The sequence below is a fragment of the Periplaneta americana genome, chromosome 13 (assembly GCF_040183065.1).
Source record: "Periplaneta americana isolate PAMFEO1 chromosome 13, P.americana_PAMFEO1_priV1, whole genome shotgun sequence".
Taxonomy (NCBI): Eukaryota; Metazoa; Arthropoda; class Insecta; order Blattodea; family Blattidae; genus Periplaneta; species Periplaneta americana.
Genome location: NC_091129.1, coordinates 120,456,888 through 120,601,066, shown reverse-complemented (window position 1 = coordinate 120,601,066; position 144,179 = coordinate 120,456,888). Strand labels below are relative to the sequence as shown.

The 144,179-nt window shown below is 34.6% G+C and overlaps 2 protein-coding genes across 2 annotated transcripts; both read right to left on the bottom strand.

Annotated features, from left to right (window-relative positions):
* Positions 1-60,803: 60,803 nt before the first annotated feature.
* Positions 60,804-69,163, bottom strand: LOC138712310 (glutathione S-transferase 1-1-like). The gene is made up of 5 exons (XM_069843939.1): positions 68,899-69,163; positions 67,583-67,641; positions 65,797-65,938; positions 62,115-62,279; positions 60,804-61,007 (listed from the first exon to the last, which is right to left on the bottom strand). Exons 1-5 carry the CDS (start codon positions 69,037-69,039, stop codon positions 60,867-60,869), a joined length of 648 nt encoding a protein of 215 aa, XP_069700040.1. The 5' UTR covers positions 69,040-69,163; the 3' UTR covers positions 60,804-60,866.
* An 11,318-nt stretch (positions 69,164-80,481) lies between these two features.
* Positions 80,482-133,917, bottom strand: LOC138712309 (glutathione S-transferase 1-like). Its single transcript, XM_069843938.1, has 8 exons — positions 133,717-133,917; positions 119,394-119,452; positions 114,407-114,548; positions 110,459-110,623; positions 89,738-89,796; positions 84,742-84,883; positions 82,539-82,703; positions 80,482-80,689 (listed from the first exon to the last, which is right to left on the bottom strand). The coding sequence occupies exons 1-8, from the start codon at positions 133,855-133,857 to the stop codon at positions 80,546-80,548; spliced, it is 1,017 nt and encodes a 338-aa protein (XP_069700039.1). The 5' UTR covers positions 133,858-133,917; the 3' UTR covers positions 80,482-80,545.
* Between the last annotated feature and the right edge of the window lie 10,262 nt (positions 133,918-144,179).

Sequence of the window (144,179 nt, the reverse complement as noted above, 5' to 3'; positions counted from 1 at the left end):
GCAAAGAAAAAAAGATTGTGATCTTGAAGGGGAGAGTTTCTTGTAAAATAAAGGAAAGTATGAGATGAAAAGAAAGGAAGAGGAGTAAGGAAACGAAATTTTGAACACGTAGGAAAGAAGAATGAGAACGCAAATTAAAAAGAAAAAAGAAACAAAAAACAAAAGAAAAAATATTTGATCTAAAATGAAAAGAAAGCACTAAATGATAACTCTGTTTCATTCAAAAGAAGCTTGTTCGAAGTATACCAAGCGCTGACGCTCGTGTGTTTACCTTCACGAATTCCGGCTTCATGTGATCCCCCGCGGTGAGCGAGGTTTCCTTCAAGTTGAAGTCCACCCCCAGGGTCTTGGCCAGCATCATGATTGCCTGGCAGGGACCGCTCTCTGGAAGGTAATAGAGGTCTATCGGCATCTTGTGTTTGCGAATAGTTCACTGCAACGATCCAAGAGCAGCCACCTCACTAAACCGACTGTGGCTCTAGAGTAGACCTTGAGCTTCCTCTGAGCTGGCTCCTCCCCTTCACTTGATAACTATAATTGGATCCTTGGCAGTGTTGCCAATTCAGCGGTTTTTCCGCTAAGTCTAGCTTTTTTTGGATAACCGTCTCGCGGGTAAAATTATATTATCCCGCTTAGCGCGAATACTTACTTACTTACAAATGGCTTTTAAGGAACCCGAAGGTTCACTGCCGCCATCACATAAGCCCGCCATCGGTCCCTATCCTGTGCAAGATTAATCCAGTCTCTATCATCATATCCCACCTCCCTCAAATCCATTTTAATATTATCCTCCCATCTACATCTCGGCCTCCCCAAAGGTCTTTTTCCCTCCGGTCTCCCAACTAACACTCTATATGCATTTCTGGATTCGCCCATACGTGCTACATGCCCTGCCCATCTCAAACGTCTGGATTTAATGTTCCTAATTGTGTCAGGTGAAGAATACAATGCGTGCAGTTCTGCGTTGTGTAACTTTCTCCATTCTCCTGTAACTTCATCCCGCTTAGCCCCAAATATTTTCCTAAGAACCTTATTCTCAAACACCCTTAACCTATGTTCCTCTCTCAGAGTGAGAGTCCAAGTTTCACAACCATACAGAACAACCGGTAATATAACTGTTTTATGAATTCTAACTTTCAGATTTTTTGACAGCAGACTAGATGATAAAAGCTTCTCAACCGAATAATAACACGCATTTCCCATATTTATTCTGCGTTTAATTTCCTCCTGAGTGTAATTTATATTTGTTACTGTTGATCAAAGATATTTGAATTTTTCCACCCCTTCGAAGGATAAATCTCCAATTTTTATATTTCGATTTCGTACAATATTCTGGTCCCGAGACATAATCATATACTTTGTCTTTTCGGGATTTACTTCCACACCGATCGCTTTACTTGCTTCAAGTAAAATTTCCGTGTTTTCCCTAATCGTTTGTGTATTTTCTCCTAACATATTCACGTCATCCGCATAGACAAGAAGCTGATGTAACCCATGCAATAGCGCGAATACTAGCGGTTTTTAATCTTTAAAGTTTCTGAAATGAAATTCATATTAGCATTATTGACGGCTTTCTTAATTACATTTAATTCGTTCAGTGTGTATTTTGTGAAATAATAGATGTGTTAATGTAGTGATAATTCCATATATATGTTACCGTTAAAACCCGAAATCTGTGGAAACCAGTTTCAACTAGTAAAAACTAGTTCAAGCAAATATAAATAGATAGGTTTTTGTTTGGTAAACGTCTAAAAAAAAACTAAATGAACCATACCTCATCTGTTATTGATTCTAGATCTTATGAAAATTCGCTTTCTATCTATCTGCATTTTTAAAACTAGTTTTTACTAGTTGAAACTGGTTTTGTCGGATTTCGGGTTTTAACGGTAACATATAGGCTATAATGCAATAAAGAATAATTGAAATATGTTATGGCTGGATAAAAGTGTTCAAAATTGCTTTATAGCGCCACATTGGAAATGATAAAAGTGTGCAATATTCGTTACATTGCCGAGCGGATGTCGTTACATTGGCGGTTGATTATTATTATTATTATTATTATTATTATTATTATTATTATTATTATTATTATTGAATAATAGTAAGTACACATTAAAATCTAGAGGTATTTGTTAGAAAATCGCGGATTTTCGAAAGCCACCTAGCGGGATTATATGAATAACTGATCCTTGGCACTGTGAACTGATTTTGTGTCGTTGACGAACGGGACTACGAGAAAGTAAAAGAACAAAATAAATTATAATAGTTGTAGGAAACATGGGTTCAATGTACATAGGCATACATACATACATACATACTTACATATAAATCCATACATGCACACATACATAGTAGATATAACCATGCATGCATGCATGCATACATACATACATACATACATACATACATACATACATACATACATACATACGGTCCATATCTGTGGAGTAACGGTCAGCGCGTCTGGCCGAGAAACCAGTTGGCCCGGGTTCGAATCCCGGTCGGGGCAAGTTACATGGTTGAGGTTTTCTCCGGGGTTTTCCCTCAACCCAATACGAGCAAATGCTGGGTAACTTTCGGTGCTGGACCCCGGACTCATTTCACCGACATTATCATCTTCATTTCATTCAGACGCTAAATAACCTAGATGTTGATACAGCGTCGTAAAATAACCCAATAAAATAAAATAAATAAATACATAAATACATATATGCGTGTATACTTAGGCCTACATACATACATACATGGCAGGGACACAAAGTGCTTTTAAAAACTAGGTAATCGCTTTATCTTATTTTTTCACCCAATTCAACATTCTACTCAGAGAGCTGCAGAACAGCGCTTAGAACCGGTTTATATTCCACCGGTCGCAGAACAACCGGCGAGGTTGAGCATCCAACCGAATATCCGACTTTCAAGCGGTTGCGCCTGATGTTTTACTGGCTAGACAGTAGCACATATATAGGACAGAACACCAAGCGCACTTCAACATACAGGAACTCTGATGACATTTTCTAACTACACAAATGGAGTAACAATTGAAGGACATTTACTTTTCATAATTAAAAAAGTTTTAGCTTGAAATAGGATTATGATTGAACAGTTTGGTACATTTATCTTCATAACTAATATATAAATCAACTAATGGACACCGGTAACAACGAAGGAAATAAGCGTAACCCGTAGATGAAATCTGACGTGTAAACAAATACAAGAATAAAATAAATTACAATTACTTACGAAAGAGAAGAGCAAATATGTACACACTTACTATTGTAACGTTCATACTTTAAATTCAAAATACATAGGCTACCTCTGAAAGAGTAGTTGTTAATATAGCCTATGTCTTTTAATTATTCTAAGTGGATGTATTATTATTTCTGTAATAAATCGTTTTTACAGAGATAACAAGTTATTAACAAAAATAAAAGCACTCTCAAACTCTAATAATTGTAGCTTCATGATGCGTACTGTTGCAATACCTGGATTGCTGAATGAATGAATGAATGAATCAATGAATGAATCAATCAACCAATCAATCAATCAATCAATCAATCAATGGGGAGAGAGGAGGAAATATCAATTGAAAGGTACACGATGCGTCCTTGCGACCAAAAGTTAGAATTTAAAGAAGGTAAAGATTTCTTTCTGAGGGGTATAATTGAATGGTAGAAAGCATGGATTTGTTGCAGTCTTGATTTTAATACAACTCGCACGTTCTTAATCTTGACTTGGTTGGATGAAGTCAACTGATTATGAATTTTCTTGACATTCATGAATAGACTTGAGAATTTACTTATGTAGGAAATAAAGAGCGTAATATTTATTCTGTAAACAACCAATATTTAATAGCTACAAGAACACTTCAAAATACACAAAATTTTTTAACAATTACACCAACATTATATTACATATGGTTGATTTGGCAACGTTGAGCACAGAGTACATAATTAAATGATGACAAATTGTGAACATTGTATCGTTCATCTGCAAGTTAACTTATTCTACATTGAAAATGTGCTGTGACACACTATAATGTTTTCTTATGTAAGGAACCTTGTCACCAGATCAAACTACATATATATATATATATATATATATGTATATATATGTATATATATGAGTAGCTTAATATCAAAGAAGGATATCTGTCGTCTTCATAGTTTTGATGTAGAGGCAATTTCGTAATTCACAGTGTTCTTTGTAATATTTAACACACTTTACTTTATAAATGTAGTGTTAGAGTTTGCATATGGTTTCACTATTACTGGAAAGAGCATGAAAAATTTTACAAAAAACCACAGCTATGTAAATTTCGATTGAGGCTAGATGTCCGTCTTTGATATTAAGATATATATATATATATATATATATATATATATATATATATATATATATATATATATATGAGGGCTTTGCCGGAAGAAAGGCGGATAGACCTATACGCCCTTCTTCGGGAAAACGGTTTAAAATGTAGTGAATAATATATAGTAGCGAAATTTTGTTTTGATTGTACTGTACATACCTGCAGGACAGGGCTGCGAGCGTGTATAACATTTTATTCAAGTGCGTTTATAATCTTAGATTGCATGTATCTCAATTCGCCATATTGACGTATACGCCCTTTTTCCGGCAAACCCCTCATATATATATGAAATATGTTTTCACAAACTTTTGTACAAGTAAGTTTTCGTACTCGTACTTCACCAGATCGATTATTTTTCATAAGCTGTCTTGGATTTAGATATTCAAAATAACTAATAATAATAATAATAATAATAATAATAATAATAATAATAATAATAATAATAATAATAATAAAAATTCTGTCCAAGGGAAGAATAAAATGGTGTAAACTTATGTACGTGGTCTTGAAAGTGATCCTTTTGTTTGCTGTCATATGGACAGATCTATTGTTCTGTGGTTTACGCCACTCTATTCTTTCGCCGGATAGAGTATAACAGAGCAATAGTAGGAAGTTACATAATATTTTTATTTTTTTCTCCCTCTATTGGACGATTTTTTGTTTTGCTTTTTCAACCAAATTGCAAATATTATAACTGTGTATTGGACCGTGAAACCTGGTGGCCCGGATTCGAATCCCGGTCGGGGCAAGTTACCTGGTTGAGGTTTTTTCTGGGGTTTTCCCTCAACCCAATATGAGCAAATGCTGGACCCCGGATTCATTTCACAGGCATTATCACCTTCATTTCATTCAGACGCTAAATAACTGAGATGTTGATACAGCGTCGTAAAATAACTTACTAAAAATCTATGTATGGTATGTGTACTGACTTTGTCTTATAGGAAACCTCTATTTAGGGGGAGATTATAAAAATAAAAACGGAATAAGAAGAGAGAATTTTAAATTACTTCGTTTCAGTGATCGTTGATTTGCCTTTCATAAACTTTAAACAAACTTTGCTTACTTTGTATGAATGTGAGTGTGATTGTGAGTGTGCCGGGTTAATATAAATTAACCAATCATCACAAATATAAAAATATATCAGGACTGTCGCTGGGCAGTAACCTGAACACTCGTTTCAGCGTCACATTGTTGACAAGTAACGTCATCTGTTAACACAACCATAAAGCATCTAATAGATGCTATAGAGTTACCAACAACGAAAAAAAAAAAAAAAACTTTGCTTACACACATTAGTACGTGTATACTTTAAAGTTTAATGTAATTTGAGATAAGCATTTATTAATTTTGCGTTTTCTGTTTGTTTCAGGTATGTCTTGCCCATTACAAAAATTAATTTTTGTTGGTTATGGTAAGCTTAAGCTTAGTAGCATTTTTTCTGTATCTCATATTAGTCGCACAAATTATTTTAAAATTGCTAAATTGCTTTCATATTGTTTATTTTGTGTACGCGTTAATGTTTTCTTACATTAAAAATATTGTAGGTATAATGTGTAGTTTGCAATCGTGATCCATTGTTGAAATAAAAACAAAACACTGTGAACAAAATACAAGCTGGTCTTGTTTCCAATCTCTTCAACTGGTAATATAGAGTCAACGTTGTATAACACGTTACAATTTGCTATGATTTACTAATGTGATTGAAAGATGAGGTAATTGAATCGCCCCATGCAGAAAGGGCTTCAGTCCATTAGACCTGGTTTTGAGAAAACTAAGGAAAACAGTCTGTACTTTGTATTCCTTTCTGCATATAACTCTCAGTCTGACGCTTCAGTTTCTGTCTTTCCAAGCATTGGACTGAATTCCTTTCTGCACAGGCTGATGGAACCATCCATAAAGATATGATTTCCATCGATATCTCGTTTTTTCAAAATTTGTGACTGAAGCCCTTTCTGCATGGAGCGATTCAATTACTATGACGTTCTGATTGAAACATGAAGTAGTACATTACTATACAAGGCTGGGAAATGCTTTTTACAAAATTGAGGAAAAGTGTGAAAAAGGAGCAGAGCAAGTTTTTCAATTTCCGAGATTTTGTAATGCACTTCACTAAAGTTTATTGTACAACATTTTTGGCACGATCATATTTTTAAAATTTGCTAATACAATATATTTTTCATTGAAAATTTAGAGCAGTATTATTTCAAAGCTTTAGCAAAACTGCACTGTAATGGTAACTAAGTAACAATAAGTGCACTGTAATGGGTCTATTTCAGTGTAGTTTTATGTTATCAAGAATGGTTTCCCTAGCAACAAGTTTCTATGTGTGAATTCTTACTTTCAAGGAACAACAATAGCTGTAAATACACCAAAAAAACACGATCGTGCAAAAAATACTATTTTATTGAGTTTAAATAATATAAGTTTGCAATTCATTTTGAGGAAATTTTCAGATAAGTCTTTGAAATTCAATTAAATGGATTTATTATTTTTTCGTCAGTGACTTAACATGCCATATACAATAATATAGTTGGTTTACGCTCTACTGAAATTTAATTTACATAGCGTTTCTTATTGAGCTATTCCATCTCAAATCGACCGAAATATAGAGAAAATTGACCTTACAATTTCTAAATACAATGAAACTTTTTTTTTATACGTAGAGAACTGTGATACAGTGCTTTGTGCAAAATTTCAGGCATCAGAACTTCATAGTGTTTAAATTAAAAATATTTAAATTTATTGTATTTTCATAAAATTAGCAACTTTAAACTGTTGTAGCTCCGAAACCATTTCACCCAATGATCAAAATCATGATTTATTTTGATGCTGAGAAATTAAAGTTTATATTGACATATAAACAGATTTGCTTACTTTTTATGGAAATGGAGAAATTTAGATTTTTCCTCATTAAGACGCCTTTGCCAAGGAAAAAATATTTTAAAAATATATAGTTACATTCCGCATTGAAAGTACAAATAAACACATATTTTTTACTGGCGGTATGTTGATAAAGTATTGAAAATATCAAATAAAGAAAATAAATAGTACGCGCGTGAACTAACCAGCTGACTGTGAGACGGGAGCTAGCCGAGACAAGCAAGACCAAGAGACAAACACGTGATGTTTCGTCTAGTAGAGCATAGCTGGGCTAGCTTTATCACAGGTTTTCATAAACACAGGAGTACAATGACGCCCAATGCTCGCTTATCTTCAACTCTCGGCCAGTGCGTGCGGTACTGCGCCGTTCAAGTTCAGGCGTGTGAAAATAATCTATTTAATACCATCGAAACTTATTGCCATACCACTAAGCAAACAATGCCGAATCCCTCTTAATAATACAAGGTTTTTTCTCAATAATTTTTACATTTTTACAAATGGACAAAAAGCCTAAAAGTAAGTAAAATCAAATTATCTGTCTCTCTGTGTACAATAGAAATAAGGATTACTTCTTAACATAACCTACCAAATGTCAGCTTCAAAATGAGCTCCCGTTCAATGTTCTGCAGTAAATGGTTCCAGAGTTCTGAGCGCTGAAAGAGGCTTGATTTTTATAAAATACGCTAAATTTGTCGCTCAACAATGCGAAAACCGTTTGATTTTCGATAGTATGTTTTTTAAAATGCACTCTCCTCAGCATCTTGTATAAATAGGGAAAAAATTAGAGTATAAAAAATGCGAGTTTTTTTACTGATCGATTTCATATGTAATAGCCCTATTGTAAAGCATTCCTTTACCTATTTTCTTGTACTTATGCTTTTTCGATGAGGTGCTGCGACTGTACACGACTGTGGAGGATGTATGTGCTGTATTTAGTAATGAAATGAACAGATAAATAGAAAAACGCTTATAATTATTGAAATATTGGTGAAACTTTGATATCTTCTCACACCACGCACGCGGAAAAAAAAGTACTAAAATAATTGAAGATAACCTCAGAAATTGTAACACAACACTCTAACGACACGATATGATCACTGCAAATGTTACTATATATAATAGGTAATAGTTACATTATAGTTCACAACACACCATATTGGATAAGTAGCAAAGCAACATCTTTAACACGGCTTGTGGCTTATGAGATATTCCAAACTCGGCTAGTCATGGCCTGCTGTTATAAATAAAAACAATTGACATAGATAATATCTCAGTCATAACAGTCTCATAAAATACCAAATGAAACTGTGTAGTAATGAAATACCTACCTAAATAAAATGAGATCATTTGGTTCAGGGAACGTCCATTTTCGGTGCAAACATAATTCGTTTAACATCTATCTTAATTGCTATTGTATTTAATAAACTAAATACGGTCATGTTGGTCAAGGGAGCATACATTTAGTGCTAGTATAATTCATTTAACACGTTTCTTAATTACTATTCAATTTAAATAATTAAAATACAATCATTTAGTCCAGAGAGCATCCGTGTTGGTGCAAGAATAATTCGTTTAACATGTGTCTAAATTAGTCTTTAATACATTCTTTAATAAGTCACTCCAAATCAATGTGAATATAGCGTGGATATTGTACAAAGATTTTTTTTATTTTGGTCCTATTGTGCATCATTGTTTACGTAAATAAAAACAAATGACAATTAATTTGGCAAATAATAATTATTTTAAGAAATACAGGAAATAAGTATGTAAATAGTAAAAAAAGTATATCCTACGAAATAATTAAAACTCAATATATGCCGCATGTATATTTATACAATTATTCCATATCTCACTGCCATTTTATCACGAAATAGAGCAACGCAAATTAGATTAATTTATTACTTAAAATTGTTAGTAAAAATATATGAGGTATGTCAATCGTGAAAATTGTACAAGTTCTGTGAAATCTTCCTTAGAACAATGTGTAAAGACATAGGAAATACTTTTTTTTTTTTATAGATTATGTACAATGATTTGAAATAACATAACACTTAAAAAATGTTTTACCCAGTATCTAGTTGAAGAATGTCTAAGGACATGTTGTTCAAAATTTTCGACAGTAATCTCACTAGAGGTTTTGATTTTATCAATAAAACTGCGAGTGGAACACGAGCAGATTTATCTAGAGAAAATAAAAACTCGAGTGGGATTTAATTGACTATTACACGATTAGAAGAAAGTATATTAAGATTAGAAGAAATAAAGTACTCTAATACAATAAAATATTAATTGGCTTACTGAAATTCTATTTCACTAATGTTAGGTTCACCAAAATGTTTGTACGGAGCCTCCATTTTCAGTCAGCTATCTATGCAGGAAACAAATTACGATCGCAAAACATGTTTTATAGTACCGTAAAGAATTTGCAATTTGAAATGTTGGCAAACAAAGAAACAAATGCTAGGGTAGTGATAAAAACAAAGAAATGCTAGGGAAGCGATAAAATTAAACAAATACTAGGGAAGCGATAAAATTGTGTGATAAGCAGTCATGATTGGTTGAAAGACGTCCTTTCGTACCGTTTTATTGATCAAAAGTAGTATGATTTAGTAAAAGTGTAATAGGGAAATTACATTCTCTTCCGCCTTATATTTGCTGTGAAACTTGGATAAAGCTTCTCAAATCAGTTAGTGGAAATTAAATTTGTATTGACGAAAATTATAAGTGCATGAAGTTAGAATTCAGTTTGCTATATTTCTATAAGAAAATAAATACATCAATGTGGAAACAACTTGTAAGATGACTAGGAACGAACGAAAATGACTGTAACTTAGCGTTAAGATAATAGTCAATAGGCGTGAAAGGCAAATGTTTAACGATAACAAATGGGTTTGTATTCGGAACATGTCGTGAAGTGTATATCAATAAAGGTTTAAAAGGAAGTAAAGAAAAGTTGGCGAAATTCATTTCAACATGGTACTCTTGACGAAAATGAAGACACTGTTCTATTTACAGAAATTCTCAGTCTTGCATATTTCTCTCAGAAAGGATACGACAACATCGTAAATATTATTTACTGATGTTCTTTACACGAATGTTGCTGTTTGACTGAATGAACAGAGTTTTGGTGTATAAGAACAGTATGTCGGGTTCAGTCCCTTTGATTTTTGTTTGTTTTAAATTCAAGTTGTAAGACAACTTTTGTTTGTATTTTTTTCCTTTTAAGTTTTTATTTAATGAAATGGACCCGGGTTTGATTCCTGGCGTACTTCCGATTTATAACTTGTGTTAGGCAAATCCTTTGTCCAGGTAATACGGAGTTATCTCCGTGAGCTCCGGTTCACCTTTGGTTCCCAACAAATTTCTATCAACTCGTCTCAGGAAAGACGAGCCTCCTATGGGTCACCCTCGGCAACCGGGCGTCGGAAACTGCACACCAACATTTTCTACCTGGATTTTGGTCGTATAGGAACTGCACACCAACATTTTCTATCTGGATTACGGCCATATGGAAACTGCACACCAACATATTTTCTACCTACTTTGCCAATACTATAGATAGTTTTAATTTACCAAACTATTTTAATTTTGTTCGAAATGGAGCGTCTGTTTATATCTCAAAGTGAACGGGGTAATTTAGTACTGGTATATGACGACTGTAAATTTTATAAAGCCAAGGAATTGAAGAACTATGAATTATTATTATTATTATTATTATTATTATTATTATTATTATTATTATTATTATTATTATTATTATTAAATATCCGCGGGAAAGAACCCTAATTCACCAAGCGATATGCTAGGGTTTTAGTTTTCTTATGGGTAAACTACTTATCTATACTACTTATTTTTACACAGATAATGGTGAAATATGTATCTTCAGTCTTTTAAAGATGAAGTTTAGCAAGTCTATAAATTGTCTGCAGCAACAAGGTTTTTTGATTACTTCCCATAGTGGAGTCCTGTATTCGGTGTCGCAGTCCAGAAGATGTGTCTTTATTTGAAATCTCTTTGCTTCAATAATAAGACAGTCAAATAGAAGGTGTTTCTCACTGTGAAGGTCTTCGCGGCAGGAGCATGTAGAGTCGATGTCTGCTGGAATGTTGAATCTGTCGAAGTAAGTACCAAATTTCCCATGTCCAGAAAGAAACTGCGTTGTTACGAAAGTAGGTTTGAAGTGATGACTTTTGAGTCGGTTGTGGATTGTCGGGAAGTAGGTGTCTCTAGTTAGTGATCCGGTTGTGCTTGTCGTCCATCTAGTATTCCAGTTTTGATGTGTCTGTTGTCGTATTTGTTTCTTGATGTATGATATAGGTTGTAGAGTGTAGGTCGGAATTTCGTTGCTGGATGCTGCAGCTTTCGCTAGCTCATCAGCTCTTTCATTTCCTCTTACACCATTGTGTCCACGGACCCAAGTGAGGCATATGTGCTGCGCGTACTTTTCAAGTAATTCCCTTGCCTCTATCGCTAATGGGTGACGGTTGTACTTGTCAGCGATGCAGTGAAGGGCAGCTTGGGAGTCACTAAATATGCGCGCTGAGTTTTCTTTCTTAATGCACCATTTCATAGCTTCATTAATTGCTAGAATTTCTGCCTGAAAAACTGTGCAGTAAGGAAACAGTTTTATCTTGGTGCAAAATATTTCATTATCGCTGTGGTAGGCAATAAATGCGCAGCCTACTTGTTCTTCCAGTTGATTACCTTTGTGTCGTGATCCATATTTTCATATATCAGTGCTGTGAGTACAGCACAGCACTGATATATGAAAACTATGAAGTAATGTGGAGATGTTGTGTTAGAAAATGCAATGCGAAAATTTATAGCTTGCTGAGCAATGTGGAAGTTGTTAGAGAACGCGGTGAGCATAACATGTGGTAGACATTAGTATATTAAATCGCCAAATAATTAATGTAGCTAAGAAAAGAAAAGCCATCGATGTTGTTAATGGTAAATCATCAAAAATATTTAGTGCTGTTTGTCAAATCTTGCCTACAGAAACCTAAAAGTGCGTGACATATCTCGGATAAAAGATAACATACAAATCGTGGAAGAAACTTCAACCTATTCTACCTAAATCGCAACCCGAACTTTATTACTCAATGAAGCGAAGATTTCGTTCTTTTCAATGACAAGTAGTAGGGGATTTCTTTGCTATGGAACTGGCTGAGGTAAAATCGATAGGTACTAGACTTGAGAAATTTGCAGATTGTTTAGCCTACTAGAAACGTACATCTCCGAAGGTGCAATTTTCTCTCCTACTGTATGGGGAGCTCTGACTGCATCGACCTCTCGCACAACAAATGGCTGTGAATAATTTCACAAGCATTTTAATGTCAGATTTTACAGCAGTAATCTTTCATTGTATAAATTCGTGAATCAACTTTTAGACATACAAACTGAGACATATTATTAAACTGGAAAGCACTGAAGGAACTAACCGAAGTTTCAATGTAAAGTCAGCCAAATGCAAAAGAAACATATTTTGTAAATTGTGCGGTTTCCGGGTAAGATTAGTAAAACCCTCGTGAATCAGTGTGCAGTATCCGGGTAGGATTAGTGGGTCCCTCGAAAAGCGGTGTGCAGTTTCCGGGTCAAAGTGTGCAGTTTCCAACGACTCTATCGGTAAATTGTTCTTCACCACAACTGACTTCATACGAGTGAATGACGAATAGTCAAGTGCCTGCTATCAGTTTAGAAACATTAATAGAGTGCATACGGTATTACATGAAATTCGAGAACATTCTGGTCTCAAATTTATTGCAGGCTAATAGTAACAATACGTACAGTAGCAGTAACAATACGTTTACCAGAACTTTAACAGTTCACTCAAACAAAGATTATAGGTCTACTTATGAAAGAAGTGTTAATAAAAAGTATTATATAATGCGGTAACATCTTCAATTTCAATACATTATTTGTAGAAAAAAATACAGTATTCAAGACTGGGAATTTTTGTAAGTTGAAATATGTCTTGATTTTGCCAAAGGACAGTACTGTAGAGTGTGTGTTCGCTAATTTTCTTTATTCTGTATACTAGCAATTAGCAAAGACAATTTTTTTTAAAGAACTGCCCAATTATTATTTCTGTAATTTTACAGATATTGTTCAAATCTTCTTCAACCATAATGTATTTTAAAATATTTTAAAATCAGTTTCAAGAAAAAAAAATCTTATAAGTACGCAAATTGCTTCACCTCTTCATATTATTGAATTGAACTAACTTTTTTTTTAAATTACTTTATGTACATTATTGTCTCGACTTTTATTGTGCCATAAATTATACTCTCCATTTTATTACTAAACGCTGAAATTGTTATCTACTTTTGGTTGAAATGTATAATAGAAATATGTATAGGTGCTAGTGTAGAATAACTAAGTAGGCTACGTCGAAATCACATATTTCTTATTACGACATGTACAAAAATATGGTTTTGTGCTAGCATCAGGTACTGGAGATCAACATTGAATAATTGATCATAATTTCAAACTCTCATATGTGAAAATATCACAAAATCAATATTGTTGTGCGTTTACGTTTACTCACACACAACATATGCCAGTCAGGAACATGATCATCTTCTGAACAAAAACAAAGACTCAGTTTTCTCTGTGGAAATTGACTAAACTTGGCAATGATCTACTAAAGCTGGCTTAAGATACAGTACATGCAATGCAATTTAGAGCTTATTTAAGCTCTCCAAGTACTTCTTAAGGGCTGCGCAGCCCTCTCCAACTGTTTCGTCATACCCTGGGAACGTGGTCTGTATGTTCTGGTACCAGTCCACAACGTTTGGATATTTCCCGATATCAAAACCAGCTACCTGCAGAAAAAGAAATGCATGAAGACGGTCAGTACAGTATGTGAATAGAAAAATATATTTACATACTATGCACAGGAGCGATATTATATTCTAGCATCTATTACGGTTATGTATTTTCTTTCTTTCGTTTGTGTTGTTTTCTTATTATGTATTTTGTGTAAGCCGCCTATAATTGGAAGCCTGCTTCTGTTGGTGGTGGATTTAAATAAATAATTAAATATGCATATATAGCATAAACATATATGTATATTATACATACACTATATAAGTACATGCATGAGTACATAAATAAATCATACATACATGCAAGCATACATTCATACTGTATGTACGAAGGTAGCTCGTCCAGTTTAATCGTGGAGAAAGAAATATTGACAGAGTAGGCCTATATTATAGAATTAAGTAAAATTTAAAATATGAACATAAACTTCACATTCATACTTTTAATTGTATGGCATTTATTTTTTACCTGATGTACTGGATTTCATTTTTGAGTTCATGAGTTGTTCGTATTATAAAGGAAATAGCAAATTAATTTGAATTCTTGCACATATTTTTGGTCGCCGATGTGAATAGAAAAAAACACAGATCTTGAGCTAACTAAATATAATTTTTAAATGCTGTAATGTGAATTGTATTGCAATGTACCACTGTAATTTCACAGCTTGTCTATAATTTTTACCGCAGGTAGAAAGATTTTTATTCGCAGAAAGTATATATATTTTTTTGCCTTTTTTGTAAAATTTCTTGGTAAGTTCATATACAAAACGTAATACATTTTTTGTTTGCTTTAATTAATATCTTTACAAATTTGTGTAACTTAGCTGTAGGTTAACTGAACACCTTAGTTAGTTTAGTATTTTGAATTACGTAAACAAAAATAATAACAATTAGACACGTCTCTGTAACATTATTGTCGTTACCTGTAACTTGTTTGCCTCGGTCTTGGTATGGATTGCAGGCGGAGTTTCGACAGACGCACGTTCACTTAGTCCACTGATAAGGGCCCATTGTGCTCTATCCAAATTTTGACGAGACTGTGAAATGACCGGAAAATTTTGTCCGGAGCCCGCTCATATAAATATACTAGTCTACGAAACAGGACCCCTACCTTCATTTTCATTCTGACTGAAGCGACGTTATAGATTTCTATTATCCTTAAAAGTCCATAAACTACGGAGAGATTTGAACCTGTGATTTTCGGGTATAATCGTAAAATTTAGGGAGCGACCTCAGAATACCTCAGTAAATCAATCCGTATTTGTGAGCGTGCCGTTCTGTACCGAAAAAAAAATTAATGAAACAATAAGAAAGCGCAACAGTTTAAAAAAATGAAGCCTATGAAAATTGTAATAGCAAAATATAAACAAAAATAAAGGAAATATTTACGGATTGTGAAGGATCATGCAAACAATCATGTAGCAACGCCATAATATGCTTTTGGGCCAGGAAAAATACTCTTCTTGTACAAAAACACTCGTAAAATACTACTGCCTTCGTAAAAAAAAGTCTTATTGTATTTCTGGTGTAGACCTAAGAAAAATACTACCGATTACTTATTTTAGAATTATAACCACATGGAAGGGGTACGATTGCTAGCAATGGGTTTGTATTCTGGAATCTAGCGAAATTTGAAAGCGCGTAGAAGGAATGTATTTAATTATTGGTTTTCCGAAAACAACTACATTATTCCTTTAAAAATCCTTTTCACAGAATGACATGGGAATAAGTACTATGTGTAAATTATAATGCATGTACAGTAAGGTTACAAAGAGGGCGTACTCTCCAAGTATTACGACACTACGATGGGTATGACTGATTGGTTGATATGGACATGTACCTGATAGTTTAACGATCCAAGACATCGGTATGAAGACCTTCATGTTCGTAACACAGCTGAATTCTGCGCCATGTCCTGGCAGATGTTTTGTGCAGATAATAATCAAGGGTCATTTCGTTGAAGGCATCTTCCACAGCTGCTCGTAATTGCGCCGTTGTGTTATAGCGGTGATTTCACATTTTGTCCTTGATGAACCCCAGATAGCATTATCAGGTGTTGTGGGGCCGGGACTTCGTGGAGGCCAGGCAAAGCGAGCTTAATCATCTGCCGATCCTCTTCCAATCCACCGGTTGGGAAAGGTCGTATTCAGGTATCGGCGCACTTGCATTGGTAGCATGGTACCAACGTAAGCAAAGAGGTACCAACATTCACATTCACAAAGTAAGTGAAGTAAGAATATATGGGGGATACGCCCATTTTATGACCTCACAGTACATGTAACGTTAAATGATAATATACCAAAGGCTATACTTAAATTCTCAAGGATGAATACTTTGCATTTCTTTAAATGGCAAATGATAAATAGGTCGGTAGACTTTAGAATACTGTAAGCAAACTGGCATTATAGAGCGTTTGGTTTTTAGAAAATACCATAGATTGTAAAGGCGTCTTCTTAGCGAATATCCACCCTTTTGTAAGTAAGCTATACTTATAAACTATACTTACTTCGATAGACGCCACAGAGGACACCATTGAGAAGTCAGCAATGGTCTTCTTTTCTCCTGCAAGCCATTTGTTTCCTTCTAGCAGCTTATCCAAGATGTCGAATGCATCGAACAGCTTCGCTGCCTTCCCACGCTTCAATTGCAACAATTTCAATATTGGTTTTATTATTACAAAGATGATCGTGCAATATATAGCGGTACAAATCAAATTCAGATAGTCTACCATTAACACAGTCTCTTACGAAGAAAACAAATTCAGATGATCCTCAAGGTTCAGATTTATCACCTACAGCGGATTTCCCTCATCACAGATACTGTTGTTTCGCCAAATATGCTGATGACACCGTCATATTCACTACAGACATGGATATTCGTAATGCATACAATAATTTAGAAGGTTATTTAAACAAGATAGAAAATTGGCTAATATACTGAAAAATAAAAATCAATGCCTCTAATTGTAATCCGTTGTAATTTTCAACAAAAGAAGACTGCAAGAGCCATTTGAATTGAAACTTTTTGACGTAGTAATTTCATGTTGAATCTTTCGTACACTACTTTTAACACTTGAATATAAATAATTGATTAAATGGCGATCTTACTCGTGTTAATTGTGTAAGCTTGTAAGGCTTACAGCTGTTTCGGTGCTTCTTCACACCATCCTCAGAGCCTACTAGATCTCGGCACCACATTTCAACACTTTTCAACAATCGAACGCACCCACACAACAGGCAGCGAAGTTCGAGATGACGCCGAGATCTAGTAGGCTCTGAGGATTGTGTGAAGCAGCACCGAAACAGCTGTAAGTCGCACAAGCTTACACAATTAACACGAGTAAGATCGCCATTTAATCAATTATTTAGTAATTTCAATTAAAAAATAAGTAACTTATTTTGGGAATACTTTTGGACCATATACTTTCTTTTAAGTCTCACATAAATAAAATTTCTGCCAAAGGACATGCTATGTTTCAACGTTTGTATCCTTTATTCAAGTCGCCATTACTGAGTTCGTGGACTAAGGAAACTTTCTATATAACTCTCTAATCAGAGCCAGCTTCCTGTATGCAAATTCAGCTTGGTTATCTCTCAGTAGTTCTCTGCTGAGAAGACTGCGTGGTGTACAGTGAACAGTTCTGCGCACAATTGCTGGAGCTGATTACACAACATCCAATACATTTTTTACATGAAGTTTCGGACACAGCATCAAATGAAAGTTTTCGGAAAATTTAAAGCAAAAATTTGTACATACATAAAATAATCATCCAAACTCCCTGCTGCAAACATTTAATCATTAAGCGTAAACACTAAAATACAAGTTACATCAGCCACGTCTTTTATAAATTCATCATGGATTAACATCAAGGACTCAAGAACTAGGCTGAACAATTTCAAAGAGATTATGAATTAAAGCAGGAGTCAAAAGCAAGTCAGCTTCGTCTCCGCTCATGTTTCAGTGCAACAAGATGTTGGTTGGTTGGTCTGCCATCTGTTAACAGAACTACTTACGAAGTACTCCACGAAGGCTTTGTCCATCGTGCCGGCTTCGAAGAAGAGCCTCTGGTTGACAAGAGCCTTTTTCTTGGGTTCCTTGGGGTAAAGCGAATCGTCCTTGGCGTACTGGTCCACAAGGTAGCCCAAGATGGCGCGGCTGTGGAATGCAGAGATATTTAATGATTTTAAAGAACTATTCTCTTGATAGAAGGCGGTATTTTCTATTAATGACTAAACATTATGTTGAAAGTGTTACATTAGGAAGGCCAACAGGAAGAAATGAAAGAATGATTCAATAAATTAAGTAAAAAAGAAGGTGAAGATCGACAGAATGAAAGTTCGAAATTTATTATAAAAACATAGGACAGAAAACGAAGGAAAGAAAGAGGGAGAAAGAAAAACGAAGAAATTACAGTATAGAAAAAAAAACGAAATAAAAATTACACAAGACAAAGAAAATGAAGAAAGAGAACAAGGGAAATAAATATTACAAAATAAGAAAATGAGCGATGTAGAAAAAGAAAGAACGAAAGAGGTTGAAAAAGAGTAAGAGAGGAATGTAAATAGAGGAAGAGGGCGACAGAAAAAAGGGTAGAGAATAAGAAACAGGAAAAAGAAAGCAAAATATAAAGGGGAAGGAGAAGAGAGTGACAGAGAAACAGGTGGAGAGCAAGAAAAAGGAATATTGCTATGTAGAAAAAGAGAGCAAGATAGAAAGGGGGGGGGAAAGAAATCATGAAAGAAAGGAAGAGGTAGAGAGCGAGAAGAAGAAAGTTACAGGACAGGAAAAAGAGAGGAAATAGAAAGAAGACAGCAAGAAGGGTGAGGAAAGAATAGAGAGTAATAAGAAGAGAAAGAGAGGGATGTATAATGAGAGGAAGAGAAAGAGAAATAAAGCGAGGCGGAAAGAAAGAGAGCAAGGAAAAAAGGCGATAGTAGGAAAAGACCGTAAAGTGTATTAATAGTAAACAAGAAAGTGAAAGTAATAAAAGATTATAGAGAAAGGGTAAACAGAGAAGAAAAATGAATGTGTACTAGAGAGAAAAAAAAGGGAAATTAATATGTTAAAAAATAACAGAAATAGAGGAAATGAAATGATTGAAAAGAGGGGGAAGTAAATAGGCCTACAAAAATGAAATTCGGAAGTTAAAAAACGAAATGGTAAAAGAGGAAACGGAAAATGGAAGGAAAAGAAATGGAAAGAGAGTGAAATAACATAAACATAGATGAAAGAAATAAAGAAAAAGAGTAGGACGGGAAAGGAAAGGGATGAAGGGAAGATATGGGGTGTAAAAGAAACTTATAGAGGTGAAGAGAGCATGACGGAAAAAACAGAGAAGAAAGGAAATGAGAAAAAAATGACAGGAGATTGAGGGAAATCCGAATGATTGCGTGAACTGCTATACTCGAACTAAATTAATGAAATAAAAAGTATGCTTTCTTTAAAACTGTATGTGTTCCATTTGATATTCTTGTAGCCTATACACATAACCCATTACTCTTTCCCTTATGATCGATGTTTTCCTGTCCATAATATTCCTCGACTTCGTGCTCTACTGCTTGCCGATCGCAGGGAACTTGTTCGCCTGTTATATCGAAGCAGGTGAACATTGACTTTCTCCTGTATCGACGGAGCAGTGTAATACGTTTCTAATTTGAGTCCATTTGAACAATTACAGTTGAGTCGAATTGAGTTTAGTGCTACTGTTACAGCCCTCTTGGCTTTCTTAGTGACAGTGCTATTAGTACACCCGAAGACATTTGCACTATGTTTGCGCGTGTGGTTGCTAAGATACGGCATCGTAGTGATGCCATCTTTGTTTTAGCGTCATTTTAAGTCCTAAATTATGTCTGTTAGAATAAACCAAAAGACTTTCCTTCGGTACAAGTATCAGATTTGGTTTGTTCGAAAATTGATAGTGGAGTTACCTTTCTCCAGCAGCGAACCCTTGGTCGTAGATAGTAGGCACCGTGAGCTGAGGATTCAACTGAAAAGGAGACAGGAGAAGGTTGACAATTTAATTTTTTTGTTACTTATGCTTATTATATACAGTATATATTAATTTAATGTACCAGTATTATATGACTAATTCTGGGATTTGGTGAGCAGTAGTTAATAGTGAGAAGTGGAAATTCTTCTACAACTTAAGAAAGAGAATTGGAGAATGTGATCTCAAAACTCATTAAGTTAATTTTTATGTTGTTTTGGAAGACAACGTTTAAAATACAATGATAGAGGGTTCAAATGTAATCATATAGGTCTATAATTTTATTAAAACTGGCTAAATGGACTGAGCGAGTTTTGGGATGACACTCTTCAATAGTAGAAAATATATAAACGTGAAAATACTTTGATGATAATAATAATAATAATAATAATAATAATAATAATAATAATAATAATAATGTTTTCTTCTCGAACACCGAAGGAATGTTGAAATCATGAAAGACCTCAACATGGACCGAATTGTCAAGTACGTTCAACAATATCGTGAAAATTGGAAATCACACGTAGATGCCTCCAAGCAGAATAGTTGAACAGATCTGTCCTATGCTCCACAAGGTCACAGGGATTTGGCAGGAGACCGTAACGGATCCACTAAGGTCTAACACCTGATCTGCAAATCATGATGATAGTGATGATGATGATGATGATGATGATGATGATATGATAATAATAATATAAGTAAAGAAAACATATCAACAGGTGGCAATGCAAAATAGTTACACAAGTGCAGAAAATAAAGTGTAGAAGAAACAAATGAAAAGAAATAAGTAAAAAGTGAAGTAAATATAATAAGATGTATAAACTACTACTACTCATCATCATCATCATCATCATCATCATCATCATCATCATCATCATCTTTAGTCCTCAGTGGTCCCTTACGGCCTGAAGCCATCCCTTTCAGAGCTCTTCCCAATCTTCTATAGTTTCTCGAATTATAAAATACAGTTAATTTTGTCATTGGAAGAAAGTACATACTCCTTTGAGTATGTTCTTCCCCAGGTGTTTCTTTAATTTTAAATGCAGTAAAGCAGTACTTCTCAGCCCTTTTGGTGGTGAAGTTTCCTTTGAGTAGAAGTAGAACAAAGTAGATTGAAATTTAATATCAATTTAAGAAGAAAACTAATTATGTTTCTAGCTAATGCAGAAAAGTTGTACGTTTAAATTTTCATATAATAACTTTTAAAAATTATTATTATTATTATTATTATTATTATTATTACTACTACTACTACTGCTACTACTACTACTGCTACTACTACTACTGCTACTACTACTACTACTACTACCACCACTACTGCCGCCGCCACCACCACCACCACCACCACCACCACCACCACCACCACCACCACCACCACCACCACCACCACCACCACCACCACCACCACCATCACCATTTTGTTCGCGTGCCCCTCCTGATTAATTTCTCTGCGGACCCCCAGAAAGCCGCGGTCTCTCGGTTGACAATCGCTATAGTAAAGTATTAAAGGTATATCTATTATATCTTTATTCCACCTATGAAGTTATTCGCCTGCAGACTATGTTACATACACTCTGCATTGATCACAAGAATTGAACGGTTCGCAAAGAGTGCCTTCTTTTACCTGGTAACTGGGTCACACATGATCGATGGTTTTTCACGTTCTAGCTGTCACCCCAATAGAGATATTATGCTGCATAATATCATAATGACAACATTATATCGCACTTTGGAGTAATTGATTTGAATACACGCCACTACACCCTGACTACTGTAAGAGATTGGTTGTTTTGCCACTATAACGTTTTTTAGTTCGTTATTTAACGACGCTGTATTAACTACTAGATTATTTAGCTTCGATGGGATTGGCGATATTGAGATGGTATTTGGCGAGATGATGCCGAGGATTCGCCATAGATTACCGGACATTTTACTTGAAAATAAATGTTACTCTTGTGATCATAGATAACTCCACTGTTTTAAAATTACATATTCGTAGTTCAAACTACATTCCTAGTTTTTGCGGTTTATTTTGTTACCGGTACTTTATTTTAATTATCTTTCTGTAATGTAGGGAATATTTGAGTTATATTATACAGGATGAACCGTAAGCAATGTCGTTAATTTTTGGGTGTTATTCTTTGAGATATTTCAAACAAAAAAGTTTAATATAGTTTTGCATTCTTTTCAAGATAAGAATTGTTTTATAAGAATATTTTATAACGTGTTTTGGGAAAGCCATTGATTGAATTCCCAATATGTTCAGTCAATTTAAGAAAGCAGTGTATTAGGATAATAAATGATTGAAAGAATTTTAGTTTTGTCCTTTAAATGAGCAGACATTTGATCCGAACAAATGTAACTTTTCGTTCTGCAAAGGAATTTTACAATGTTACATTTTTTCAGATCAAATTTATGCATACTTAAAGGACAAAACTAAAATTCTTTTAATAATTTATTATCATAATACTCTGCTCTCTTAAATTGTCTGAGTATTTTGCGAATTAAATCAATGACCAGGGGCGTATATTGCGGGTGTTCAAGGTGTGCGCTGGACACCCTATAAATTCGGCAATCTCATTTTTTATTTTAAATTGTTTTATATAATGCAACAATAATTTTAATTTGTCACAATTTAAATTCGTGATAATCTCATTGGCAGTTGACGTATATAGTTCAAGACTAATTTTAATTTATTACCATTTAAATATTTTAAATGCCTGCTGGTTGAATGTGCACATCATCCCCAGAACGGCTTTCGTTTTATGACGTACGCTCTGCCTGACGAAGTGGGATGAGTTCTGGTCTGGTTGTCCTGTCCGTACAAAAGAACATCCCCTGCTGAGAGTTACTGCTATAATTCTCTGCGCGCGCAAGGTGGCATGATGGGGATATTCGCTTCTCTCAAGCTCTCAGGTCGTCCTGTATACAGGCAGCTCAACTTGTCAATAGCGTTACAAAATATTGTGTTTGACGCATGTGTTTACGTGAATTTACTGTGTTTAGGTTTTACTAGGGTTCATAGTTGTGTGCCAGCGCAGGTGAACAATTTAAATTACTTATTTAATGATAATAGCACTTGAAAATGTACACTGTAAAAGATCTTTTGCAAAAGCCATTCTCTTCTCGCCCACTAGGAGAGAAATTACATATAGCGGATAAGGGTAGACGTAACCCGCCACTTCCGAATTTAGTGCAACAATATGAAACAAAAAGCGAACAATACACTAGAAATTTTTCTATTTCAGAATATGAAATTTTAGAATAGTTAGCGAGTTGTGGAACTTCAAACAGGTTATTTTGCTGGCCATGGTTATTGTTTGATCATAAATAATGCAATTTTGAATAACTTTATTTGTAGTTGCCTCCTTTCTCCGGCATTTGCAGGGCAGTCATTGAAACAAGGTGATTAATTTTTAAGAAGTTGTGGTGGGAGTACTTTGAATAATATTTAAATGTCATTTTCTTTTAATTTTATGTAATTTTTCCATTAGTTTAAGGGGAATTGGACGTTATCGCATGCAAAGTAATGGTAAGAATAGCCTATCTTCAAGCATTCATAAATGTAATACTATATATCACAGCTCTTTCATTTTTTTAGTGATATATGTATATACATTAAGCTTTAAAATGAAAGAAGAATGGTTAATCTAGTGTAAATCTTACCCCTAAATTAATTTTTGAATTTAAACATATTTTTTATATAAACTCACTACATACCTGTGATTAGGTACACTCTATTCACTTATCCTAGCACACATTGAATTAAAATTTTGGCCACTTACTGCTAACAGATACTAAAACATACCCTACTAAAATTATTAAAATATCTAATATTAGGCCTATGGGCATAGGGCTTATACTAATCTTCGTCAATTTTTTTTTAATTTACTGACGGTGATGATTGCTATAAGCCCTATACTCATAATATTACAGATACATGAATAATTTTAGTAGGGTATGTTTTAGTATCTATTAGCAATAAGTGGTCAAATTTTCAATTCAATATGTGCTATAATAAGTGAATAGAGTCTACCTAATCACAGACATATAGTGGATTTATAAAAAAAATTGTGCTTAATTAAAAAAATTAATTTAAGGATAAAGATTTACTCTAGAGTAAGCATTCTTTTTCACTTTAAAGCTTAATATGTATACACACATAGCTAACAAAAATGAAAGACCTCTGATAAATAGTATTATATTCATGACTGTTTGAAGATAGGCTATTTTTACCATTATTTTGCATGCGATAATGACCAACTCCCCTTAAGGGCATTTTAATGATCATTTTAAGTAGATTTTTAGGTCATCAACATACGCCCCATAGTTATTATTTATAAATAATACTAAATTATATATTAAAAATGGCAGTTAATGTTGACCCGATATATCACTTAGGCCTATAATAATTGTGCGAGATAGACAACTATATATTTTTAACAGAACACCCAAACTCCAGGTTCAGCATACGCCACTGTCAATGACTTCCCCAAAGCAGGTTATGAAATGTTTCGTATAAAACAATTTTTAACTCGAAAAGGAAGCAAAAACGAGCATAATTGTATTAAAGTTTTTTGTTTGAAATATCTCAAATTGCCAATGCTTACGGTTCACTCTATATTCCTTCATAACTCTGTAATTAATTATTGTTTATCCATTACTTAGCATTTTATTGCTCGGTAGTAAAAAGGATAATGCAGTAAATATTACATTACAGTAGACTATAAGATATTTCATATTGTGCAGTATTGTTCAATTATGCAATTAAAAATTATTCGGATGAAGTGTTGTCACTAACATTTTCATCTCCGTTTTGATCCAGGATACTCACGACGTAACCCATTACGCGAATTTCGGTACAATCTATATACCAGAAGTACGGTAGCGTTCTAGTATATATGCCAACATTGAAGGGATTATAATAAAACCGAGAATGCGAAGAAAAGTAAAAAATGTCTGGGACTGCGGTTGCAATGATGGTCTTCACTGAATTAGTTGAATCTTTTAAAATTTACTAATAGGTAGAATAACAATAGTTTTTAATGCAACAGAAATTTTATACGTAACTGCTAGTTTAGATATTCGTGTCTGATAAATTGGTAGCCAAGTATAGGGGAAGATTTAGATTCAGTTAAGTTGATACGAGCATGTGAACAAACTGTAATGGGTGGAAATTGTGGATTTTTGTATTCTTCAGTAATAGTGAAGAAAAGTCAAGCCGTAACTGTTTTATATAATCCAACATTGATTTTCCTCGATTAGATAGAAATGAAATGATTCTCTAAAAAATTAATACATTTAAGGAAAGGTTGAAGATTAGACTGGTAATTATCTAAGTTGTCATGTAATTAACTAAGTTGATATGTAATTAATTAAGCTATGTAATTAAGTTGATTTGTAATTAATTAAGGTGATATGTAATTACTTAAATTAGTAATAGTTGGGTTTAATAGAAGTACTTATAAGTTGGGTTTACTTTTGCTTATTGTAGGCGTTATTATAAGATAGCTTTTATTTATAGTCCTAAGTTTATTGCATCTATTTAATTATAGTTAGAATTAAATTTGTTTATTTTATTTTTTATTGCTGTAATTATTGTAAATTTTATTAATATTTATTGTGATGTTATTATTGTATATTATATATCACGGGTATATACCCAATTGTAGTGTTAATAAATACATACATACATACACATTATTTTTAATGTACACTGATTGCACTTCAGTTCATAATAATCAAATAAATGCAGAACTGCGGGATAAGTTATGTATTAATACAGACTTCGTTTTAGAGAATCTACATTAAAATCAGTATGTATATATATATATATATATATATATATATATATATATATATATATATATATATGCATATATATATAATGTTGCCACATTGGATTTCATTTCGAATATATAGAATGTTGCCACATTGGATTTCATTTCGAATACACAAGGGAAAGAAAATAGAGGACGGACACTGGAAAGTTTTCTTTTCTCAATCGTACTATCAGGGACTGGAATGCTTTACCTGCAGACCTACTAAAGGCTCTACCAATAACCAAAAATGTACTTAAAAATAGGCTTAAGTACTTTACTAATAGATGGTAATACATTTTACATACTATTTAAAAGGTGTAATTGATATTTTGTTATTTGAATTGTTGTATCAGTGAATAAGTGTGTTGTGTCAGTGAAGTGTGTTGTGTAAGTGAAGTGTGTTTCTGTCAGTGAAGTTTTATAGCTTATAGTGGCAGTGCAAAGTATTTGAACAGTGGAATGTTTTTGAGATGTTAGTCAAATCAGAAAGAATCGGTGATATGTGTCGTAGTTGCAGTGCAATAGGTGAGTTGTCAGCGAAATGAGAGTAGTGCTGAAAGGTACTTGTGCAGTTATGAACATATGATACTCGCGGGTTTTAATTCGAACTTAGGGTTAAGATACAAATTAGATTTACTTTAAATGTTATTTTAAGTGATCGTGCTTCATTTAATTTAGAATGCTCCCTGTATTATTATTATTATTATTATTATTATTATTATTAATTGTATTTTTATTAATTGTATTTATTATTAATTGTCATTATTGAGTGTAATTAGTTACCACTGCCACCGGGTATATACCCATTTTCAGTGTGAATAAATACATACATATTGTACATACCATGTGGAAAATCGAACATTCACTGGACATACCTTCATGAACTCAGGTGATCTGTGCTCCTCCCTCTCAAGGCTGACGTGTCTCAAGTTCACTTCTAGTCCTAGGGTCCTGATGAGCAAGAGAACAGCATGGCATGGTGTGCTTCCCAAGGTATAGTACAATTCAATGGACGTGTAGGTGTTTTGACGTAAGGCTTTTGGTGCATCTTTAGCCACTGTGATGACGGGACTTAAAGGAACTGCAGTGCTAGAACTCTTGGAGGTTTCCTTAGTTGTGGTAATGGGTTTGAAGAACGAATTGTTTGCTGACTCTTTGATCGGATTATTGTTTGAAGCTGCAGTGACCAAGGGTAAAGGATTCTTCGCTTCACTTTTCGTTACAGAAACGTTTGCTGCTGATGTGACCGTATGTATTGGGTTTTTAGGTACTTCTTTGATGATATTTGCAGCTGATGTGACGGATGTACAATTTTTGGGTATTTCTTTAATGGTATTTGCTGCTGATGTTACCAGTGTAGCGTTCTTGGGTGCTTCCTTGATGACATTTGAAGTCGCTGTGACCTGTGAATTTTTGGGTGCTTCCTTGATGGTATTTGCAGTTGATGTTACTACTGTTGCATTTTTGGTGGATTCCTTATTATCCTTGACGGCTGTAGTTGGTGTCGCTAAAGATGAATTTTTCGGCGTATCTTTGATCACTGTCGAATTCTGAACTGTTGTGAGCACAGGTAGGGAATTTCTAGAGCCTTCTCTGCTGATAATGTTATGAGATGAGTTAACAGAAGAATTTTTGGCGTCTTTGTTGACTTTTGAATTCTTTTGTCCGTCGATCATCACATTTACTTTCTGTGGCGATACAGTTGAGGAATTCTTATTTGCTGCGACTGTACGTGAAGATGAAATTAATGGATCTTTAGATGCTTCTTTAGATGGAACATTTGGACGTGATGTAGAACTTGGCGAACCATTTTTAGGAATTTCTTTTGTTATATTTGGACGGGGTGCTGCAGTTGGATTAACATACTTTGATGTTTCTTTGATGTTTTGTAGAGTTGTAGGCGGAGGTGGTTTGCGAACTTCTTTGGGCATTGTGTGTAATTCATACAAATATTTTAATCTTGTACTAAGTTGTGATATTTTTTAGGTAATAAAGGTGAAATGTTACAAAACCGATTTTTTTTAATTTTTACATAATGCACTGGTCTTCTTTGTATATATTTTCGCGACCGATGAATCGAGTTTTATTTGTCTTTGAGAAAATTAGTTCCACCGATAACGATGACAGTTGACCTCACAACTGAAAGCAATCCTTTGTGTATGAAATCTATACTGTTTGCGTATGCGCAAAGGATAAAGAAATCGCGCACGACATGACGGAGGTGGAGTTTCCGAGGGAATTGTCAGTTATTATTGTTGAAACACGTCCTCCCTGTATTGCCACGGAAAATGTCTAATTTGATATTAAGTTTTATTGGGTGTCGTAGAGGTGGCAATATAGCTTGAATTATGAATTGTATTACACACTAGCCGTACCCGTGCGCTCCGCTGCACCTGTTAGAAATAAATATAAAGTAATTACATAATTAAAATAGGACGTTTGATCCAGGGAACAACTTTTACAACAGCGCAAGATAATCTGCTTCGCTCATTACCAAATTTTTTGGCATTGCATTTATTACATATATATATATTTTATGTATTTTAACACGATTCAATTGAGCATAGTTAAAATTTGAATTATAAAATAATGGATTGCTAAGCTAACGTACTATTACTGTATACTAAATCAATACACTCTCGTTGTTCGTTAATTCTCTGAGATTAGAATGAGTGTACATAAATATTATTTTAAGAAATATAGAAAACGAATGTACAAAATAGCCTATCAAATTTTCTGTGCATAAGAAGCTATTTTAATCTTACCTGTCCTCGATTTACTCAGACGTTACTGTAATAACATTATAGCAATATGTCCCTCTAGAGAAACTACACTTTCCAATGGTGAAATAATAATTATACAAATCGGTTAATTTAGCTTCTGATATTACTTCATACAAACACAGAAACAACATTCTCTGTAGGCTATGTTTAATAGCTTTCGATTGTTGATGTCCAAGGCCCCTGTTTCGATTGTTGTTGTCCAAGGCTCCTTATAGACGAAGTCATTTGTTCTTAATTCATTGCACCGTCTTAGATGGCGTTATTTTAATTTTAAAACTCATTTATCTCATGAAATATCAGTCCTATCAAAATTTTATAAATAATAGAACTTATCGGAAATCATTTTTAAAGAAACGTTTGTTATGTAACATTTTTCACAAAAATCAATAGTAAGCGAGATATTTCGATTTATTTAATTCAGGCCCCCTTATAACCCCCCTTTTAAATAGAGTATTTTGAATGCCATATAGCCTAAAATGTAAGTTACAACGAACTTAATTTATATTCCAATTTTCATATAAATCGGTTCAGCTATTATCGCGTGAAAAAGTAACAAACATACAGACAGACATACAAACAAAAATAAAAAAAAAGCGATTTTCGGTTTCAGGGTGGTTAATTATATATGTTAGGACCAATTATTTTTGGAAAATCGAAAATTACCAGAAAAATTTCGGCTACAGATTTATTATTAGTATAGATTAAAATGCACACTAGGCTTACTTTGTTACGGTAGTGTGACATTCCTCGCTCTTATGCCAAAGATTAGGGTTACTAGGAGAAGAAATTCTATAGGAGGACATGGAATCTAAAATAAGAGGACATTGCTGAAAAAAAGAGGACTTTTTAAAAATTGGTATGAACAAAATTAAAGATAAAAACAATGGCTCACCTTACTTAGTTTTCTCACCAGTTGCTGGATCAGTATTACATCTGTTTCCTATTTATCGGTGGGGCCCACTTTGTGCACAAGAGCGTGAAGAGACAAACTTCTATCTTGTACCAAATAACTATGGAACTGTTCACAGGACATGCCCTTGAAATTATATTTCACCATGATGATACCTCTGACTGTCTCCGTTAGCATGCGATTTCATTCTTTTGTCCATTGAGCACATATTAGGGAAAATACTCTCTCAGCACTTCCATTGTGACTTGGGATAGAGAAATAGAATTTACATAATTTTAAGAGTTCTGAGAAAGTTTCAGTGCTCGCAGAACTATTGGAATTGAAGAATTTGCACCATTGTTTATCTAAACTTTAATCTTTGTCCAAAATAACCTGATTGGCATATCTTTGTACATTGCAGAATAAAATTGATAAAATAGCTTAGAATCGTGAATTGTGGCATCTTTAAAGCCGGACGGATGGTAACCCTACCAAAGACACACAGCCTATGTTCAATATTTATTTATGTTTTGGGAAAACCGTATTTACTTCTAATTTTTAATGAGCTTCAATGGGAGAAGTTAAGTTTAAATTACCATTTAAACTATTTAGAATTCCAAAAAGAGTCGTGCTTTTGTCATACAATAAACAACTAGAATAAAAACTTGAAAAATGCAGTTAACGTAAAAACAATCAAACTTACGTAGTCCTACATACCTTTGGAATGAGGGCGACGAATTATTACATTAGTGTTTTGCAACTAGTGTGCTGATGAAGTTGAGAGAAAATTGAAAAGATGCTAGGAAAATTTGAGTAAAAATCGTGAAGATACATTTTAGAAGTATTTGTGATATATCTTATGTTTGATACCTTCAGGAATGAAAGCAATAACAACTTTATAAAACGATTATTTTAATAAAATATTGGCGAAGCGTTTTTCTTAAATTCTAAGTAATAGGTTTACTTCATAGAATTATCAGTAAATCCATAATCTGACATTTAAACAGTGTACAGAAGTTTGAATAAAAAGACAAAAGGGCAAACCTGGAACACTTAAGTTAGAACAAATTTTCAAGCAATCCATTTACGAGCCTGTAAAAATATATCGAGATGTACAAAAATATTTGATGCTCGGTCTGGAATTGGACACCGTAATAGAAGCTTACCTATGTCGCTTTAAATTATCAGAATCACAATTACGTAAAAAAAATAATAGATACTATAGAATACATCCTTATCAAATGGAAAAATACGGACTATAGATAACGGGAAAAATCGAAAAAATATGTTAATAAAAGAAATTATTATCATAAACGCTCAATCTTGGGTAAGATTACACTGCACTTAGTGAACATTGTGTTGGGCATACGCATTAAGAACTAAGAAATAATAAAGCTAGTGGCACGTGACGACAACGTGCTTAGAAAAATATTTCCTTCCTCCTCTATTCTGTAGAATATTGTTATTAAGTTTTATTGATTGTGGTAGATATATGGAAGTGGGAAAATCACTTTGTTGACAAATTTTGGAAAATGTATGTAAGAGACGGCGAGAGAATTAGAGTCGAGAGTTATTGTTCATTTTAAATTTGCTTCCATTTTAGCAGTAGTAATAGAAAACAATTCTAAATACAACGTTTCGTTAGCTGACAATAGACAATAATAGACAATAATTTTCATTTGAGAATTTGCACAAGATATTCACTGTACATTGCAACTCAGGTCTCATAATATAGATACAATGAAAGTTTATGAAAATAGGTTAGCATTTTCAGTTTTGAATAAAATTTATATGCCTTGAAATCCCTTAAATTTCACTTTTTTTCTCTTCTGGTTGTCATTATAGGTATACAGTAGGCTAGTTTATACCTCCAAAGTAAACTATAAAAATATTTAAATTTGTTATGGCATACTTTTTATATTATAGAGCATATTGGAATTTTTAGGTTATAAATGCTATAAACTGCATGTTTTGGCGATTTGTAGTTCATAAAAATTGAAGCTCTGCTGACACAGCTGTTTGTTTATTCCGTACTGCAACAGGACATGACTGCCTACGCAGCCACTTTCATCGCCTAGGTATCCTACCAAGCCCATATTGTATCCTCTGCAATACCTTGGAAGTCCAGAGAAAAAAATGATGAATTTCTAAACTAGCCTATTTACTTTTAAGTTGTACTCTTGCAATTGTCTGTTTCTTTTGTTTCTGGTCATTATAAAGTTAAAGACATTTGTCAATTACTTCTGATTTAAATAAATAAATGAATGAATGAATAAATAAATTAATAAATAAATAATTTTGAATAAATTTTATTCAGCTTCCTCCAAGTGAAGGCTACCTAGAAGCCAAAACTTACCATAAAATAATTGTTGTTGTTTTTTAAGTAAATGATAGGTAATTATAATGGAAAAAAGAAAACAATGGAGAAGGAAAAGAAAAAGAAATACAGTAGAACTTGGTTATAGCGACCTCGTTTTGTGCGACACCTCGCCTATAACGTCAAATATTCTGTGGTCCCAACTAATTTCCCATACGACATATGCTTTTCTACCTTGCTTAATACGACAAACGTATATGCGTTTACCTCGTATATAACGTCAGTTTCAACCTCAGTTTGGAATACAATTTTCTAAGAACCAAACTATTTTAAGAAATATTTTGCTGAAATCTGGCAAATTCTTTACTGTTCCCTTCTATCATAGATCTCTGGAATACGGGCAGATTCCTCATCCCATTGTAACCCGCCCGAATTCATGCGGTATTATTGGTACCTGGATGCGGTCAGTTTCGACAGGAAGTTTTCACCAAGTGCACGCATTTTAACGCAGTATGGCCACTAAAAGAAGTGAGTGACACTTTAGAATCCATTAGAATTGTGAACATTTCTATGAAGCTAGAGGAGGGAGCAGTGAAATTGCAACTGAAATAATGAACATAGAATGTAATTTAGAAAATGTGTATTGGGCAAGTAGGAAACAACGGAGTAAAAATGACAGATTACTTCCCTCCTCAGTAAAGAAGTTTGGTGAATAATGAACAAACTGTTTTAATACAGAATTCTGTATTTATAATTGTACGTGTATTTTATTATGTTCATGGTATGCTTAAAAGTGAATATATAAAACTAAAATAAGCCTAATTATGTTTATTATTTTTTATTTTCCACCTCACTAGAGTGATAATATGAATCTCGGTTACTACGACACTCGTTTATAACAACATAATTTTTAAGGTCCCTTGGATGTCGTTATAACCAAGTTCTACTGTAACATAATTATAAATAATTGAAAACGACTAAACAAAACATCATCAATTCCAGAAGAAACATAAAATTTCCTAGTACGGTATCCATTTGCTATCAAGTGATCACAGTCGTCTATTTAGCACTAGTTGCAGGACCCAACTTAAGTGAGCAGATCGCCATAGGAAAAGATCAATCTATTTACGTGTAGAGATGGTTTCTTAGGATTTTTATAGATCCCTTCACTGCAGACAGAGATACTTCAGTGACAAGAGTTTGTCCTAGACCAAACTGCTTGCAAAATGCGCGAATCCTTTTGTTATGGTTCCTCTAGCCCAATCAGTAATCCAGTAACTTCGATCGATGTTAGATGATATTTTTCCTTATAGTATGGTATAGTGAGGTCGTATAAATAAATAAATAAATAAATAAATAAATAAATAAATAAATAAATAAATAAATAAATAAATAAATAAATAAATAAATAAATAAATAAATAAATAAATAAATAAATAAATAAATAAATAAATAAATAAATAAATAAATAAATAAACAAACGAGCGAGCGAGCGAGCGAGCAAGCAAGCAATTGAATAAATAAATAAGTAATTGAATAAATAAATACATTAATAAATACATTAAATAAATAAATACATGAATGAATAAATAAATAAATATTTGTACATTTTATTTCCTATTGACATGAAGTGGCAGATTAGATATTATATACAATATTTAAATAACGTTTGTCTCTTAATAAAATTCACAGTATATTTAAAGAAATCGACGCCTTCGATGAGGACGCAATCTGGAATGGGGCCTGTTTGTTTGCAATCATGTATATACTCGCTCGATTGCTTACTGGGCTCAAGGGGAAGGGTAGCAACACGCGACGCAGTAAAGTGATTTCTTAAAGGAAATCATTACTCCTCAACCGTGGCGCGTTGTGTAGGCTACATCATTTAAAAAAAAAAGTCGCGAGAATCGGATTGTGCGTAAGATGTACAGATAATGGAAATAAAATTTGGAGCTCCATTATTTTATATTTTGCTTACAACACACCGCGCATGTGCAGTAAACAAGAGCCCCTGTATATATGCTACTTACGGATGATCGTGCGAAGTTGTTGCCTACATAAAGGTGGACTTCCATCAAGACTCGCTTCAAATTTTAATTCCATATCTGTACAATATACCTACGTGAAAATATCACACATTATTAAGTTTCCATAACATTTTCAGTTTCCGATAAATCAGACACAGTAGGTTTATGACAACTAAAATACGAGTTACAATACACATACCAGTACTTACGATTCCAACATATCTAATGGTCTTTGAAATACATCATCAGTAGTGGTATCTCCATTGGTTGTATGCTCTATTCTGCCAGTCTTTTTTATATTGCCGTAATTCAAAATAGTAGTCTCTTAATCCTACAAATTAAGTGACATACTTGCATAAACTTGCATGGATATATTACTGTAGGCCTAAATGTACGAAGACCGGTAAATTTGAGAATTTACCGGCATAACCTAACATTTACCGTTACAGTGCGGTAAAACTCCGAATATCTTATTAGATGTATAAATTTTGAACTTTTACCAAGAGATGTTGGTAAATCTCAGGATTTATCGATCAGCTGTGATAGAATCGTATTAATTTAATAAAGTAGTAAGATTTGCCGTTCCTCGCACTTTTACATACCGTATTATATATTTCCGATTCAAATTTTTATTGTTATTTTAGGATCTATTTAAAAACATGACCTCAGCAATGACTGAAATAATTTGTATTTATTTTAAATTGAAGTTATTTAAATATTCTTACATTCCAATGTGATTAAAAATGCCTAATTTTCATGAAACAGAATGAGAATAAATACAATAAGAATTTAGATTATCATAATTACTATGTATAATACACGAAATGCACATCTGTTCTCAATAAAAAATCATAGACTTGTGAAATATGAAAAATCGCCTGCCTATACTGGCATCGTGTTTTTTAATAAATTGCCATTGCAGATACAATCTTTACCTTATGCAAAATTTAAATTCAAAGTTAAACAGATTTTAACTCATCAAACTTTCTATTCAGTAAAAGAATTCTTAAATCACAAGTTGTGATATATGCAATACTACTCGATTATATTATTTATTTTAAATGTATTTTAACTTGCAGTATTTTTAATTTTGTTATGTTTTTTATTCATTATGTAAATGACGTGTACATCCATGTATAATAGCCATGTATGGAATAATCAATCAATCGATCAATGAATCTATCAATCAATCAATTATAATAAACCATTATTCTATATTAAAATAGTGAAAAATATTGTAATTTTAACCACTGTCTGTTATAGTATTCCATAAAAAAATTAAAAATTACATTCCCTCTAACAGTCTACGTCCACAAATAAAGTAGAACAAAAATTATGAATGTTAATTCTCCTTACAACAAGGTTGGCTGTTGTGACATTTAGAATTACACAACATGGAAGATGATTTGCACAAACATTTTGCTGTTGAACACTTTTTAAACATTTATATTTTTTGAACCCTTCTCCTCTCCTCCAACGAAAGATAGTTTGCCAACCACTTCCCATACACTAATTTCTTCTTTACCTAATTCTTCGATGCTGATAAAATTTTCTTTGCACAACGTAAATTGGTTCTTAGTTACAATGACTTCAGTTTGCCTGCTTTGGTACCAAGTTGATAAAACTCCTCATCTTAAATATTTATGACCAGTGCTATTATTGATTTTGTGTAAATTTTTGCCCGATCTACATCCAGTACTTCGATTCTCACATTCTTTCCGACTGAAAGTTTTGGAATTTTGTTACAAGTGGCTGCTTTCATTTTCTTCGCTTGTATTTCAATACCTTCTTTGGCAGCCTCTCGGAACTGCTTCACTTTATCGACCCTGCAAACATGTCTAAACCTGTACAACGGAGGCGGGATTCTTCGTTCTGGATTCTTCGATCTAGCTTTTACCAGCTCACATCGGGAAATCTTGAGATTTACCAACATTTCTTGGTGAAAGTTCAAAATGCTTGCATCTAATAAAATATTTTGAGGTTTTACCGACTATAACGGTAAATGTTTGGTTATATTGGTAAATTCTAACATTTAACGGTCTTCGTACATTTACGGTAACAGATATACAGGTGCTCAACTTATTATTCGGTCAGGCTTTAAGTTGAATATTTCAAAACTTTAATAAACAATTTGAAGCGAAATAAATACATTATTGCGTATAAAACAAAAATATTTGTACAACATACAAAGTAAACAATATAATCCATTTTTCCAAATTGAATCTAACATTACAAAAATCAAACTATTTATTCTTTTATCAACATAAACAAAAATATCACAGTCAACTTAATATTCGGTCAAAAGTTAGAAAATCAAAAATATACTTCTTCATAACAACTGCAATAGGAAATTAATACCTTGTTGGGTACCCCTTCTGCTGGATAACATGCTGCAACCGTCTGGGCATACTGTCTACGATCCTGCTTGTATATGTTCCATCATTACGGCCCCATTCCTCTTTCATTCGTCTCTTTAACTCTTCTTTTGAAGAAACTGGCACTTTTCTCAGTCTTCTGTTCAGCTCATTCCATAGATTTTCTATTGGGTTGCAGTCGGGAGATTGGGGAGGCGTATCGATAACTTTTGGACAGTTATACAGTAAACAATTGGGCACAATATACGACTTATGTTTGGGGTCGTTGTCTTGGTAAAATTTAAAAGTATTACGTATTCCCAACTTTTCAGCACTCTTGTGTAAATTTTGTTTCAGGATTTGAAGATACTATTCCTTGTTCATGTTACCGTCAATGAAGACGAGCTCTCCTACTCCAGCAGCTGACATGCAGTGCCAAACCATAACCTTTCCACCACCATGCTTACACAGTTCGTTGCAAGTTATCAATTTTCATGTCTTCTTTCACCTTACGCCACACCATCACCCGACCAGCCTGACCAAAAACGCTAAATGGACTTTCGTCCACGAACATGACGTCATTCCACCATGCTTCATCCTTGTCAATATTGTTGTTTGCAAACTCAAGTCTTTTCTTTGTGTTAACTTCAGGTACCAGAGGTTTTTTCCTAGCCATTCTTCCATGGTAACCACTCTTCCTTAAAATTTTTCTAATTGTTTTATTGTACACAGTCTTTGCAGATTCTTTTGCTAGGTCTTTTGCTAGTTGGGGAGCACTTATTCGAGGGTTCTTATTAACTTTCCTGATGATCGAACGTACAACTCTGCCTTTTAACTTCCTTGATTCCCCTCTCTGAGGCACATATTCAATCCTGTCTTCATTCTCATATCTTCTGATTATGTCCCGACTGTATTCCTTCTCATATTCAACATTTCGGCGATCTCTCTATGTGTACGTCCCTTCTCATGACGAAAAATAACAAGCTGTCGTTTTTCAGAACTAGTATTCTTGCCTTTGCGCCCCATTACAATGATCTTGCAAAATCGGACTACAGGTCTGCCAGTGTTAACAGCAAGAAGACAACTGAAGCTTACCACTCCCACCCTTCACTGTGCAGTGCTTGCAGACGACATAGTAAACACAGCGAAAAGGGGACCGTATCACACTGACCGAATATTAAAGTGTACACAATTTTTTGCTTCTCATATTCAAAAGGACAAATTATATGGTATATATTAATTCTGAATCAATATGTGTTTGCTCATTATTCTTCTATCGTGTGCTTCAATTAATTAATAATACTTTTTTTATGTTTTTTGCACTTACTGACTCAAGTTCGAAAATAATGAAATTTAAAGCCTGACCGAATATTAAGGTGAGTACCTGTATTTTGTTTTCTTCGTTCTGAAATTATTACAAACTAATCTTTTTTCGTTTGGAATTAATAGTTTTTTTAGCCACTGGCGTAGCTCAGTCGGCTAAGGCGCTTGCCCCTCGATCCGGAGTTTCGTTCGGGCGCTGGTTCGATTCCCGCTTGGGGTGATTACCTGGTTGTGGTTTTTCCGAGGTTTTCCCCAATTCGTAAGACGAATGTCATGTAATCTTTGGCGAATCCTCGGCCTCATCTCGCCAAATACCATATCGCTATCACCAATCTCATCGACGCTAAATAACCTGGTAGTTGATACAGCGTCGTTAAATAACCAACTAAAAAGAATGATTAGTTTTGAATTGGTTATACTGTAATTATGACCTGTATTAAAAGAAGACTATTTTCCAGCTGGAACTTCGTAATTTTTTTATCAACTTGCTAATGTATTCATAATCTTCTGAAATGTAGATGACGCATATGTTGAATCCTTCATTTCTAATCTCCATTGTATATGTTGACTGCGGCACATTTTCATTTATTTGAAAATAATAAACAACATGTAACTTACTTCTAATAATAGTTTAGCAGTTTGTGGATGTAAAGAAATCAACAGCAATTCTGTTAAATAAGAAAAGTGAATGTTAACAATTCAATTATTAAGAAGGTACATACCGGTGCGCAAATAGGAACAATATTGTTTATGTTGAGACATCACTAATTTATAGGATTATTCAAAAGTAAAGGAAGATTTAAAATTCCTTTAATCCTTAGATTGGCAATGTATCCTATAGGATACAACAGGTTAATAGGCTATATGCTATAATTTTAATAGAACAATAGAAACAATTTGTAGGAAAATTAAAATTTCACAGTACTATAATATTGCACAAGATATAAAATATGGACATTGCGATAGTTGTTTCCTTTACAGTCCGACACGGTTTAATAAACTAGTGTCAGAAATGAAGTTTTGCCAATTTAAGGGAAAACAAATATCTTTATGTCCATATTTTATACTAGCCGTACCCGTGCGCTCCGCTGCACCCGTTAGAAATAAATATAAAGTAATTACACAATTAAAATAGGACATTTGATCCAGGGAACATTCGTGTTTGATAGAAGGATAAATCGTTTATTATATTACTTAATTTAAATTGTATTAAAAATTAAAATGCGATCATTTTGATCCAGAGACCACTCATTTGGTCATAAAAATTATTTTAGGAAATACAGGAAACGAATGCCTATCACGTTTTCTGTGCATAAGAAGCTATTTTAATCTTACCCGTTCTCGATTCACTCAGAAGTTATTGTAATAATATTATAGCATTACGTCCATCTAGAGAAACTACACATTCCAATGGTGAATTAATAATTAATTATACAAATCGGTTAATTTAGCTTCCGATATTACTTCATACAAACACAGAAACATTCTCTGTGAGCTACCGTATGTTTCATAGCTTTCGATTGTTGTTGTCCAAGCCCCCTTATAGACGAAGTCATTTGTTTTTTATTTTATTACACCGCCTTAGATGGCGTTGTTATTGTAATTTTGAAACTCATTTATCTCATTAAATATCAGTCCTATAAAAATTTTGCATGGAATAAAACTTATCGGAAATTATTTTTAAAGAAACTTTTGTTATGTAATATTTTTCATGATAATTAATAATAAGGGAGATATTTCGATTTATTTAATTCAAGCCCCCTTATAACCCCCTGTTAAATAAAATATTTTGAATGCCATATAGCCTAAATTCTAAGTTACAACGAACTTAATTTATTTTCCAATTTTCATATAAATCGGTTCAGCCATTATCGCGTGAAAAGGTAACAAACATCCAGACAGACAGACAGACATACAAACAAAAATTTCAAAAAAGCGATTTTCGGTTTCAGGGCGGTTAATTATATATGTTAGGACCAATTATTTTTGGAAAATCAAAAATTACCAGAAAAATTTCGGCTACAGATTTATTATTAGTATAGATGTTGTACAATATTGATGAACATTTATACGCATATAGATTACAAGTATATCCATATAACAATAGTATTAATTTCAAAAAATTAATTTTAGATATAAAGAATATTTAATTGAGTGTTACATGTCTCAGTATTTCTTGTATAAAATAATATGCCAAACTACGTATAACTAGACTTAAAAATAATTTGTATCTAAAAATCAAACATTTTGTTACAATGAAGTGACAATTCAGTTAAATTTACGAGTCTATTAACGGTATATATAGTAATATTAAATTTTATTCAGCTTCCTCCAAGTGAAGGTTGCCTAGAAGACAAAGCTTACCAAACTAAACAGAAATATTTACACACAGAATAAAAAAAAAATTACAGGAGAAAGAGTTCGTCTAAAGGGCTGGACTCGGGAAGAGTACCCAAAACGCTCATTGCATTTCCACGTTGGATTGCAATACTTAAACGTTGACGCAAATAAGTAGTGGAACGACGATCACCAGTAATGGAGATCAAAATTTGGCCGATTTGAGATACCAAAACTTTAGCGTCATGACTCCGAGGACCGAAGGTCTCCACAGCAAAGGGTTAAGTTTAGTGAGAAATGTCTATAGAAAATAATAATAATAATAATAATAAAAATTTTGTTAATAAAGGAATGGTGTTTATTCAGGTATAAACCAATTTCGTAATATTTACAATGTTTATCATTTTTCTCCTTCTCTTCTAGGGACTGAGCAGCATTCAGAAGAAAATCTTGTAGAATATCTTCAAACTTTTTACAAGTTTTCATTAAGGCAACAAATTGCAGGGCCCATACCTAAATACATTTATTTTAGAGTTCTGAATCTTCTCATCGTGCTTGGAACTCTCTCTATTATAATCATATTTACAGTGAGGGATGAATATTTGAAGTGTCCCAGCGTACAACGACAATACCTTGCAGTGAAATTAACACCTGCTGCAGAAAATGGAACTTTCCGAACTATAGAATTATCGATTGCAGGGACGCGGAACAATGTAAGTAAGAAATAAAATCGATATTATAATTTTCATTGTTAGACCACAATGACAAAGAATGCTACGCTGTTCAAGCTTGCGTAACGTGTACAGTTACAACGCGAAGATAACGATCCGTCCAGTATTATATTGCAAAGACGTGAGGGTATGTAGGCCTATATGGGTACGCACGCATGTATGTATGCGCGTAGGAACGGAAGTGGAGTTAGGTCACTGTATGGACTCGTCGTTATACCTATGGTATAATGACTCATAGTACCCGTTTGTATGTGTATGTGTACCTTTTTTCAGTTCAACCCTGCTTAAGGTACGGTCACACGTCGCTACTTTTGCAGCGATGCAGTACAAAAAACTGCGCAACTCTTGTACTGCGACGTGTGAACAACGGTGCAACCCGAAAAGTAGCGGCTGCCGAACCTGCTGCCCGCTACTTTTCCATGCTGCGCGCAGCTTAAAAGTAGCGACGTGTGAACAGGGTTCTCAGGGTGCAGCCGCAGCATTTTTGATATCGGCTTTGTTGAAACTTTTGCTGTGGTTGCAACCAGTGTTACCACCCAAATGTGCCAATGATACTTTTATTGTTTGGATATATTTTAATGTTAAATGTGATGAAAATAAATTATTTGTAACAGTTATTAAATGCACAACACAGTCTGAGCATAATTGGTGACGATGTAATTCATTTTTTAAATTTTCCGTAGCGTAGTTACAAACAGGAGGGTTGCCAACATTGATTACGTGAATATACTGTTGGTTATCATTTAAGTATATAGGCGTTTTTAAAAGCTTTATAGTAAAAATAATGCCAATTTCTGAATACTAGATACGACAGAAAAGCAAATAATAGATAAGGAAGCTTTCGCACGAGTTTCTTAATAATGCGAACATAACCACAAAATGTATACAGGGTGTTTAAAAAAATACGGGGCATAATTTCAGGTATGTATTTCCCACATCTAGACAATCAAAATAGTTCATTACAAGATGTGTCCGGAAATGCTTTATTTCCGAGTTATGGCCTTCACAACATTGAAATTAACCAGAACGTTTTTTCTTTCCGCAGGTCGTTGCCGTCAAAGGAGACATTAAGAGGGCACTCTGACAGTTCATTCCGAGGCGAAGGTTTACATTGAATGTGATCGATTAGTTGGACCCCATGTACTTGTAAACAGACTTACGGGGCAGGCGTACACAAACTTCCTGGAAAACACCATACCCCATGTTTTAGAAGACACTCCACTGATCAATCGTCAACACATTCACTTCTTGCATGATGGCGCTCCTGCACACTTCAGTCGTACAGCTCGCCGGTACTTGGATCGAAGGTTTCCTGATCGATGGATAGGTAGAGGTGGCCCAATTGCTTGGCCTCCACGCTCACCTGATCTGAACCCTCTCGATTTCTACTTGTGGGGCCATTTAAAATCTTTGGTTTATTCATCTCCGGTGCCTGATTTGGAATCCCTTTGGAATCGAATTGTGGCATGTTCTGAGGACATACGCAATACTCCTGGAGTTTGGGATCGTGTTCGCAGGTCAATGAGACATCGATGTGAGGTCTGTATTCAAGCAGGAGGTGGACATTTTGAACATCTTCTGTAATGACAACGACCTGCGGAAAGAAAAACGTTCCGGTGAATTTCAATGTTGTGAAGGCCATAACTCGGAAATGAAGCATTTCCGGACACATGTTGTAATGAACTATTTTGATTGTCTACATGTGGGAAATACATACCTGAAATTATGCCCCGTATTTTTGAAACACCCTGTATTGAGAAGTCAACACGGAGATGGAAACCTGCAGCATGACTGCGGCTGCAAAAGTAGCGCCTTGTTTGTGAATAGACTCGCAACCTCCAGTTGCAACTTTTGCAGCACTCGGGTTGCGCAGCACGAAAAGTAGCGTGCAGCGCGCTACTTTTGGCTTACGTGTGAACACGACACGCAACTTTTGCAGCTGCAGTACAAAAGTTGCGCTGCAAAAGTAGCGATGTATGACCATACCTTTATGCATTCACGTGACGTAATAGGTGTACCAGAAGAAACTACTCGATCCGCTGTACGTTTGGGAACACATATGCGCTGCCTGCTCATAACGTGGGGATTCACATATTCCATCTGCTCTTCAGCTATCTGTTCGTATGCACGTGACAGTAGGCCTACAAAGGAATAAGATCGATAACGTAAAATAAAAATGTGCTTCCTCTTAGCGTGCCTCATTGTAGTTAACATACTGAAAATATTACATATTTGTAAGAAATGCGAAGGTACCCTATTATGTTGAACATAAGACCATAATACAGTAGAGCATCGATTATCCAAAACAATTGGGGACGGGGGGTGTTCGGATAATTGATTTTTCGGATATTCGATCATTTACGAAAACAAATTATGCCGTGATATAGGAGCAGTATGAAACAAAGAAACACAAAACTGTACATAGAGTATATATTTTGCATCACACGTCTTATAAAATAACACAGAAAACTGACTAGCCTAGTTTGACAAGTTCAAAACGGCCATTAAAGTAGGCCTACAGTTTAGGAAAAGAAGTCCAAACTTTTGTTATTTTGGCTTCAGAGCTGAGACTCTTTTTTGCCACTAAATCTCGCAAACAGCGTTAGCGAAATTTCTAAATAGCGCACGCAAATTCATATTTTCCGACTGGAACGCTTTCGGTTAATCGGTATTGGAATAATCGATCTGCTGTATATGTGCTATGATCTGGGTTAGAGGTGAAGTGGTGTGTGAAACAAGCGTACACTTAGGCTATTGATATAGATCCATTGTAATATATTCAAATTTTGATGTGGGCAATAAATGACCGACAAATTTTGCTTGAAGGCCTCCATGAAGGACATAGTTCTTTCCCATGCCGTAAATACGCGAGACAGGACATCCAGATTTTCTTCTTTCCGAAGGAAATCCTCGATTGCATGAATACGGTCTACATTAAACAATTTTGGTGCATGACTAACTGGCGTGAATAACACTTTGGAGTAAATAGTAGCTAAATTATAATGACGAAACCATACTTTTAACTTCCCTCCCATATTCACAATGCAGTTGCGAAAACATTAACCTTGATTTTCTTTCGGCTTATAGAGTGTGGGGCGTTCCGTCACCATGGTGATTCTATTGATGGCCAAGGTCAGAGCGCAGTTAAGCGTAATATGACTTCAATTGGAGTAGGAAAGGCGTGACGGGGTTTAGGCGGTTTATTGTATACAAGTGAGGTGTTCTGCGATGGATTGAACTATTCCTTAGCCAAAAAATGGAGAATATTCATTATTTATTCCCAACACTTTTAACATTTGTACATCAATTACATAAAACTTGTTAAACTAACAACTTTACTATGTGTGTGTCTATATATATATATATATATATATATATATATATATATATATATATATATGTTGCGGCAACTATTGAACTTAAAGTATATTATAGCCACCGGTGTAGTTCAGTCGGCTGAGGAGCTTGCCTGCTGATCTGAAGTTGCGCTCGGGCGTGGGTTCGATTCCCGCTTGGGATAATTACCTGATTGGGTTTTTTCCGAGTTTTTCCCCAACCGTAAGGCAAATACCACGTAATCTGTGGCGAATCCTCGGCCTCACCTCTCCAAATACTATCTCGCTATCGCCAATTCCAGCGACGCTAAATGACCTAGTAGTTGATACAGCGTCATTAAATATCCAACTAAAAGAAAGTACTGTCCTTTATGGTTAGTTTCGGCGTAGTGTTCGCCATTTTCATGAAATACTTGTAACGACTTTTTCGTTGGGAAAGGTGGTAGATCTTTTCAAACACGATAGAACGAACACATCTCAGCCATAACTAAATCACACGCAGAATGCATCAACTTCAACTACAATTTGAATAAACAGATATAGACATTTCACGCAATTAACCGAAAAGCCAAAAACTAAACATAATAGAATGATACTAAATGTATAAACAATAAAAATATATCAACACTCAACTGAATTTCATAACGTACACCCTGCTCAACACAATACTACGTATCACATACGCACATCCACTATTATTCAAACATCTCCCTCCCATAACGGCACCAAACAATAAGTTGTCGGAACAAAGCGCAAAATCTCACTAGATTGTTTGAGAATGGTAAACACCACGCCGAAACTACTGCCGAAGGTGTAGTGCCTTCTTAAGTTTCATTAGATAAAACAGTTTATACTATAATTAAAAGTTGCTAGCTTAACAAGTTTTACATTTTATCATATTTAATTAAAGGACGTAAAAACTTTTATTTTCGTCGACATAATTTGTTAGTGAGAAGTATGGACAGTTTAGGAAACGTTGCAAAGGAAAAATACGAGTAATAAACCGTATTTACACGAATATTAGATCCCCTTTCTTTCTTTTTATTTTCAATGCAAAGAAATATGGGGGTCTTATGTTCATTTGTAAAAAGCAATAAGGAAATAAAATTTTTAAAGTTAGGTAACAGTACGCCTAAATATAGTAATTAGTATAGAAACGGAAAATACAGCTACAGTCCAGGATTATATTGTGTGCACTGACAATTTTCGACCAACAACTTTCACTCGATTTTTCTCCCCGAAGTCAATCTCATTCAATTTAAATGAAACACAATAACTCTTTTGCTTGTTGATCATTTTTATATTCACACCTGCTGACCTCTATCTTTGGATGACTGACTTCGGAAGTAAGTTATGCGAAACCCATACCATCAGTAGAAGATGAAAGACAATTTGTCTCTCCGTGCTGTGACAGTGGAAGAGCGGAACAGAAGATAGTAGTTTGAGGATGAACAGATGTTGTCCTTTGTCAACGCGGAGAAAATTGGAGAAGTAACGGGACAGAGGATGGTTTCAGAATCGGGTTTTACCTTGCAATCTTACCATGAGAATTTGTGATTGATACAGTACATTATTGTGCAAGAGTCCTAGGCAGGTATTCAAAACCTACAGCCTTATTTTGTACAGACCCAGAAACAAAATTTAAGCCACCTGAATTTTCAGTTATAACATACCGCGATCGTTTTTTGCACCAGCATGCGCAGTATAAAATTTGATCACTTGAATTTCAGGTGGCCCAAATTTTGTATGGATCTTACATAATTGGGAGGGGTCTAATAGGCAGATATAATACAGTGAAACCTGTCTAAAGCGGCCATCTGAAGTTACCTTGTAAAATGGCCGTTTTATCAGGTGGCCGCTTGATTAAGGTTGCGGTTTTTATGAATCAGCATGAAAATACTGAATTTCGTTGACTTTTTAGTATTGTGCGCGTACAACAATCGTGCATATTAATGTCAGCCTCTTCCATTCTTGCAACTAGCCTTTTCAAAACTCGCTTGCAGTACCTCAGTTTAAATGACTGAATAATACCTTGTTCAAGGGGCTGGAGGTGTGATGTCGTATTTGGGGGAAGACACATCAATTTCACGGATCACATTGCGATTTTGTCGTTTAATCTTCGAATTGAAATCGCATAGCTAATTCTCAAACAATGATGATGTCATCCAAGCTTTATTGTTGGCAATCCACTTCACCCCCAGTAAGCCCATGTCAACATTTTTTAAACATCTCGGTTTCAATGATTTCCCTATCATTAAGAGTGGTTCTTTTTCTCCTGCAACATTACAAAAAAAAAAAAAAAAAAAAAAAAAACAGCAGGGTTATTCTGTCTTTTGCCAACTTCCCCTTTTTACACTCTTTTTTCTTAAAACTTAAAGTTTTGTTAGGGAGGGCTCTGAAAAAAACCTGTATGAAAAGAAGAAACATTCGTAAAAGCTGGTCCAAATAGAGAAAGATAGAAAGAGGAGGAAAAAAAATAAAATTCGAATGGTTAACTACTGACCTAAAACATACTGTGACATTTTCGATAGAAAAAGTCCGTGTTTCAATCCTTTAAAATCGAGTAAGAATTTATAGCTGTGCAGGGTCGGAGTGGAAAGTGACAAAAGAGTCATAAACAGTAACCAACTAACCCCAAGATATGGAGGGTGTACTGTTGTACACTTAGCTATTGTCCCCTGTCCTCTAACCATCGAAAAAAATAGGTCAGATAGTATCCGTGGAAAGATTTTTTGTTAGACAGTGACTGCTATAGTCAGGTTCCAATCCAAATAGACCCCGGCCGCTGGCCGGCGCATGAGGTGGCCGCTAAATAGAGAGAGAATTTGTATTGATCTTATGGAAAATCCAATTGGTTCCAGAGAAAATTGGCCCTTTGGCCAGGTGGCCGTTTAAATGAAGTGACCGCAAAGGCAGGTTTCACTGTATGTATAAGTTATTATTTTCTTTTAAATTTTGCTCTTAAAGTAGATGAGTATCTTATATGCGAGGGCGTTTAATAATCGAGTAAATACGGTATATATTTTAAAAGAAATCGCTTGCGAGATACACGTGATTTTATTAGTATTCATTCTTGTTAGACACTCTGTGTATACATTTACTAGTGTCTCTGGATAAAAATCATAGCTTTATTTAGTTAAGTTACATGATTTCTTAAGTTCAAAAAATGCGGAGTATTAAGACTTGTTCAGCATTTTATAATACTTATTGATTTCAGTAATTAAAGGAGTTGCAATCTCTTCGTAGCCAGGAATTGTCTTCTGACCTTTCTTGTACCATTTGTTGACATGCGGATATTTGGTGATGTCAAACTCTATGCCCTGAAAAAAATATATACTCTGGTAAAGTACATAGTAGAAATGCTTGCATTATGATATTCTATCTTTATCAACAGAATGCTGAAACATTCTAATTTGCTGTAAGGTATATAGATTATCTCAATATTTGAATATTTGTGGGATAATAGATTATTCTATAATGAAAACTGAGATGGAGAGGAAATGGACAAAAACTTCTTTATGCGTGTGGGAAAATGTTTGGCTTTACTGCGATTATATTAATTCAGGATTTAGTCTTTAAATATAATTACTATATTTTTCACATTTACTTTCCAGATTTGGCTTGTGAAATATATTGTGGTGGTAGTAGAGCGTGAATAACTTACTTACACACCGTGTAATGTATCTATCTAACGCGTGTAAGCATGCATGCATACAGAGTGACTGACGATGTTTTATCGCCACTAATGGAGCATTTTTCTGAAGTGGTTTGGAACATATTTCTCTAATAAAGTTTTTTCCTGTCTCACATAATTCAGGAATGATTATTGATTTTATAAACGTATTGGTGTCAATAGAGATCACAAATATCAGGCAGGTCACCGCATTTGACACCCTTTGATTATTTCTAATGGGATTGGATGAAGGATATTGTGCCAGATTAAGGTAAACACACGTAAAGAGTTAATTGTGCGCATTATGTAGGCCGCAGCAATAATCAGGAACAGCTCTGATAAGTTAAGGAATGCAACGCGCGATTCATAACCGTGCGACCAAGTGTGTGTGGAGGTAGGAGAAAACACGTTTGAAAATCGCTAAGTAGAAGTTGGACTCTTTTTTACTCACAATTTTTGCTTCATTTGATCTCAGGAAACTCTCCCTAATTGACGGCAAAACTTTGTGAATCACCCTGTAGGTTAAGGTTGCGTATATCGCACCACTTTAGCATTTATAATTTTTATTGAACAATACAATTTTTATTTTCTGCATTCCTTTACAGAAATACATTCCCAGAACATTTACCTTTCATGTAAAAAAAGAATCCTTGAATTTGATTTAATATTTTTGAAGTAGAATGACATTTTCGAAACACTTGTCAGTGGTGCCATTTAGGCAACTAGTTTCCTAAATAGCACCTGCGGTTTCTTAAATCGCACCTCTTTAACTGCAGAGAACAGGATGAAGGAAAGCTTTTAATATTGTACATATTGAACAGTATTTACTATGAATAATGTAATAAATGCAAATTACAAGTTCATTGAAATTAATGAAATAGAGTAACGCATCTTCAAATGAAATTGAAAAAAAATAGAGCATAAATTACCTAACATTTAAACTTCCTGAATGCGTTTTTTATTGTTAAACATTCGCCATGTACTTCACCAGGCAGTTCAAACTGTAAACTGCGTTACCTTTTCTCCACGATTATCTCGAAGCCACCTAAGAACTGCTTCATGATTTAGCTGTCTGAAATGGTTTGAAGGTATAGAAACATCTAAAGGCTGAGCCTATGAGTATTATGACGAGGAAGCTGAAATAGAAGTACATCATTTTCCCGAGATAATCTAGCTTCTAAATTTTTGGAATGGTTCGTATAGGTGGATATACAGAAGCAGCACTTTTTTCTATGGCAGGTTTGAGTGGCAAATAAAATGTTTGAGCTATTCGACAAATAGTTCACTGTTGATGTAACCTGAATCAGAGCAAACAAATAACGATCCTAGAAGAACACCAGCTGATAATGTAGGATGCACTGTTTGACGTTTAAAAATTTTCATAGGTGGAACAGAATATCTGGTGCGCTTGTACAACACACACTTGTTGTATTAACGCCCTTTTCACCAATTGATATTGCACCCACCTGATGCATTCCTCGTTCCGTTAAAATTTTTGGGCCTTCTTTTGTACGGCTAGAATTGCTACAGTTGCCAATATCGCACCGGTGCGAATTAGGCACCTACAAAGTGGTGCGAATTAAGAAACTACGCCATAAGTTATTATTTCCTTAATTCTAGCCTATAATCACCACATGTTCGAAAATCGTACTAAGTTAAATGTTCTTTAATATTTCTTTTAACCAATAACATCTTAAGATTTGGATTCCTTTGCATACAAATCCTTTATTTAGTTACAAAATATACATCCACCTGAGCGATTGTATTAAATACTCTATCACCACGTTGCTAGCACAAAGAAGTGGCAGAAATCAAGTGACATGGTGGAAGTTCATATGGTAGATTGTAACAATACCACTAGATGCTACACTACTACAGTAATTTGTTTTAAACTAATAGTGGTGCCATTTAGGAAGCGGAGCGATTTATGCTACTCTACCCCATATGCAGTGTATTATCTCTGTCCCAAAAATCAGTAGACTCACTATTTTCTTCAGAATCAAAGGTTGAGGACTACAGGGTAACAGAAGAACTTACCTCTGCAGTAGCTACTGACATCAAGATAGAGTAGTCTGCAATGGAGATATTCTTGCCTGTGACCCAGTCCTGCCCGTTCAAATATTTGTCCAGAACTTGGAAGGCTTCCTCTAGTTGCTGTTTCTTAGATGGGTCTCCATACTTTACATGAAAAAGATAAAACAAATATACATGTTAGAGAAACAGAAATAACTGACTTTTTCTATTAACGGAAAATGTGAACATATTAAAGTAATTAGTAGGGACTGTACTTTGTCCCAGGATGTTACAAGGTTAAGTATTACTGGAGTTTTTACTGTAGCGGTTGATGTGCGTGCATTTAGCAAGCGAAGTACTTCTGTCTGCTCACGCAACTCCTGTTTGGTCAAGTTGGGCAGAGCAAAACATAAACCACTTTAACAATTACACTAATATTTACAATTTATATTATTCATTATATATACAATAGATATACAATACAATGGTTTCACTCATATCTCATAGATAGGAAACAGAAAGTTGAAATCAATACAACTATGAAATCTACATCGACATGGGGAACTATTAATAATGGAATTCCTCAAGGATCAATATTAGGTCCCCTACTTTTTCTAGTGTTTATAAATGATCTTGCCCCCCTTATAAAAGATGTAGGTCATCCCATATTATTTGCAGATGACACAAGTATAGTAATTACAGCCAATAACTCCAACACATTCCAATCTTCAACAGAGGAAATTCTCTTCAAAATATGTGACTGGTTCTCAGTCAGTAAATTAGTATTAAATTGTAACAAAACTAACATAATTCAATTTAAGTCCTGTCCAAATTCAACGTCGCAAATTTCTAGCGCAATAATTAACAATAGATCCCTATTAGAAACAACACCAACCAAATTTCTTGGCTTAAAAATCGATAATGTGTTAAATTGGAAAAACCATATTAAAGAAATTACCCCCAAACTAAATTCAGCTTGTTTTTCTATTAGATCTATTCAAAAGATAGTAAATATCAATACCTTAAAAACAATATACTTTGCATACTTCCACTCGGTAATGAGTTTTGGAATAATATTCTGGGGAAATTCCACAGATAGTAACAATATATTTCTATTAAAAAAAAGAGTAATTAGAATAATAGTAGGTGCCAAATCTAGGGAGTCGTGTAGGACTATTTTAAAAAAACTACAAATAATGCCCAATGGCTTGTCAGTATATCTTTTCATTAATAGTCTTCCTCGTATGTAATCGTGAAAACTTTGTAACTAATTCAACAGTTCATAGCATAAATACACGTCAAAAAAATGACTTTCATACTCCATCGGGAAGTCTATCGTGCTATCAAAAAGGAGTGCGTTATATGGCAGTAAAAATTTTTAATAGCCTCCCTATCGATATAAAAAATGAAACTCAAAACATAAAATTATTTAGGGCCAAATTAAAGAAGTACCTAATTTCTCACGCCTTCTATTCTGTAGGTGAATTCATGACATTCAATAACACTTCATGAAATTGATAGTAAAACTTTGTGTTGTGGTAGTAGACTATATTGTAAATCTCGTCTGTATATATTTCATCTAGACTGTGACTATAAATTAAGATTTTATAATAGTATTAAGTTTTTTGACTTGTTCCATATTCTAGCTGTAAGCATGTATGAATACCATGGAATGTTAATAAATACAATACAATACAGAATACGCTATTTTTACTATTTACACTGTGATAAAGAATGTAGGTTTAAATTGATAAAACATTATTTTCACTATTATGTACTGTACAGTGTTGTGTATTGTAATTAAAGGTATTTTATTTCACAATCCATACTATAACCTTTTTTTTTTGTAAATAGTGTATAAGGACGTATGAAGGGACTGTCACATAATGACTAATTCAAAATCCGATTGTCAAAAAGACTGCTTTTCATCTCTAGTATAAGATATTTTGCAGAACATGATTTTTATTCTTAATATATCCATTGTCCTTCATTATGAAATATCATTTCTTTGATACAGATTGTCTCATTTAAAACTAAATTGTAATTGTTTAACTCTTGGAATTACATGTAACTAAGCATATCTACATTTCGCTATTATTATTATTATTATTATTATTATTATTATTATTATTATTATTATTATTATTATTATTATTATTATTATTCCATTGTTTTCTGTATTGTTGTAATTCATATTTGCTGTGTATTTTATACTGACCGAGTGGAAGAGAAGGCTTTATGGTCTTAACTTTTCCAGTAAAAATAACTGAATTAAATAAATGAACAAATAATTTAAACTGTAGGAAACATCATCGTACTATCAGTCTTTATCACCATAATGCATTGCAAACAGGTCTAGTTTTGAATCATGTATAGAACGTCAACTGCAGCACAAACAAGAGGCAAATGTTCCCTGATGGTATCTGTGGCATGCGCCAAATACGACGTCACGTCAATATAGTCTATGAACGGTTAACCTTATCTCCGTGGCCTCGGGCAGAATACAATTCCTAGTAATTAGTAAGACAAATAGACGTTTGAGATGGGCAGGGCATGTAGCACGTATGGGTGAATCCAGGAATGCGTGTAGAGTGTCAGTTGGAAGACCGTAGGGAGAAAGACCTTTGGGGAGGCCGAGACGTAGATGGGAGGATAATATTAAAATGGATTTGAGGGAGGTGGGATATGATTGTAGAGACTGGATTAATCTTGCTCAGAATAGGTACCGATGGCGGGCTTATGTGAGGGCGACAATGAACCTCCGGATTCCCTAAAAGCCATAAGTAAGTAAGTAATACTGAATGTGAAAACAAGTGAAATATCTGAAGAAGCAAGTTTTAGACTAATATAAATGACAGATGCATAGCTTAATTAGTATGTTGCATACTTTACCTATAACTACATATGGGCGCGATCACCTGTGGAAAGGTGAAAAGTTTTAGTATGCTGCATATCTTTACTTAGAACTACGTGTGAGTAGCGCGAGAAATGAAACAATGAGAAGAAGGGAATTGAAGGATAATCAGAAAAGAATGAGGACAAGGGGAATACAAGGAGAGTAAGGGGAAAACAATGAGAACAAGGAGAAGGGAAGAAAAACAAGGGGAATACAAGAAGAGCGAGGGAAATGCAAGGAAAACAACGGAAAGATACGAAAAACAAAAGGAGGACAAGGTAAATAAGTGGAAAAGAAGGAAAACAAGAGAAATACAGGGAGAACAAGGGGAAGACAATGAGAACAAGAAGAAAGGAAGAAAAACAAGGGGAATACAAGAAGAGCGAGGGAAATGCAAGGAAAACAACGGAAAGATAAGGAAAAACAAAAGGAAGACAAGGTAAATAAGTGGAAAACAAGGAAAACAAGAGGAATACAAGGAGAACAAAGGGTAGACAATGAGAACAAGGAGAAGGGAAGAAAAAACAGGGGGAATACAAGGAGAGCGAAGGAAATGAAAGGAAAACAACGGAAAGATAAGGAAAAACAAAAGGAAGACAAGGTAAATAAGTGGAAAAGAAGGAAAACAAGAGAAATACAGGGAGAACAAGGGGAAGACAATGAGAACAAGAAGAAAGGAAGAAAAACAAGGGGAATACAAGAAGAGCGAGGGAAATGCAAGGAAAACAACGGAAAGATAAGGAAAAACAAAAGGAAGAGAAGGTAAATAAGTGGAAAACAAGGAAAACAAGAGGAATACAAGGAGAAAAAGGGGTAGACAATGAGAACAAGGAGAAGGGAAGAAAGAACAAGGGGAATACAAGGAGAGTAAGGGAAATGCAAGGAAAACAACGGGAAGATAAGGAAAAAGAAAAGGAAGACAAGGTAAATAAGTGGAAAACAAGGAAAACAAGGGGAATACAAGGAGAATAAGGGGAAGACAATGAGAACAAGGAGAAGGGAAGAAAAAAACAAGGGGAATACAAGGAGAGCAAGGGAAATGCAAGGAAAACAACGGAAAGGTAAGGAAAAACAAAAGGAAGGCAAGGTAAATAAGTGGAAAACAAGGAAAACAAGAGGAATACAAGGAGAACAAGAGGAAGACAATGAGAACAATGAGAAGGAAAGAAAAAAAGAAGGGGAATACAAGGACAGCGAGGGAAATGCAAGGAAAACAACGGAAATATAAGGAAAAACAAAAGGAAGACAAGGTAAATAAGTGGAAAACAAGGAAAGCAAGAGGAATACAACGAGAACAAGGGGATACAATGAGAACACGTGGATATAAGGAGAACAAATGAGGTACATGGAAAACAAGAGGGATACAAAGAGAATGAAGGCCAGGAGAACAAGGGGATGCGTGGAAAACGAGGAGAATAAGTGTAAAACATACAATAGTCTTACTTACTAGCCATATTTAAGTTGCAGTGGTAACGCAATATCAACGAAATAAGGAGACAGTAGTATTGGATCAGTGTTGAATAAGAAAGGCAGGGAAAATGAAATAATAAGAGTTTCAGTGAATTTCATAAATGCTTTCAAACTGCGCCAAAGCTTGAAACTTGTGATACTTACGATAATCTGAAGAATAGGCTGGTACAGGGTGCCCATATCGTAGTACAGCCTTTGGTTGATGAGGGCGCGTTGCTGGGGGTCCTTGGGATACAGGGAGTCGTCCTTCGCATATTTCTCCACAAGATACCCGAGGATGGCACGACTGCGGAACAAATTTCGTTTTATAAAAGTGCTATGAAAAGTGATCATTACATCCATATCACGTTGAAAGGAGGAGATCCACAGGGACAAGAGAAATATGGAACAGACATCTTACAATGTTCCACTTCTCCACAAAATCACTATTCCCATCCACGCAATTTTTTCATGAAATGTTTCTGCGATACAGTTTTATTATATCACTGTATTGTATTGTATTGTATTTATTAACATTCCATGGTATTCATACCTGCTTACAGCTAGAATATGGAATAAGTAAAAAAACTTAATACTGTTATAAAATCTTAATTTATAGTCACAGTCTAGATGAAATATATATACAGATGAGATTTACAATATAGTCTACTAGTACAACACAAAGTTTTAGTATCAAGTTCATGAAGTGTTATTGAATGTCATGAATTCACCTACAGAATAGAAGGCGTGAGAAATTAGGTACTTCTTTAATTTGGCCCTAAATAATTTTATGTTTTGAATTTCATTTTTTATATCGATAGGGAGGCTATTAAAAATTTTTACTTCCATATAACGCATTCCTTTTTGATAGCACGATAGACTTGCCGATGGAGTATGAAAGCCATTTTTTTGACCTGTATTTATGCTATGAACTGTTGAATTAGTTACAAAGTTTTCACGATTACATACGAGGAAGATTATTAATGAAAAGATATACTGACAAGCCATGGGCATTATTTGTAGTTTTTTGAAAATAGTCCTACACGATTCCCTAGATTTGGCACCTACTATTATTCTAATTACTCTTTTTTTGTAATAGAAATACATTGTTACTATCTGTGGAATTTCCCCAGAATATTATTCCAAAACTCATTACCGAGTGGAAGTATGCAAAGTATATTGTTTTTAAGGTATTGATATTTACTATCTTTTGCATAGATCTAATAGCAAAACAAGCTGAATTTAGTTTGGGGGTAATTTCCTTAATATGATTTTTCCAATTGAACACATTATCGATTTTTAAGCCAAGAAATTCTGATATAATGCATATTTTCACTTCACTCACTTCACTTCAATAATGTTCTATTACTCACATTAGCACATACAATTTTTGGCTTTACTATACTAAACTAAATTAGGCCTATATTATAACAAGACACGAAGTTGTATTATTCTTATATTTAACCTTACCTCTTAATATATCACTTCACTTCACGTGTATTATTCACACGGCACACGACACTAGCACAAACACTTCTAAGCTTTACTATACTAAACTAAATTAGGCCTAGACTATAATAGACTATCGGGTGGTGATTGACTGCTGAGTTTCAAATGACTTATCTTAGTCGTGGGCGCCCGAGTACTAAAAGCAAAACGAAATATATAATTATGCTTGCCTTCATTTATGCTCCGATCACTGCTTGTCAGATTATAAGTTCACAATCCGATTTTTTCCTACAGATTACCGGTACTATAAACTTTTGCTGTCTCACTTCCCCCTCACCGTAAACTGTGAAGTTGCACAGAGGCAAATATATACTGTATATTTAAAAATGAGTAGGAATCCGTTCTGGCATCTCAAAGGCAAAAACCATTCATTCATTCATTCATTTATTCATTCATTCATTCATAATATAATATATAATATAATATAATATAATATAATATAATATAATATAATATAATATGAGCCACAGGTATGGCTCAGTCGGTTAAGGCGCTTGCCTGCCGGTCTGAAGTTGCGCTCCGTCGCGGGTCCGATCCCAGCTTGGACTGATTACCTGGTTGGGTTTTTTCCGAGGTTTTTCCCAACCGTAAGGTGAATGCCAGGTAATCTATAGCAAATCCTCGGCCTCATCTCGCCAAATACCATCTCGCTATCACCAATCTCATCGACGCTAAATAACCTAGTAGTTAATACAGCGTCGTTAAATAACCAACTAAAATAAAAAATATAATATAATATAATATAATATAATATAATATAATATAATATAATGTAATATATAATATAACGACATATTAAGAGGTGTTGGATAAAATAAATTACATTCGTGCTTAAATGGATTTAATCTACTCCTGGAAGTTAGCACACTCCACATAGGCTACGCCTCGTTTTCCAAACAGTTTCACTAGCGGCTCATACTAGTATAATAAATAACTATTAAGTGTTATGATTGTGTAAGAGATCTCATGCCCCATAAATACTGTATGTCGCTCTGTTGGCTCGTCTATATATCGAACAGTAGAGTAGATCTTTAAACAGATTTATAGTGCCTTTCACAATAAAGTATAGGAACTTACCTTTCATTAATAATGAATCCATTGTCGTTTATTGTTGGAACTGTATGCAGAGGATTAATCTGTAAAGAAAGTAGGACGAAATGTTCAATGCCGTATGGAGGATTTTTATATAATCTAATATTTATAATATAATATGTTAGGCTAATTTTTATTACTTTCAATTTCTGTTTGTATGTTCAGTTGTTTTTTTATGTCATATTCATTCTGTCACTCGTTATTACTGTAGATTAATTGAATTGATGTATCATTTTTCTTGTAGTTGTATTTCTGGTGGTGTGGAAGAGAAGGCCTGATGGCCTTAACTCCACCAGAATAAATAAATAAATAAATAAATAAATAAATAAATAAATAAATAAATAAATAAATAAATAAATAAATAAATAAATAAATAAATAAATGTGATGAAAAGAGTATACAAAGAGACTAAATAAATTTCATTCTTTCCAGCCTGAATCTTTAACTTCTTGTTTCAACGAATCATTCAGTAGCAATAAATGCTTAACTCAGGGGTAGCTAGTATTTTCGCAATAAAGCTTCCTGCGACTATTCCTTACCAGCTTATTTTCGGAAAGGATAAGACTTTGACAAAATTCGCAACTATGTTCTTCATGAAGTTTTTTTTATCATGTAGAATAAATAGACAAATAAGATGGATTACAATATTGACGGAAAATACTTGGTTAAGAGATAATAATTACCAAAATTCATCAAATTGAAGTTTACTGTGTTGTGTATGCTAGTTAATAATTTAGTTCACGGAAGTCAACTGTAGCCAGACATATCCATAAGATAACGAAATAACTGAATTATTGCGAAACATGTAACACGTAGAATGAAAAATGTATGACATTGTGCCATCGTCGGGAGACTGATTCTTTTTTGTATCACATTTCCATAGGCGGATTAACATTCGTGGGTCCATTCTGTTGTACAAATTTTCATAGTTACTTTGACGTGATGGGTAAGGTTCTATTATGAGAGAGGAGGAATCCGAGAAAAATGGAAATGCAACCAGACCTCCTTTACTTCAAAAACGAAAATGATTGAAGAAAAACAACTATCATACTATGCTATTAGAAGAGGAACAAGAAAATAGTGTTTTTTAAAAGATGAGAAATGGATCCATTTTCGACATACCTCCAAGAATTCAGGTGTCTTGTGTTCCCCCTTTTCGTAGTTCAGTTCTTTGATTTCCAGCTGGACTCCGAGTGTATTAGCCAGCAGCCTTACGCCATGGCAAGGCGGGCTTCCCATCATGTTGTACAAGAGGATAGGCATGTTGTGTTAGTATCCGGGCAACACTAGTCACTTGTTTTCTCTCTCAGCGTCTGGGCGCGAATGACAGCTTAGTCTGGCCTTGAGAAACTTCGCAGTCATCCTATTACAGATACTGAGCGAGAGGGGGAGACAATTGAATAATACGGCGTCTCTATGGGTGATCATGGTGATTATACTGTGTATCCTAACGTGACTACACATTTTGAATTAATTCAATATACTTCTTGATTACACAACTTTTAACACTGTATCACTTAGGAAAAAAATATGTATATGACTTTTACTTGTTAAGTTGAAGTTAACACGTGAAAATCATATACATATTTTTATTCCTAAATTAATTCAATTTGCAATACAACTGATTTTATTCTTTTCATGTATTTCAACTATTTATATATGGCTTAAATGTTTAAGTTTGTTACATTTTTCCTAGATTATGAAATTTCCTTTGAATTTTTTATAAAGTCTGGAAAAATAATGTCGTATTACAACCTGACCTATAATACAAAAAAAAAAAAATGCATGATACAATATTCAACTTCCAAAGGGGGGAAAAATAAAGATACTAATACCGAACACATACTATATCGTTATCATTTTTATTTTAATACAACCCATAGGAGACGCCAGATGACGTTGACGACAACGTTGAACATAGGTTGGACAACATCTTGAAAACATTAATAAGGAATTTTAAAAATAATTTTATAGAAATAAGAAAAAACATTTATTTTTCCATTTTTTTTTTTTTACATTCCGGGACAAAAATATAACTCAATCCAGGACACAGGACAGACCATTAAAATCCAAAACAATTCTGATAAATCCAGGACGTGTGGCAACCCTGTTCTCTAACGATGTGCTCCAAGAGGAAAGTCACACCTTTTCGAATCCCGGCTCATTCTGTGCTATGTAATGAGACGAAAGTTTGGAACAATGTTGTTAGTAATTATGTTGAGTTTTCTAGTTATGAATGATAACAAAAAACTATGAGTTCATTACTGGGAGATATTGAGCAAATAAATCAGTAGCGAAGCGTGGCAAAACTTTTGGGTAAGCTGGGCTGAAGGAATAATGATCCAGGCCGTGTTTTACGTCGCTAAAAAGTAAAAGAAACGCGGAAACGCTCCAGTTTTTAATTAACTAAATTCTAAATTGATCTTGTCCCTTCTTCGAAAATGTTTGGGAAAGCTCAGCTTACCCTGCCTACCCTGAAGCTTCGCCACTATTTGAGCTAATAGAAATGAGAATTTTGGAGGAATTCGAAGTAATGGAAAAAAATCCTATGCAAATACCTCAGTATCATACATATTTTGTAGGTTATATCGACGACATATTGCAGCCTTATCGGACTTCTAATTTCATTTTCGGAATTGAGTATTTATTGCTGAATTTCAATAGGTACCGTGTTTTTTATGACTTTGAAACTCGTCCATAAATTACTGACTCGCTTAAATTATGCTAGATACTTGCGTCGTTCATTACAGGCTGTATGTTCGGTTCAAGTTTGTCGAGTATGGTGAAGTTCGATATTCGCCGATGTTCGCTCTGCAGGAAAAGGCCTGTCCACCTTGTTATAAAAACATTCCTTGTCCTCTACTCCCACACCTTCATGTTTTAACCGCATAAGGATTTTAGTACAGATCTTGAGATTAGTTCGTATACGAAAGTCGTTTATAATGATCTCCTCCATCATCCCTAAAAGTTTCTAAGAAAGTCACAGAACCACTCTGTATATGGTTTATTATATAGACTGTAAAGCTACCACTTACATCTTTGCCTTCATTATTTCCATCCCATACGCTCCAAAAATGCACCAGAGAATTTTTATTTTGAGTAAAACTAGTACATCTCCACGCGTGTATGATTTAATGTCCATGCTCCTGAAGGATAATTACGTTATTACAGATGTTATAAGCACTTCGTGAAACATTTGGTTATAAAAATTATTATTTAGAAACTTTTTATGACGAGTTTTATTTCAATATGATATAGGGTAAAGGTTGCATATAGTGTGTCAGTTGGAAGGCCGCAAGGAAAAAGACCTTTGGGGAGGCCGAGACGTATATGGGAGGATAATATTAAAATGGATTTGAGAGAGCTGGGATATGATGGTAGAGACTGGATTAATCTTGCACAGGATAGGGACCGATGGCGGGCTTATGTGAGGGTGGCAGTGAACCTGCGGGTTCCTTAAAAGCCATTTGTAAGTAAGTACTCGTGAATTTAAGTGGAAGTATAGGACACCTGTGTTATGCCTGTGTAAATGTGAGGCACCAGCTAATAGTCACTGCATGAATATCAAAGGAAAGGAGATACTTTATTATGACTTCTCCAAAAAAGATAACATAAATTCCTACGTGATACTGAATTGTGACGTGAACATGGCAGTTGTTCCAATAAGATCATATAAAACATCGAAAAGCATGTTTTTTTTTTTTCAAAAACTCTTAATTTTTGTCGAACGTATCATCTCATCTCAACAGCCAGATTTGTTTTGGTTTTAAGTTTTCTAATTCTACAAGTATTTTATGTTTCCTACGAATTTTACGCTTCTTGAGCGTAACTTACGCGTCACGAAAATTATAATATACTTATAACAATATTATATGTATAGCATTTGTCGAAATGTTAAAATTAAAATGTATTTACACAAAGTAATACTTTTGATGTCGACAACATATCGTCGGTTTACAAGCAAAACACAAAAATATTACTTCTGAGAAAAAAGCGTTGAATGTTCTTGACAAAACTGAATCCTCAAAATATTATTTTGAGCAAGTTGTTTCTCTTTATGTGTATTTTATTTTACAAATGTAAGTTTATACACATACGTTATGTACAATATATAGCGTACGCCTTTTTCTCAGAAGTTATATTTTTGAATTATTGTGTTTTGCTTGTAAACCAACGATATAGAGAAAATATGTACTGTTACATTTTGCAAAATTATAGTTTTATTTAGTGCAATATAGGTACAAAAATTTTATGTGAAAATTACTTCTTACACTTCTTATAAAACTGAGCAAGCAAAGCACAGCCATGACCGACAATCTCGCCGTAGCCAGGGATTGTCTTCTGAGCTTTCTGGTACCACTTTGTGACATTCGGATACCTTCCGACGTCGAAGCCAACGCACTGAAAGAAAATATATAATTATATTTTGTTAAAGAAACTCGTAATATCCAATGAAATTTGAAAGGTAATGGCTTCTTGCGGTAAAGAAAGTATAAGGTCCAAAAGAAAAATAAAAAAAATAATAAACTGTGTATTGATAATAAAATACAAACAAAAATCAGATTACAAATTAGCTACATTTGTAAGTGTTGCAAGATGTGAAATAAGCTAATGAAATCAGGGCAAAATGCAAACATAAAAAAATTAATAAGAATATAAGAAATTGAATACAAATCCGTACATAATAATAATAATAATAATAATAATAATAATAATAATAATAATAATAATAATAATAATTCGTGGCGCGATAGCAACAACAAAACGAAACAAAAACGTACTTCCAATGTGATAATGTTAAGCTTTGAGAGTCACAGAAGATGTTCCAAATGCTGACCATTCACATTAATGCACATTCGAAGGCGTTCCCCGAAAGACCGTATGACTGCCCGGCATGTTGCTGGCTGAATGGACATACAAGCCTGTCGAATGCGTTGCTGCATGTCGTCTGGTGTTGTCAGAATATTCTGGTACACACTGTCCTTTACAGTTCCCCACAGAAAGAAATCGAGTGGCGACAGGGCCGGAGAACGTGCAGGCCACTGTACGTGGATTGTGACGTCGACAGTTGTTGTGGTTTGTTTACATGTTAATGCAGCAAACACACAACATACGACGTGTACGGACGTCAGTCGTTTTTCGTTTTGTGTAAGTTAATGCTCAAGATGAATGGGGCACCACAACAGTCGGCACATTCTGATGGCATTCATTTTGCATTTTGTTATTGATTGGGAAGGTGACATTGTGATACATTTTTGAACTCTTCTTAATGTGTGTAATCAATGTAACATGATTAAAGTATGTAGTGCTATTTGAAAAATTGATGACGTCACGTGTATCTTGTACCGTAATGTAGTTACATGCACCAAATCTCTACACTCATGTTAGCCCCTCGTCTAACATAACTCTCAAAAACAAAAATTCCAATACCTATCCAAACAGAAAAGTTATAATTGGTGCACAAGATAATTGGGACACTCTGTAGGTCTATTCGACGTAAGGACTTACCTCAATGGATGCCACTGACGACACGATGGAGTAGTCTGCAATAGACAGAGAATTGCCTGCAACCCATTGCTGTCCGTTCAGATATTTGTCCAGGACCTGGAAGGCCTCTTCCAATCTGGCTAACTTCGAGGGATGACCAAGCGTCCCGTTTTCAAGAACTTGACACTGAAATACGAAATCACATACAGGTTACAGAAGCAATTACTCGTAATTAATGCATACGAATATTGGAATCTAAAACAGTGACATAACACAAAATGAATTAATATAATTTAATTTGAAAACGAAAGACGTTTGTAGCATGGTAAGTTACCAAGACTGTCACAGCAAAGGGCAATGATCAAATTGTAATTTATCAGGCACACAGTTCGCTAACAGAAGAGAAAATTCGTTCATATAACGAACTCTTGCATTTCAAATGTGGATATGGAGAAGAATGGATCGTGTGAAATGGACAAACAGAATAACAAATGAAGCTGTGCTAGAAAGAGTGGTGAAGAAAGAATAATGCTGAAACTGATCAGGGAGAGATAAAGGAAAAAAAATTCGGGGCAGAAGATGATGTCGGATGATAGACAACATTAAAGTATATGGATGTTTGCGGAGACTAAGAGGGAGGTGGAAAATAGGGAAGATTGAAGAATGCTGGGTTTGTGATGAAAGGCTTCCCCTTGGGAAGAAAATTACGAATGAATGAATGAATAACGAACTCTTATTCATTGTTAAAACGTCTTCTTCTGATTACGCCATCTTACTTACGACTGTTGGCAATCATATTTAATATTTTTTAAGTACAGGGAAGGAAGATTTTATAGATGACTTGCCAAACAAATCACACATATTAAAAGAGAGGTAGAAACATAATATATTACTGTATGCAAGTGTTAAATTCTGTGGGAATCATGAATTGCTTGAAATTTTATAGAATTATTATTGTGCATGAAAATGCAAATTTAAATATAATTACTTTATGTTCGTATTTTAATAATTCTACAATCAATTTTGTATACGTTTCCTCTTCAGTTACCCAAGAAAGCAGCATCTTTTATTGCAGTAATGGATACTTCAAGTAAAATCATTTTTATCATCGTAGGAATAGAACGATTTTGTCATTTCGCTATATATTAAAGGAGTAATGTCAGATTGCTTTGAATTGTGATACTTTTGATTTGAGTAGAAACATGAATTTATAATTTTATAAAGAAATTAGGGATATCAATTGAATTTATAATATTTATAAACGGTTTTAGGAAATAGAGTTTATCCTGCAAATTAAGCTTTCAGGAATAACTCCCTGTAAAGTTAATTTGAATAATTTTAAGGAAAAAATTGTTCCGGGGCCGGGTATCGAACCCGGGACCTTTGGTTAAACGTACCAACGCTCCCCCTCTGAGCTACCCGGGAACTCTACCCGAAAATTGGATCGGTGTCGGGTAGAGTTCCCGGGTAGCTCAGTGGGAGAGCGTTGGTACGTTTAACCAAAGGTCCCGGGTTCGATACCCGGCCCCGGAACAATTTTTCCCTCGAAATTATTCAAATTAACTTTACAGGGAGTTATTCCTGAAAGCTTAATTTGCATAATACACGTCACTGTACGTAACAGAAAATCACAATTTAAAAAGTCACACAGAGTTAGTGTGCACTCAAATGTTGGTTGCTTGACGGTTGTCAGCCCACTTTGAGGTCTGTGGATATAGAGGGAAAAATTGGATCGGTGTCGGGTAGAGTTCCCGGGTAGCTCAGTGGGAGAGCGTTGGTACGTTTAACCAAAGGTCCCGGGTTCGATACCCGGCCCCGGAACAATTTTTCCCTCGAAATTATTCTAGAGTTTATCCTAAAATCAAGAGATAAAGCTAAACTCTACCTAGAATACAGACAAGAAAACTGTTCCAGCATTAATGACCGTGTCGTCTCAAGCCTCGAAGAAGAAACAAGAGAAAATCAGTAAAGATAGCTATACATTGTATTCCGAATAATTATTCCTGGCCTAGCCCAAAGACTTTGGCTAGCTTAGTAGATGTTTCAAAATATGAGTAATATGTTTAATCAGCGAATAAAGACGAGTATTTTCCCTGGACAAAGAAATTATACTTTCTCTCTCTCTTAATTTTTTAGTGGGTTATTTTACAACGCTGTATCAACATCTCAGGTTATTTAGCGTCTGAAAGAAGTGAAGGTGATAATGCCGGTGAAAAGGGTCCGGGGTCCAGCATCGATAGTTACTCAGCATTTGCTCTTATTGGGTTGAGGAAAAAACACGCATAAAACCTCAACTAGGTAACTTGCCCCGACCGGGATTCGAACCTGGGCCACCTGGTTTCGCAACCAGACGCGCTAACCGTTACTCCACAGGTGTAGACGATTTGTCTTGTACACGTTGTCTTTTTAATTTCTTTTTCGGGCGAAGCATGGTTCCACGTGTGTGAATATGTTAATCAATACTTCTCAGAGGGAACTATGTTGTGTAATGGTTAATTTATTAAGCGGATGCCAGAAATATATGGTAAATGGAGGCAGGCAGTTCCAACATTTCTTTTCGTGATAAGTGTTAGTAAATCACTTCTACTTTTTAAGTGTATATTAGTAATAACTTACGACAGTAACTCTCTTAGGTAGGTTTAACTTATACTGTACTGTGGACTTCACGACACCGCTCACCGACACCATCGATCTGAGCTGTCGTCGACGAACAAACCGAGTGCGCGGGTGCAATACTTTTTGTTCACACATTATAAAATAAATACCTGGCTATGCTAACTGTAACAGCGTATTCCGAATCTCACCGGACCGGTGGACAACAATGACGTCACGCTGCAGCGAAATAGGAACAAAATTACGGGAATGATCGATGGCTGTCATGGCGACTGTATAAGTTCTTGTCTGTGCTACGCTAGCAAAATTTTGCGAAATGTCCGTACTGCCATCTCGTTCAAAGAAAAGAGAGCATAAACAATTTATTTCTTGAACCGGTAGTAATAACTGGTCCGTTGACATGTTCGCTCATAAGCCATTAACATATTGTTCTTACATTGTGCTCATTACAAACAATACAGCAGAACACACCGCCATGACACAACAGTGCACGATGTCATTCGTCTGCTAATTCCCGCCCTGTACAAGAACCTATCAGATTCACTGTTGGCGGCTGATGGAGACTGCCACCACCTCTGCAAGCTGATGGCACCGGTGCGACACCGGTGGAGCATCCGTGTCGCCATCGGTGAAATTCGGAACACCGTGATGCCATCAGATTGCTCAACGCTGGGATTCGGAATACGCTCTAAGTGTGTGAAAACCTATTTGGAATGTTATATTGAAAAAAAAAAAAAAACAGCGAGTTCCTAGATAGTAGTTGAGATATGATTCTCAGTGAGTGCGAGATAAAGTCTTACATTCAAGGTCTTCTTCAGGTGAAGTGAAAGCTATCTCCTCGCCGTGGTGACTACGCACTTTTTCGAGTATCCTTAATTGCAGTTTAATTTCGGCATATTACTACAGTATGGGCAGATAATTTCTTTGTATTTGTCTACTTGCTGTGAATATCTAGCAATGTGTTCATTTTCAGAGGAAGTTTCGACATGAGTCCATTAGTAATATCCTTGTTCTTTCATAGAATCATTCACCGGAGATTATCAGCAAAACTTAAAACTTGAGAATAGTTGTGAATTGATTTAGTACTTACGTAGTAGTCAAGGAACGGTTGGTATAGCGTGCCGATGTCGAAGTAGAGCCTCTGGTTGATGATCGTGCGTTTTACGGGATCCTTGGGGTACAGGGAATCATCCTTTGCGTATTTGTCCACCAAATATCCCAGAATTGCGCGACTGAAAAATACAGACATTTCGATTTAAATAAAATGATTAACAAAGTCGTATCTGCACTTGCGCATCTTCTTTTTGGGAGCATATAGTTAATGAGCATAGATTTAATTCGAAATACAGAGTGATCAGTTTGGGTACGGATAAAATAAAAACACTGTAAAACATTTACTACTGAACTTTATTTGTTGAAACTTTGTGCATACAATACTGAAAGATGGGAGATTTCTCAGAGCTCAACATGACCCCCATTGCTCACCCTGCACACCTCATAACTGTGATGCAATTCAGCCCATGTCCGTTGTAACATAAGAGGAGTAATTTGTTGAAAAGCTTTAGTAATTTTTACTCTCAGATCATCAATGTTTCTGGGTTTCTGTGAATAGACAATGTCTTTAACAAAACCATACACGAAGAAGTCAGGAGGGGTTAGATCTGGGGAATTTGGGGACCAAGCCAAGAGATAGCTGCTTCTCGTACTGGGTTTCGTCTGCGATCTCCTGCACGTTTTTTTAACCTGTTTCTACAAATGTTCTATACCACAACATTATGGAATCCTATTTAGATACATTACGCACACCATACTCAAGTCGAAATTCCCTTTGAAGCCACCGGCGTGACTCAGTCGGTTAAGGAGCTTGCCTGCCGGTCTTAAGTTGCGCTCGGGCGCGGGTTCGAGCCCTGCTTGGGCTGATTACCTGGTTGGGTTTTACGAGGTTTTCCCCAACCGTAAGGTGAATGCCAGGTAATCTATGACGAATCCTGGCCTCATCTCGCCAAATACCATCTCGCTATCACCATTCTCATCGACGCTAAATAATATTGTAGTTGATACAGCATCGTTAAATAACCAACTAAAATAAATACAAATTCCCTTTGAACTCTTTTGACACTCTCAAATGCAGCATACCAAATAACACATTGTGCCCACTGTTGATTTGTAGTAGCCATTTTAATCATCTACGATTTTCATTTGTCCTTTCAGATTATGCATTGTTGATTGTCGTATATGGAAACTCCCATTTTTAATCATATTATAACCAGCAAGAAATTTTTCGTACTATCATAATAGCTTTATAATAATAAATTAATATTATCCATACCCAAACGGATCAGAGTGTATTTCTGATGTTCTAATAGGCTGAATATTAAGAAATAAAGAAATAATTGAGGAGTGTGATGGAAAACTTGACAACCCACTAGAATTTCAATTCAGGAAATAATACAAGTTTCATTTTAATGTTGTAAACACTATCGTAAATTACATGCAAGACAGCTGTGTCTGAAGATGCATTATGTAATTGTAACGAAGTTATTTGAACTGAAGTGTTTGTCTGGGATATCCGAGTCATATTTCATGAGGATTATGTATGTATGTACGTACTCATTACTTAGAAATACATGGAAAGTTAATATCTGAACTCAAAGATATTTCTTTCTTTCTTCTGTAATATTATAACTGCCTGAATATTTTTTTCATAAATTTTCTGCTTATGTTTTGAGAATATGATGTAACTCTGCCGCCGTAATAAGGCAAACTTCATTTACCAGATGAAATACTGTATTTCAGAGTAGTGGGAATATTAAAGAGTACCTATTAATGATGTATGTGATCCTAATGTAATTCTTCAGTTTAAAATGAAAACTTACCTCTCATTAACAATGAATCCATTATCGTTTATAGTTGGAACTGTATGCAAGGGATTAATCTGTAAAAAAAAGAGAAGTTAAGGCTCATTCACAATGAAAATTAAACATAACGTAAGCGTTAACTTAAGAATATAAACGTTACGGTAAAATCAAGAAGTCATACCATCATTCACGATGGGAACATAAACATAACCGCAAACATACTTGGTAACCATGGAAACATAACAATGACGCCATTTCCTCATATTCTGTCGAATACTTCAGCGCTCCACGATTGTGTTCTGTTTGAAAATCACGTAAGCATAAGCATAAAAATCTGGAGTTTGCAAACTTTCATGTTAACGTCTTACGGTAATGTTTATGTCAATGCTTATGTGAATCATTGTGAATGATCCCATTTGGTAGCCTGGGCGCAAACTTCTGTGTTTATGTTACGGTTATGTTTAATTTTCATTGTGAATGGACCTTTACTGTTGCATTGTATCCGTTGTGACCAATTTACCATCGTAAACAAGATTTGTAATAGGCCTACGTATAAAAAGCCTCTTCCTGGATGTGTTCGCTCCAAGGAAAAATTATAGATAATTTAATAGATATTAGCCTCATTCTCGCGAACGGATCTTCAAGGGTTAAGACTCCGTCATTGAATTGTTTAACAAGTTTGATGCCAACCTACTACTGACCAGCCCTTCACCTTTCACTTCACATATTTTATCATTTGCTGATTTTGTACTCATGCCTTTTTCCCAAAAGAAACGTCGAATCGTTCGAATTGCGGCTATGTCGTGGCACATTTCTAATGAAAAGCTGCAAAGAATAAGCGCAATTGTGCAGTTACTTGTTTTTTAATATGTTTCAGAATAATACTAACAGCATATAGGAAACAAATCGTCCGTTGGCTAGCAGTCTAAAAGTAAACGAGTAAAATATTTGTAGAAAATAACTCTTGAGACAACTAGTATACAGGCTGTCTCAAAAGTAGACCGACAATTAAATGATCAAATATTGATCAATTAACTTAAATGTAGTTTAATGAGATCTTAAAGCCCAATTTGTGTTGATGAAATGCATTGTCCCTTTAAGGATCAATTAAAAAGGCTTTAAATAACAATTAAAGTTAAATAAGGTTAGTGAAATCGGCTCTTAGTGAAATAAGGTACGAAAAATAATTTATAATACCAAATATTGGATATAGATCTATCATTTGCTACCTAGTAATTAAAAAATTAATGACATATTTATATCAAGACATGCAAATGAATAAGACAAAATTCTTTCAGGGATTAAAAAGAGTAAACTAAGATACTTAGGCCTACCTCCACAAATTCTGGTGCCTTGTGCTCCCCCTTCTCATAGTTGAAGTTTTTAATTTCCAGCTTCACTCCCAGGGTTTTGGCCAACAACCTTACCATAAGGCAAGGTGGGCTATCTTCCATGTTGTAGAGAAGGATAGGCATGGTGCGTGCTGTATTGAAGGAACCAACAGACTGGTGTTTCCTCTGAGAGTCTAGACGCGAATGCCAGCAATACGCGTATGCGACTGGTGCGTGGCCTTTGGAACTGGCGGGATGTTTTCTATGTACGGTACGCAAAGTGCTGAAACAACAGTTATATCCAAGAGAGAGAGGGCACGTCTTGCACAACATTGCGATAACGTCTAGACCAGGCCTGCACAAGGTTTGCGCTCTCCGAGCCGGCTCACAGCTCATGAGCGGAATGCAGATATTAGCTGCGCTCTGTATAAGGGTGGACTGGAAGAAGGGGTGATCTCGTACAGAATATACACAAAAAGAAGTACTATTACGAGTGTTTATGAAATGAATTCCCGTTCAGTGTTTGCAAAACTATCTTGGACTAGTATTAATTAACAAAGAAATATTTATTTTACAGAAATAATAGAAATTCTATAGCTACTTAAATGTACAATATCATTTTGTTATATTTTTATTTATCAGTACATAAAAACGGGGTTTATATGCTGTTGGCAGCTGAAAGGAACAGTAGCCTACTGATCGTAATGAAACATCAGTTACAGATGTTCGATGTCTGCCTTTATTGCAGTTGATTGTAAAAAACAGTTGCTCACAAATATAAATGTTGACTCAAACATAGCAATCATTTTCACAGCCAGCCTGTGTAGTCGTGGATATTATTGCTAATGTTTAGTCTTGTAAAACTCAACCAGGCTAGTAGTATTACTCAAACGATCTTTAGCCCTTAAGTCACATTGAAGATCAATAAGTTCGAGCTGTAAATCGTTAAATGTTAAATGTTAAATGTTACGTTCCGTCTTTTAGATTACTCCATACTGTACTGTAGCAGTAGGTAAGCAACGTGAAACAGTATTGAGAATACGCCTACACACTGCACTCCACTAGATAACTGAGTGGCCGTTTCACTCTCCTCTACGTATAGCAAGTCTATGTCATTCTGACGTATCTTCCTTTCCATTTCTGCTAGCGGTAAACAAAGCTCTCCCGCTCCGAAGGAGCGCGCGCGCGCTCGTTGAGCGCTGTTTGTGCAGGTATGGTCTAGACAGACTCCCAATTATAGGTTTAATATTTAAACTTAATCACTGATTAACTTTATAACTTCTTTACTGTATTAACATTATTAAATTACCTGGGTGACTAGTTTCGAAGTGATATTCTTCACTGTCCGAAGCCTAGGGAAGGTCCCGCTATATCTTCTGGTTTCCTGTTGTGGCGGGATGTGTTCATGATTGTGTCGAAAAGGGTGTGTGTTTTCAAATTGAGTTTAGTGTTCAGGATTTGCTGATGGTGTGTTTTTGTATGTTTATAAATTTCATATTGAGTGTCAAGTTCCTAGTTTTTTTTTTTTTGGCTGGATGTGTAATATTTTCATGTCAATGTTTATGTTGGTGTAGTTGTGATTGGAGTTTATGATGTGTTCCGCATAGGTTGAATTGGTTTGTAGTTTGGTTATGTCTATGATATGTTTCTTGTAACGTATTTGAAATTATCTTCCAGTCTGTCCAATGTAGAAGTCGTTGCAACTATTGCATGATAGTTTGTTTACACCTCTTAAATTGTATTTATTTGTGTCTTGTTAGTGTGTTAAGATGTTTTTGTAGTGTGTTCTGTATACTATAGAAGGTATTTGGAGATCATAAGATGATAATGTTAATTGCAGCTCTTTATCCGATGTTCCTTTCAAATTACAATACTTTCAGAGACAACATCCCTGCTACATGTTGAGCGTTTTTTTTACACCGTGACCTGTGGAATTGTATCATCATGGTTTGATGGAAAATAACCTACCTCGATCAGTGTGATGATGGAGCATATTTTACGTCTACATATTTATCTATTCTAGTACAGTCTAGTAAATACATTTCGTTTGCGTGCCCCCACCAGTTTCGCACACATCTTTCTGATGAGTTACGTAAACTTTTCACAAAAGGACAGATAATCGTTCTCCTTCAACATATATTTCAAGGTTGTGTATATGATCTGTAGTGACACTGCAAAAAAATTAATTCGGAATATCAACAGAATTTCACTGTCTCAGAATAAGGAATGTCTGAATATAACGTTCTGTCTTATCTTTATTTGTGTAACGACTTTTTCTCTACTAGAACGGATTTTGTTGATATTCGTTATCTACAGGTACAAGTGAACTCAACTCTGAGTTGGCACATAAACTAGAACTTTTATTAAGAAGGTAATGCACTTATATTTTATAAAACTCAAACAAATGTAGATAGGATTTACCCAAAACTACTTTCAACATTTTTCTTCTTGTATTCTGCAGAGTCCTCACAGCAGAAAAAATGTATATATTGGAATGGTACAAGAGTCGTTCGAAAATGAATAGCAATGCACAGTTCTTAAAAGTAATCTTCTCCAATATCATGCATTCGTCGCCACACTTCTGCAAAGTGACGGATGCCATCCACATCACGACTCTCCTCTAACCTTGTAATTGACTGCTCTAAAGCTGTTATAATGCCTGTTTATTTCTTAAGCGTATCCCGCTCAGTGGTTCTTTCATCTTGTAAAAAAGGTCTTAGTAGCAGGGACTCATCCGGAAAATACGGAAGAAGATGCTCTAAAACGTAAATGTCCAATTGTAACTCGTACGGGGTAACCCCTGGCGTAAGCAACCCGCAGCGCATATTATTTAAGGTCGTTTTTCCTATTTTATATGAAAAATTATTGACCTTAGCAGAGCATGCTTGACGTGCAATATTTCCTGGTTCTATATGCGTTTCGACACCCATGCTCTAAAATATCCCAGTTGCTTCTGACCACGTGAAGCTAAACTTTTCCTTGGGGTGTTGCAGATAACAGTATTATTATTACAATCATTGAACATGGAATATAAATGAGATTTTTATCTTGTAACTTACAGACAACAATATCAGGTATCACTCCATCTCATACCGGTACTGAAAGCTTACATTAGTTACAGCTAGAGGAGTTGAATATTATGAGTGTTGCCACTAATTTTCGAATTATCTATGTAGATCGCTAATGGCTATATTTATAGACGCTATTCCATATTAGAAACCAATCAACAACCCAACCCAACCCAACCCAATCACCCATTTGGTCCTATGATTTTTAGTTAAATGAAATACATATATATCGTCGTTGATTTTATGAAACCTCTTCTGTGACAGTACAGAGCGTAATTTTTCAGAAGGAAGAAGTATCTACCGTAATTAAATATCAATAGACGTTTGATGATGTCATCGATGTCCATCATATTTACCAACGTTTTCAATCGAATTATCTAATATTATTATGTAGGCATATTGTTATTTAATTACTCTTTCCTTCCTCCTGAAAAATATGCTCTGTGCTGTCACATAGGAGGTTTCATAAAATAAACGAGTAGGACCTATATGTAGAAAGAATAAATACCACTGACAATGAGAAAAATTTGTATCCAGACTGGGTTCCATATATTAAAGAAAAAAAATTAATAGCCTCCTATGGATATAAAAATCAAACTCAAAACATAAGATTATTTAGGGCCAAATTAAAGAAGTATCTAATTTCTCACATGTTCTATTCTTTAGGTGAATTTATGGCACTCAACAACGCTGCATGAATATTTCTGTCTTTTATTAAGTATCGATACTAAGCCCTTGTGTTGTACTAATATATTGTAAAACTCTTCTGTATATATTTCATCTAGACTATGACTATAATTAGACTTTGTAGTACTATTAAGATTTTTTTTGACATGTTCCATATTCTAGCTGTGAAGTGATGTACGAATACCATGGAATGTAAACAAATACAATACAATACAATAGCTAAGTGGTTTAGAGTTAGACTATCTTAAATTAACTATTTCCGACTTCATATCTCTGCGTTTATTCAACACCCTTATTTCTATATGAATAATAATGAATTCATTATGTCACATTCGTTTCCCTCTTATGTTTTATCACGGCTGGCCGGATTCGAAACTATTTGTTGTAAGTACATCACAAATAATATTCCAAGGCCTACTATAGTGAACAACATCACCGTAGTAACAGAAAATGTAAAACAATTAACCGAATAATATGAAGCTCATACAATATAAACGTTTCATGTTGAAATATACGAAAAGCTGTTCAATCCTTCCAGCCGCAAAATGGCCCTGGAGTCTACTCAGCCGCTAGCATAAATGAGTACTAGGGACATTTCCTTGGGAATAAAGGCGGCGGGCACATAGGACTGACATTTCTACTGCCATTAAATGCCGATTGTCTGTAATAGTAATATACGTTACAAGAGCGGTATGTTGACGTTTTCATGGTCGAGGAAAAGATTGAAAAAGCGAAACGTAGTTGAGCTTTTTTAATTTCCAAGAACATGAAAACAAACATACCGCTCGTGTATCGTACATTATTTTGTGCGAAGATCGTTTATTACATACCTGAAAGACGAATTTCTAATTAGTTGCAATGAAATCTCCATGTTAGTTTCTGTTTAATGACGCCAACTTCGGAACACCAAAATATCTTACTTCAACATTGTTGCTATAAAATGTTTTCTGTGTTTACTATACTCCAGCAGGCCGTGATATACGTCTGTCTTTTTTTTCCCCATTCTACAAATGCGAACTTAAAACAAACGGTAAGGTTATGTAATGATTTATTTTTCATTTTAATATTTTAACAATATTATTTATATAACATATTGCAGTAATAACATCGGCATCTGGAATCTTGTTGATTTTTTCACGGCTTCCTTAATGTTACTTGTATCAGGAATGCAATAAGTTTCGTGGAGTAGTAGACTTTACTTAATTTTTGCAGATATTTAAAAACAATAATTAACATTACAATTTAGGTGAAATTGCAGTGGTAAGTTTCCAATTTATAATTATTACTATGTTAAACGTCTCTAAAAATAATATGTTAAAAGCCTAAAGCAGTAAAATGAATGTGGCGCTTAAGCGGTAAGAAGAGGGAAATTGTTACGTGTGTTACGTTGGGAATACTGAATGTGGTATTTCACACTTACCGCGTATTGGTTCTGTGCGGAAAACAAGCAAATACGCACGATCTCGCACAAATGAGATATCCGATTGCGTTGGTATGTTTTACGTAGAGTAGAGGTAAAGTCAGCCCCATGACAGGCCTAATCGTCCCATTGCTGTAGGAGCCTTAACCTCTCATTTTCTCGAGATTGCATGAACTTTCTGTGTGCAGTTCAGGGAAAGAAAGTTCATTTTCTGATTTAAATATACAGGGTGGAAGTGAAAAAACCCTGCAGATTATCAGAGCGAATAGCTCATGTTGTATGTAACAAAAAAGAATTCGGTCACTATTGCGAGAGTAGGATCGTGATTTTAGTCCATGTCAATAGAAAATTTAATAAAGAATAATTTATCCCTCTGGCGTATTTCAATAGCTTGAACTGTTTTCATGTAAATTTATTTTAAAACTCCCTAATTTATAGCAACCAGATTGCAACGTTGTAGTCAGAAAGGGAGGTTCGCGTAGGGAGACAGACCTGAGTTCGTTGACCTGTTACATCTTCTGTATTATGAGAAGAAAGAGAACTGCCGAAACGTCTAACTTAATTTTCTAATTAACCGTGCATTTAATGACAAAACGTCATATAGGTTTCTTATTCATTTAAGTGTTCCCTATCGTCCCTTTGAATCTGCAGGATTATTTCACTTCCATCCACATAGGATGATGAAAGAGCTAATTTGTTGAGAAACTCGTGAAACATTTAATGAGAAAGTATGTTCTATCTCCATGACAACTCTGGTTTTCTTTCATAAGATTAAATTACAATCGAAAGGATATAGTTCAGGGGTTATCATATGGCGAACTGGGGAGCCTGTCCTTCCTTACAGGTCAAATAATAACTGAAAACTAATACTGTTTCATTGTCAAAACAAAATAAATGGTTCAGTGAACTTGTAAACATTTATATGCTTAAGCACTCTCCGTCCCTTGTGGCAGGTCACGAATGGCGAGAAGATTTCTAAATTTCATAAATTCTTGCTGTGTTCACTCTGAGTCATGCAAATTATTACAGTGACTGTACAAATGCGCGCCCATGACCTCCACCTACAGCTGTTATCGAAACGCAGATGTTTTGTACATGATAACATTTGTTACTTGTTTGTAAGGACTTTTCATCTTAGTGCGGTAATAATTTAAGCCTGGAACTTGTGACCCTTAATTATTTTGTAATATGTTATGTTCTCTAAGAGAAGAAAGGTCGATTGTGAAAATAGAGTTTTCATCAGAATGAACTAATTTATATTGCTTCATATTACCTAATCGACCTGTAATTGTACTAGTGTGTTTGGTTTGTCAACAAATAGTTACAACAAATAAAGAGTTATAATAGTAGGTACAGAGGTTATAAACCGATCAGTGACCACAGAAAGCCTCTCCACGAATATATTCTACCAAAACTTTAAGGACATCTCTCCAAAAAAGATGTTTCACTCCTGTCCTTATGTTTATGATAATCCCTGTGATATTTATACAGGGACCAAATGCCCGTAGAAAATGACGTTCTTTTTTTACCGCAAATCCAATCCCTCTAGCTTTCAAAATATAGATTATAAATAGTTTTTCTGTTATGAAAATTTTGAAAAATCACGTTTTGTGTAGGAAAAAATTAATTACTCCAGAATGGGTGTTCTTAGATTAATGAATTTTGGAATAGAGTTAGATATTATCTCTAGTCATTCTTTCACATCCCAATAATCTGATATTTCACGTTCACATTCATTGAATTACGACCGATTTTCAGTAAGTTAAGGAACCACTCTAATGTTTCTTTCAAATTTTTCTATCTTAATTACTTTCCTTTATTTTACTTTTTTTTTCTTTTATTGTGCACTATCTTCAGCGATTTCTTTATATAAGGTAATTTTGAAGTCACTTCAAATTTTAAAACATGATACCAGTAAATATTATAATATTTGCGGTAGAAAAGAAACAAGAACATCACTGTGTTTGGCATGCAATGAGGTTTTTATTCGTTGCTTTTTAAATTATAGTTACTATCTTGTTTATTAAAGGCTATTTATTGATTTTATTAATATAACTACAAAAAGCTTGAAGTTTCAAGCCATATTTCTGTCATTCAAATGTTGGGATACAATAAATTGGTCCAGTGCTGTTATCGAATCACTAGTAGTTTTCCCAATGTCTGAAAAATTTAGAAAACTTAACGATTTAAGAGTATTAGCTACGGGTTTGATTATACAGGATGAGCCAAAGAAACGGGAAATTTTTAAAAAGTGAATTGAAACTTTAGATATTGTATTAAATTTACTTTTATTAGACCTATATGAAAATATAGAATGTAGTATGCCATTTACATGTAACCACTACTTTTTGAAAATGACATTCTTCAAATAGGTACCCTTTACCAAAGTGCTTACATTCTTGTAATCGCTCTTTGAAGATTCTCATTAAATTTTGCAACATTTAGATTATAATGTTTGAAATTTCTTCACGAATTGCTGTCTTCACTTGTTCAATGTTTTGCGGTTTGTTTGCGTATACCTTACTTTTTAGATAAAATAAATCGCATTCACTTAAATCGGGAGATCTTGCAGGCCAGGAAATGTCTCCATTTCTCGATAGGACATGATTCCCAAACAAATTTCGCATTTCTGTCATAGAGATGACTGCAATAGGCCTATGTGCTGTTACACCGTCTTGCTGAAACCAAGTCGATCTGTTGATACAAAAATTCTTTCTTCTCAATTGACCACTTAATTTTTAATCATTATTATATAACGAGCTGCATTAAAAGTTGCGCACAATCATTGACATCCCCAAAGAAATATGTCCAATAATTTTTTTGGAAGAGACTTTAGTGCTGAGCCTGTTTCTTCTAAATTGCGAACCCAGGCTTTAAAGGCATGTGAAGAGGGCTCAAGATTATGACAACGGAGTTGAAAGTGGTGGCGAAACTCCCTACGAGCTGCTTTTCCGCATTGACCATATCAAACATCACAACAAATCTTCGTTGCTCACCAGTCCAATGCTCCATGTTTAATAAATTGCAACAATCGGACTAAACAATGAAAATGAATCTAAGCCTACTAAAATAATCCATGAACTACCAACAACAAAATTAAAATCTACCGTTTATTTGGCCCGCTTTGTATATATTGATTATATTTCCATTTTAACATATTATGAAAGTTGTTGTAACCATATTCCTAAGAATTACGGGTATTTAATCAGGAGGTTTGAGGAAACTGGTCTTTGTTGTTGCGTTAAAAATAAATCCGTAAGACCAAAGATAATCAATGTTGTCACTGCTGCTGAGGAGATGCTTCAGATAAGTAATGAAATAAGTATAAATAATAATTATTATGGTATTAGCAACGTTACTCAGGTGTCCAGGTTTCTTCAGATGAGTTATAATAGCACAGTTTGAGTAGTTCTAAAAAACATCATAGTCTGTACTCATATAAACTAAAACCAGTGTCCGCAGTCAAGAAACGTGACGAGCTCAAAATATTGTGACAGCGACGTGAGATTCGAACTCACGACCAGCGTCCCGCAAGAGAGAAGATCGCGCGGAGCACTTTGGGATGGCGCGCGGCGGAGAGGGGAAAGGGCGAACGCGGCGAGAGAGTGGAGAGAGAGTGCGCGCGCATCTGGTGCTGGTAGAGAGGAGAGGGCTCTGGATTTTTCTGGAGTGCCATCTCTAGAGACGCGTGGAACTTCCGAGGCTACGTCGCTGTGGTTATAAATTAAGGACGCGAAGGAACGACAGCAGTTTTTCAGTTATTCAGTCAGTGAGTAAGCCAGAGCAAGCAAGCAAGCCAGTGTTGTGTACCGGAGTTCGACTCGAGTGTGCGTCCGCAACTGTATCAGCATCCGAAGGCCTGAGTTCGAGTGCAGTGGACCGCAGTTGGAGGGACCTGAGTTCGAGTGCAGTGGACCGCAGTTGGAGGGACCTGAGTTCGAGTACAGTGAACTGTCTCTGAAGGTCTGTGGTTCGAGATACGGTGAACTCGAGTGACTGAGCTAGAAGAACTGTGAACTGAGAACTGATAGTTCTGATTTGTAAATAGTGCTTTGTAAATATTAGTTAAGATTAACAGTTCATTGTTGTTTGTAATAGTCCAAGTAAATTGTCATTGTCGTCGGTGGAGTGCTATAACGAATACTGTGTTGAGTGAAAATCCAATTGTTGACGAGAACGTTTAAGGCGAATTGTAGAAAGGAATTATTGTTGTGACGAATAAATTACATTGTTGTTACTAATAAAATTTACAATATAATAATTTTGCTTCATTTGTGCGTGCAGAGATTTAGTTAATCATTGGCTTGACAAAATTTTCTGAACAGACAAAGCATATTTATTTTCTTCACGTAATTGCAGAATTTGGCCTGAAAATAACAACTAATGTTTTAATTCAACGAGATCTTCATGAGGATTCATTTCACAATTTATGATTGGTTTATATTTCTTTCAAAATACAACAATGGACTAGTGTTGCCAATTCAGCGACTTTTTCGCTAAATCTGGTGACTTTTGGTTGTTTTTCGGCGACGATATCTTTTAATCATTCTACAGCACTCTTTAGCGACAAAAATAAAACTTTATCTGTTGGTAATAATGGATTTAGCAACTTCTGAACTCATGTTTGGCGAATTTTCATACACTTCAGTTGGAAACACTGCGATGGAAAAATAGAGGCTGCTATAGTAAACAGGGAACCCTCCTACACTATACTTCAGAGCTTTGTCACACCTTAGACTGAGCTATCACGATATTGAAAACACAATCTTCATGCAATAAGGCGCACTGCTCACAACTGCACTTTTGTAAAACAACGGATCTTTGACGATCGTGTCATTAGTAGGCACTATGGCCTCCACAATTTCTGGATGTAGTAAATTTGGCCAATTTTTGGTTGTAGGGTTATCTTGAACGAATTTCCATGGCATATGTAACATCTCTACAGCAACTGAAAGGTGCTATCTTGTAAGAAATTGGAATTATTCCGTCACTGTCTGCAAAATGCGGTGCATGGTGTCCCAGAAAGGACGGTGTTTGTTGAACAAGAGAACGGCGGACTTATTATACTTTGTTTTTCTCCTACCTCAAATATAATAATTAGTCTATATGTAACGCTTTCTAATTTGAAGTGACTTTTGAATGGCGTTATATTTTTAATTTCTTCAGTTATATGTTCTTGATTTTCAAAGCGTACCTTAATTTTACATACATAAATAGGCTACATACATACCTACATACATACGTACATACATACATACATAAATGCTACATTAGCAACATTATGTAATTAATTAAGATGACATGTAATTTAGTTGATATGTAAATAAATTAAGGTGATATGTAATTAATTAAGATGATATGTAATTAAGTTGGTATGTAATTAATTAAGGTGATATGTAATTATTTAAATTGGTAATAGTTGGGTGAAATAGAAGTACTTATAAGTTAGATTTACTTTTACTTATCGTATGCGTTATTATAGAATAGTTTTTAATTATAGTCCTAGGTTTATTGCATCTACTATTTATAGATTTACGTTTATTTTATTTTATGCTCGACCATGCCGAAATGTAGTAATTATACACCTGGTAGCAGATCTTTAATGCATGTCATTAAAGTACACCTACTCATTAAAGGTCAGGTCTTTCAGCCAATGACGACTCAGGTTACAACTGTTCAGCCAATGACAGGTCAGCTTTCTACCGTTATAAAACTGCAAGTATCTATTATTCTCGGATATGCAATCGAAAGAGAATTAGCGAAAAGTCACGGAGGCTGGAAATCCAATACTGTCGCAGAAGGTTATGTTCTGTTACTATAATAATTAGCGTTAATTGTAAATAATATTCAAATAAATTCAATTTGTCATCTCGTTTTTCAATGTCTAATTTAATTTCAATGTTATCTCTGTAGGTTCTTATGGCCTTGCAAGGTCAATGTGGACATCTGTTTCTCAGAAAAAATCAATACTTTCGCGTCTGCGCACATCTCACAACATACGGAACATTGCTCAAATAAAATTAATAATATCAAGTTAGAAATATGGTCGAGCATAAAAAGTCGTATGAAACTCGCCTATAATGGTAATTAAGAATTATGAAACTCGCTTGCGCTCGTTTCATAAATATCCATACTCACTTCTTAATTACCTTCATTATAGGCTCGTTGCATAATGTACTATTATTTCATTTAGGTTTATTTTATTTTATTTCATGTAATTGTAATTATTGTGTATTATATATCACTGCCACCGGGTGTATACCCAATTGTAGTGTTAATAAATACATACATACATAAGTTACATACGCGCATACACGTACGTACATACATATATACATACATAAATGCATATATACACAAATTAGACACAACAAGAAATATTTTACAAGATTGTTTTTCAACGAAACAAAATATGACAAATATCTTTATTTTATTTTACTTATTTTACATATTTCTTCAAATCATTATCATAGAATTAGCATTTCTTGACCTTGTTGTAGTAGTGGTTAAGCAGAGCAGATCCAGGGACAACAATCTCGTCGTAGCCAGGGATAGCTTTCTGAGCTTTCTTGTGCCATTTGACGACATTTGGGTACTTGCTGATGTCAAAGCCAATGCTCTGTAAGAAGCGAAGTGATTAAAAATGAACAAAGTTTAAACAGCGATTTTCACTGACATTTTCAAATATTGGTGAAGTATAGACTTCACAATATTTAGAAAATTACAACTGTCTTGTCTTCGACTGAAAACGTCATGTGAATTAACCTTTCACTGCGCCTTCAAATTGCAGAATAGCCTACACTTCTTCCCTGAAGACGCAAAAGTATATAGAGAATTCGAAACGTTGTGATTTCTATATATTTCATCAAAAATGGAGAAAGATAATTTAAATTTTCTTTAGACAGACTTCTTTCCTCTCTTATTTGAACGCTGTATCAAAGTTGTATTCTTTCGACGTTGCAGTATGATATAGCTCTCAAAATCGTGTAATGATATGGAAGATTGCCAGATTTAAATAAACCTCTTTTCGTACGACAGTAAAACGTAACTTAGTAATGGAAAACGGACAATATATCTTGATTATATTTAAGGATTTAGTTGCAGAATTTAGTGATGTAAACAATAGCGGGAGAGTCGTCTAACAGCTCGCCGGAAAGGTACGTCGGAATGACGTAGGCCTAATATAGGTAGAGGATAGTCCACGCAGATATCTGATGTAGTGTGTATTATCAGTAGCTATTTCACTTTGCCTATCTACGGCTACATAATGGAGGAATCTAGTAAAAGACGGAAAAGTGATCATCAGGCAAATTCTTTCAATATTGCATGGGAAAATGCTTATTTTTTCACAGTAGCTGGAGTCAATACTTATCTGCTACAAAAGTCTGAAAGAAAGAAGAAAATATAATATAATGCGTCATTACTAGTCCACACATACGGATAAGATGGTTTTGTTGGTGAAGATCGCAGTAAAAAGGTTAAGGAGTTGAGAGTTGCATTATTACATGAAGTAGTGTACGTTAGAATTTTTTAATCTTCAACAATTTAAATATCTCTCTTCAGGGAAAAGGCCAGCTCATTGTTAATATGTTGAATAAATTACGGGATTTCAGTTGTAAACTTACACTTTTCGTAAGTCAGTTTCGGGAAGGTAATATGGCTCACTTTCCATAGATAGAAACTGCTCGTCATGAAGCCATGTTAAAGAATTATGTGCAAATATTAATTGAAATTCAAAATGAATTTAATTCTAGATTCCGAGATCTTGTCTTAATTGGAAAGAAGTTTAAAGTTATCATAATAAATTCTTTCAACACCAATTGAAACAGTGTCATACGATTTACAGCTTGAATTTATTGATCTTCAATATGATAGTTTGAATAATACTACTAGTCTGGTTGAGTTTTACAAGACTAAACCTCAGCAATAATATCCACGACTACACAGGCTGACTGTGAAAATGTTTGCTATGTTTGTCTCAACATTTATATTTGTAAGCAACTGTTTTCTATAATCAACTTTAATAAAGGCAGACATCGAACATCTGTAACAGATGTTTCATTAATCAGTACTGTTCCTTTCAGCTGCCAACAGCATAAAACCTCGTTTTGATGTAGTGATAAATAAAAATATAACAAAATGATATTGTACATATAAGTAGCTATAGAATTTCTATTATTTCTGTAAAATAAATATTTATTTATTAATTAATAAGAGTCTAAGATAGTTTTGTGAACAATGAATGGGAATTTATTTCATGAACACTCGTACTAGTACTTCCTTTTGTGTATATTTTGTACGAGATCACCCCTTCTTCCAGTCCACCCTTATACAGAGCGCAGCTAATATCTGCATTCCGCTCGCGAGCTGAGCCGACTCGGAGAGCGCAAACCTTGTGCAGATCTGGTTTAGAACATGAAATTTCATATTTCACCTGTCTAATAATGTTACTTCAAATCAGAACTTACCTCCACATTAGACACTGACGCCAATATGGCGTAATCTGCAATGGAGATGTTACTTCCTGCAACCCAGTCCTGTCCGTTCAAATATTTGTCCAGTACCTGGAAGGCCTCTTCCAGTTTTCTTAGAATGGAGGGGTCGCCAAGCTTGCCGTCAATAAAAACATGGCACTGGAAAGAAAAAGTGAAACATGGGTTACAGAAGCAGCAGCAACAATAAATAAATGCATAACGACACTATGCTGTGAAAACATTAGCAGAATACAAAATAAAATAATGATAAAAATATCATTCAATGCGAAGAGTTAGCTCTGTGGTAGCACGTCTGCCTTCAGATTAGTCGGCCCGACTTGCTTAGCTTTCTCCATTTCTGATCAACTCTATAGAGAACACGACGAACGGGAATAGGGCGATAGAGAAGTTTGAGAAAGAAGATGAGAGTGTAGATTTTGAACAGAGAAGATGGTAATGCAATATAAAACATATTATTATTATTATTATTATTATTATTATTATTTTGTAATAATATTCAAAGTTCAAATAGCCTCCATACCATAGAAATTAGTTACTGCTACCATTAGTGAATTCAGCTTCATTGTACTTCTGGCAATAGTAGAATTACGTTCCATTTTCGTAATATTATTTAAGTGTGAGTGAACTAAATCAACGTCTATAAATTCATAACCATACAAAAAATCCATGAGCAGCAGACTCATGACTCGTATTCATAAAAAAATTAAGGCAAGTAATGGGGCGTAATAAATATTTTATTGAAGTGTCAGTGATTGTATTATTTCGGGATTTAAATCTATTGCCACAACTCATGATTCTACATATAGGCTATGATTTTCCACATACTGTGTTAAATTCATTGAAATCATACAACTTGCGATTGTTTGGACTGCGGTGAACAGAAGACTTATGATTTGTGGTAATATATTTAAATAAAATCTATCGAATTGCGACTTGTGAAAACTGTTACCCAGCAATTCTGCTTCAGTTAGTTGAGGGAAGTTTTTGGAAAACGTCTCAATCAGGTAAATTGTCCCAACAAGGACTTGAACCCGGTACATGCCGCCCACAGCGGTTGGACCATAGAGGTTATGCCGAAAACGACTGTGTATTGATATCACGTATGCTGTATTCATGTATTTCAGCTAAAATCTTCGAATTAGAACATTTTGCAGCTTCACATATGTTCCTTTTTGTATTTTATATGATGGGGAAAAACTGGTAGACGTGAAGAGGCTAATGATAAAATTGACAGGAGATTTAAGAAAATTCAATGATTGCGTGAAACGTCTGTGCTTGAATTAAAGTATTAAAATAGGCCTACAATAAGTACTTTCACGACTTTAGATGCAAAATAAAATCCATGCATGTTCCACATTCTACGTGAAATGTGATAATTTTTACTGAAGGTAATAGGACTTTATTTTAAAAAATACAAAATTGCTGTTTATTATTAACTATCTAGAGGACCAAGGATTTATAAACAGAACTAGTTAATACCAACAAATAGTTAAATCAAATTTTCAAACCTAAACAAGTTAAGGATACAACGGCATCAATTCGAACTTTGCTGTATGATGACGAAATTTGGACACTTCGATAACAAGATCATAATTAAATCAGTGAATAAAATACTGTACTGACAGTCATCCCAAAATGTATGCCTGCAAGACGGATTGCCTAGCTACCCAGTTTGTATTTGCAACAGCCTGTAGCCTAACTTGACAATGTGCTTTGCTGGAGATCCTGAATTCATGTTCCTTGTGTTGACACGAGATACCAAACGTGGACGTTTGTACTATAGCTAAAGAAATATTCTTTTACAGAGAATGTAGTCATGCTTTAATTCGAATTTTCTAGTCACTATGGACGCATTTGTGAATTATTATATTATTTATTTAACTCTTTTATACGGTAGGTGGCGCCCCTTTACTTAAGCGTTAATGAACATTTAACTTCGAACATTAAGTTTAAAGTTAATTTACAAAAGTATGTATTAAAGTTCAATGGATATTCCGAAATACAAGTATGAAAAATAGATTGCCTAAATAGGCGGTTTTATAATGATAGACATTACGACTTTAAGCTACTAGAGATTCGCTGTAGCATATAAATTCATAATGCCATACAAAGCATATGAGGTTATGATTGAGAGTGGCGACAAAGTTCTTTAAAGGCTAGAACTATTGATACTTACGTAGTAATCATAGAATGGCTGGTACAACGTGCCCATATCGAAGTAAAGCCTCTGGTTGATGATGGTTCGTTGTTTTGCATCCTTGGGGTAGAGAGAATCATCCTTTGCGTACTGGTCCATGAAATAGCCGAGGATGGCACGGCTGAAAAATAAAGAAACTTGGTTTTATATAATCATTTCTCTTCAGTATTTAATACTAGTAATAATACAGACAGTATGTTTCGAATTTTATTTTTAGGAATTGAAGGAGGTTTGGCTCATTGAAAACCGATATATACAGGGTGAGTCAGGAGGAAAGGTACATGGTGTGATGAGTGATAATATTGGTGATTCTGAACGAAAAAGTTTATATGAACATATTATGCCCTGTTCTTAACAGAATCTGAAATATAGCTGTTTGAAAATCACAGACGTCAGTCTCATGTCCTTCATCAGCAATCACATGCGGACGCAATCAAAACGAGATTAGGTTGTAGTAGGATCAATGAAAGTATCCTGGATGTTGGATCGGTCGCGGTGGAGTCATTTCCTGGCCATCGAGGTCACCCGACCTTATAGCATTGGATTACTGTTTATGGTGTTGACTTAAGAGCGAAGTGGCAACAAGGGAGGAACTTCTCGCTCTTATGCTCAAGTAAAGGAATGTCCGAATCAGCTCAGATCAGCAACACAGCAACAGTCTATAAGAGCTGCAAAGTGCATTGAAGTTGACGGTGGACTTTTTGAACATGTTCTGTAAAGAAAAGTATACAATTAAACAGAATATAAGCTAACAAAGTTTTAATTTACAATTATCTGCACTTTCCTCCTCCTTCATTGTTTCGATTAGTTTCCGTTAAGAACAGGACATATGTTCATATAAACTTTTTTGTCCAGAATCACCCCTCAAACCATGTACAGTAGTGGCAAAAAAACCGGACCGACCCTTGTAGCTGATTTCATAGCCTTGTTCACTCCAGAGCGTCCTTGGACCCGAAACCACCTGTGCAGCTAACAACAGCCACGCAGCTGGTTACTGTTTTCGTCTTCATGGAATGGCTCAGGTACTTAATTAACTTATTATTCCCGGAATATGAATTCTACCAGCTTATTTTCTAATGGTTTTCGAAATGGGCTACGTCAGCAGTCGAAACTGCAACAATTTCAATAGATTACGCGCTATCTTGTGAATGCGGGCGTGGCATGCGCAGTGGCTCATTTCGGGGACTTTGATTATTACGTCGGTCCGGTTTTTTTTTTTTTTTGCTGATGAGGGACTCATCTTGTGTGTGTGTGTGTGTGTAAGTAAACTGTAATATTAAAAAAAATAATTACATAAGGAAAGGTATAGCGTTTAACGGCTCTAAGCATTTTATATATATTCAACTGTCTTAATATTATGTCATAATCAAATACCATCTGTCTGTAATAATCTGCATTCGATGCTTACTTCTGATTGATTCATTGTGGTTCATTTTAACTAAACAAAATTGAAAACAGAAAAATGTGACTCAAGTAGCAAAGTATTTTGTGCATTTTTAATATAGGCTTATTAAAAAGATGTAGTTCTTTTATCCAAGATTTCCTCAAATGTCTCGACTCTATTGACTCTTTCTCGAAATGGCATTTTAAACCACTAATAAATTATTTGCTTAATTTTATTTTTAATCGATCATTTAATATTTGACGATGTCATATCAACCCAGCGGTTCACTACCGGTGGAAATGGTGATAACGAAAAGGTACTTTGGCGAGATAAGTCCGAAAATTTACCTTGGGGTTACGTAACGTTAGCATTACAGTTCTACTTCTTCTTCTTCTTCTTCTTCTTCTTCTTCTTCTTCTTCTATGGCGCGTCAGCCCGTTTTCGGGTCATGGCCTCCCCAGTTGCACTCCACCAAACTTGTCGATCTTGTGCTGCGACTCTCCAATTCCGGATTTTGAGGATTTGTAGTGCATCCTGACATACACCATCTTCCCATCTGTTACGTGGTCTTCCCACCGGCCTTCCTCCTCCAAAATCTCCTGAAAATACCTTCTTGGGACTCGATGTTCTTCCATCCTAATTAGATGACCTGCCCATTTGAGTCTCTTAATCCAAATAACATGCGACAAGGGTAGTTCTCCATACAAGGAGTATAGTTCGTTATTATATCTAATTCTCCATTAGTTAAGTACGGAAAGCATCAGAGTAAAACCCAATCACGTAACCGGGTCGGTAACCTCTAGACCACACTGGTGACTATAAATTTGATGAAAAGCTTACAAATTTCTTGTGTGTTATTTAATATTGTTATTCCAGCTGAGCCACATGCCCCTTATTTAGGCTATGAAGTTATGCAAAACCGTACATTTACATTCAGTTCCGTAAACAGTACTCTTAATCATATTTTAAATGCAAAAGGCAGTCGTGTGGCTGTCATACTAGATCAAGGAGGATTACAGCGTGGTTTAATGGTTTGCGGGTTGACTCTTACACTATATATGTTACCTACTTCAAGCTCTTGTTTTCTTGTTTTATTGCGGGAACCCCGGAATATTCTACATATTTCCTTATCGATTCTACCCCGACGGTGTCGTAAATGTATTGCAAAACGAGGCCAGCAGTGTGGGAATGTACTCTATTATTTAATATTTGTGCCTTCAATACTAACATTTTAAATACTTATTGATGAATAAACATACTTATCATGGCCCGGATCTTGAGGACCTAAAAATTCTTAAAAAATGACCTATAAAATGACACTAAAATTTAATGAAAATGACCTAATAATTACTTACTTACTTACTGGCTTTTAAGGAACCCGGAGGTTCATTGCCGCCCTCACATAAGCCCGCCATTGGTCCCTATCCTGAGCAAGATTAATCCAGTCTCTACCATCATATCCTACCTCCCTCAAATCCATTTTAATATTATCTTCCCATCTACGTCTCGGCCTTCCCAAAGGTCTTTTGCCCTCCGGCCTCCCAACTAACACTTTATATGCATTTCTGGATTCGCCCATACGTGCTACATGTCCTGCCCATCTCAAACGTCTGGATTTTATGGTCCTGGGTAACTTTCGGCGTTGGACCTCGGACTCTTCCCTCTTTCATTATCATCTCCTTTCTTTCCCATATTTCTGGCTTGCTCCGCTGTAGACTCGGCTGCTGGTCGTCACCAAACTTGGACCCCGTGTATGTGAACATTAGTTGTTGGTGATAGAGCTATGTACCGTGGGCTCTACTCTGGGCACGTGAAACTGAGGTTCACAGTGATGCCTACGCGGAGAAGTAAAGGAATTCTATAGGCTGAAAGGAGGTACGGGGGCGGCCCGCAGGAGAATATGTAGCGCCGGGACCTTAGGACAGTGATGTCAAAGCAAGCGCATTTTTCTGACCTTGACGTCGTGCGCGGGCAGCAAACGCTAAGTATGGAAAGAGGAAGGGTTGTGTATATGAATAAGCAACCTGTTGGATTAAGAAAACAGTGGTGCACAAACTTCAAACGGAACATGACATTTTATATCTTTATTTTTATATGGCTTCTTTCTGTTTAATATTATCTATATTGTCTGTAAAACAAAAGTAGCCTACTAACACTGATTTCTTAATATTGCACTTGTGTTTTAAATCTTAATAACATAATAGAGAGTTAAGAAGGAATATTCACTTAAATTCCATAGTAGTATAATATTATACTGTATTAAGTGGATGAAACACATCATTCATAAAGAAAGTGATATTCCAAAGAAAGAGATTGAGTATGACATGATAAGTTAGAATTGATATTAATGGTATCTTTAGCCTTAGAAAAGTAATCAATAAACTAATCAAAACAATATTACAGTACAAAGCAGGTACTGTATCTGTTTTACGTGTAACTAATATTACATAACAAAACTCTTATCGCAGTATGCTTTTAAGGTGATATTATATTGTGAGCAACTTCCTATCATCAGAATATTAAATTATTTTCTCGAAATGTGCTGAAGCTATAGAGAGCTGACATTTTTACAACACATGGGCACGTATCTTTTGCTTATGCTGTAACAGTAGTTGCTTTGTTAATTCATTTCCTTACAAACAATTTCCATGCGAATATTTTCAAAATTTTCAATACACTATTTTCAGTAATACGTACAGTATATACGGTATATTAGATTTACGAAAACATCCTGTAAGGCTACTTAATAAATAGGCCTATACCTGAAAATTTCACTTTTCTATACGAAATGTTGAGAAAATATTTCTTTTGAATAAAAAAATTAAACTTGTGAAAAATGAGCATTAAAATTAAAACTTACATTCTTATAACACACTTATACTTCTCAGGCAAATCTAAAAATTAACATGGATACAGTTTTAATAAGTTCTCTTCCCTTTATCTATTGAATCAGTGCTGGTCATCCCTGAATATAGCTGGTCCAAGCGGCATATACCACCTCTTTCGTCTGTCTCTTTCCTTTCCGCTGTAAAGCGCTCAGGCTCTCCTGGGCTCTAAAGCGTGCGCTTGCTCCTGTGGGCATCAATTGACATGCCTGCCTTAGGACATGCACACCATTCCATTCCGGGTAGTACAATAGGCCCACTCAAGCGGTCTACGTGCGAAGACAGTTCCCAGCCATGACTAATACATAGATGCTTATTCTTCGATTGAGAAATATTCGGTTTATTTTTCTGGCCACAATATTATACATTCGCTGTAATTTGCATTCATACTGCATAACAAATATACTGTATAAACAAAATATAAATAAGTATAATGTTTTTCGAGATCGACGTTAACATGTTCTTAGATATTGATGTGTTCTTATTTGAGTCGCTAAGCGGATGTGTTCATGTGCTAGAATATCCCACAAATACTACAGATTTACAGACTTGTAGCCCGTTATTTCATACTGTTATTTCGTGAAACGTATTTAAACATATATTTTTAATTTTTCATATTTTCGTTACAAGAGAACATTGACTGTCGTTTCTGAAGCGGAACATAAATTTTATAGCAGAGCTAGTGAAAGTATAACAAGATACTTACCTTTCACCAACAATGAAGCCATTGTCGTCTATAACTGGAACCCTGTGCAGAGGATTAACCTGAAAAAAAGAAAAGATTACTTTACTTTCAATCTCTTATTCGGTAAATGATAATGAAAAAGTGGTTTTCAGTATAGCATGTCTGTACGTCAATTTCTATGTAGAGCGATTTCTCTTAATTATTGGGCGCATTTTTTAAATCCAATATTTGCCACGTGGGAATTATGCATATGAAATATAATCATTTTAATTTGTGATGGGACATTCGAATCTTCGAATCCCGCGAATCTTTAAGAAGATTCGAGACTCGATAACTCGAATCTTCCCGTTATTTTCGTCATTTGAATCTTTCGAACCTACCTAAAAAATTGTTGAAATGAATAGTTTTAACTCTACTGACATGAAATAGAAGCGTTAACTAATAAAAAGAACTGCGTTTGTTACAATTTTGGTGCTATATGGATCACCGATTGCACCTTCTAGCGGCTCTGAGCGCCACACTGTTTTCAGTACTAGTATACCATCTAGTGAGATCTTCTGGAACTTATACGACTTACGAAGGTCAGGAAACATTCGAGGTTTCGGAAGTTCGAATGGTTCAAGAAGCTTTTAGGATTCGAATTCGAGAAAATTTAGGATTCGTCTCAGCACTACTTTTAATGGAGCATTTATGATATCTACATATGGAAAATAACACTTATTAGTAACGAGTTACTGGAAATCTATTTTTATTTTGTTTTCGTCATTTCCTTTCCTTCATATTAACTCATACACTATATTCACTCACTCACTCACTCACTCACTCACTCACTCACTCACTCACTCACTCACTCACTCACTCACTCACTCACTCACTCACTCACTCACTCACTCACTCACTCACTCACTCACTCACAAATTTACTGACATTAAATCATATCACTGTACACTCATTCGCTTGCATTAACACACAAGCATTAATTAATTAATTAATTAGTTCGTTAATTCATTGCTCAATTCACGTACTCATAAATTTATTTGCAATATCTTATACTTACACATTCATTTACATTGTCAGTGACAATCATTTTCACTTAGTAACCTACTTACTTTCTTACTGACACACAAGTATTATTCGCAGTGTTATACACACATTCATATCGTTCACTTGTTTATGTAACATAGTTATGCATAAAACACTAACGAAACACTCAAGCACTTCATCACACACCACACACCACATTCAAGTATTTTAGTTTAGAATACTCACACTCTCACATTGTACACAGAATCGTCAGAATGCGAATTGAATATTTTCTCCAAGGAGTGGGAAAATTAAAATGTAAGTTGTCGATAAAAATGCTTTCCTTATAATGCTGGCCGTAATATTGTTGCGCTCAACTTATATTAAAGAAGAAATCAGGATTGTTATGTATCACATTAGTGACATACAAAATATGGAAACTGAATTCGCAACTGGGGTAAATGTTGTCCCTGGCATGGGCAAATTAACACATTTTCAGCAGGGGACATCAGATTCTCCAGAGGAGGACGATCCCCGGCATCCCTCCCATCAATTCGCACCCTGAGAATCACTAATTTTCCCACACACACACACACTCACACAAGACTAAACTATCTTTACCTTCCATTCTTCTTCATATTATCGCGAACTCCTTAACCTTGGTTTCCACTTCTAGTTCAAGTCATGTTGTGCTTATCCATGGCCATGGAAACTTGATAGACGGCCAAGGTCGCAGCACAATCATACTAAATGTCTTTTTCCATTGAAGTAGTGTGGAAGGGTGAAAACATAGTTAGGGATCTACGCTGCTACACGCGTAATATGATGGAAATAGTGGGCTATCCGACAAGTAAACAATATAAAAAAAGCGGCAGTAGAAATAACTATTTGCGCAAAATCGGCTGTAATGTCCGCGCAACAGCTCAGCGACCCTGAGAGAGGTGGGAATATGGATGGGTAGAATCGCTGTTTTGAACCAAAAATAGCTCTCCGTCACACCTGATCGCTACAAATTCCAAGCAGGAATTCAGAGCTGCTACGCAGACAATAAGAATATTGAAACTCCGTCCGAAACGTTTTTGTTAGAGAAGTCATTACTATCGATATCATTAATTCAACTAAAATGATCTAAAACACAAATTTTAGGATTTAAAAATACCTCTATCATTCGGCGAGACCTTCTACACTGCAAAGAATTAACCTATTTATGCCCATTTCTCCAAGACTGGAACATGGAGATAAATAATTACTGTGATTTAAACATACATTCTCGTTTCTGAATAAGCATTATAGAAATTTTTAATCTAATGTATATTGTTAGCTCCTCCAGGTACTTTCTTCACGCTAGTGTAAGATTATTTTCTTTAGTGTACTACTATCTGTCAGAGGTTGTACGACTTTTCAGCTTCAGTAATCTGGCAGCCCCGATGGGTCATTTTCTTGCCAGACGAGATGTGGACGCCACAGCGTAAAGTGCAGTGCATGCTCTGGTTTGCAAAATGTAATCAGTTACGCTTGTTCAGCATCGTGTGCACGAACGGAATGGAATGTGGATCCTCCCAAAATAAAAAAAATTCAATATTATGAGAGGTGGTGGAATTCATCAGAAGAGAAACAAAAGACTAATAAACGTGGGTCCTGAAATTAAATTTTATACCAAACAAGATCTTTGAAACTGATATTGTAAGCACAGCATATCTTCTAATGTGAATTGTTTGCTTGCTTCTTATTGGGTATACAGTATCATATCGGAAAGCTGTAAACAAAAGGCTAACAAGGTGTGATTCCCTAAGACGTAGGGCAGAAGAATGCGTTACAATGAATGGAAATCACATTGATCATCTCCCTTGATGTTGATGAACAAGACTCATATCTCGGAAGATATTAATTTTGGGACTCTATTAGACCTCTCAGAATATTGAATGTTTTTTTTAATGGAAATCATATTGAACATCTCTTATGACGTTGATCAACAAGTACTCTACTCATATCTCGAAAGTTATTAACTTTAGGACTTATGTTTATTATACATTTATATATTTTTTATGAATACTACCACATCTCAAAATACTAAATATTTTTTCACACTCTGTATAACACTCACACTTACTGCATACATAAGACACTCAAAAACGCTCATCCTGATTCTTAATGCACTCAAGTATCTACTCACACACCACACATACTTACGCCTCACAAACAATTCTTTAAATTTATTTATTTATTTACTACAATATTTTCTATAGTAATGTCACAAGAGGTCTGAGATTTGCCGATAAATCCACGAGCGAATATTTCGTGAATAGAATAAAAATGTAAGTAATATATCCCTAAAATTATCTCACAAAATGTTAATAATTGTATATTTATGAATACTTAACCTATTCAGACATTGTGAAGTCAAAATAGATGGATAAAGATTAGCTCTCCAATAAAGAAATTGAATGTTATTCAGTAATGCCATTTGAGAAAAGCCAAATAAAGGTACTGCGCTTTTTTCTTATTATAACAAATACGTTTTCATTATGTACTGAAATCATAATTTAATTTAAACATTTTATAGCATAATTACAAATAACCTGATTAAGACATTAATTAAATGAGCAATTGTTATGCGGGAGTGTTATTTTCTTTAGATACAATGAACATGGAATTAGAAGATGAAGATGTAGATGTGGAAGTAGGATTTCGCACTTTATTTAATACAATGGATTCATGCTCATCGATTTACGTGGAAACAGTTGGCGACACTGACTAAACAAAAGAACAACCATGCGATAAATTGATAGTGATAAATCGAGCTGCAGAAATTATCGCGATGTATGACTGTGATTGGTTGGAATTCAAAATTTCATTACACTTCATTGGCCGAAAATGGAATGACGTCATATAAACGAAGTAGTCATTTAAAATACGCACACTCTCACATTACTACATACAGAATCATCGACTTTCCCATACACTTACACTAGAGTAAACTATCTTTACCTTCCATTCTTCATAGCATCGCGAAATTCGTAACCTTCGTTTACACTTCCAGTTCACAGTCATGTTATGGTTATCAGTCACCATGGAAACTTGGTAGACGGCCAAGGTCGCAGCGCAATCAAACTTAATGTATTTTTCCTTCAAAGTAATGTGGAGGGGTGAAAACATAGTTAAGGGTCTGCGCTGCTACACGCATAATATAATGGCAATAATGGGCTATCCCTCAAATAAATAATATTGAAAAAAGAGAGTAGAAATAACGATTTGAACAAAATCGGCTGTATTGTCAACGCAACAGCTAAGCGACTCTGAGAATGGTGGGGACATGGATGCTTAGAATCGCTCTTTTGAACAAAAAATATCTCTCCGTCACATCTGATCGCTACAAATTTCCAAGCAGATGTATAATAAATAATTTAATTTACATATTTTTAGTGCCATTTCAAGTAAATAGGGCATGTAAATGAGAGATTCTTCTCACAATAAAAAATTAAATTGTTGCGAAAGCACGGAATGTACAAGAAATTTTGTGTCATCTTCATGGCACGGATTTTTTTTTCGCAAGTGGTGTGTAAGCGACACAGTCATAGTACAGCACAGGTTATTTAGGGTCATATTCATGGACATTCTTAGCGCGAGCTTCTGGTGGATGATCAGCGAACTAACGTTTTTCGTATTCATAAACCAGTGTTAGCGATGTTATGATATGAATCCTGTACAAGTAATCAGTCGATAGCCGGGGCTAGTTTAGCACGCTCGTAGAGCGGACTAGCGAAATGTCTATGAATAGCAGCACCCTTAAAGTCTTACCTTCAGATATTCGGGTGATTTGTGCTCCCGTTTTTCGAAGCTGATGTGTTTTAATTCCAGCTCTATTCCCAAAGTTTTAGCCAATAGCCTTACCATATGGCAAGGAGGGCTTTCGTCCATGTTGTACAGAAGAATAACCATGTAGTCTGATGAATTGCTAGTCAGATGTATCCACTCCTAGCGTCTGGAAGCTAATGAGTAAAGACAGCAAGGCCAGTTGCCAGATATAGGCTAGTTGGCGCCAGTTAATCTGAAATCCACAGCGAGTTAAGCCTCGTTCACAACTTGAATTCAAGTCACTTGAAAAGACGAACTTGAAAAGTGTGAACTATGTTTCAAGTTGACTTGAAATCAATTAACAGCTTGAATTCAAGTTTCAAGTAAAGTTGGATCCCTTTCTATTTTTTACTTGACTTGAAAGGACACTTGAAAAGTGTGAACGTCACTTGATAACTTTAATTCAAGGAAAAAGGCGCGGGAATTTAAATTAACAGCTGTTTTAAGAGCGTTAAATTAACAGCTGATTGTTTTTCTGTTCTACTGGGAATATAAAAATAATAGGCTAGGAAACAGCAGTAAGTGAAATAATGACCAAATATTTGTATAAAATTCACGAAGGCCTGCGGATTATAGACACTGCAAAGTTTCGTAACAGAAATGCAAAGGAAACTGCCAAGGAAGGAAGAGTTCATTGAAGAACTGAACAGCAGAGATTTTAATGTGAACACAGATGAGATAGCCTATGAAAGACAATAAAAAAACAAACTGTAGATGGAGAAGAAGTGAGGAAGATGAGAGGGATTAAAAAGAGAAGAGCGTTGCTTGAAGGGATGAGGTTTATCGCCGAAACTGGTATGGTTCAATGTGATTGATAGATTTTTTTTTGGAAACTGTAACAGCTTCAAGATAATCATTTTCAATTATGGTAGACCAGACTTGCTTATATTTTATTACATTTATTTAAGAATTATTAAATCTGCTTTAAGATGTCACTTATTCTATTTATAATAGTAAGTGGTCGTGTATTTCTCTTACTAATCTAATTCCTAACCCATACTGAACAACGCGTCTTCCATTTCTTCAATATAATAAATAAATAAATAAATAAATAAATAAATAAATAAATAAATAAATAAATAAATAAATAAATAAATAATTAAATAAGTAAATAAATAAATAACTAAATAAGTAAATAAATAGGTAAATAAATAAGTAAATAAATAAATAATTAAATAAATAAATAACTAAATAAATAAATAATTAAATAAATAAATAAATAACTAAATAAATAAATAAGTAAATAAATAAGTAAATAAATAAATAAATAAGTAAATAAGTAAATAAATAAATAAATAAGTAAATAAATAAATAATTAAATAAATAATTAAATAAATAAATAACTAAATAAGTAAATAGGTAAATAAATAAATAAATAAGTAAATAAATAAATAAATAAATAAGTAAATAAATAATTAAATAAATAACTAAATAAGTAAATAAATAAATAAATACATTTCTCTGGCGAAGGCTTGCTACTACAGAAATTCCTAATTGCACAACTTCCATCGACGCCATTTTATCCGAATTGAAAAGAAAATAACTTGAATATGTCTGAACTGCGACTTGAATTTAGTTACTGAAATCACGTGACTTCAATTCAAGTTACTTGAAAAGTGTGAACGAGGCTTTACTCACCGCTGCAAGATCGGTTGTTTATCTTTGTCGCAAACAATCTCCAGCTGGAATGGGTAGGACTTTAGAGTAAACACACAGGCTCGAGTATTCGAGTTGACTCCGGACAGTCACTTTAAAAAGCTAAGCAAATATTATTATGGATTTTGAGGATTTTCTACTCAAATATTAATATAAATATTAATAAGCAAATATTGCACACTATAGAGAACAACAGTAGTGTATATGTGAGAATGCATATGAAAAGGGACCAGTTCCCGGCACACCGTTTTCGAAATAATTTCAGTCCCCGCTGCATAATTTTTTTCTTCGTTACTATAAAGTATGAAGACAGTTTATATAATAGAAAACTATTCTATAACTCAAGACTGACTGACTAATCACTTCAAATTTCCTTAAACCCTGTGTGTAGGTTCTTATTACTCTTTAGTCAAAAGATAAGACGGAGTTTTACGAAATATGAACATTAATTAATTTATTTATTTATCACACACAACACGTTACAAAAAAAGGTCTACAATTAAAAATTAAATTTGGATACCAATAATAGATAAAATATTGTATAGTACAGGAGAGTAAACAGATTTTATGCATTCGTGAAAATTATCACCCTCGGCTTCACCTCGGGCACTAAACGTGGATAAAATCTAATTTTACTCTTTTATACGTAGGCCTACCATAAATTACTGTTTGACAAGATATGTAATGGTGAGTAAAGGAAAAACTAAAAAAAATATGAACGTAAAAGTTATGTCTCACATCTTAAAATATTACATTATAACACTATAAAAATTACATCAAACTGTGACCTCAACTTTTTTCATGTATAGTTTAAATATTACTAAAATCTAATGATTGTCCCATGAGTTCACATACAAGCCCACTTGTATTTTGAATGGACAATATATTGCCTATAAATTTATACATATAAGAGAGCAAAAAAGTCGCTCAATTAATTGTATTTTTATATACACTCGTGTATATATACAGGGTGTTTCCGAGGTGGTGTTACAAACTTTCAGGTATGATGGCGAAGGGCACATGTATCAATTTGAGATAAGGAACCCTGGTCCGGAAATGATTGAGTCGAAAGTTACAAGCAAAAATAGTTGTGTGGAAATGAAATAATTTTATTCCTCTGTGCACCTTATTTATGTGTATTTATCTGTACATCTTACACATACTCTATTCATCTGACGTTGTTTACGTTGTCTACTGGCAGTATTCCATTCAGTGTGCTGTCTGAGGGATGGGGACAGGAAACTACACTATAGCAATGCAGATAGCGTAATGTGTAACGGACATGGTCTGTTCTGATATGCACATCTGTAGACAGCAGTTTGTGTGTACAAGTTGCAGTGTCCAGTCGATCAGTCCTAGTGAAATGGAGGAGTACACAAGAGCGGAATAAGCAGACCTGATTTTGGAATACGGATGAGCCAATGGGAACAGTAGCCAAGCTCACAGATTGTATCAGGTACAAGTACCCACGTAGGAGACATCCGGCCAATACCATCTTTCCACGACTGTTCCAAAGGTTAAAGATAGGAGGACACGTGGTGTCAAATTACAATTCCATTTCCACACAACTATTTTTACTTGTGACTTTCGAGTCAGTCATTTCCGGACCATGGTTCCGTATCTCAAATTGATACATGTGCCCTTCGCTATCATCCCTGAAAGTTTGTAACACCACCTCGGAAACACCCTCTATATACATCTAGTATGTGGTAACATTCATGTATAATTTCAATGTATTGTCATGTAAAACGGAATTTCAAAATTTCAAGTTCAGCCTCAAATATCCTTAATGTAATTAAAACTAACTTTATAGAATGTAGACTTCTAATGGAAAGTGTTTAAGTTTTGAAGCGAGTATAATAGCTTTTAAAAATAATGTTCAGATACTCTGATCGAAGGCACAAATACATAGTGAGTATTTCTTTATTGCAGTGAAATATTTTAACATATTGATGTGACGTTAATACACACTTGAGACAGAGCATGAACAATTGAGGACCTAACGTTCTAAATGTGCTAAGTGCCAAAAACAACTGTCTGAGATTTTGATGAAAAAACACTGCGAAATGCATGTTGAGATACCTACAACCCAGTCTTTTGGCGCATGAATGTGTCACTTACAGTTGAGCTACGACAGAGACAATTTAGTATGATATTTTCCCTTAGATTGAATAAAATGAAATTTGAAAAATTTGCACTTAGCAGATTTAGAATGTTAGGTCTTCAAGTGACGACTCCCCAGTTTTTCTCAAAATCAAATTATCATTACATCTCCTAGAAGATATGCAACACCTCCTGCACTTTGACCTTTACTTGTCAGTTGATTGCCTTTTTTTTCTGTTACGCATCTTTGTAAGAGTCAGATATTTCATGGTATGCCCCTGGAATGTTAGACAAATTGTCGGGGATAGTCACTTCGAACTGCTACTGTGATTGACTTTCTGCTGTCACGGAGACATAAAGCATGTATTATGTTGTAATACTAAAACATGCTTACAAATCCAGTTTCCATTGATACACACTCTTATACATTAAATCACATCAAAATACCATCAGTACATAATACTACCTTGACACCAGAAAGGCAATTAATAACTTATAATTTATTAACGTCAACATTGTGCAGGAGACTTTCTATGGTTTTCAATGAAATATATTAACTTAATGCCCTTTTATTTCCTGTACCCATAAATTACTATAACTTTACTATAAACAACATACATTTGATCAGTCACTAATCATCAAAAATTTGTTGATCTGATCTGATGGAAGATTGATTTCCAATCAAATATTGATTTTTCTTTCTGCATCTAAAATATAACTAATGACCAATGAAACCCTTCGTGATCGTCGATTAAATCTGATCTTTTTTTTCTGCAACCGGGTCTTAGATGACCACCTTTTCACTACTTCGAAATATTTGTGTTGTTGATAAACTTACTGTATTGAAGTAATATTATTGTGAATAAACTACCAATATAATATTCGTTATCAGAAAAGAAGACAATTTTATTAGACAAACATAGTAAAATAATTTTGACAGTATTCAGTTATAAGAGTCCCTCAACTCTGAGAAAAAACAGGAAAGCCATCATCTACTACTCTAAATTTATATGTTTTCCAAGAAAACATAGTTTGGTGCAAAGACATTTAGTGAGACAAGATTTTATACTTAAATTTTATTTTCTCATACATTTTTATATATTTTATGCTCGACCATGCCGAAATGTACTAATTATACACCTGGTAGCAGTCCTTTAATGCATGTCATTAAAGTAAACCTACTCATTAAAGTACAGGTCTTCAGCCAATGATAACTCAGCTTACATGTGTTCATCCAATGACAAGTAAGCTTTGTACCGTTATAAAACCGCAAGTATCGATTATTCTCGGATATGCAATCGAAAGAGAATTAGCGAAAAGTCACGGAGGCTGGAAATCCAATACTGTCGCAGAAGGTTATGTTCTGTTACTATAATAATTAGCGTTAATTGTAAATAATATTCAAATAAATTCAATTTGTCATATCGTTTTTCAATGTCGAATTCAATAATCAAGGTTATAATATTATAATATTATCAAGTTTAACGGGACTACGTCAAGGTCAATGACATTATTGTCTAGCGCACATCTCACAATTCACGACCTAGAACAAGGTCACTTCCGATCTTGTCAGATACAAATAAAATGTATACATCTGAATACCGGTAATTTCAAGTTAGAAATATGGTCGAGCATAAAAAGTCGTATGAAACTCGCCTATAATGGTAATTAAGAAGCTCGTATGAAAATCATGAAACTCGCTTGCGGTCGTTTCATAAATATCCATACTCGATTCTTAATTACTATCATTATAGGCTCGTTGCATAATGTACTATTGTCGTACGGTGTTCAAAGAAATTGTTGCATATTACTTTATTGCAAAATTATGAAGAAATAGGCCTAAGCAATATTTTTAAGATAAAAATATTGCATACTTCTTCAGAGTTTTCAATAAACTAATATGTCACAATTTTTTAGCAAAAAATATATATTGCGATATTTCTTCATAAGTTTGCAATAAAATAATACATGGAATAATTTCTTTGAGCACTGTCTATTACCGACATTAAGCACCACCTGCAGTTGAAGATAATCGTAAAATAAATGTACTTATATAAATCTCATAAAACTTGTATCTCTCGCTTATAATGAAGTAGGACGGAGTCCCTTCCACATTACAACTATATTGCTCTACTGCCCGCGAAAAAATAATGAGACTGATTTTTTTCCTGAGTATGGGCTCACCTTTCACACTTAAAACATAATGGAAAACGCTTCTCATCTACCCTGTTACACACTATATTACCATTGACATTTGTTACGTTTGTAATTTGTTTCTGAACAATGTTAGCCATGTTTACAGTTGTCTTACTTACTTACAAATTACTTTTAAGGAACCCGCAGATTCATTGCCGCTCTCACATAAGCCCGTCATCGGTCCCTATCCTTAGGAAGATTAATCCCGTCCCTACCATCATATCCCACCTCTCTCAAATACATTTTAATTTTATCCTCACATCTACGTCTCAGCCTCCCCAAAGGTCTCTTTTCCTCAGGTCTCCCAACTAACACTCTATACGCATTTATGGATTCACCCATACGTGCTACATGCCCTGTTCATCTCAAACGTTTGGATTTAATGTTTCTAATTTCGTCAAGCGAAGAATACAATGCGTGCAGTTCTATTACAGTTCTTGTCACAGCCGAAGACAGGAATCTCTGTATAGTTTTAGCAAATAAAGCCAAAAATCATGTCCGATTTGAGTAGCCATAAATTTAATTGAATATTAAGAAGAAATCGTACAAGAAGTGTCATTCTATATTATTTTCTAGCAGTCGACAGTTCTCGCACTTCTTATATCTGTAATGTAATGTGTATGTCTTGAGATTTTATTGCTTAAAGCTGACACTCTGAATCAGTGCTATTCCGGCTGTTAGTTGCCAATGTTGCACAAATGTTTCTTTGATTCGTTCGTTTGAAGGACGACCCTAACGATCTAGACATGATTTCAAGATCAGGTCTTCCAGTTTCAATACAAAACGAAGCGTTAATTAAAACTATAGGCAATTAATTAATTACATATGCAATGTAATGTGTAAGTTGAGAGATTTTATTGCTTAAAGCTGATGCTCTGAATCACTGCTAAGCAGGCTATACTTGCCCATATTGCATAGCATTTTCACTGATTCGTTCGTTTGAAGGACGGCCCTAACGATCTAGAAAGTGACTTCAAGATCAGGTCTTCCTATTTCAATACAAAACGAAGCGTTAATTAAAACTGAGGGCAATTAATAGAATAATTACATCTATAATGTAATGTGTAAGTACAGAGATTGTATTACTTAAACCTGATGCTCTGAATCACGACTAAGCAGAGTGTTAGTTGCCAATGTTGCACAAATTATTCTCCGATTCTTTCGTTTGAAGGACGGCCCTAACGATCTAGAAAATGATTTCAAGATCAGGTCTTCGAGTTTCAATACATAACGGAGCCTTAATTAGAACTGTGGGCAAATAATAAAATAATTACATCTGTAATGTAATGTGGAAGTTGAGAGATTTTATTGTTTAAAGCTGATGCTCTGAATCACTGCTAAGAAGGCTGTTAGTTGCCAATGTTGCACAAATTTTTCTCTGATTCGTTAGTTTGAAGGACGGCCTTAAATCTAGAAAGTGATTTTAAGATCAGGTCTTCCAGTTTCAATACAAAACGAAGCGTTAACTACAACAGTGGGCAATTAATAAAATAATTACATCTGTAATGTGATGTGTAAGTCGAGAGATTTTATTGCTTAAAGCTAATGCTTTGAATAACTGCTAAGAAGGCTGTTATTTTTTCCAATGTTGCACACATTTTTCTCTGGTTCGTTAGTTTGAAGGACGGCCCTAACGATCTAGAAAGTGATTTCAAGATCAGGTTTTCCAGTTTCAATACAAAACGAAGCGTTAATTATAACAGTGGGCAATTAATAAAATAATTACATCTGTAATGTGATGTGTAAGTAGAGATTTTATTGCTTAAAGCTGATACTCTGAATCACTGCTAAGCAGGCTATACTTGCCCATATTGCATAAAATTTTCACTGATTCGTTCGTTTGAAGGACGGTCCTAACGATCTAGAAAGTGATTTCAAGATCAGGTCTTCCATTTTCAATACAAAACGAAGCGTTAATTAGAACTGTGGGTAATTAATAAATTACATCAGTAATGTGATGTGTAAGTTGAGAAATTTTATTGCTTAAAGCTGATACTCTGAATCACTGCTAAGCAGGCTATACTTGCCCATATTGAATAACATTTTCACTGATTCGTTCGTTTGAAGGACGGCCCTAACGATATAGAAAGTGATTTCAAGATCAGGTCTTCCATTTTCACTACAAAACGAAGTGTTAATTAGAACTGTGGGTAATTAATAAATTACATCAGTAATGTGATGTGTAAGTTGAGAAATTTTATTGCTTAAAGCTGATACTCTGAATCACTGCTAAGCAGGCTATACTTGCCCATATTGGATAAAATTTTCACTGATTCGTTCGTTTGAAGGACGGTCCTAACGATCTAGAAAGTGATTTCAAGATCAGGTCTTCCATTTTCAATACAAAACGAAGCGTTAATTAGAACTGTGGGTAATTAATAAATTACATCAGTAATGTGATGTGTAAGTTGAGAAATTTTATTGCTTAAAGCTGATACTCTGAATCACTGCTAAGCAGGCTATACTTGCCCATATTGAATAAAATAAAATAAAATTTCCCGAAAGTGATTTCAAGATCAGGTCTTCCATTTTCAATACAAAACGAAGCTTTAATTAGAACTGTGGGTAATTAATAATATAATTACATCTGTAATGTAATGTGTAAGTCGAGAGATTTTATTACTTAAAGCTGATGCTCTGAATCAGTGCTACTCCGGCTGTTAGTTGCCAATGTTGCACGAATTTTTCTCTGATTCGTTCGTTTGAATGACGGCTTTAAATCTAGAAAGCGATTTCAAAATCAGGTCTTCCAGTTTCAATACAAAACGAAGCGTTAGTTACAACTATGGACAATTAATAAAATAATTATATTGTAATGTAATGTGTAAGTTGAGAGATTTTATTGTTTAAAGCTGATGTTGTGAATCACTGCTAAGCAGGCTATACTTGCCCATATTGAATAAAATTTTCACTGATTCGTTCGTTTGAAGGACGGCTCTAACGATCTAGAAAGTGATTTCAAGATCAGGTCTTCCATTTTCAATACAAAACGAAGCGTTAATTAGAACTGTGGGTAATTAATAAATTACATCCGTAATGTGATGTGTAAGTTGAGAAATTTTATTGCTTAAAGCTGATACTCTGAATCGTTGCTAAGCAGGTTATACTTGCCCATATTGAATAACATTTATACTGATTCGTTCGTTTGAAGGACGGCCCTAACGATCTAGAAAGTGATTTCAAGATCAGGTCTTCCATTTTCAATACAAAACGAAGTGTTAATTAGAACTGTGGGTAATTAATAAATTACATCAGTAATGTGATGTACTGATTCGTTCGTTTGAAGGACGGTCCTAACGATCTAGAAAGTGATTTCAAGATCAGGTCTTCCATTTTCAATACAAAACGAAGCGTTAATTAGAACTGTGGGTAATTAATAAATTACATCAGTAATGTGATGTGTAAGTTGAGAAATTTTATTGCTTAAAGCTGATGCTCTGAATCACTGCTAAGCAGGCTATACTTGCCCATATTGAATAAAATTTTCACTGATTCGTTCGTTTGAAGGACGGTCCTAATGATCTAGAAAGTGATTTCAAGATCAGGTCTTCCATTTTCAATACAAAACGAAACGTTAATTAGAACTGTGGGTAATTAATAAATTACATCAGTAATGTGATGTGTAAGTTGAGAAATTTTATTGCTTAAAGCTGATACTCTGAATCACTACTAAGCAGGCTATACTTGCCCATATTGAATAAAATAAAATAAAATTTCCCGAAAGTGATTTCAAGATCAGGTCTTCCATTTTCAATACAAAACGAAGCTTTAATTAGAACTGTGGGTAATTAATAATATAATTACATCTGTAATGTAATGTGTAAGTCGAGAGATTTTATTACTTAAAGCTGATGCTCTGAATCAGTGCTACTCCGGCTGTTAGTTGCCAATGTTGCACGAATTTTTCTCTGATTCGTTCGTTTGAATGACGGCTTTAAATCTAGAAAGCGATTTCAAAATCAGGTCTTCCAGTTTCAATGCAAAACGAAGCGTTAATTAGAACTGTGAGCAATTAATAAAATAATTACAACTGTAATGTAATGTGCAAGTTGATTATATTGCTTAAATCTGATGCTCTGAATCAGTGCTATTCCGGATGTTAGTTGCCAATGTTGCACAAATTTTTCTCTGATTCGTTCGTTTGAAGGACGACCCTAACGATCTAGAAAGTGATTTCAAGATCAGGTCATCCATTTTCAGTAGGAAACGAAGCGTTAATCAGAACTATGGGTTAAAGGATGTAAATTGAACGTTACACAACTTTGAGAATATTATAAATTTGTTTGGGAAAGAGTAAGGAAAATCGTACACAAAATGTTAATCTAAGATCTAGGTGGAATTTGGCAGTCGAAAAACGATACCTTCGTATTGAATACAAAGACATCATTGAAACTCTTCCAAGGAACGTAATCCTGGGAACTGATCGTGACAAGTGATCAAACAATGTGCTGTCACTGACATTGAAAGATAGGGCCGATTTATAGAAAGGAAGTAAAATACCTCGTCAAAAGCGAGAGAGATCAGAAAATACTGATTTACTTCTACAATAGTTAAGATCAAATTCCATTGAACATTTTCCCAACCTAGTGTTACTGGACTGTATAGCATTACGTGGAAGTTTTGGAAAGACTGGAAGCAAATTACTGATATTAAGAACTATGCAGCTAGTTTTTGCTTCAGTACAATGCACCAGCTCACAGAGAGAATATGAATAGGAGTTACTGACCCGAAATCATCCTCTGCACTTGCTCATGCTTCGTATTCTCCAGACTTGGCGGACTACAATTGTTCCCTATTCCCGAAATTAAAGTTTATGTTGAATGAAGGATAATTTGATGATATTTTGGACTCATCCAAGGTGTAACAAGCTGTCTGTTGTTTGTTAGTTGGTTATTTAACGGGCTGTATTAACTAGGTACAAGGCAATTTAGCATCGATGGAATTGGTGGTAGCCAGGTGGTATTTGGCGAAATGAGGTCGAGGATTTGCCATATAATTACCTGATTTTCGTCTTACATTTCGGGAAATAAACCTCGGAGAAGTTACAACCATGTAATCAACCCAAGTGTAGTTCCGGATCAGCAGACAAATGCGCCTACAGCATGAGCTACGCCGGTGGCTAGCAATTATTTCGAAACAGAATCACCAGAAGTCTTCAGTGCTTAGTTAATCGTACATTCAGTTGCATCGAATGTACTTCAAATAAGAGAAAATGGCTTTGAGCATAACTTTGTTTGTTTAGATTTCAGTCTCATTATTTATTCTCTGCAGCATGAGTACAACCCCTAACACACATACACACAGAGAGAAAGGGAGAAAGAAAGAGAGAGAGAGAGGAAAGTGAAACGAGAAAACTCTATAGTAGTGTGTTATCAGCCCAGAGATAACTTAGACATGGTCTGAGTTCAATAACGGTCACCGGATCGACAGGCCAATCCCATATAATTATTGTCGGTTATTGTCATAAAATCGATATTTTTAACATCACAATACTCGTATTATATCATATTATTGCTCGTCTCTGAATAGAGGTAGTAGAGAAAAATTATCAGATATTATTTCGACTGAAAGCATCGTACAGTCCAGATATGGCAGTTTCGAACTACTGCTTGTTTATTTTCGTAATGGATCAGGTGTGAGATCACTACTTCGAGACCAAGACAGATGTCTAGCATGCTTTGCGTTGTATTTTGGAGCGAAGTAAAGATGTAAAGACAATTCTGATTTCCTGGAAGGGTGGAACTTTAATATCCTGAAGAAGTAAAGAAATGTAGGATACTATATACTCCCGACGAAATTTTGTTCTTGTGGATATCTTTCTGTTTATATAGTTTACATTCAGTAATTTTATCAGGTCCCCCCGTTTATATAATACAAGTTGTGAGAGAGAAGTACAGGTTGGTCATTACTAGAGACGAGAATTTCATGCACTATAAAATCCCAAAATATGCATGCATTCATGCACTATCAAACTATGAAACATGCACGATCAAGCGAAAAATACATTAAAATATGCACTTTCATTTTTGTTCCAAATTTCTTATTTCACTTCACCTTTTTTGAACAGTTAACAATAGCAACATTTCTAAATTGGTTTCTATGAGGTTACTGCGCTTGTCAGTCAATATGTTTTTGTAGGTAGAGAATGATCTCTCTACATCACAAGAAGTTATGGGTGCAACTTGAACGAACCTTTTTCTGTTATTTAGTTTTCCTTTTCCTTCTTCAATTCTGATTCCTTAAGCTAAAATAAGGAACACAAAAATCGAGACTCTGAGGTGTCCACGTAAAACCATTAAAACATGTATTTAAACTGAATATAATGTAAGTTATATTTTATGCATGATTATGCTAAAATTGCTTAAATATGCATTATACATGTTTATATCCCAAAAAAGGCCAAAACATGTAAATATACACAGAAAAAGTACACATATTCGAAACCGGAAAGTAATGAAATGGATAAGTACTAAGTTTGAACTATGTCCTATAGAAACATGCATTTGCATGAAGTTCTCGTCTCTAGTCATTACAATAAAACGAATATTTTTACTTCTTCTTGTACTCGTCAAAAAATTCCCTGAGCTTCTTCGAACCTTCTACGATTATCTCTTCAAATCCTTTCATTTCCTGTGCTGCTTTTTCGTACCATCGCCATATATGTTCATATTTGCTAACATTAAAGTCACCAACAGTCTGAAAGAAAAGAAAGTTGAACATATAAAAACTTCAAAAGAAATGAAAATGCTCATAAAATATATGAAATGCAGTTTATAAACAATACATTTTATTTTGTGAACTAATCTGCTGTGGTTTGAAAATGGTTTAAATATTCTTTCGCCTCAGCACGAATAGATCTTTACAGAACGTTTCCGGAAATCGATATAAATAACATAATGTCATGTAGAGGTATTAGGCTACCCCAAGTAGAAATACTATTCCCACAATGTCAAAGTTTAATGACTTTGAAAATCGAATAAGAATTTTCAAGTTTGCCGCATATGGAGGCTGCACATTCATTACTTTTGCAGTACCATAATATATTTTCTCTAGTGAGAAAATGAAATAATTAACTATGTATGAATGGCTTAGAATACCGGTGGGATAAATGCACGTGCATTTTGTTCGTTCATATGGGGTCACTGTGCCACTCCTAAATTTGGGCACGGTAAAAAAATAAACGGTCGTTAAGTTTTGCCTACGGCATTTTCATTCAAGAAAAGATTGTTTTAAGGCTCCATAAATCAATGACACAGGACCGTGTCTTTATTTTTCTTGCTAAAGAACCCATTCTGTATAAAAAAGCCCACTGCAAAAATGATGGGTGTCACTTAGTTAAGGTTGGCAATGCATGACTTAAGAATTGTAGAATCGATATACAGAGTTATACAGAATTGTGTAATAATTAGAGCTGTCGATTTAGTCGATTAATCGACCGATTAATTTTAAAATCAAATTAACCGATAAAATTTGTGTTTTGTATGAGTAATCAAATCGATTAAAAATTATCGTGCGATTAAGAAATACATTAAATGCCTTGTGAAGTCTTTGTAACACAAAATTTGTATAGGCCTATCATTTGGCGCTGTAAACTCTTAAGCTATGTTTTGTTTTTGGTGGTTTATTTTACGACACTATCATTTATTAACATCTATGGTTATCTAGTATCTGAATGATATGAAGGTGATAATGCCAGCGAAATGAGTCCAGGGTCCAGAGCCGAGAGTTACCCAGCATTTGCTCGTAATGGGTTCAGGGAAATCCCGAAAAAACCTCAACCAGGTAACTTGTCCCAACCAAGACTTCCAGGACGATACGTCCATAGCAGTAGGCCTACGTCCATCAGACAATTTGTCCACTATCTCACGTCCACAGCTATTTTGACCAACAAAATTAGTCCAGCAAACATTTTATCCACCAAAAATTTGTCCATTAATATTTCGGTCAAGAATTATGTCCATAATTTTTTCCCGATTTTTCTTGTCCACTAGTTTCTGTGCCAACTAAATATTTTGTCTTCGAATATTTTGTTCATATTTTGGTAACAAGTACTTCCAATATCCAATTTAAAAAAGAAAGGTTACTATGGAAATGTATTTAATTATTTTGTAGCATATTAATATTAATTTCTATGGAAATATGTAGTTTATTGCTTCAATATTAAATTTTTAAGTGAAAACATTTAAAATGGCTTATATTATGACAACTAAGAGGGCGGGACATGCTAGTCCACAACAATTATACTTACCACTTTCATTCACATTATTATTATTATTATTATTATTATTATTATTATTATTATTATTATCATCATCATCATCATCATCATCATCATCATCATCATCATCATCATCATCATCAAAACGGACAACCAGGAATATTGGACACAGTGTACTGGACGAGACAATAAAATGGACAACTTAAAAAAAGGAATAAAGATAAATCTAGGAAATAATAAAATGTGGACCAAATATTCAGAAGACAACATAGCACAATGGACATTTAAACTGTGGACGAAATAATAGTGGACATAAAACACCAGAGGACAAAAAATATAGTGGACAGAATATCAAAGGGAACCCAACCAAGATTTGAACCCGCACTCGTTTCACTGTCAGGCATGCTAACCGTTATTCCACAATTCCACAACGGTGGACCTGATGTTCTCATCTTCTTGCTTTAGAAAGCTAAAAACAATATTGCTGTAAGTACAACTGCGCAAAAATCCCTCCTATACGACTTTATTATTTGAAAACTCAGCTTAGGCGACCTTTACTTTCACAGAAACCTATGGAAAGAACGTACTGTACGAATATATTGTATTTTATGTGCAATTCGTCTGCCAATTCAACGGTATTGGAAGTGATCATGCAGTCCATGCAGAAATCGCGGACGTCATTTACAAAATGTTCGGATGCACGATCCTGCATTAAGTGAAGCTGTGGAATGTTCCACTGTGAGACCACACACGATCTTGCAGCATTTCCAGGCAACCTGCGGAATTCATTTTTTCTCAGTGACCAAGGATAATTTCTTTTTTTTTTTTTTCTGGGGGTGGGCTAAGGAGGAAATGTACTGGAGAAACCAAGGAACTTACATGAACTGGAAGCAACAGTAGGCCTATCCAATGTGATCAACAATGTTTCACATAACATTTTGCATGCGGCAATAGCGAACATACCAGCCCGTTTTTAAGGAAATGTGTCGAGAATGCTGGTGCTTATGTGGAGATTTAAATAAGATGTCAAACAAAATCTCAATGAATGGTGTTTCTAATAACAGCAGTTAAACATTGTTTTTAATAAATAAAGAAGTTGTAATGATCTTAAAAATAGGGAGTGACTTATCAGGGACTCTATAGTACACGCATCTTCCTCGTTCCGTGTCTCTCCTACTAGATAGGTGTAGTTTCTTTTCGTCGTTCTGTGACAATGTGGTAGGTATGTACAGATACGGAAATAAAATTTGGAGCTTCCTTATTGTGTAAGTTTCGCTTACAACAAAATTGTATGAAATTGTAAAAAATTGTAGAAAATTGCAAACCTGTAAAATTGTAAAAATTGTAAAATGTTGTAAAAATTTGTAAAAATTGTAATTGTAATAGTAATGTTGTAAAATTTTGACTTGTTCCACATCTTAAAGCTTCATTGCTAATGTAAGATCTATGGAATAAAATAAATGAAATAAAAAAATGAACTGCGCAAGTGCAGTAAACAAGAGCTACTATAATGCTACTTGTGGACAGTCGTGCGAAATTGTTTTCCACATACAGGCGGAGTCCCATTAAGACTCGCTCCAAATTTTTATTCCGTATCTGTACAGATACATCTACAAATTAATGGGTCTTTGAACTACAATTCTTTCCAGGTAGCGAAACTTAGAAATACATTGCTATATTCATGTTCTTACATCAATAGCAGCTACGGATGATACTACCGTGAAGTCAGCAATTGTCAGGTCATCTCCAGCAACCCATGCATTTTGTTCCAAGTACCTATTCAAGACCTGAAACGCCTTCTCGACTTTGGCAAGTCTTGCAGGTTCTCCAAGTCTCCCAGTTCGGAAAACTTCTCCCTTTAGAACAGAAACGAAATCAGTGTCATTAAAAAAGTGCAAGCTTTCTTATACGTTTTGTGCATTTCGAAACATTCTAGTGTTTTCAGTAATAGCTATGCTGTAGTTTATTAAACAGTACATCAGTTATTCATAGATTTCAAAAAGGCATATGACTCTGTTAAAAGAGAAGTTTTATATAATATTCTTATTGAATTTGGTATTACCAAGAAACTAGTTCAATTAATTAAAATGTGTCTCAGTGAAACTTACAGCAGAGTCCGTATAGGTCAGTTTCTATCTGATGCTTTTCCAATTCACTGCGCGCTAAAGCAAGGATATGCACTATCACCTTTACTTTTTAACTTTGCTCTAGAATATGCCATTAGGAAATTCGAGGATAACAGAGAGGGTGTGGAATTGAACGGGTTACATCAGTTCTTGTCTATGCGGATAACGTGAACATGTTAGGAGAAAATCCACAAACGATTAGGGAAAACACGGAAATTTTACTTGAAGCAAGTAAAGCGATAGGTTTGGAAGTAAATCTCGAAAAGACAAAGTATATGATTATGTCTCGTGACGAGAATATTGTACGAAATGGAAATATAAAAATTGAAGATTTATCCTTCGAAGAGGTGGAGAAGTTCAAATATCTTGGAGCAACAGTAACAAACATAAATGACACTCGGGAGGAAATTAAACGCAGAATAAATATGGGAAATGCGTGTTATTATTCGGTTGAGAAGCTTTTGTCATCTAGTCTGCTGTCAAAAAATCTGAAAGATAGAATTTATAAAACAGTTATATTACCGGTTGTTCTTTATGATTGTGAAACTTGGACTCTCACTTTGCAAGAGGAATAGACTAAGGGTGTTTGAGAATAAAGTTCTTAGGAAAATATTTGGGGCTAAGAAGGATGACGTTACAGGAGAATGGAAAAAGTTACACAATGCAGAACTGGACGCATTGTATTCTTCACCTGATATTATCAGGAACATTAAATCCAGACGTTTGAGATGACCAGGGCATGTAGCACGTATGGGCGAATCCAGAAATGCATATAGAATGTTAGTTGGGAGGCCGGCGGAAAAAATACCTTTGAAGAAGCCGAGACGTAGATGGAAGGATAATATTATAATGGATTTGAGGGAGGTGGGATATGATGGTAGAGACTGAATTAATCTTGCACAGGATAGGGACTGATAGCGGGCTTATGTGAGGGCGACAATGAACCTGCGGGTTCCTTAAAAGTCATTTGTAAATAAGTAGTTTATTAAACTATCAAAGAACTTGCGACTGATTAAAGAGATGAGCTTTTGTTTCCGTTTTTTTTACTGCACACAAAAAATATTATGTTTTGCAATACCCACAACTTCAGTTGATCACTATTGAATATTTATTAAAATAAGTTGAAGTAATAATTCATTTACTGTTTGCCATGGCAACAGGTCTGTATTTACTTAAAGTGCAAGGTGAGCTGTAAGTATATATTTTATGTTTAAATGTAGTATATTTCGTACAGTTTTATAATATCACTGTCAAACTTAACTTTCCAATACTTTTTTCTCTGATTAAATTCCGAATCATTACTGTCATTAGCAACCTAACCTAGAAACCAAGTCATATGCTACTTGAAAAGCCAAGTAATCGAGTTTTTCATAAAACCATCAAACTATTGCATAATATAGAAATGTCGTTTTGACTTCTATTATTTTTCTTTCATTTCTTCAGGTATTGCAAAAATTAATTACTTAACCGTAAACTGTAGGCGACTTTTCACACCTCGAATGCTTAGAAAACACCTCAGCCCCACAGACCTCGATTTTCCAAACTGCATTCTCAACCTGAAAAGTGCCACAGTTGATGGTACGTAATACAGAGTGGCCCAAAAGTCCCGCATCATAGGCTGGATTACAATATTTGTTTGATGTGATGGCCACCAGTGTGAAGACACAACTGTAGGTTTTCAATGTCTTGCAGGATGGGGGTCACAGAGTCCGACAGTAAAGCACGGCACTCAGAAGTAATTCGCTCATGCAGATGCTGTTATATTATGTGAGAAGAGTAAGGGAAGTAATGACAATGATATTACTACTACTGTTAATAATAATAATTTATTTATTTATTATTTATTATTAATATTTGTGTGCTGAACAACAGCCAGAGGCTAATTATAGTTCAGCATAATACACAAACAGAAGATACAAAGGTGCAAAAACAAATAAATAATACTTAAATCAAGAAAAACATACATATAAAATTGAGAACAAGAACAGTAAATACTAATAATCAAAACGAAACTATACCTTAAAAGGATCTAAATTGTGCCCATGCAAATTGGCATATTTTATGCATCTACAGACTAGAGAAAGTGATTTTGAATTTCTGTTATAAAATTTGTTTTGAAATCTTAAACCTTTTGTAGGAATACGAAGGCTACTATTGTTTATGATAGACTCACAATCAATATCACCCTTGACCACTTTGCAAAAAAAAAAAATTGATAATCATGATTTTGACGTCTAGAATAAAGGCTACAACAGTTAAAATATTTACAGGTAATCTCATAATTGAAATCAGAAGAAATGGGTATAAATAGAAAAGCACATAAGGAAATAAATTTTCTTTGAATATTTTCAGTTGAAGTAATGGAATTCCAGGCTACAGATGCATATTCAAGTTTAGATCGAACCAAAGTAAAGTATAGAATTAATAGAGACTCTGGAGTAGAAAAAGAATAGGTTATAGACCTTATTAAATCAAGCATTCTTATTGAATGATTATAAATGTATTGAACATGATCATGAACATATAATTTAGAATCGAGTAATACACCAAGATCTTTAATAGCATTTTTCCTAATAATACAGACGTTATTAAGAGAATAATTAAATTTTATGGAAGTAGTTTTTCGTGAGTACGAAATGACAAAAGTTTTTGTTTCATTAATTTCCATTCCATTATCGCCAGACCAAAGTTCAATAGAGTTAATATCATTTTGAAGAGTTTGGTAATCGGCAGGACAATATAATAATAATAATAATAATAATAATAATAATAATAATAATAATAATAATAATAATAATAATAATAATAATAATAAATCAGTAGTCTGTTATCGTTTGTTAGTTTCTTTCATTTCAAAGGCTTATCTTATATTTTCGCCAAAGCATGAATTGTATACAGGGTCAACCGTAAGTAATGTCATTAATTTTAGGGGTTTATTCTTTGAGATATTTCAAATAAAATATTATAATGCAATTTGCTCGTTTTTGCTTCCTTTTGTCGAGATAAAATTGTTTTATATGAAACATTTCATAGCGTATTTTGGGAAAGTCATTGATTTCATTTCCAGTGTGCTGAGTCAGTTTAAGAGAACAATGTATTATGGTAATAAATGCTTGAAAAAATTTAAGTTTTGTCTTTTAAAGGTGCAGAAATTTGATCCGAACAAATGTAACATTTTAAAATTCCTTTTCAGAACGAAAAGTTGTATTTGTTCGGAACAAATTTCTGCACATTTAAAAGGCAAAACAAATTCTTTCAATCATTTACTGTCTTAATATAGTGCTTTCTTAAAGTAACTGAGCTTATTCGGAATTAAATCAATGGTTTTCCCAAAACACTCTATGAAATGTTTCATATAAAACAATTTTTATCTCGAAAAGGAAGCAAAAACGAGCAAAATTGTATCAACTTTCTTTTTAATATCTCACAGAGTAATCACCTGAAATTAATAACATTCCTTATGGTTCAACCTATATAAGGACTGTTCTGTTACAGTAACACTTCAGTACTTACATAATACTCCCTATAGGACTGATACAGTGTTCCTAGATCGAAATAAAGGCGTTGGTTGACGATGGTTCGTTTCTGTAGATCTTTGGGATACAAGGACCCACTTTCGTCGTACTTCTCCGCAAGGTACCCTAGGATGACACGGCTGTAAGGAAAGAACAGCAGAATTACACAAAGCTTCAGCTTTCCACCCGGGAGATTTTTTTTTCAGGTCAAGGATACATAGATTTTCTAAAGGACATGTTCAGGCAAGCGTTCTCAGAGTTTTCCCATTTTCCCCGCCGCGAATCGGTAAACTCCTAGAAATTTTGTAAACTGCTAGAAGATTTTATTTGTCGACCATAGGGGAGTAATGTAAACTTCTATAATTCCGAATTACAGTAGAGTTCTGATTATCCGGACTATACGAGCCAAGAGAAATCCGGATAAGTAAAAATCCGGATAATACGGAGGGTGAAAACTCTGTGTGGTTTTTGATTCTTTAGGGACCTATGGCGGGCTTATGTGAGGGCGGCAATGAACAACCGGGTTCCTTAAAAGCCAGTAAGTAAGTAATATAGTACTACAGTATGTAATTGACTTAAGGAAATAGTTTGTTATTGTTCAGTAGTGTATATACGTGAAAAAAGGCGATATGGATAAAACAGGAGGCCGGATAATCGCGAATACAGCTTGCGATCAGATTTGGTCTAATACAGTTCAAAACTTTGACAATATGATAATAGATTCACTTTGGGTAGGTGGAAACTGCACACTTTGATCCGGAAACTGCACACCGCTTTTCGAGGGACCCACTAAACCTACCCGGATACTGCACACTGATTCACGAGGGTTTTACTAATCTTACCCGGAAACTACACAATTTACAAAATACGTTTCTTTTGCATTTGGCTGACTTACATTGAAACTTCGGTTACTTCCTTCAGTGTTTTCCAGGTTAATAATATAAGTCTCAGTTTGTATGTCTAAAAGTTGATTCACGAATTTATACAATGAAAGATTACTACTGTAAAATCTGAAATTAAAATGCTTGTGAAATGATTCACAGCCATTTGTTGTGCAAGAGGTCGATGCAGTCAGAGCTCCCCATACAGTAGGAGAGAAAATTGCATCTTCGGAGATGTAGGCTACGTTTCTAGTAGGCTAAACAATCTGCAAATTTCTCAAGTCTAGTACCTATCGGTTTTACCTCAGCCAGTTCCATAGGCAAGAAATCCCCGACTTCTTATCATTGAAAATAACGAAATCTTCGCTTCGTTGAGTAATAAAGTTCGGGTTGCGATTTAGGTAGAATAGGTTGAAGTTTCCTCCACGATTTGTATTTATCTTTTATCCGAGATATGTCACGCACTTTTAGGTTTTCTGTAGGCAAGATTTGACAAACAGCATGAAATATTTTTAGTGACATACTATTAACAACATCGATGGCTTTTCTTTTCTTAGCTGTATTAATTATTTGGCGATGTAATATACTAATGTTCACCACATGTTATACCCACCGCGTTCTCTAATAACTTCCACATTGCTCAGCAAGCTATAAATTTTCGCATTGCATTTTCTAACACAACACCTCCACATTACATCATAGTTTTTCAATTCCTTGGCTTTATAAAATTTACAGTCGTTATAAATACTAGTAATAAATTACCCCGTTCACTTTCAGGTGTAAACAGACGCTCCATTTCGAACAAAATTAAAATTAAAACTATCTATAGTATCGGCAAAGCAGGTAGAAAATATTTTGGTGTGCAGTTTCCATATGGCCGTAATCCAGGTAGAAAATGTTGGTGTGCAGTTTCCGAAGCCCGTTCACTTTAACTCTTTACTTTGAAAAGTCGGATAAAGTTGAGAAATACAAGTAGTTCAGAATGCCACTACAAAAATGGACATAACATTATAAAGCACAAATTCCTGTCTTTATGTAAAGACACTGCAAGTGGGCAAGCACCCGGTGGCAGTGGTATATACAGTATAAACAATACACAATAAAATGATAAGCAATACACAATAAAATTTACAATACACAATACAATTATACAATACACAATACAATTTCATACACAATACAATAAGAATATACAATACAATTTAACACAATAATAATAAAACAATAAATAAAATACCTAATTTTACAATATAACCTACATAATTATGTGTAGGCTCTACATAAGTTTCAATAGTCTTTCACTTTACTCTCATCTCACTCACTGTAGTGGCACTATGACCCATTTCACTGACACTATAGAACACATTTCATTGACGCTATAAATTATCACTGATCAGAACTATTCACTGCACTGTAAAACAATAACTTCACTGAAACATCTCACTTCACTGATACAACAGTTCAAATAAGTCAAATAATTACATCCTTATGCATACTTATAAACAGAACTACATTTAAACTAAACATTTCTAGTCTAAGGCCCTCTTACACGCTATTTTTAAATAATTTACAATTCAAACCAAGGAAGTAACTCGTCAGGCTAAATAAATACATGTCACCTTAAAAAAATTAAATGTTAAATGTCACCTTAATTTTAATTTGCACTTTATACACAACTTTTTAAGTTATTCTTGAATCTCCTTAAGGAAGGACAGCAATTTCTGAGCAATGACTTCATAAGAGTTACCACGCTTCATATTCCTCGTACTTAATATACTGTCGATGCTGTTTCTCTTCAGCGTCTTAAAAGAGATGTAATCTATGAATCACGATTTTATAACAACGCTAGTTTAATTTAATTTCCTTGTTATATTGCTTGAGAACATTATGCATGCAATGAATTATACAGCTGTTTTATGATCAGAGATTGATTCTTCTGCTTTCATCAGTCAGCCTAGAGGACGCGAATTATAAAAGTTTTTCCTTATCTTTGCCAGAACCATGTACTAATCCGCAGTTAGCTCTTCAGAAGAGTGGAGGATGAAGTTGCATCCGGTAAAAAAAAAAAAGTGTTCATTCATGGATTTATACTTTTTTAATCATATAAGGAAATGTCAATGCAGGAAAGTTTGCAATATAAAATTCTTATTTATCCGATAAAGAAGACCCTCAAGGCAAGATAAGACTGATGCATTACAAGAAGCACTAGTGAAAAAAAGAGAGAGATTAGTTGTGCCGCTTCTAAGAACATGGGCTAAAATTAGTAATATCAACAAAAGGATAAATGTTTGACTCTTGCAATGTATGAATAAAGGTAGGAAATTGATAATACATATTTTGGACGAAGATAAGACTTTACTGATAAATCTGTAGGTCTAATCTGAATTCTAAGAAAAGAAAACTTGAAATTTGTAATATTACAAAATTAAGAAATCGATTACGATATTGTATTTTAATAATAATTATGTTGCGCATAAAGGCTTGGCTTTAATTTAATTTATTTCTAAAACTTCTAAATTGCACAAATAGTCGACTGAACTGTACAAGTTACTGATGTATAATATATTTAAGAGGTTTAAATATACTAAAATAACGGAAGATTTATACATGATAGCTGCAAATTGCAGATTGAAATATGAAGTACATATTAGCCAAGTGAACAAAGACTAATTGTATCAACATACTAAAATGAGTTGAGTCTTGCACAAAACTAGTCGCAAGTGTAAGATAAAACATCGTATATTAAATAGTTAAGTTTAGAAATTATATTAAAAATTGTATATCTATATGCAAATGATAAATTATGTAATGATTATATGTATTGTGAATTTTTTGTCTGTGAACTATAATAGATATATCATATCAATTCAAGTTACTGACGAATTTTCTTCCGATTAAAATCATAGAAGTGATTATTCTTGTAAAACATTTTATTTTATACTGCGGTTGACGTACTAATGTAAAAGGTGTCTGATCTAAAGGTTTTATTTTTATTTTTGTCTTGTAGTCTGAACCAGTTTTACGCTACGGGAAATTCAGGAGCAAAAAAAAAAAAAATTCTTTTGCAAGAAAGTAAACTTTTATTGAAAGATTTCATACATCTTGATTACACAAATTTTAACACTATATCACTTCGGAACATGTATTATATGTCTTTCTCGTGTTAAATTCTATCGTACATGGTTAACAAGTTTCGGCCTGCTATTGGCCATCATCAGAACTGGTTGTTGCTGGTCTCAACACACAAACAACACAAATAAACAAATACAACCACACAGGCGTATACAAACGCAAATGTAACACCTGCAACAACTTCTACAAAGGACAGACAGGCAGATCATTTCAAACACGTTACAAAGAACACATCACAGTCATAACAAAATTACAAAACACTTCCACATATGCAGAAGACATAAAAAAATGCTAACCACACATACAGAGACATCAGCACGGACATGGAAATTCTACACATCCAACCAAAAAGCCAGAAACTAAACACACTAGAACAATACGAAATATACAGACACACAAAAATACATCCAAATGAAATACTCAACACATCTCAATTTCAGAACACACATACTGTTTCACTCCACATTACACTACACAAACACACCTCCACAGAAAACAAAACAAAAGGCACCAAGACCAACAACAACCAGTTCTGAAGATGGTCAATAGCAGGCTGAAACATGTTAACAAGGTAATATAAAATTTAACACGAGAAAGACATATACGAGTAATACATATTCCGAAATATTTTACCATCAATACTCGCCTGTGGGCATGAATAGACTAGAAAAATATGCTACGGAAAAATTACTGTTAGTAGTTGTAATGAGAAATTTTATGCAAACTACAAGGTTGCAAGTTAAAATCGAATTCAGTGGAAACAATAAAAGAGGATGTAAATATACTCGTAGAAAGACTCAGATACAAGCTGCTAACCTGATTTGTAACTTGACAGAATGCCAGAAGGTCAAATATAAACTCGAACAATATTTGGTATCGACAGTGGAAATATCTACACAACTGAAAGCTGAAACAAACGCAAGGTGCAGTGCTTAGTAGCACAAAGAAGAAGAATAACTAGTGAAAAATTACCTTTCTGCCACCATAAAGCCATCGTCGTCTATTGTAGGTACGGTGTGGAGTGGGTTTTTCTGCAAGAAAAGAACAAAATTTCATGGTACTGATTTGTCTCTCAGTGATACAGTGATTCTTATAAACGAGTCAAGAATGAAAATGAAGTTAAAAGTAGTTGAAGAGAAAATAATCTTGCCACTTATTAAACATGAGTGTCACGAATGTGATCGTACTTCCTTCGTTATTGTTCGTTTTGTAACAATTCAGTTTATCATGTTGTGAAATATTTTGTCATACTGCTACTGCTACTACTGGTATTACTGCTACTATTACTGCCGCTACTGTTACTACTGCTACTACTATTATCAAGCTTACTGTTACTACTACAAGAATGATCTTTTTTAACTGCGAATGGGTTTTCACCCAGTGGCAGTTACAGATAACAAAAAAGATAAATAAGTGTAAGAATAGAAATACGCTACAAACACTTACGAGTACATAATTATCTAAATATTTATGTATACAAATGTAAATACTTAGCAGTTCCGAATACAAAACTTTGCTGTCGTGGCCCATATTTTAAGGAACAATCCTGGCGTTTGTCTGGCATGAGTCAGGGAGATCTCGAAAAGACTTCAGGATTACCGTTTCGGGAGATCGAATCCCAGACCTCTGGATTTCAAGGTACTGTATCCGAGGCTATCACTCTCCCTAGATCTTTGCTGCTGCTGCTGCTGCTACTACTACTACTACTACTACTACTACTACTACTGCAGCTTACAGTAGATACTACTACTACTGCACTTACAGTAGATACTACTACTACTGCACTTACAGTAGATACTACTACTACTGCTGCTGCTGCTGCTACTACTACTACTACTGCAGCTTACAGTAGATACTACTACTACTGCACTTACAGTAGATACTACTACTACTGCACTTACAGTAGATACTACTACTACTGCTGCTGCTACTACTACTACTACTACTACTACTGCAGCTTACAGTAGATACTACTACTACTGCACTTACAGTAGATACTACTACTACTACTGCACTTACAGTAGATACTACTACTACTGCACTTACAGTAGATACTACTACTACTGCACTTACAGTAGATACTACTACTACTGCACTTACAGTAGATACTACTACTACTGCACTTACAGTAGATACTACTACTACTACTGCACTTACAGTAGATACTACTACTACTGCACTTACAGTAGATACTACTACTACTGCACTTACAGTAGATACTACTACTACTGCTGCTACTACTACTACTACTACTACTACTACTGCAGCTTACAGTAGATACTACTACTACTGCACTTACAGTAGATACTACTACTACTGCACTTACAGTAGATACTACTACTACTGCACTTACAGTAGATACTACTACTACTGCTGCTACTACTACTACTACTACTACTACTACTACTGCAGCTTACAGTAGATACTACTACTACTGCTACTACTACTACTGCAGCTTACAGTAGATACTACTACTACTACTGCTGCTGCTACTGCTACCACTACTACTGCAGCTTACAGTAGATACTACTACTACTACTGCACTTACAGTAGATACTACTACTACTGCACTTACAGTAGTACTACTACTACTGCTGCTGCTACTACTACTACTACTGCAGCTTACAGTAGATACTACTACTACTACTGCTGCTGCTACTGCTACTACTACTACTGCAGCTTACAGTAGATACTACTACTACTGCTGCTGCTACTGCTGCTACTACTACTACTACTACTGCAGCTTACAGTAGATACTACTACTACTGCTGCTGCTACTGCTACTACTACTATTGCAGCTTACAGTAGATACTACTACTACTGCACTTACAGTAGATACTACTACTACTGCTGCTGCTACTACTACTACTACTACTACTACTACTGCAGCTTACAGTAGATACTACTACTACTGCAGCTTACAGTAGATACTACTACTACTACTGCTACTGCTACTGCTACTACTACTACTACTACTACTACTACTACTGCAGCTTACAGTAGATACTACTACTACTACTGCTGCTGCTACTGCTGCTGCTACTACTACTACTACTACTACTACTACTGTTCGTGATAGACTTTTTAACATTTGGAAGATTGGTTCTAAGTCATGAAGAAAGCGGGGAAGTACAGTTGTAATGCGTGTGATGACGTCATAAGCTTTGTTTTACTTACTGTTTCATTTGAAGGACTCTCTGAATGTCTCTTTCCGTGACCTCCATCGGGGGACTTGGGTAATAACGTAAGTCATCCTAATTATATAGTGGGGGTTTCTAACATGTTTCCTATTTTGTAGGCATAAACGACACTTTTTAACAGCAGTGAAGCGCGCTCTTGAAGAACACAAGATTACACGCATACTGTAATGTATTAACATCGACGGAACTCTGTTTAGTGGGGAAAAAACTCAGCAGACATTAATAAAAAACTTTGATGGATTGTTCACTACCATCACTGTTAGCCACCGGCATAACGCAGACGAAATCGCTGATTGGGATGCTCTCGGGCATGGGTTCGATTTTCGCTTGGGCTTATTATTAATTGCTTGCTTTTTTCTGGGGTTTTACTCAACTGCAAAGTGAATGTAAAATAATTCCTGATGAATCCTTGGTTCATATCACCAAATACCATCTCTCTATAACCAATAATTCCATGGATTCTAAATAATCTAGTATTTGATATAGTGTCGTTAAATAATCTACTAAATACCCACTGTTTTGATGCAATTTACATTTACGAAACCATCTGACAACTTAATAGACTTCTAAGTAATTGGATGAACCAAAGCATTCCTGCTTAGTGGTGTCGATTAAATGGTGTGGTGCAATGGAAAGACGAAGTTAAAAATTCAATAAATGAATGAACTGAATGATTCTTGGAAACTTTATTAAAAAACGAAAACAGGATTGAACAGTAAAATAATCTATTTTTGAAATAATTTTTATTTTTCACTAAACGAAGTGTTAAGAGAAAATATTATTCCGAGGTTGCAAATCATACTAAAGTATATGGTATATTTATTACAGAGGGTGGAAGTATTTTTTTTTATTTATTTATCGGAGCTTCCTCAAATTAGAGGCTGCCATTAGACAAAGCATACAAAACAATACAAGAACAAATAGATGATGAGAGCTAAAAGAGTAAGAAAAAAGGCAAACAAATACACAAACAAACAATGACAGTTTACAGAAGAAAAAAAAAATTCAAGTAAAGAATCAATGAAAGCTAAGAAGGAAAAAGAAAAATGATAATGGTGCGTCAATTTTTTCCATACACTGAATTAGAGTCCATATAGGTGGTTCCGTAAAAGTTTGACTGACTCTCTAATTATGAGGAGGGCCAGTTCATTTAGAAAAGATTTGTGCCGTCCTAGGGTCTTACATCAATCCCGTGACACTGATATCGTGAAGTTGGTATTTATCTTTATAATACGGGATGGTTGGAACGTAGATTGCTCGTTTCTCCTCATGTACGTCTTCGGGCTGTTCTTTGTACGTTTCAAACCTGATGGTGGGGTCGATTTATCATACCCTGAGACAGGGATTCGCTAATGGCGATTATGTCAATTCGTCTGTTACTGCCATTGTCGGCGGTTCCGTGGACTTCTTCATAGACGGTGTATTTTAGTTTTCTAAGGGTATCGGCCAATTTAGTTCTAATTGCATGGTGCCTATGTATACGCAATGTTTCGCCATAAGGGCAGGCTCCCAGGACATAACTGTGGATATTTTAGCAGTTTATCCCTTCGATAGATAAAGTTCTAATACCGTATTAGTCCCAAATAAATATTTTTCAGAGAAAAAATTTCCCTTAAATGTTAACACTGATTTACTCAGTAAGTTCCATCCGTGTGATTCTGTTTTTACTATTATCATCAGACAAACTGATAGAAATGATTTATCCCTTTGCAATTTTTCAATAAAATGGACGGTTTTCATACAAATTAAATAAAAAGATTAACACGTAGCGTTATTTCCTGCCATTAGGAAGTCTGGAAGCATGCTGGATTGACTAAGGGACGAAATGCTTCTATTCAGACCTTAGACCGTGTGTGTATTTGTAAGTGAGCGGCCGATGCGCTGTTGCTAAGTTACGCAGACTTTGTCTTATCTATACTAATAATAAATCTGTAGCCGAAATTTTTCTGGTAATTTTCGATTTTCCAAAAATAATTGGCCCTAACATATATAATTAACCACCCTGAAACCGAAAATCGCATTTTTGAAATTTTTGTTTGTATGTCTGTCTGTATGTTTGTTACCTTTTCACGCGATAATGGCTGAACCGATTTATATGAAAATTGGAATATAAATTAAGTTCGTTGTAACTTAGATTTTAGGCTATATGGCATTCAAAATACTTTATTTAAAAGGGGGTTATAAGGGGGCCTGACTTAAATAAATCGAAATATCTCGCTTATTATTAATTTTTGTGAAAAATGTTACATAACAAAAGTTTCTTTGAAAATGATTTCCGATAAGTTTTATTCTTTACAAAATTTTGATAGGACTGATATTTAATGAGATAAATAAGTTTTAAAATTAAAATAACGCCATCTAAGACGGTGCAATGAATTAAGAACAAATGACTTCGTCTATAAGGGACCTTGGACAACAACAATCGAAACAGGGGCCTTGGACATCAACAATCGAAAGCTATTAAACATAGCCTACAGAGAATGTTTCTGTGTTTGTATGAAGTAATATCAGAAGCTAAATTAACCGATTTGTATAATTAATTATTATTTCACCATTGGAAAGTGTAGTTTCTCTAGATGGACATAATGCTATAATGTTATTACAGTAACGTCTGAGTAAATCGAGGACAGGTAAGATTAAAATATCTTCTTATGCACAGAAAATTTGATAGGCTCTTTTGTATATTCGTTTTCTGTATTTCTTAAAATAATATTTATGTACACTCATTTTAATCTCAGAGAATTAACTAACAACGAGAGTGTATTGATTTAGTATGCAGTAATAGTACGTTAGCTTAGCAATCCATTATTTTATAATTCAAATTTCAACTATGCTCAATTGAATCGTGTTAAAATACATAAAATATATATATGCAATAAATGCAATGCAAAAAAATTGGGTACTGAGCGAAGCAGATTATCTTGCGCTGTTGTAAAAGTTATTTCCTGGATCAAACGTCCTATTTTAATTATGTAATTACTTTATATTTATTTCTAACAGGTGCAGCGGAGCGCACGGGTACGGCTAGTATTCTAATAATTAGACCATGTACTTAATTCTACAAAACGCATAATAGCTTTCTTAATTTATTTTAATGTATTCTGTTTTCCTCTTCAATCTGCGCAGTTATATTATCACTAGACATCGGATTTTTAGGCACTAAAAATTGCAGTTTTAGGCGCCTAAAATAAGCTCAAAATTTGTAAAATTAGGCTCTATTTTAATGAAAATAGGCATTTTAGGCACATCAAGGTATCATACTTATTTCTTTCACTGAAATTTTTAGTTATACACTAAAATACGCACAAAAAAGTATGTTTAAACATTAAAAAAGAATACTATATTATATTTATAAACAGAGCTGCACAAATTTAATATATTGAAACTAATGAAATAATGATTATTGATATCAGGATTACTCATTTTAAGTTATTGAAATTCAGTTCCATGCTCAGACTTTATTATAATTATCTGCACAGTACACCACCAGAATTTTTTCTAAATTCTCCACAGTTAACCCTTGCCTTTTGTCACTGAGTCATTTTGAAAGCAGAAAAACTGTCTTTCAACCGAAACTGATGTGAGAGGCGCAAATTTTAAATTAGGTACTATAGAGACATCAATACTTACTGGAACATTTACACTTTCCCCCGATATCACTCTTGATACTTTTTCCAACAATGAAAATCCTACATTCTTATTTAATACGTTGTCCCACTTATTTTTAACTTTTTTCCCAGTTTCGCCCAAAGCAGAATGTATGTTCACTTGAGCTTCCTTTACTATTGCTATTTGGCTACAAAGAGATTGTTTTTCACGTTCTAATTGTTCAATGCTTGCAGGTATGAAAGAAAAGTTTGATGTTATGTAGGCAATATCGTTTTTCACTCGTGAATCATTCAGACAATCTTTCACTGCTTTCACACACGCTGCACTATCAGTTTCAGGTAATTTATCAATAACTGTGACCACTTCTTTAAAATACTTAGAATAATACACCACTGACTGAATCCAGGTTCCCCATCGTATAACAACCGGCTGAGGTGGGAGTGGGATATCTGGAAAGTTCTCTCTGAATATTGAAATCCTGGATGGGGCTTTACAAAAACATTTTTTTGTGTTAGAAATAAACGAATTGACAAGAGGATATTCATTCCGGATTGTTTCAGAAACCCTGTGAAGGCCATGTGCTAGACAGGTTACATGCGTGAGGTTAGGATAAAATGTTTTAAGAAGTGGAGCTGCAGCAACCATGTATGAGGCAGCATCAGTACAAAACAACAGAACTTTAGAATCGTCTATATTACCTGAGTATAAAGACTGTATTTACAAAATAAGCAATGGCTTGGCTATTCACTTTCGAAAGTTCCTTAACACATACGAGGTGTGGAATCGAAGGTCCATCAGGACTAAGTTTTCCTACTACCATATTTGCTATATACCTATTCATAGGATCTGAGGTCTCATCCACAGAGACCCATATGTAAGAATCACCTATATCCTCCCGAATGGAAGCTAAAGTTTCATTGTATATTCTAAGTAATTTTTTCTTAGGGTCGACTCAGATGGGATATTTTGTTTGCAGTATTTTTGTAAAAACTGTCTTAAAACCGGATTTTCAATTGCATTCCAGGGAATGTTAGCAGCAACAAACGCTCTGGTTAAATCAGCATAGAAATTGCTGCTGAGATTGGATGAAGTAGGCTGTGTTAGTAAAGTTTGTTGCAGTTGATTTTTCTGCTGAGCTTTAGCCTTATGAGCCGCTCCTTGCACATGCTGCTTTAGGTGGCACTTCTTTTCTTGCGAAATCTAAAAATGTAAAGTAAACTGAATTAAAATAAAATCCTAATTGTTGTATTGCCGTATTTCTATCACAAAGTTAGTGGGTTCGAACAATCAAAATTTTAATGACCTGCAAATACTTTAACTATCGGAAAAGGTTAAAGTGTAGTGGTCTTAAAAAGAATTATACCTCAGGATAGTTCAGTCAATGTATAAATATTATAGGCCTACTCATTAAAATTAATAGAATTTATATATTTCAACTATTGTTACATACCTGTTTGCTACAAATCTTGCAGAATATTATTTTTCCATCATAAGTGAATCCTGAATATTCTGTTAGCCATTGCCGGATCAATGTAGATTTTGCACTTATATTTTTCGGCATTATCGCGTTAAACTTCACAGGAAAACGTCCTACCGCTCAAAACTTCTCAACACAAATAAGGTGAGGGAAAGAGCAACTGTTAACGAGCATTCAAATGAACCGTTGTTATTGAGATTCTATTGGACAAAAATACAAATTCCACTTATTGTTGCATTTCCTGGTAGTGTTAACACTAGGAGGGCCATTCTTTTAAATATTTTGTAACGGGGTACCCTACTAATTCGCAGTTTTACGACTTTTCATAAATATTTCAAAAACACTCTTTCTCCAAAAATTGTGATTTTATGACACTCTGAAGGGCAGTACAGCTAATCGGTTTCAGACCGAAAACAGTCATTTTTATAGTATAGTATATCTCTGAATCGGTAGCAGCACATATTGTGATTGTTGCCTGCTTCAAAACTAAGGTTGGTTCTTTGTCGGCATTTATGCCTCCAAACATGTTAAATTCGGTGAAATCTATTGGGAGTGTCGTGAGATTCAAAACATTTTGTTTCCATTATCAATGGTTTCATGGCCGGTGTGAAGCAAACTTTCCACTTTTTAAATGCCTTAAATTTCGCAGTGAATGCATGTATAAATTATAAAAAGTAAGAGTAAAATGCGAAACTTTACAGTGAGTTAGGCATTTTTAGGCGAATATTAACAAATTAGGCTCTAATAACCGTTTTAGGGCATTTTAGGGCACTAAAAAACTCTTTGAATACCTTTCAATTTCCATGAAACACAAATATTAATAATTATTTTTACTTTTCTCCTAAAGAAACAAAATAGGCATTTGCCCTAGAATCCGATGTCTGATTATCACTTACAATCTGCATATATGTATAGCCTATATAAAAGTGAACCGTAAGTAATGTCATTAATTTTAGGGGGTTATTTTTTTTTAGACATTTCAAACAAAAATGTTTCATACAATTTTGCTCGTTTTTCCTTCTTTTTCGAGATAAAAATAGTTTTATATGAAATATTTTATAACGTGTTTTGGGAAAGCCATTGATGTCATTCCCAATAAGCTCAGTCAATTTAAGAATGTAGTGTATAATGATAATAAATGATTGGAAGAATTTTAACTTTGTCCTTTAAATGTGAAGAAATTTTATTGGAACAAATGTACAACATTGTACAATTTCTTTTCAGAACGAAAAGTTACATTTGTTTGGACCAAATTTCTGTATATTTGAAGGACAAGACTAGAATTCTTTCAATATTTATTATTATTATTATTATTATTATTATTATTATTATTATTATTATTATTATTATTATTCCTTAGATAATAACTGCGTCCCATTGGAGGTAGCCCAGAAGGACCCAATATACTCTCCTATCCTACATGAATTTTAGAATATTAAATGTTTACATAAGTTTTGTAGAAAGAAAATTAAAATAAACACATATGAATTATAAAGTGAAGAAAAAAATTAAACAGAGTGAATATGATGACTCAGAATTTGACAAGAGCGTTTCAAAACTGATGTTATGATGTCAGCAGTAAGTGTCTGTGGTAGTTCAAAAGTTTTCCTGAAGCTTTCAAAGAACTTGGGAATCACACCACGAGTTCCAATAAGAAGACCAATCACCTCAATGTCTTCAAGCTGGTATTTTGCTTTGAAGTAATCAACTGTTGGCAGATAAATGTTGATCTTTTCTTTATTGACATCCTCCGGCTGGCTACTCCCCGTTTCAATCCTTATGGTAGGATCAATTATATATCCTTTCTTAGTAGTCTGGGAATACGCTATGATGTCAATACGTCTAGAGGAGCCATTAGTAGCAAGGCAAAAAACTTCCTCTTCTGACTATCCAAGACTTTTTCCTTAAAGCAGTTGCAATTAAGGATCGAACATGATGGTGTCTGGCATTTCGGAGGAGTAAACCTCTGTTACACTGACCTTGGACGTGGGCAAGGATTTCAGTCTCCGGCCAGCCATGTCTGCACCGGGATCCGTCCAAAGAGCGACCAGGTACTCCTCTAACTGCTGCTAAATTGGCATTCATTTTGAGGCAGGTTACCCATTCAGATGTAGATAGTCCAGACTTATGAAAAATCCAGGCGTTGGCTTTAGGTACTTGGCTGTACAATTCTACACCTCTGCCTCTTCCAGGCATTACTTTCCATGATTCGAATTCTGCATTTCTTAATTTCTCTCTTAATTTCCTAGTCACAGATTTACGAAGTTCAACTGACTGAGCATATTGGGAATTAAATCAGTGGCTTTCCCAAAACACGCTATGAAATATTTCATACAAAACAAATTTTATCTCGAAAAGAAAGAAAAAAAAACGATCAAAATTCTATGAAACATTTTTTTTTTCAAATATCTCAAAAAGTAACTTCCTGGAATTAATGTTATTACTTACGGTTCACTCTATATAGGCCTACAAATTTCAAGATTTTCGTGAAACTACACATTTTCGATATTCCTGATACCAGAAATGATTTTTTTGGGATATTCTGCCTGCCTGCCTGCCTGCCTGCCTGCCTGCCTGCCTGCCTGCCTGCCTGCCTGTCTGTCTGTCTGTCTGTCTGTATACAACAATTTTTCCTGAAAGTTTTGTCGGATTTAATTTATATTTACGATCATTTTTTTGATAAATTATACACATAATGTAGTTATTTTTCAGTGAAACGGTAAACATTGAGATCATATACACAAATGGCATTTTAGTTGAAATCGGATGATTTTAGTGTTTTTACGGTTATCAAATTATTATTATTATTATTATTATTATTATTATTATTATTATTATTATTATTATTATTATTATTATTAAAGTGTGGCAAGAATTTTATTACGGAACATACAGTATTACAAGAAGTGGGTATGAATGATAAAATTATAAATATTTTAATATTAATATCCTACAAAGTAGATGTCAAATTAAGATGAGATCGTGTTTAAGAAGAGTTTTGCACTTCTAAAGAACTTCTACAAAGTTGTTGCTTATTCTAATCATATCAAGTGTCTGAGAGATTGGTCTGTATGGAACTTCAATTTGCATGAGATTATTTCTGTAATTTATTATTTACGAACAATCAGGTAAGGATTTCAGAGGTTGAGATACAGTAGATGATGCATCACATAAGATAAGATAATTGATAGAAGAATATGGAAAGTAGGAATTAGAGGTAAATTCCGACAAAATTGAATATGTGATATTGAATATGGTACAGCTCTTGGCGTGAACACGTCGTTAAGGCAGTCATTTCTTTCTTCCCACGAGTGTATATATTCCTCAAATGTTTGTTATCTGTAATTCTTTTATAATAATCATTTCCGCAATAACCTACAATTTCAACTGTTAACACATAATTCTCGAAGTCTATACTTTTATCGCTAAGCAACATGCAATGTATCCTACTTTCATGTGACTCATTATTTTGTGTAAACCTTTCTTATAGAAGTAAAGTTAACATGTGATACAGTAGAAATAATAAAACGTTGAATATTTCAAATATCCTGGTTTACTATTGGAGAAAAACGCAAGAACAAAGGTAGAAAATTGAAATAAGTCTAATGAACGGTACGAGAAATATTTGGTACCGGTATGCTAAACTCCACTTTATGGAATAGGAATATTTTACACAACCCAAAAACTTATATTTCAGACTCCGTTACAAAGTATTATGTTGTATGGGGCCGAAACATGACCAAGGAAGATACTGAATTGGGAGGTGGAAGGGAAAAGAGGAAAAGGCAGATCATGAAAATACTGGATGAATCCATGCGATGAAGCATGGAGGGAAAGACCCTATATGAGAAAGATGCCATGGATAGAGACCTTTTGCGGTAGAATATCGTTTTGGGATGAAGGAGAAAAATTGTATACTGGGATTTTTCTTAATTGTTATTGTAAATATGACTATTGTAATAATATATTTCGTTGCAATTTCATTGTAAGATATTACCCACTCCGGTAAATTGATCAATAGGATTGAACCCCTTTCTTATGCGTGGGGGAATTCACCTACATAGAATCAATAATGCTCTAAAGGTGTCAGAGCGATATCATTGCCCGGATATTCTACATAAACCGTACAATTTGTAAATACACTTGTTATACTACTTTTGAGATTATAAAAGTTGTCTTTTTAATTTATTCCAGAAAACGAAAGGTACCTTGTTACTTTAATCAAAAGCAAATTATTTAATTTCATCATGTAAGGAGTATCGTCCATCGCTGTGGAGTATCGGTTAGAACGCCTGACCATGAAACGAGCGGGCCCGGGTTCAAATCCTGGTTGGTACAAGTTTCCTGGTTGAGTTTTTATCCGGGGTTTTCTCTCAACCCATTAAGAGCAAATGCTGAGTAACTTTCTGCGTTAAACCCTGGACTTATTTCGCTAGCAATATCACCTTCAACTCATTCAGACGCTAGTTAACCTTAGCAGCTGATAAAGCGTCGTAAAGTAACCAGGTAAAAAAAAGAAATATCAGACGAATAAAGTACAGGCATTAATATCACCTGCGAATTGATAGCAAAACGCGTAAAACATAAGAGAAAGTATGACATGTGTCATTTTCACGTCATTAATTTTTAACTGCTTTTAAAGGTTCTAAAATTACATGCGTGTAATGTAATGGAAGATATTTTTTTCCTAGATGCATTAAAATTTTAAACAAAATCCCGCCTATTGTGTATCAGTAACACTGACTCAAATCATGATGTTTATATTGCAGTATATTTCCAATAGTATGGAAAAAAATAAATTACATTAAATAATTTATTTATAATTAGTTGTAATGAAAACCCACAGAAAAGGACAAGTTTCGGGTAAATTTGAACACATTGTTCTTCGTCTGATTTTTTATTTAAAGCAAAAATATGATGTTTAGCAAATAATATTAGGAACGATCTAATGTCTACCAAAGGCCGCGTGATGTGCAGATAGTATTCCCAGACTTTTTTTGATCACCCGTCACTAGTTCTACAGTCAATCTTATGTGAAGACGAATATTCAGAGAAACAACTAGTTTTACATACTTCTTTTCAACAATTTGAATGGTACTTACTTGAAAATAGAGTAATATATTTATGATCCTTTTGCAATATACTGACATTTGTATTACTTTCAAATAACGAATTTTCTGAATATAAAAAATATTTCTGAAGACTAAAAGTATCACGGGAATTTTATTGAAGCAAGTAATGAGAGAGATTTGGAAGTAAATCCCGAAGAAACAAGGTATATGATTATGTCTCATTACCAGAACATAGTACGAAATGGTAATATAAAAGTTGGAACTTTATTCTTTGAAAAGGTGGAAAAATTCAAATACCTTAGAGCAACAGTAACAAATATAAATGACACTCGGGAAAAAATTAAACGCAGAATAAATTTGGGAAATGCCTGTTATTATTCGGTTGAAAAGCTTTTGTGATCCAGTCTGCTTAAAAAAAAATTGAAAGTTGAATTTATAAAACAGTTGTATTACCGGTTGTGAAACTTGGACTCTCACTTTGAGAGAGGAACAGAGGTTAATTGTGTTCGAGAATAAGGTGCTTAGGAAAATATTTGGGATTAAGAGGGATGAAGTTACAGGAGAATGGAGAAAGTTACGCAACGCAGAACTGTATGCATTGTATTCTTCACCTAACATAATTGCAAACATTAAATCAAGACGTTTGAAATCGGTAGGGCATGTAGCACGTATGGGTGAATTCAGAAATGCATATAGAGTGTTAGTTGGAAGACCTGAGGGAAAAAGACCTTTGGGAAGGACGAGACGTAGATGGGAGAATAATATTAAAATGGATTTGAGGAAGGTGAGATATGATGGTAGGGACTGGATTAATCTTGCTCAGGATAGGGACCGGTAGCGAGCTTATGTGAGTGCGGCAATGAACCTCCGAATTCCTTAAAAGCCAGTAAGTAAGTAATAATGAGAGTACAGTAAACCTTCCTTATCCGCGGAATCTGTATCAGGGATTCAGTTATCCGCGGTTAACCATGGCGACATTTTTTTTTGCGCATTTTAGCGCCTAGCCGTTTTAATCTGAAGAGTTGTATAGACATTTTGGAATTTAGTCGCACACTAAAATAGACTTGGGTATTTTTTTTTTAGGGAAATGAATGTTAAAATGTGTTTTAGCCTTACCTATTGTATATTTATAAGATATCAATTTTCATCAAATTTTAACTATGAAGTACGCAAGTTGGACACTTAGAAAGATTCCCTCCTCAACCTGGTTCAATAAAATTTGCGTTGAGACTGGGAGCATGCGTGTTCACAACTTGTAATAACATATAACGCATTTATTATTTCAGTATTATCAGGCGCTTCTTTAATGTCTTATTGTTTGTAACTTGTCAGTTAAACTTTATCGTATGTTTCTATGTTAACGAAAAAGGGCTTATTTACAGGATTCGGTGTCATCCATAGTTTCGCGTATCTGCGGTGGGTTTCGGAACGCATTCCCATCTATTACGGGAAGGGGGTTTGCTGTATACGAATTACTATTTTGTATATATCTCAGAGAAATTTATGACATCTGCTTAAACAGTCCAACTTAAAAAAAAATGAATTTAAATGATACATTTGGAATTATACAGAAGGTTTTGTCTGCAATACACAAAGCGGAATGTATCGTCGGTTTACAAGCAAACCACATTAAGTAAAAAATATTACTTCTGAGAAAGGGGCGTTTTTCTTCTGATATTAGTGACTCCTCAAAATATTATTTTTAATAATTATTTTTCTTTATGTGTATTTAGTTTTCCAATTCTACGTTTATAGACACAAATTATGTAGGCTACATTATTTAAGCATTTTTCTCAGAATTAAATAGGCCTATTTATTACTTAATGTGTTTTGGTTTAAGCCGACGAAATTATGTTACTGTATGCATGTCTTGTGAATGACAATTCAAGAATAGAGGTTGTGTATAAACAAAGGGAAGTCACGTTGCGTTCACTGACCTGCCCAAACTTTTGGTCCATGTTCTCTCCCTTGAGGTAGTCGACGTAGATGAGGTTGAGGTCGAGGTCCAGCGTCTTGGCCAGCAGCCTCACCGAGTGGCAAGGCGGGCTGCCCTCGAAGTGGTAGAGGTGCACCGGCATGCTGAGAGGCCGGTCCGCGACTTCGCAGCGATCCGCAACGCGAAGCTATATTATCACAGCCAACAGTGAGCGTTGTTTCCTGCTACCAACCTTGAAAATATAGATTGTACTTTCCTGCTATGAGCTGTAACGCAATGAGGAAAAGTTGAGAGAAATATAGAGGACAGATAAACGAAAGAGGCAAAGTGGAAAAGAGAAGTAGTAGGAGAGGTAGAAAATGACTTAAGGTAAGGAAGAACCGGAGGGACAAGGATAGAAGATAGAAGAGGTGAAGGAAAAATAACGAATTAAAGGGAAGATATTAAAAATATGTACTAAGGAAATAAATATATGAAAGAGAGCAAATGGGAAACAAAAAAATAAGAAGAGAAGAATCAACCAGACAGAAAGAAACAATAAAATAACATATGCAGAGATAAAGCAAAAAATAACGAAATAAGAGGAAAAAGGAAAAAATAAACCATGGAGAAGGAAAGAAATATATAGAATAGAGCAAATGGGAAGGAAAAAAGGAAAACAGAGATTAGAAAGAACCTTACAGAGGCAGAAAGGAAGAAGGTATATAAAGATGAGGAAACAATAATGAAATGGAAAGGAAATAGAACACGAGAAGAAAAGAATTGTATTAATTCGAGCAAATGGAAAGAGAAATAATGGGAAAATGAAGGGAAGAAAGATCTAGACGGAGGGACAAGGAAAGAAGATAAGGGATAAGAAAGATAAATGAGACAAAGGAAAATAATGAAGCTGCAAAGAAAAAATGGAAATGGAGGAGAAGGAAACAAATATACTGTATAAAAGAGAGCAAATGGGAAGAGAAAGAGGCGAAAGAGAAGGGAAGAAAGAACCAGACAGAGGGACAAGGAAAGAAGATAAGCGATAAGGAAGGAAGATAAGGAAAAATAATGAAGCTGGAAGGAAAAATATATAAAAGAGAGCAAATGGGAAGAGAAAGAGGCGAAAGAGAAGGGAAGAAAGAACCAGAGAGTGGGACAAGGAAAGAAGATAAATTATAAAAGAGAGCAAATGGGAAGAGAAAGAGGCGAAAGAGAAAGGAAGAAAGAACCAGAGAGAGGGACAAGGAAAGAAGATAAGCGATAAGGAAGGAAGATAAGGAAAAATAATGAAGCTGCAAGGAAAAATATATAAAAGAGAGCAAATGGGAAGAGAAAGAGGCGAAAGAGAAGGGAAGAAAGAACCAGAGAGTGGGACAAGGAAAGAAGATAAATTATAAAAGAGAGCAAATGGGAAGAGAAAGAGGCGAAAGAGAAAGGAAGAAAGAACCAGAGAGAGGGACAAGGAAAGAAGATAAGCGATAAGGAAGGAAGATAAGGAAAAATAATGAAGCTGCAAGGAAAAATATATAAAAGAGAGCAAATGGGAAGAGAAAGAGGCGAAAGAGAAGGGAAGAAAGAACCAGAGAGTGGGACAAGGAAAGAAGATAAATTATAAAAGAGAGCAAATGGGAAGAGGAAGAGGCGAAAGAGAAAGGAAGAAAGAACCAGAGAGAGGGACAAGGAAAGAAGATAAGCGATAAGGAAGGAAGATAAGGAAAAATAATGAAGCTGCAAGGAAAAATATATAAAAGAGAGCAAATGGGAAGAGAAAGAGGCGAAAGAGAAAGGAAGAAAGAACCAGAGAGAGGGACAAGGAAAGAAGATAAGCGATAAGGAAGGAAGATAAATGGAGATAAGAAAAAATTAATGAAGCTGCAAGAAAAAAATGTAAATGGTGGAGAAGTATACAAATATATAAAAGAGAGTAAATGGGAAGAGAAAGAGGCGAAAATGAAGCGAAGAAAGAACCAGAGAGAGGGACAAGGAGAGAAAATAAGTGATAAGGAAGGAAGATAAATGAAGATAAGGAAAAATAATGAAGCTTCAAGAAAGAAATGTAAGAGGAGGAGAAGGATACAAGTATATAAAAGAGAGTAAATGGGAAGAGAAAGAGGCGAAAATGAAGGGAAGATAGAACCAGACAGAGGGATAAGGAAAGAAGATAAGGGATAAGTTAGGAAGATAAATGGAGATAAGGTAAAATAATGAAGCTGCAAGAAAGAAATGGAAATGGAGGAAAATGAAACAAATATACTGTATATAAAAGAGAGCAAATGGTAAGAGAAAGAGGCGAAAGAGAAAGGGAGAAAGAGCCAAACAGAGGGACAATAAAAGAAGATAAGGGATAAGGTAGGAAGATAAATGGAGATAAGGAAATATAATGAAGCTGCAAGAAAAAATGGAAATGGAGGAGAAGGATACAAATATATAAAAGATGGGAAGAAAAGAGGCGAAAGAGAAGGGAAGAAAGGACCAGACAGAGGGACAAGGAAAGAAGATAAGGGATAAGGTAGGAATATAAATGGAGATAAGGAAAAATGATGAAGCTGCAAGAAAAAAATGTAAATGGAGGAGAAGGATACAAATATATAAAAGAGAGCAAATGGGAAGAGAAAGAGGCGAAAGAGAAGGGGAGAAAGAACCAGACAGAGGGACAAGGAAAGAAAATAAGGGATAAGGGAAAAGAATGAAACAGAAAAAGAGAAAAAATCGAAAATGAGTAAAATGTGAGAAATGTATAAAAGAGAGCAAATCGGAAGAAGGAGAGAAAAGAGAGGATAGGGCCAAGAAAGAACCAGACAAAGGGACAAGGGAAGAAGATAAGGGAAAAGAATGAAACAGAAAAGAGGAAAAAAAATAGAAAAAGGATCAGAAGGAAAAAAAATATAAAATTAAGGAAATCGGAAGAAAAAGATTGGAAAGTGAAGATAAGAAAATAAGAGACAAAGGGACAAGGAAAGAAGGTGAGTAGAATAAAGAAAAAAATAAAGAAATATGAAGAATAGGGAAAACAACCAAAATTTGCAGGAGGGAAGAAATATACGAAAATGAAGAAATGGAAAGCAGAAGAGAAGGGAAAAGGAAGTGACAAAGTGATTGAAAATACAGAAAAATTCAAAAGAAAGAAATTGGGTTGGAAATAGAGGAATAAGTAATGACGAATAAGTAAAGAAAATTTAAAAAAAAAATGAATACAACGAAGTTGAAATGAATTAAAGAACGGATGAAAACTAATAAGGTAAAGTACCCAAATAAGAGACACTTTTTTTTAACTGCTTATAAATGAGGATGGGAATAGACATTTTTAATCTGAATGAGTGGAATACATACAGCATTTCGTCTATTTTTAGAATTGACAATACAAATTTTAGTCAGGTTTTATTATTATTTTAAATTATAAAAAGAAGTAAAACTGGGAAATAATGATGTTTTGGAAAGAGGTTCCAAATAAGAGATACGTGTGTTATTTAACTTTATTTTTCAATATGGACAAAAATTATTATCATTGGGTGAAAATTGAAGCAATATATGACATTCTTAAATCACGTAGATACTTTAATAAATTCAGGAACATTTTAAAATTAAAGGAGATAGTGCAACAGTGGTCTAAGTCCTCTCAACAGAAATTCTGTCGTTTATTTGAAATCTTTCGAAGTGAAATTAAGATGGTTTACGAAAATAACACAAAATCGGTAAAATCGGAGATGAATGTACTAATCTTACTTAGGCTGCTATTGCTAACGTCAATATTTTACTAGAAAAAGAATAAATGGTAGAATATTAAACTTCGATCTCCATATTTTAAATTTAAGTTGATTGCACTTATTTTGCGATCCCTTTAATTGACACAATTCTTATTTCGCTGTATTGAGCAAGTTGGACAAATGAAAAGTTCTTCATCAGAGCCGCACCTTCATGTGCCCAACGACGACATTTTGAACACTGAGTCTATTTCTCCCCCCTGGGCCCTAATGTCCTCTGAAAAAAGATCCAAGCACTCTCCAACATCATAATTTTCTCCATATTCCGAGTCACTAGAGTTAATTAATTGCACTTCCACATCGGATTCTTCACTACTGGACGAACTCAAGCAGTGCTTCTTGGACTGAGTTTTCCTGTGGTTTTTGTTGTTTTTCGAACAACTTCTTGCGAGTTCCATCTTTTCTTTGTTTTTTCTTATCTAAATTCTTTCTCATTTGCTTCTGTTAGAGAGTTGATATTATGATAGCTCCTTTTCCTGCCCTAGATACTTTACATGCGACTCCTCACTGGTTGAAACTTGCGGGTCTTGAGGTGGTTGCTGCTGCGTCTGTAACTGTGATATAACTAAAGTCACCGTTTCTGGCACGTGAAATAAGTAATGGGAACGTTGAGAGCGAATAACTTATCTATGCCACAGTCTGTGGGCATGAAAGCTGACAACTGTAATTGGCAGATTGTTGACGTCACATCTGTTTAGGAGACGGTACCACTCTCAGCCGAAATGGTAACAGATGCCACTGACTAGACAGTGTACTCAAGGACACATCCCAGAAACGCAAAGTGTGAGTGTCTTGTCTTTGACGCAATCAGTGGCCAATAAGACTGACAACTGTGATTGGCAGATTGCTTACATGACGTGTTGGGTGTTACCGTTCTCAGCTATACTGGCAACAAGTGCTCACTGACTGACTTTTTACTCAAGGAAAAGCGCCACAAACGCTGGCACTGGCTGTAGTGGCATTATTTACACAGGTCCAACGAAATTTCGAGACCAGGAATCAAAATTAAATTTAATAGTTTTAATAATTGCACAAGATTTTTATTTGAAATATGTGAAGAATATTTTACGATTACGTACTTATGTTTTCAGCTTTAAGTAAGGTAAATATTGTCGGACTAGCCAATTTTAATTGATTTTAGCTATTGGTATTATTGTCATCTCAATGAATAATTAATTTTAATCATTAATAATGATAACAATCATTTCAGTTAGTAATTTTTGTAATGAATAATTGAGGACAATGGATATAATTAATGATTGACCTAATTCGTAATTAAATTTAATTAATAGTTCAATTAATCTTTCATTGATTAAAAATAATGGAGATAATTATTACAGTTGTCTGAACACTATTTATTGATAAAATAAATAAAATAAAATAAATAAAACTGGTTAGAAACCATACATGTTTCGGGGGCTATGCTCCCCCATCTTCAGTGGTTGTACCACGACTACGGTGTAGTCGTATCTTAAAGAGGACGCGGTAGAACATCTACACCGTAGTCGCGGTACAACCACTGAAGATGGGGGAGCATAGCCCCCGAAACATGTATGGTTTCTAACCAGTTTTATTTATCTTATTTTATTTATTTTATCAATAAATAGTGTTCAGACAACTGTAATAATTATCTCCATTATTTTTAATCTTCACTTATGAACACTGTTGTATTTTGACCTTTTAAGTATTTAATAATCTTTCATTGGTTTTTACAGTATGTAGTTTATGGCAGACAAACTGACGACTGGAAGCATTAACGCCTTTCGTAAATCCTCAAAAGTGAGCATCATAATAAAACCAATAAGGGTTCTAAATAAGAGATACTATCTCTTAATACGACCCCTAGGTATCTCTTATTAGGGAACGGAATAAATAAAAATGAAATAGCTACCCAAGGTCAAAAATTATCATCTTTCTTACTAGCAATCTACCTTATTATATGCAACATTTTCCCAGCAATTTTATAAAATTAATAATAACTTTGTTGTTCCTTACATTAACTGCTGTTCATTTCCTCAACAGAAACCATCAAAACGTTCAAAATGTGAAAAATTACTTTGCTTGCTCTCAGCTTCGTTGCTTACTTTGAACTGAGGTTAGACAAAGAACACGATGCCTTAGAAGCACAAACATTGATTTACCATAGTTGTCGAGAGATGGAAAATTATACCGGAGAAGTTAACAATGTATCTCTTATTAGGAACCTGTCTCTTATTTAGGTACTTTACCTCAGATTGTGAAAATAAGGACTGCATAATAAATATAAGAACTGTGGAATGAAAGAATATGGGAAGGAATGAAGAGAAGAACTGAGATGAGAAAACATCTAAGGAAAATAAATTCAGAACAAGAGTGGCAAAAGAGCGACAAATGTGAGGGGCTACTAAACGAGAGGAAATGAACAGAAAGAAGAAATGATAGTAAAAAGTGAAGAATAAGATAGCGTATGATATTAGGCACTGTCTTTCATTTTTTTCGTACTTCTCCTCGTGAAGATAGACATGCATGTGTGTACTTACTTGGATGAGACACATTGAAGTTTTTTCTGCGAATCTTAACAGGAAATGCATCGCTTATCGGATAACGCATGTGGTCTGCTAAATCTATTCTTGGAACCTCACACACAGTTCGTAGAAATTCGCTGCCTTTTTACTTCACAGAACAATTCGCAATGGCTTACGTGCGAATGTTAGTTCTTGTTGTAAAAAATGAGGGCCGTCCCATGTTTTGCTTCCTGTCGACAATAAAATTCTCACTAGTGACAATCATTCTGATAGTGTGAAAGTTCATTGATCGATTGTGTAGGTTAGTTTTGGTGTGTAGCAACTCCACATTAGCGACACGAGTTTGTTCCTGTTTTAAACTCTTGAATATATTCTGTATCTCTATTTTTGAGACTTTATTCGTCGCAAATGTCCCTCTTTTCACACCTCCATCATTTTTTCTCACCATTCTTGCTGTAGGAATGATGGTGATAACAAAAGTAAAATACAGTTGTCCGCCCTTTTTTTGAATTAACTATCACTACTTCGTCTCACTAGAATTTCATATTAACGTCTGTATGGTTTCTTATACTAAATTACAATGACTGGGGTTGGGGACAATGTACAACAGTCATGTCAATTGATGCCCATAGGAGTAAGCGCGCGCTTTAGAGCTCAGGAGAGCCTGAGCGCTTTACAGCGGAAAGGAAAGAGACAGACGAAAGAAGTAGTATATGCCGCTTGGTCGAGCTATATACAGGGGAGGCCAGCACTGATTCAATGGATAAAGGGAAGAGAACTTATTAAAACTGTATCCATGTTAATTTTTAGATTTTCCTGAGAAGTATAAATGGATTATAAGAATATAAGTTTTAATTTTAATGCTCATTTTCCACAAGTTTGATTTTTTTTTTATTCAAAAGAAATATTTTCTCAACTTTTCGTATAGAAAAGTGAAATTTTCAGATATAGGCCTATTTATTTAGTAGCCTTACAGAATGTTTTCGTAAATCTAATATACCGTAAATACGTATTACTGAAGATAGTGTATTCAAATTTTTGAAAATATTCGCATGGAAATTGTTTGTAAGGTAATGAATAAAATTAACAAAGCACCTGCTGTTACATCATAAGCAAAAGATACGTGCCCATGTGCTGTAAAAATGTCAGCTCTATAACTTCAGCACATTTCGAGAAAATAATTTAATATTCTGATGATAGGAAGTTGCTCACAAATATCACCTTAAAAGCATAATGCGATAAGAGTTTTGTTATGTAATATTAGTTACACTTAAAACAGATACAGTACCTGGGTAACTTTGCTTTGTACTGTAATATTGTTTTGATTGGTTTATTGGTTACTTTTATAAGGCTAAAGGTACCATCAATATAAATTCCAACTTATCATGTCATACTCAATCTCTGTTTTTGGGATATAACTTTCTTTATGAATGATGTATTTCATCCATTTATTATTATTATTATTATTATTATTATTATTATTATTATTATTATTATTATTGTATTGTTGGGTAGCCCTATTTTACATATGTATGCTAGGGCTATAATTTTACACAAAAAATAGGCCTAAGCATAAAACAAATTTGAAAAGAAACATAAATTAGCTTACACAATGGAAATAAAACATAAACAATCCGTAATTTAAACATTGCGATTGCAAATCAAACATCAGGCATCAATTGAGACATACAAAAAACAGTTACAACACATAAACATAACATTTCTTATAGCAGTACTCTATAACACAATTAAGCAACTTTCCCTAACATACATCATAAATTAATATACAATAGTCACACAAACACAATCAAGCATCCCATAACTATGACTCACATACAGAACAAATCAAGCATCCTCTACAACACATACACTTCAACATGATGACTATACTTTTAAAAGTTACAAATTTGGCTCCAAAAGAATAAATAGGACATTGTTACTAAATATTGTTATTTTCTACAAGGTCTTAAATACATCTGTAATGAATCTGTGAAATTCCTTTATGCAACATTGCTTCAGAAGAACTTTTGTTATTGGTGGTGAGACAGTTGTATCGCACATGCTAAGGTGGGTTTCTAGCCGGTATCTCTTGCGTTCTTGTAGTTCTTGTAGTTTCATCCATTTAGTACAGTATAGTTGTAATACTATGGAATTCATGTGACTATTCCTTCTTAACTCTTTATTATGTTATTAACATTTAAAACACAACTGCAATATTAAGAAATTGGTATTAGTACTTTTGTTTTACAGACAATATCGATAATATCAAACAGAACGAAGCCATATAAAAATAACGACATAAAATTTCACGTTCTGTCTGAAGTTTCTGCACCACTGTTTTCTTAATCCTACAGGCTGCTTATTCATATACACAACCCTTCCTCTTTCCATGCTTAGCGCTTGATGCCCGCGCACGACGTCAAGGTCAGAAAAATGCTCTTGCTTTGACATCACTGATGTACAATATGAACATTTTATAGTATACCTTAAGTGGGCATTATGGAATATGGAGATTACATAGTGGACATGAAAGTTGTGTGAACAAAACAGAAATGGACTTCAAGTGAGTGGACTTGGTGACAGAGGATTTATGGAACTTTCATTCACTTCACATCCGCTTCGCAATGTATTTTTTTTTTATTTCCGTTAACTTCAGTCATCCAGCACCCGCCATTCGTGTTTTCACTTTTATTTTACCTTATACGTAATTTATTCATCGTTTAATATAGCCTTGGGAATCGATTATGTTTTTCTTTGTTTATTCATTAATCATACTTTGCCTTCAGTTCTGTTTCCAGCTTTTAAGATGCATTTATCTTGTGTTTCTATCAGGAATGTTAAAGACATTGTTATGAACATTTCTCTCTATTCTCTGGAATTTATAACAGCACTTAAAATTCAAAACTCATAGGGCCGTATTCGTAGACATTTTTAGCGCGGGCTTCCGGTGGATGATCAGCGTTTTTCGTATTCATAAACCAGTGTTAGCGATAGGATATGATTTGAATTCTGTACTAGTAACCAGTGGATAGCCGGGGCTAGCTTAGTACGCTCGTAGCGCGTGCTGCGAAATGTCTATGAATAGCACTCATAGATTTTTAAAAAGGCATATGATTCGGTTAAGAAAGAAGTTTTATATAATATTCTTATTGAATTTGGTATTCCCAAGGAGCTATTTCGATTAAAACGTGTCTCAGTGAAACATACAGCAGAGTCCGTATAGGCTTTTCCAATTCACTGCGGCCTAAAGCAAGGAGATGCACAATCAATCACCTTTGATTTTTAACTTTGCTCTAGAATTTACTATTAGGAAAGTCCAGGATAACAGAGAGAGTTTGGAATTGACGGGTTACATCAGCTGCTTGTTCATGCGGATGACATGAATAGGCCTGTTAGCACAAAATCCATACACGATTAGGGAAAACACGGGAATTTTACTTGAAGCAAGTAAGAAGATGGGTTTTGTATTGTATTGTATTGTATTGTATTGTATTTATTAACATTCCATGGTATTCATACATTGCTTCACAGTTAGAATATGGAACAAGTCAAAAACCTTAATACTATTATAAAGTATTAATTTATAGTCACAGTCTAGATGAAATATATACAGAAGAGATTTACAGTATAGTCTACTACCACAACACAAAGTTTTACTATCAATTTGATGACGTGTTATTGAATGTCATGAATTCACCTACAGAATACAAGGCGTGAGAAATTAGGTACTTCTTTAATTTGGCCCTAAATAATCTTATGTTTTGAGTTTCATTTTTTATATCGATAGGGAGGCTATTAAAAATGTTTACTGCCATATAACGCACTCCTTTTTGATAGCATGATAGACTTGCCGATGGAGTATGAAAGTAATTTTTTTGACGTGTATTTATGCTATGAACTGTTGAATTAGTTACAAAGTTTTCACGATTACATACGAGGAAGATTATTAATGAAAAGATATACTGACAAGCCATGGGCATTATTTGTAGTTTTTTTAAAATAGTCCTACACGATTCCCTAGATTTGGGACTCATTACCGAGTAAACTCCGAAAACAAAACAAAGTGTATGATTTATGTCTCGTGACCAGAACATAGTACGAAATGGAAATATAAAAACTGGAAATATATTCTTTGAAAAGGTGAAACAATTCAAATACTTTGGAGCAATTGTAACATATACAAATGACAATCGAGAGGAAATTAAACGCAGAATAAGTAT

Excerpts from the sequence above, each read along its gene's own strand:
- LOC138712310 (XM_069843939.1), bottom strand. The coding sequence starts at position 69,039 with ATGCCTATCCTTCTCTACAACATGGAAGATAGCCCACCTTGCCTTATG. Across the intron at positions 62,280-65,796 it reads AACCGTTCCTTGACTACTAC|TGTCAAGTTCTTGAAAACGG; the intron begins GTAAGTACTAAA and ends TTCGTATTTCAG. Across the intron at positions 61,008-62,114 it reads CGTCAGTGGCATCCATTGAG|TGCGTTGGCTTCGACGTCGG; the intron begins GTAAGTCCTTAC and ends ATTTTCTTTCAG.
- LOC138712309 (XM_069843938.1), bottom strand. The coding sequence starts at position 133,857 with ATGCCGGTGCACCTCTACCACTTCGAGGGCAGCCCGCCTTGCCACTCG. Across the intron at positions 114,549-119,393 it reads GGCTTTATGGTGGCAGAAAG|CCGTGTCATCCTAGGGTACC; the intron begins GTAATTTTTCAC and ends CTTTCCTTACAG. Across the intron at positions 84,884-89,737 it reads GGCTTCATTGTTGGTGAAAG|CCGTGCCATCCTCGGCTATT; the intron begins GTAAGTATCTTG and ends TTTATTTTTCAG.